Source organism: Thunnus maccoyii, chromosome 12, assembly GCF_910596095.1.
Source record: "Thunnus maccoyii chromosome 12, fThuMac1.1, whole genome shotgun sequence".
Taxonomy (NCBI): Eukaryota; Metazoa; Chordata; class Actinopteri; order Scombriformes; family Scombridae; genus Thunnus; species Thunnus maccoyii.
This window is the reverse complement of record NC_056544.1, coordinates 20795769-20939947: the sequence shown is the minus strand read 5'-3', so window position 1 is coordinate 20939947 and position 144179 is coordinate 20795769. Positions and strand designations below refer to the sequence as shown.

Genomic DNA, 144179 nt, shown 5'->3' with positions numbered 1-144179 from the left:
GAAGGTTTCATGTAAATCTTAAAGCATTAATATTTAAAGATGATTTCAATATCAGCGCCAGTGTGAATGCTGATCTGAAGGTCAATAATATTTTGAGTTTTTGAGCTTTTATTACTATTCAGCACGAGTTGGAGACTGATAAGAAGCTTCTGAAGAGCACAAACTGCAGGTTTTTAAAAGCACGCTGTACAGAATCAGCAAAACAGAGAACTGTACTGTCAGCACAGAAACGTCCAACAGTTATGTACAAGACAATGGTATTAATTACATCCATAAAAACTCTTGATTGCGCACAGTCCTATCTGATTGGAATTAACAAAATATACCACAGCCTCAGGGATCGGAGCCAATTAACAAAAGTCCCTTTTATGAGAGGAAATTTAAAAAAAAACTCTATTAAAAAGGTTCAGAAAGTCATGATCAGCCTGTCCAGATCAGACACAATATAACTTCCAGTCTCTAAAGGAACAGAAATAATTCACTCTGCAGAATGAAATACCAATTGTGGAACATTTTTTAAGCAGATTATTTACAGGATGGATAAGTTCTGGCTATGAAGGACAATGTGGACGTCAGACAAGATTAGGTTATAATTTATATCACATGAACAAAAGAGTCGACTGCCTTGCCAGTGGCTCTGTGAAGCACAGAGCGCTGCTTTAACATTCACTAATTAGCACTGAACACAAAGAGGCTGATGGGAATGTCATATTTGATCACAAACCAAAGTATTGGACACATTTTCATTTTGATCTGAAGATGGCACTTGAGAAAAAGTCAGTAAAATTGATCCTCTAGAAACCTTAAGCACATTTCCCAGCAATCCATCCAAATGATTGTCAAAATATTTCACCCCGAACCACAAATGTCAACCTTGTCGTCGCAGGATTATCAAAACCATCCTCTGCCGACCATTAAAAAAAATTCTTGGTAATCTATAGTTGCTAAGATATTGCAGTGTGAATGGACATTGCTATTCACTAGAGGCTACAAACAGATTTAATGTAAGTCCGCAGTCTGTGATGGTATCTGAGATTTTGAAACTGTGTACACAAGCTTTATTTGATGTAAGCACTGTCTGAGCCAGAAAATACACTGAATATCTGAGCTACCTTCACAGCATCCATTATGTCTTTCTTGCACTGGAAGTACCGATAAATTATGTTTAACATTTCTTACAGGATTCTTTGTTTATCTTATCTTTATCTATCTTAACAACACAACTTTTAAGTATCAATAATCACACCGTAAGTTGATTTGCTGCTGATTTTTCTGTGTCTGTGAATTTCTGTCTGAAATTCTTACATAAAAAGTGTTTGACAGGCATCATCAGTTTTACAGGGGTCTGCGTTTTTCACAAGCGTTTTTCTTTCACAAGTAGCACGAGACACTTTATGGGCTCTTTGCCCAAATGTCAGTTGAAGTTGCCGTGAATTGTCCACGCACAGAAAGAGACAGGCATCTCCTGATGGCTGTTCTGCTTTAAACTGAAGAAGACAACCATTTTTCTGCTTCTGTGACAGCGCCAGTTATTCTGAAACGTGTACTGTAAATTGCAGGGATGATGGCCAAGGCTGAGTCATCATCAGTCATGTTAGAGTGACACAGACTGAGGGGACGAACTGTGTGACTGTAGAAAAACAGCTTTTAGGAACTGAGTGACAGATAACGCTTATGGATGAATGATTTGATTTAGTCTGTTTTTTTAATAATATGAATCAAAATACGATACATACACTTAATATTGCACCCATAGATTCTGTACTTTATGCATATCTATGTGCACAAGTATGCTGAAAGATGTGCTTTTAAGTGTAGATATAACTCCAGAGACTGCCTGTTGTGTTTTTAACAAGTGTTTTCTGGTTTCCATAGCTCCCATACTGTATGTGCATATATGTTCCATTGTTGCAGGCTGCAGGCTGTACAGGCTACGTGGCATTTCCAAGCATCAGGATCCTGTACCAAACAAACAGTGGTGCTATCACGCTGGTGGTAATGGCTCTGCCCTCTACAGCAGCAGCAGCAGCAGCAGCAGCAGTTGGCTTCATTAGGGGCTCAACGTATGAGACCTGCTTCCACTAATGACTCCAGCTTCCCCATGTTGTTGAACAAAAACCCTGCAAGAAAGTGGGCTTTATTTATTTATTTTTTTTATTTTTTAGAAGGGAGGAAAATAATGCATGTTTTCTTACTTGTGTGTTTTTTTCTGAAACCTTCTCAGTAATGTGGGAGATCTGAAAATTAGTTTATAGTTGTATAAAACCAGAATAATCTACAGGACAACAGTTACAGTGAGAATAGCTGAATAACAGTATTCACAGAAGGAGAGATGGGCAGCAAACTATTGACATTACAGGCAGACACCAAGTTGGGGAACATTATCGGGCTTGTGCAACTGCTTCTTCGATGTAATGTTGCATCACTGAAATGAAATGAGTCATGTTCTTATCATCCTGGACAACATAGCTCACACATTTGTCAATATACTGATGCAAGAGAGTAGTTATTTCAGAAATAGCCTTTACTCCTTGCAGTCAATTTCTACAAAGAGATGAAGATGACTAGAGTAAAAACAGATGTTTCTTTACAGTAGCAGAGGAGCTTGTTGCTATTTATTACATGTTATTTGCTACTAGATTCTATTTTATGTATCTTTTCTTTCTCGTGTCATCATCAGGAAAGAACCAGGAATAGCAGGTCGAGCTTTTTGTCCACTATTTCCACTGAATGTTTTATCAACATCACCTCTGTGATAGCCGCCGGCACTTCTTTGTAAATCTTTACTGTAACAGAGGCCTCAAGCTGTGTGGATTTAACAGCTTACAATTTTGCAGTTCACACCCACAGAGCCGTTTATGTAAATTTCAAATCTCAAAATCAACTAGTGGCTTAAAGGCTGTCACCTTGCATGATGACCTTAAATTCCAAACCCGTGAGGAAAGAAACCCGGCGCTAAATGGCACCTTGTTAATGTTTCCTCCACAAGTCGTGCTGCTCACCTCTCCTAATTACAGGACTCCAATTGGTTGGAAGGATGGCATTGTAGGAGCCAATCCTGGAGCGCTTAACAGCATGCCGGAGCCGTATGACATGCCTTTTTGTTTTTAATGATCAAGGAGGCTCCTTAAAAATGTTTCCCTGCCCGTCCATCCCATACAGGGGAGCAGAGAGGTAGAGGGTTTAGACAGCTGAGGCATCCACAGTGCAGCAAGCCCCCCCCTTCAAGAAGCTCAATCCAGAGAGCCAGTGGCTCCAGAGGTGATCACCGGAGGCCTGAACTTCAGCACCTTTGCAGGTAAGGGTGGATGTGAATGCTACATGTGCTGAAGTTTATATCTTTTCAGCTCAGTGAGCCACTGTGAAACTCCAGCTTGATTTTCTTTGGCTGAAAAGTGCAGAAAGTCCTCTGATTTATGAGCCAGAGTGAAACTGTGGAAGACAATCTCTCTTTTTGAAATATCACAGCAGCTATAATTCAACAGCCATCCATGCCGTAACGCAGAAGAATATTTCAAGCTTTTGGCTGTTTGATTGTTCCATTCACTCGCTTTATTTGATAGTCTGATATTCAGAACTAAAGGCTGATTTCTCACAGTAATCCTTGAAAAGCTCTATTACAGCATGTCCCCAATCCGCTCTATTGTCTTGACATCAGCCAGTTAAATAAAAGCTCTCTCTTTGTTCCGAGTGCATTGTCTTCTCGTGGATTTTCATATCTAACATTTTGCTGAAAAACTAAACAAAGCCAACAAGACTAAGGGATCAATCTGCGTCTGGCTAAATTGCAATATTACAGTATCAAGTTCATACTGTATTAACCATCAGCAAATATGGAACTGTTGCAAAATTTACACTGAATATTGTTACTGTCTTTTCCCTCAGGAAGCACATAAAACAGAAAATGGCACGCGTCGGACGACCATCTTTTTCCCTGATCCACACAGGACTCCTGTTAGCGGTTGTTTTATTACCAGGTGAGAACTTGATTTACAAATCTGAACTGAAAAGACTTTAATTATGACTTTATATCTGAACTTTGTCACGACCATTAAGTTGGCAAATGAATATAAATATACTCTAATGTGATGGTAGTTAACAATGGCACAGACAGGTTTGTTAAATCCCCGAAACACTACTGAGAACATGACTTCATTGCGCTCAATCACTGATAATGAGGTCGTGTTCTCAGTAGTTTTTCAGGGGCTTTCATGTTCCAGACTTACACTCAAATTATACTTGGTGGCTTTTTATCTCTGAAATTTTAATATCAGTATCTTTAAATCTTTCAGACAAAAGACAAAATCCAGGATAAAATAATGATTAAATAATAGTACTAAAAGGAAATTGATATTCCCACTTGATATTTCTGGCAGTGAGTAACCTTGAAATATCATTTAGACCAAGTCAAGTTGAGTCAATTTTTATTTATAAAGCCCAAAATCACAAATTTACCTCAGTGACCAGTGATTTCCAACCTTGTTTTATGACCCCTTACTACTTACAAACCTGTGTCAAAGGTTATTCCTTAGTGTAGTTGTGCAAAAGTCCAAAGGGTCATTTTTCATTCATTTTTCAGATTGTTTACTATAATTTTCAGAAGCCTGGAGAGGTAAAAAAAAGTATGCAAACAGCAGAAAAAATTAACATAATTTTGTGTAGCAGAAAAATCCCCTCAGATTTATCATAGGAGGTCTGGATCCCCAGTTCGAAAACCACCAGTTTACACCATCTTATAGGGAAAAAAATGTACAGATCATATGTTAAATGAATATGTTTTTCTGTTGGTCAAAAATATCATGTGAGTCATTAGGTTGCATTAGAGGAATTTGGACTCATGACCTTCTAAAATCTTGGCTGCGGCTCTGCATGCTGGCACAGAGTTAAAAAGACACTATTACCCTTATCTCCTTAATAGTAAAATAACACGTTACTTTAAAATCTTTCTGAAGTTATAAAAAGATATTTGAATGAGATGGAAGTTTCTGCCACAATCAGCTGACTTGGCTGTTTTCTTATAGTCATAAACTTCTGAAGGAAACCCCTGGTGGAGCAGAAGACACTCCACATATGGAAAATAGGGATGCACACAGACATGTCGCCTCCCTCCTGCCATACATTTTTACAATGTATTGGTAATTGGTTTGTGTGAGGGCCCACTCTTTGTAGTTTTACAGGTTAACTTTAAGGGGGCCCCCAGTAGTTGCATAAATGCACAGGCTCCAAAAGTCTGGTTCAAAGCCTGACTGAGTGTGGGGCTGGGTGAGGGGTTTGGGGGAGGAGGAGGAGGAGGAGGAGGAGGAGGAGGAGGGTGTTTAATCTGCAGGATGCTGCCTGTGCCGGGGCGCCAGAGCCCGAGCACCTGCCGTGTTTCACCTAGGGGCTTATTAGCGGGTCAGCGTTTTCCCTGATGTTTTGGGGAGGGGAGGGGGGGAAGCTCAACATCTGGTTCTAGTCAGCTAATGTCCCTGTTGCTGCTAATGTGGCTGCTGCTTGTGTTTTACAGAGTTTCTGGGGGCCGTTCCAGTGGAGCAGCACAAGGAGGAGGAAGGTGAGGACCAGTGTCGTGGCATGTGGGACATGTTAGCGGTGGAAGAAAAGTCAGATCCTTTACTTACATTAAAGTACCAATATCACACTATAAAAATACTTATTAGTTAGTTAGTTACTGTCTCATGCACATATAAGAGGAGATGGACTTACAAGACACCAAAATATAGTTGCAGTAGTGACTCATTTGTCAAACATAGAAAGGAACAAAACATCTTACATGACATTGCAAACAAGGAACTTTGTCTGCTGTACTGTGCTCTACAAATATAATCAGCCAGACAAAAGGTTTCCCTTCCTGACACACAGCTCAAGCTTCTTATAATCATTGTCAGTCAATCAAAATTATTATACTTTATCTGATTGTTAATACAGTTGAGTTTCACAGTTGTTAAGTGACTAAAATATCACAATACAAACATTAAATAACATAAAACATTAGGTCCAGACAATATTTCATATATAGTACAATTCTGCTTAATTATGCTCAACCATTACTTGGATTTTGTGAGTCTGACGACATAATATCTCACACATCGTCTATACTCAACAAATGAAAACTATCTTTTGAAATGAACTACATTCAGTACGGCTTCTGGCAGCAGCACATTTAATTTAGCTCACTTTCTCCCTCTCAGTGCCTGCAGTGTCTGACGATGTGAAAGCCGACGCCATGGCCAACCTGAAGAAGCTGGTTCGCAACAGAAGGAACGTCCCCGTCTTGGCTGTGCCCCAGTTTAAACGCCTTCCCGACTTCTGGGGATGGTACAAGTACTTCATGGACAGCCACAACCAGGAGGGAGTGAGTGGAATTTGTTTCATATTCATTATTTAGTTTCTTGCAGTCATAATTATGAAACAGTGCTTGTTCCTTCTTCTGAAAGGCAACAATTTGTGTCACCAGTTTGCATTTTAGGAAGAGTTTTTTTTTTTTTTAATCAAAGAAGCACTCAAAATTTAATGCTGGAAAAAGACTAATTTTAGCAGCTTCTTGATGTAGTTTTAAAAGGTTCCTTATTTTTGCAATTCAGAGTACAACAATAAATTCTTTATTGCTCAGACCATGATTATATAAAATTATTAATATGCCATTTCCCTTAGTACCAGAGAGAGTACCACGTCTTCTTTAACAGTCAGTGAGCTGAAAAAGTGCATGCATACCTCCACAGAGGATTTGTGTGAAAGTGTTTGTCTGTCAAGGCCTTGATTTGAGTGATTTCCTCTTTGTTTTACTTTTATTTGGGTTTTATTCTCTACAGCATTTAAATAATTTTTGATCAGAACAGATTTATTCAGTTTGTCCCTTCTTTTACTCTGTGTTTCAGGTTGAGGATTTGGATCGTCTGTACATGGCTTACCTGCAGAACAAGCACAGGTCAGAGGAGGGGCCCACCTTCAACCACTACCTCAAGCACCTTAGTGAAATCTACAAGACCTGTGCCGATTCTGATGATCCAGAGTGCATTGCAGAGTCCACTAGCAAGCCAAAGGCTGCAGTGGTGATGCCTGCTCCCATCAAGTCTGCTCCTGTCAGGTTGTGCAACCCCTACCTCGACCCCTACTGCCTCTTCCCCCTCGTCCCCAAGGCTGCTGTCCCTGAGCCAGCTCCAGCTCCAGCTCCAGCCAAGGTGCCTGCTCCTATCCTCACCCCCATGCTGCCCATGCCCCTGAAGAGCCCCACTGGTTTCTACTACTATGCCCCCGTCCTGGAGTCCTTCCTGAGCCCTGAGCAGAAGGCTGAGCTGCTGAGGATCTGCAACGCTGAAGATGTGGAGTGTCTGCAGTACCACCTGAGGGCAGCTTATGGCTACCGCCCGGCCCCTGGTCCAGCTCCATCCTACAGCGCCCTCAAATGCGACCCCAAGGACCCCTACTGCATGCCTCTCCTGGTCCAGAAGGCCCCCACTGGCTTCTACCATATGCTCTACCCCAGCTGTGACCCAGCTGTCGATCCTCTGTGTGTCGGCAACGTTGCTGCTCCTGCTCCCCTGGCTGCCGAGGAGGCCCCTAAAGAGCAGCACTGCAACCCTCTCTTCGACGCAGGCTGCAACCCCCTGACTGCCACCAAGCTGTCCGGCCTCACCAAGCCCGTGCTGGAGTACGCCCCCAAAGACGAGCCTGCACCTCCTGCCGCTCCTCTGACCTGCGACCCTCGCTATGACCCATACTGCATACTGGCAGCCGCCGCTGCCCTGCGCAAGCCCCCTCCACAGATCCCCGAGCACCAGGTCTGAATTTGAAGTCCTGCTACTAGGGTTAAATAGTTCAGTGTTTTGACTAATCTATTGTAATCTTGCTTGTTGAATGGTTCTATTAATTGTCTATTCTTTTTCATTTGGTTTATTAAATAATGTAGTGACATGAAATGGGTGTTGCATAATGCTTTCACATGCTATTTTAAGCTGCTTTGCATCTATTTTGAACCAAAAACACAAATACATCAATCAATCAACCAGGTCCGCTACAAGCTCGGCGTCCCCGGAAAGACCAAGGATGGCCACGACTGTTATGTGCACTATGACAAAGACTGCACCCCGGTGGAGTCTGGCCCCAAAGCCAAAGCTGACATCAAGGCTCCTGCCAAGCCCCTCTGCCATCCGTTCGACCCCAACTGTGGTAAGTTTGCTTCACCCTCAGCTGTTGAGGCCCTGAAACCTGGCAAAGATGGCATAATCCTGCCTGACCCTCACTGCGACCCGGAGTACGACTACAACTGCCGCCTGCGCCGCGCTGAACCCGCCGCTGCTGCTGATGAGCCCGCCGCTGCTGAGGAGAAAGCTGCTGATGAGCCCGCCAAAGAGGCCGCTGTCCCACAGGCCGCTGTCCCACGCTTTGAAGACTTCCTCAGGGGCGTCATGAGCCAGTACAAGTAGATTTAAGAAACAACATGACATCAGAATCAACAGCACCCTCTAGATAATCTACCTGGAAGAAAGGAAGCTCACTCTGTCTGTAGTAGATTTATGGATTTCATGGACCACAACCACACCTCCACAATATCTTTATAAAACTATCAAATAGGAAATGTTGTAGCTTTTAAATAGTGAATCTGATTCTCTCAGACAATCTGAAGGTTTCCTAGTTTTGTTCTGTTTTATAAAGGGAGAACAATTAAAGGGGCCCAATACGTTTACCAGCAGTACAGAACATTATGTGAAACTCGTTGATTGAATACTACATGTATGTATGTTTGTAGAAAAGAGTCGTATGTATAGATGTGTAATAGAGTAGCGTCAGTGGGTCAAAAATTTCTCTCTGTTGTACATTCTCTGTTTCTAATTGAGTTACCCTAAATGTAATTTAATGTTGTTTTCCACAGTTTTCTGTAACTCTAAACCTCATAATGCCTCATCTGTTTAGTTTTTATGAAGTTCTAAATAAAAAAAGATTTGAAAAGTATTTTCCTTTCTTTCTAAAGGTTAAACCATCAACACACTAAGATTACAGACACATCTGCTTTGCAGCTAAAGATAAAGAAAACTCATAATAGGAGCAAAGCATCACTATTTAAGTTTTTCATAAATATACAAGAACTAATTAAAATGTACACATCATTTTAGTCACCAGCTGTTGCAACTAACATGCAGCACATGGTTGGGCCTCAGTGTCCCAGCTGGCAGGTCGAACCCTAACGCTCCACCATTATGAAAAAAGCTTGCTATTTGTTATGTTTGTCATCACTTAAAATATATTTTTGCATAAAAGCACACAACACTGCCAGGCCCTTCAATTAAAGATGCATTAATATTTTCAAAGATGATACCAATGTCTTATATGTTTTCTATTCTGTTCAATATTTTCCAAGATCATAACTTAAAGGAGGAGTGCAGGCTAGGCTAACTGCTAACCCATACAAACCAGCAGTTCCAACAATCATGCTGCCTAATGTTCGTTCTCTGGACAGCAGAATTGATTATAAACTCCCCCATCAGTGCTGGTCACTCGTTGACATGCAAGAGCTGTCTGTGTCAAACTGGGACATGTACTTTTCTTTCTAAATGCACTTTAATGCGCTGTGCTGCTAACTGCTCGTTCTTTTTTTGTTGTGTTTTGTTAGGGTATTTTTAGATATACAGTATATCTTTATCCTTTCTGTTGTTATTGCACTGCTGTGGGCTGGGAGGACCAGCATTTTGTTTTTTTGTGTTTGCAAATACACAAGAAAAAATGACAATAAACTAAATCTTGAATCTTGAATCTTAAAGGATCAGTTCACCCAAATCACAAACAAACAAAAACAACCCAAAGCGGTGTCTAGCCTTACACACATATTCAGTTACATGTGGAGAAGTTGTGTTATCTTTGCTGCCAAAACATCAGTATAAAGGAGGTAGATGGAACCTCAGTGTTGGTATTTAAATATTTGAACAATTACATTTTAAAAACTCAACAGCATCTTATCTTTTCAGAGACATTGTCATAGTTTTCCACATTTGTCTAGTTTATGAGTGATAATGAATAAAATTCAGAGATCATTGCACACTCAAGAATCATGATCAAGCGGTAGAAGAAGTATTCAGATCCTATACTTAAATAAAAGTACCAATACAGCAATGTAAAAATACTCCATTACAAGTAAAAGTCCTGCATGAAAAATCCTACTTATGTAAAAGTACATAAATATTATCAGCTTGATGTAGTTAAAGTATTGCAGTAAAAGTAGTGGTTTGGTTCCTCTGACTGTTATATTATTATATATGACATCATTAGATTATTAATACTGAAGCATCAGTCTGTAAGCAGCATGTTACTGTTGTAGCTGCTGGAGGTGGAGCTAGTTTGAACAACTGTATACACAGTTAGCTAGTTTATTCCAGTGGCTCTCAACCTAGGGGTCCGGCCCCTCCAAAGGGTCACCAGATAAATCTGAGGGGTCGTGAGATGATTAATGGGAGAGAAAAGAAGAAATAACAAAGTTCTGATACACAAATCTGTTGATTTTTGGTGAAATATTGGATCATTTAAACATTTATTGAAATGAAACCATGTGAGAAGTTTAGAGGGAAAATCACTATTTGGTGGAGCTGTTAACAACTCATAAACATCTGAAATGTGACCCTGACTACACACTGCTTTTAGTAAGAGGACGAAAGCCAAAAAGGTTGGAAACCACTGGTTTAATCTTTAACAATGTGTTATTTTAAAAGCTTGTTATGTTATCTATTGTGTCAAATCTTCATCTGAAAATTAACTAAAGCTGTCAAATGAATGTAGTAGAGTAGAAAGTACAATATTTCCGTCTGAATTGTAGTGGAGTGGAAGATTAAACTCAAGTATAGTACAAGTACCTCAAAATTATACATAAGTACAGTACTTGAGTAAATGTACTTAGTTTCTTTCCACCACTGTGATCAAATAATCCTGAACCAAACCCAACAGTCACAAACTCACACAAACTTCTTTTTGTAACTTATTATTGTATTTGTATTGACTTACATTGAGAGCTAGAAGCGAAAACTAACCTCTAATCTCAACTAAAAACCACCTCTTGTCCCTTAAATTAATAGCAGATTTTTGTCCCTAGATTAGAGGTGAGTTCCTACAGTGTGACTGTAAGAACAAGTATTCTTCCTCAGAGTGTGATTGAGACAAGCACACACATCTGTGGTGTTGTGAGAGCGAGCAGATTCATATTTGTATGCCACAGTTCAGTGTAGCGACAGATAAACAGTGAGCAATTTCAGTTCATGTCCCTGTTAATACTGATTCAGCAACAGCTGGAACCACAAATTCATTCTTTGGTTGATGACTGAAGGCATTTTTACAATGCAGACTATCTTTATTTAAGAAAACCTGAATAATGAACTGTGGTATATTATTTTCCGAAGCTTTTTTTATTTTAGAAATGAACTGCAGCCGTGGGCTACAAGGACTGCAGTCTGCTTTTCAGTTACCAACTTTTCAGCAGCTCCGGTGCACAGCCGTCGCCTCAAGGAGACGAACACCGCTGCTGCTGCTGCTGCTGCTGTACTGACAGTTTTAAAGGCAGCCAGGCTCAGTAATGACTACCTGAACACAACCTGCACTCAAGAAAGCCCCATGGAAGTATGTTCCTAATTGTAGCTGTTGTGCTGTAAAGTTTGGACTTGTGCTGAGTTCTCCTGTCGTACTGGAATTAAAACGACAGCTGTGCAGTTCACTCTGATGGTTCTGATGTACTCACAAGTTTTGTGTTGCTTAAATTTAGTGTTCAATAAATAAATCACAGGTTTATTTCACCGTTTTGTTCAAAACGTTCAAATTATTTCAGTTTTTCTCTGTTGCTTTGGCACAATCCTCAAGTGAAAATTGTAATTCTCATTTTCTCACATTTGCATGCATGCAAATTGCTTTCGCAAAAGTATATAAGCACAAATATCTTCAACTAGCCAAGTGTTGCTCAGACATTCAATTTCTATGAGTCTATCAGCATGTATATTGTAAAATATTTGCGCCAACTGGCATGAAATTTGAAATAGTGATCTGGTGGTGTCATAAAAAGAACTGATGACAGATGAATCTTTAAAATCAAGGAGTAACTTCTCAAATTTTAGTCCAACTTATGAAGCTGTCGAATTTATCCTCAAATCGTAACTCATGTACTACATGTTTGCACTACATTAAATGTTCTCTTTTGCATGTGAGAGGGCAAATAGTGCATCAAAAGTGCCGTGACCAGATAGACAGGGATGTTTGGAGGGCCAGTGGGCTGTTGGAGGGATTCACTTTTTGCTTTTCTGTCCCTGATTTACATGAATTTGTCATATTGAGACATTTGTTTTTACTGTACTACAGATTTGGTTTACTGTGTGTAAGTCTCATTGAGAGATGACACAAAGAAACACTTATTTGGGGTGTTTTGTCATACTGACAGTTTCTTTGACTGTCTTGATCTAAACAATGATACATTTAAGGAAAATTTAATTTTGGTGGTGATGAGGAACTCAATGATAAAGTTATTCATTTTTGACTTGAGTTAATGTTTTTGTGGTGATGTGGTTTGGTGCTGAGTTTCAGAAAATGTGCTTAGAGAAAAACTGTAAAACTATCTTAAGCAGGACAAACAAGGCAGGATTGTCGGATGTGTTTTTGTGTATATAACTTCTTAGTGTTGCAACTAGACGTGTTACTAAAAGGTACCGTAAAAATGAAACATTCCCATTTTTGTGCAAGATTTTTTCAGAACAAATAAAATCTTTAAAGGAAAGTTACAAATCAAGTCTCGCATCTTTAATTTACCTCACTCTGCCTCAGTCCAAGAAATTTCTTTTACAAAGTAAAACTGCATTGAAATAAGATAGAGTACAACATTTCAGAGCTGCTTCCACCAGGTGGCACTGATCTTCCAGTGCTCCCAGTGTGAAGCTGTCATTGCTTACAGGTCTACCATCTGGAAATACCTGCTGTCACAACTGTCTGAGTAAATTCATCTGTCTCCATCACAGTCTGACTGTCAGAGCTGTTTTAATAAACGTCAAAGCTTAGCCAGACTCTTGATAGGAGAGATGTTTCAAGACATCTTAGTATGTAAAACACACAAAAGATTCATAGTCTATAAAGGTCTCGCTCTTAATTTAGCCATCCATCCAATATTGATTGTGTCAGTTAGACTACTTCCCTTTCTGAAACAAGAAAAACATTTTTAATCCAAACTATACAGACCAATTTATCAGAGATGAAACTGATATCTTTAGGTGTGATATGTAAAAGCGGCATAAAGTGCCGTTGTTCAAAATTTAATTTCATCAAAGGTTGTCTCCGGGGAGCAGAGATCAAACAGTGTGAGGAGGAGAAAAAGAAAATGTTTGGAATCAATTTCACGCCTCTGTGAAGAATAATTGCTGTGGATTTTAAACATTATGATAATAAGATAAGCGCCTTTCAGCTTGTCACAGCGGAACGCATTTAGTCTACTGGTTTATCATGACTGCCTGTTTTGTGTTAATTACTAAATAACTGATGGATTTATCTGCTGTGACAACCTTTTCTCTCCTGCTCCTTTAGATAGATAGATAGATAGATAGATAGATAAATAGATAGATAGATAGATAGATAGATAGATAGATAAAGTTCAAATTCATCCTCTAATATGTTAAATTGAATTAAAAGGTCTTAGTAATAATTCAACATTTTGGGAGATACCCTTATTCACTTTCTTTCCCGGAGTAAGATGAGAGGATTGATACCACTCTGATGTCTGTGTATTCAGTAGTATAGAGCTGAGGCCAGAGGGCAATTAGCTTAGCTTAGCATAAAGACTGGAAGTAAGAGGAAACAGCTAGCCTGGCTCTCTACATTCAAATAAATTGTAGAGACATAACTCAAAAGTCCATCAACCAGCACCTCTACAGAATGTGAAGCACATTTTTTCCTGGCTTTATTCCCACAGATTTGACTGCTGGGGTGTTTTTTGCAATCTGTGTTTATTCGCCCCAGACAGCAAATGTACTGACTGTGTGTACATTAGCGTGTGGAGTGTGTCTGTGAGTGCTTATGTGATACTCAAACTCTGACTAATCTCTCAGAATTCACAGCACTTGTTATTTTTCTTCACCTCTCACTCCTTTTTCCTCTTGTCTCCGTACGCTCATGAGTCTTGAGATAAGTGTGAGTTTTTGCTGAAAATGAAACATTTTCATCTCGCATTGACTTTATAGGCAATCACGCCACCGCTAAAATTTGCTTCACGTATATTTGAACTCTGGTGAAAGGCAGACTAGCTGTTTCCCCCTGCTTCCCCCATTTCCCTTATTCTGAGCTAATCTAATCACCTCTCACCTCTGCATTTAATGGCTAAACATGTCAATTTTTTATTTGTATAGCCCAATATCACAAATCACAAATTTGCACCAGGGGGGAATGAGATGAGAGCGGTAATATCAGTCGATACATAGGTTCAATTTCTTACTTTCAGTTTTTCCTTCCCTAAACAATTTAACCCAACATGCCTGCCAATGCCCCAATATTCCCCTGACATTCTTTTCCTGAATTATTCACATCAGAACATTTATATCATAACAGACCCACATGTATACATTATGCACGAAGAGTCCATGGTGAGCTTCTGGTTTTGGGGACATCAGTTTGATGAAAACGCAGTCCAGCAGAAGTTTTACCATCATAAACAAGCATGCAGTTAGCCCTGAGACACAGCTCTGCCCAAGCAAACAATTATTTCTGAATCCATCCTTTATTGAGCCAGACTGACAAAACTAATGGACGCAACATGTATTAATAACTTGGTGGGAAATACAATTTTCAGTCGACCAGTGAAGTGGCACAGAAATGAGCCCCAGAGCCGGAGCTGAGTGTGGTCTGCCATGCTGCCAGCTGGTTGAGGTTGGTCGCCTTTAGTGGAGTAAAAACTCTCCTCTCTCCACCTGTGGAGTCTAAAGTAGCAATATAAAGAATGGGATTTAATTTTCTTTGCCTTGTCCTCAGTATTGCTTTTTATATGAGTGAGGCAATAAAGTAAAAAGGTACACTATAGCCATAAACTGACAGGGGTTTGTATCGAGCAATCCGCAGAAGCCCCTGCTCTTGAGCTACAGATGATAATTATGTTTTGTAGACCATTTTCTGCTCTCTGCATTATTTTGCTATTTCAGAGAGATGGTGGAAAATGCAAATGATTAGCAGTGTGGGAGACTAAAAGTTATGTGAGCAAGTGAATGTGACAGGCAGAGAGAATGAGTCATTTGAAAGGTCAACACTGTGTAAGCTCTCAGTGTGTTTTTGAATTAAGTAATCTAATGCATTATTGCATATAAATGTGTTTTCTGCTGCAGCTGATTTAGAACAGAGGAGGCTTACGGGTTATTTAGTTTGTGCATTTTAATCCATCCCCTGTTTTGTTGCTGGTTTTAGAATGCTTGAAAAAATCGCACAAATTTGTAAAAATGGCCTAGTTTGCGTAATTCATTGCTGATGCTGTTTTTAATTTATAATTATATGTGGCAGTAATGGAGGTCTTTTGCTGCAGTGCTGTTAGTAAGTGGGAGTGAAGCAATATAGCTCCTCACCTTGTTGTCCTATGAACGTTCATTGTACTTCTTGTCAGCGGTAGGTCACAGCAAGACCACAAACATGGAGAGAAACCCCACAGAGATGCTCAGCTGTCGAACAGAGCTGCTTCTGTACCTCAAATCTATTTTCCTGCATAAACATTCACCCTAATAAATAGCCTTCTATATTTTTACCCCGCTGCTTTGTAGGAGAGTAATTGCACCAAGACATTTTAGAAGCTATTTCTTCCTCTGCCAAGGCTGTATAAGTGTGTTTTATTTTTCACATTATAAAGCCAAATTCATTTTGTTGTTTTCATCAGATTAATTAAAGTTTATTACTCTTTCTGCAGCTGCTGCTTAGGTTTGCTGTGGGACCAGTGAGAAACGTCTCAGTATTCAGTACAGACTGAAGCTACTGTACCACATTTTGTCTATATCTGAACTTTAATGGGTCAAGATTTACAGGCTGACCTGTTGCAGTAAGACTACAACTTTTGAAAGATGTACAAATACAGGCTTCCTCTTAAAAAATTGACTTCATGAGCAATAACACCTGGGATTCTGCTGCTATAGCCTTTCCCTACTTGGCTGGTGTGCTGATACATGTTGGTGTATTTCTATGAAGCCAATATTTATTTTTACTCTTATAATAGGATGACCAGATATCCCCAGACAGTCCACATTTTTGGTGGTCTGTCCCCAACTGGAGCTGTCCCTCGGAAATGTCCCCATTTGAAAAACAGACTGCAAAGTGAAATAACATTTTATGTGGTAAGAAAAACTAGTAAGCAGAGCTTACTGTTTGGCAGTATTTTTTTCCTAGGATGGCGAAGTCAAGTCATGCCTCTGATTGGCTCTGACCCTGATATTCTTACTCTAATCCCAACTATCTCACTCCTCATGCCTAAACCTAACCAACAAAGGCAACAAGTACTAGCCAGTCAGAGGCAGAGTGAGTCAATTTTGCTACCCGCGGACATCTCAATTGTGTTGTGCTTGATTTGCAATGGGAATCTGTTAAAGGACCAGTGTGTAGGATTTATTGGCATCTAGCGGTGAGGTTGATTGCAACCAAATTAATACCCGTCCCCTCACCTTCCCACTCCAAGTATGTAAGAGAACCTACGGTGGCTGCAAAATTAGCAAAAAACGTGAAAGGCCCTCTCTAGAACCAGTGTTTGGTTTGTCCATTCTGAGCTACGGTAGAAACATGGCAGTGCAACATGGTGTCCTTCGTGGAAGAGGACCTGCTCCCTATGTAGATATAAAGGGCTCATTCTAAGGTAACAAAAACACAAGGATTCTTATTTTCATGGGATTATACACTATTGAAAAATACTTAATACTGAATATTACCTTCCATTTCTGCCAAGTCTGTTCCATCAGATGATACTAAATCTTACACAATGGTCCTTTAACCAAAGTATTTTTATCTAATAGTGTACTATTTATTATTAAAGATTGGACAGGAAGGAGAAGAGACTGAAGGGAGTATAAAGACTGAAGTGAGGAGAGTGTAGAAGAGTGAGGTGGAAAGGTAAAGAGAAGCAAAAGAAGAAAGAGAAGGAAGAAAAGGAAAATGCCATTTTAATGACAACATGATGAGAGAATTTCCATTTATACGCACCAGGTCAAGACGATACAATGGTTCACTGCACCCTTTGTAATTCGTCTTTTTCAATTAGCAGCGGGGGAAGAACGGCAGTGGTAGAACATCAACAGACAAAAAAGTATAGAGCCTCTCTGATTGCCTGTGCTGGTGTGCCCTCTGTTTACACATTCTTCAAGAAGGTAGATCCTTCCCAAGAAGAATATGATTTAGCTGTGTAGGAGGGTGTCTTTGCATACTACACTATGCCACACAATATTGTTACACATCACAGCTCAACTGACATGGAAGCTTTATGAGCCAAAGTTTACATGTTCTAGGACAAAATGTGACGCCATAGTGAGTGAAGCGTTTGCACCATGGGCAACTACTTTGGTAACAAAGGACCAGGTTGAATTTTGTCCCTGTCCATTGATCATTCAATCATGGGCATGTACAGCTGCTGCCAATAGTAGTCAAATATTGTAAGATACATATATGATGGCAGCACATCTGTGGAAACAGAACTGCTTGATTTTGTTGAATTTAAAGGAGAAACAGAGGAAGTTGCAGCCGAGGTCCTGATGGTCATATAAAAATACAACAAATACCAACTTTGGAGGACTGAATATGCTGGGGATGGTCAATGTCCATACCAAAGATAAAAATGCTCACAAATCATTCATAACACGGCCAGAACAGCTTCGGATATGATTCCCCTTGATGTTGAGTACTGTACCTGCTCACAAAGACATTTTTCATATTTTCACTATGAGAGTAGGAAGACTGAAGAGCTTTTGAGAGTTTGTTGGCCAGGAGAACCATAACATTTTAGGACACAGAAATGTTTACTGGCTGTCCATGCTTCCTGCTCTAGACAAAGTGCTGAAAATGTATGTGCCATTGAAATGCTTTTTTCTCTCTGAGGACAAATGTCATGTTGTCCTGCGAACAATGGTCGACGATCCACTGACTGAACTTTGGCTGGCCTTTGCCCATGGAAACCTGACCGTATTCAGTGACACAGTCAAGATGCTTGAAGGCCAGGGCTGCTGTGCTGTGTAGTCGGCTGTAATTCTGAGAAATGTTGAGGCGAAACTGACTTCAAAACATGATGACAACTTCATTCCAGTTTTGGTCAGAGGACTTCTGAGAGAGCTAGAGGAAAATGGAGCAATGTCTAAAGAGAGCTCTCTCAAAACATCCCAATCATTCTCCACTACGGCTGTGAACTACTTGCAAGCATGGGGAAAACACGCAGATAATCTAAAATATTTACATGGTCTCTTTTTAAAAAGGCAACCTCAGTATGAAATGATCCAGAGTGCAGCAGCAGCTACACTTTAGGAAAAATGCCCCAATGTGACCATCAATGAGGATGCATTGTTTAACGAGGTTATTGGCCTCCAAGAGTTCCTAAAAGGGGGATCGCTTAAAGAATGGAAAACATCTGTGACACCACTTAGTCAGAGATGGAGCACAGTGGTTACCCTCTTCAAAGAGAACGACAATCCACACACTAACTTGGCTAGTTCAGCAACTGTTGTCATGTGCTTACCTGGAAGTAATGCACCGGTCAAGAGAGTGTTCTCCCAAATGAATGATACAGACAGCAGCAAGAAATAGATTCACTGTTCCTACCATCAAGGCCATGCTTACTGTGAAGACAAACTTCAACCTCCCCTGCAAGGAGTTCATGGAAAGGTTGGCCAAAGACAGAGCAATCCTGAAGAAAATACATTCTTCTGAGAAATATACAGATTAGGTTGGTATATTTTGTAGTTACCAATCTTATCATCATCTTATTTCTTTATTATGTTGTTAAATATTTCACATATACTATATATACTCTGTTTTTTCAAGTTTGCTCATGTTCTCTTCTGCTCTTTTTCTACCCAGACTACCAGGATCACCGAATAGCTGTTCAGATCGGACAATTCTGACTTGCCTGTGGTGTTTCTGTAATATAGTTGTTTTCTCTGTCTGTCACAGTGTGCCTGTTAGTGTTGTCTGTCATAGTTTGTCAGAAATCAGAAATCTGGTCACTTTACGATATGAGTGGTATCAATCTTTTTGTCTAACTCTTGGCAAGAAAGAAAATAAGCATAGTTCCCAAAATGTCAACTATTCCTTAGAGGAGTTTTGTCAAATACTTCTTATATTTGAAACATATTGGATCAGTCCCACATTAGGCATTTTGTGCACAGCATCTATGTATTATTGAAGAATGTATTGGTGTTACAGTAAAGCCTTTTATCAGTGAAGAATAAAAAGAAAGATAGGCTACATGATACGTATATACCTCAGGGGCATTGAATAAGTCATCCAATTGTGAATGAAACAGAAAAAAAAACACGCACACTGGGAGTCTATTCTTCCAAGGTTGCTGCTGGAGAAATGCAGATGGTGAAACAAGATGACTTAGCCAGTTATCCTTGTCTTACACAGACGATAGTCACTGATGGTGTGTTGCTTTCACAGACATAGGATGTCATCTTGTCTCAGCTCTCCTTTCTCTTTCACTCCGCTGCGGCAAACTATTGACCTTCAGTAAATGTATTGTGAACTCCAAAAGGCAGGAGAGAGGGACATGGGACTACAGTATGTGAGTCATCTACTTACTGGCCATAATCCTGCAGTAGAAATGTGTTTTTTCCCTCCCAACTCTTTTAGTTTCTGCCAATTTCCTATACAGAAGCAACACCCAAGGCAAATGCTGTGTTTTTTTTAAAATTCATATACAGTAGAATCAGCTACGCCTGAGATTATAAGAAGTATGAGGCTTCCAGTTGAAGCACTCAAAGCCCTGAGGATGATAAAAGTGTGGTGTATTTCACAGCAATCTGAGAGTATTTGGGTCGAAGAGATGTAGAGAGTCTGACCTGTGAAGTCTGCTTCCATCCGACATCAGGTTTAACCTGTTTTCATTTCAGAAATCCGGTAAACTTATCTTATTACAACCATCCACTTGAGTGACTGGACCTTTCTGAGGGTGTATTTTTTCCTTTTCAAAATTACTTGCAGGGCTAGTTTGGAAGCTACTACAGCTAGCGGGGAAGATGCAAGCACTAGCCAGCCATGATGGTCCACCAAGCTAGCTGGCTGGCTAACCCATGAAGAGGGAATGGTAATAATCCAGTTCTCCAAAGTAGACGCTAAACGACATGTATGAAAAACCTAGTAATGCTTTAGCTACCAATGGGACTGTGAAAGTTCAAAGCAGCATCGAAAATGACCAAAAATAGAAAGACATATTACTTTTTACTTTTAGCTTGTGCCCCGGAAATATCCCACAGGCCTTTTTTTTTTCCTGAATTAATCATAACATGTATAGGTTATCCAACATTTATATGTTCCAAGCTGACTGCTGCTTGCTATCTGCTAGTTACCAGCTAGCAGAATCACTAAAGGGACAATGAATTAACACCATGTAGGAGAGTGTTTCCTAGAAATGATGTTTGTATACTACTAAATTCTTTCTCCAGCATGGATTATATTCACAAGCAGTGTTTTTTTTTTTTTACAATGAATTAAGCACTACATTTGTATATTGCAGGGTCAAGGAGGGGGTCATGGTGGATGGTGGGGGTACAAGACGCAACGCTTTGGTCAAGGTTAGTGTATGAACGCTATTTCAAGGAGAAAGGGTTGCCCATCAAATCCTGTTGTGGAGCAGTTTATACTCTGACAGAGCAGGGTTTTATAAAATTGGATGGTGCAGCACAGCTAATATGATACAGTAGCTTCCTCTATTTTAGATTCTGTGAGTTACATGAAAGGTCACCCTGTCAAGATGGTTTTCAAGTGGACTACGTTGCAAATTCACTTCAACGATCTTGAACTCTTCTTGAAAGCTTTGTGCATATTTTAGTTTGCCTATGCAAGAAAATTATCCTCATCGTGGAGATTTCATTGAATTGAATAGATTTCTATACAAAATTTCATGAAATTGCCACTTGTGGCTACAGTGGCTGCTGCTTAGCAAAACATTAAGTCTCACTTTGAACTAATTTTCATTGCCACTAAATAAAGAGTGAGCCAGACCAGCAGAAATACAAAAACAGGCATTGGTTACATCTCTCAACAATCACTTTCTCCTCCCATAAACCTCCATAAAAAAAGAAACATATTGATGGTTGTCAGCTGATCTGATCAATGTTGGCTGGCCACTTCTTTAATTCATTAACCGCATGGCGCATGGTCTTTCAGATGCAATCTAACCTTATATAACAGTGAGCTGCCCTGACAGGCTTTGTCATCGATCTGTCGCAGCTCGGCGGCTCTGCCAGCAGAGATCAGACCCGTGGGTAAACCTGGAGACACCTGCCGTTTGTCAGTGTTGACTCACACCAAGAAGAAGGATGAGAGCGAAAGAGACGGAGTGGGAATGAGGGAAAGCTGTGGTTTATATTGGATATTTGCACGAAGATACAGTGGGCAGAGAGGGGGGACTAGAGATATAGAAACAGACATGGACAGATGGAGACTTACAGAGAGACTGACAGGGGGAGTGGAAGAGAAAATGAGGGAAGGAAATTGACAGATGCACAGACAAACAAACTGTCGGAGTGGGGGGTGAAGGAGTCAGACAACTCTCGGATGGTAGTGGATACAAATGATCAAAAAACACTGAATTCCATTATTGTTATTCAGCTGGCATTCCTCCGGGTCTTGTGGACAACGATTTTAGCTGACTTGCTACAAAAACAGCTTCGTGCTAAGTCTTGGCCTTGGAGGCTGCGAGGGAGACCCGGGCACTGTGGGCGTTTGCTCCGCTGCTTGAGTCAGCACGGCGAGGTTTGTGCTGACTGTGGCTCAGCAAGGCCCCGGCACCCTGCACCTCCAGAGAGCAGGGGAATATCATTACCTCCAATCAAACCTGCAGTCTATGAATGGCAATGAGGGAAAAAACAGGGCTGGTGAATAAGCTAACTGAAATTAGCTCCTCCGTACATTCATTACACCATCGGTGCAGCAGTGCCACACTGTTGCACTGCTTGAGTCGCATTTTGGATTCAGCGCACGGAGAGTGTCTGCAGTTTGCTTCAGTATGAGTGCTACTGTTTCAAAACAGTTTTCAAATATTCACATTCTGTATGTAACTTAGAGAATTGGCTGCATTTTACACTGTTTGAACGAGGATCCCGATGGATAAAATCTGCAAATATGAAGACATTCACCAACGGTGGCAAACATAGCTTTGCAGTGTATTACTGTTGCATTTGATATGCTGCTTGTTGAGTGAGCTACAGTCAACAACAGAGAGCCTGTTTTCTGGCACAGGTTGCATTGGAAATGTATACTGTTGCTTGTAAATTCACAAAGTTGCTCGTATCTCATGCATCCATTTTCACGTCATTTCAAAGTTAAATACAACAAGGAGGTAGTCAAGTCTGAAATGTTTCTAGCCTCAAGGGGGCTGTTGTCAAAATATTTTAGGAGACCCTGCAGGAAAAATTCCCTTAGCAGCTCAAGACATCAAACCAGTCCTTTAAAATTTAAAACAAAGTAAAGAGAAATATCAGATGGCATCTTTAAAATGAAAATATGACACACTTCTTTCAAGTGTGTAGACTGTTTTTTTTCATCCTTTGGATACAGATGTTTTTTGTGTTCAAAGGCGGTGATGCTGTCAAAGTGCTTCTCTGCCTCAGGGTTTATTTGTAATTTAAAATTTTTTCTTACTTTTACAAAAGAATGGGACCGGGCTTCACCACAGTCATTTTTAATGCTACTTTTTAAAATTCACATACCTGACAAACTTGTAGAGGCTTCTACTTTTTTAATGAAAACTAAATTGAAGTGGACTGCAGGAATTAATCTACAGTTCAGTCTGCTTTTCTCATCTCATAGAGGGACAAATGTGGATTTTTCTGCTTTTTAAAGCTTGTTTTAAGGCCATTTCTCCTTTTTCTCTTTTGCACATGAGGCATTTTTAAAAGCATGTGAAGACCCCAGCAGACTTGGAGCCCTGTGGAGTTCAGTGGTATTGACCACATTATGTATGGAAGAGTACACACACACACAACACACACACACACACTGCTGAGCATCTGCTTTTGAAGCATCTGCTGCTGCCCAGAATATTCCTCTCAGTATGAATTTCTCATCGTTGCTACATCTTTAACTCTTCAGCGCTTGATGTCGGATGGAAGCAGACTTCACAGGTCAGACTCTCTACATCTCTTTGACCCAAATACTCTCAGATTGCTGTCAAACACACCACACGTTTATGCTGAACACAGGCTTACTCAGTGCTTCAACTGGAAATCTCAGACCTCTTATAATCTTAGATGTAGCTGATTCTATTGTACATAGATAAAAAACATAGCATTTGCCTTGGGTGTTGCTTCTGTATAAGAACATTGTCAGAAACTAAAAGAGTTGGGAGGGAAAAAAATATTTCCACTGCAGGATTACAGCCAGGACAAGCAGTAAGTAAATGACTCACATACTGTAGTCCCATGTCCCTCTCTCCTGCCTTTTGAAGTTCACAACACATTTACTGAAGGTCAGTAGTGCTGCAGCGGAGTGGAAGAGAAAGGAGAGCTGAGACAAGATGACATCCTTTGTCTGTGAAAGCAACACACCATCATCGTCTTTGTAAGACAAGAATAGCTGGCAGAGCCATCTTGTTTCGCCATCTTCATTTCTCAAGCAGCAACCTGGAATAGAATAGACTCCCAGTATGTTTTTTTCTGTTTCACTCACAACTGGATGACTTATTCAATGCCCCTGAGGGACATATGTATCATGTAGCCTATCTTTCTTTTTGTTCTTCACTGATAAAAGGCTTTACTGTAACACCAATACATTGTTTAATAATACATAGGTACTGTGCACAAAATACACAAAATGCTTTTTTTCTCCTGATGTGGGACTGATCCAATATGTTTCAAATGTAAGAAGGTTTTGACAAAACTCGGACTTGGCAGAAATGGAATATAATATTCATAAGTATGTTTTAATTAATGTATAATCACCTGAATAAGAATCATTTTATTTTCGTTACCTCAGAATGAGCCCTTTATAGCTACATAGGGAGCAGGTCGTCTTCTATGGAGACTGCTATGTCGCACTGCCATGTTTCTACAGTAACCCAGAATGGACAAACCAAACACCTCACAGCTCGATGCCAACTAAATCTTACACACTGGTCGATAGCCTAGCTTTTAGCAACACTAGAAATGGGGGGAAACAGCTAGCGTGACTCTGTCCAAAGGTGACAAAGATGGCCTATTGTCACCTCTAAACCTTAAATTGTTGTCTTTACACCTCGGTTTTGCAAGGATTAAACAAACAAGATTTACTCTGTTAGTGAGCTTTAGAGGTGCTGGTAGGCAGATTTTGTTAACTTTGGACGGAGCCAAACTAACTGTCTCCCCGTTTTCAGTTAAAACAAGCTAAGCTAACCAGAGGCACAGGTTCACAATGTTTAATGTTCTCACCAAACCAAGTTGTTACCAGTCATTTTCTGCTTTGGCTTCTATGTGTATCATCAAATGTTCCCCCCCTATCAGTACTATAATATTAACACTATATTATATTTAACAACAATATTAAACAGAAAATGTTAGCGGGAAAGTTTTCAACTCTCAAACTCACAAACATGTAGCTACTAGGTTAGCTGTGGGGCTGTGTGTAGTAAGCAAAGTTAAATATGAATAAAAATATACAGAAAAAAATGACTTTTTAATATATACTATATCATTAGGCTAATTTAAATGCCCCCTCAAGTTTAATGTGTATGATGCCTCTGAAGCTAACCGCTGTAATTTCATATTCAGCTGATAAACATGACAGAAGTATTGATCTTTCATCTCTCTCTCAGCAAGAAAGCGCATACAAGTATTTCCCAAAATGTCAAACTATATCTATAACAATCCGCAGAGAACAGCATCAACACAGTGGATGACATGAAAACCTGCTTTTACTCTCCATCAGTCTCTCCTACAGAAAAACGTCCTGACAGGTCTCTCGAGTATTCTCTGTGCTGCTGGTGGTACACTTTCTTTTCTCCCTCACACTCATTTTTATCTTGCTTATTATTTACTTTTTTTTAAAAAAAATCAATGGACTGTGGCGTCTGGGGGTATACAGCGATGTGAAAAACGCTGGAAAATTGCAGGACTGATCATTATCACTGTGGTAGGCTTTTTATCTAGCAGTTTATGTGCATTTAATTTGGTCTGTCTCTGAAGCTTGGAGTTGACCAGTCTGCAGCTTGTAATGTAATGAAACAGATGCTTGGCAGATGTCAAGGTTAAAACATGTTTGGAGGAATTCACTTTCTGTTTAACAGGCTATTGAGAACATGATTTATAGCTGCAGCCTATGGAAGTGTGTGTTAAAGCAGGGTGTATGTGTCTTTTTGAGCTGGGCTTGAGAATGAGAATACACTTAAATCTTTCGAGGTATGCGTCTGCAATCAAAGTCCTCCATTTTCCTTTGGGTTTTGAGATTGTAAGAGAAAAGCAAAACCCAGGTCTCAAGGGAACGGTGACAAAGGACACAGAATCATGAATCGAGATGGTAGTCGCTGCTCTCAGCCACGACGATGATCATTTTCAAGATTCAACTTAAGATGGACCCCTGCTGCCTTTTGAAACATATAAAAGACCAGAGCTTGTCTTTTCACAGGCAACATGTGGGAGAGAAGCACCAACAGGGAATGAAGAAAAGTTAGATTTCTTTTCTGAAGCTGTCAATGAGAAATCCATACGGGCTTATTTTCAGGGAGGTTCTACCCTCCCCTGCTGCTCTGTTACGAAATTTCGACACACATAGAAGATATTTGCATACATTACTGAGATTTGTCACTTTCATTTAAGAAGGATGCACAATAATAGGGGATGTGAGTAATATTCTGTTTAATCATATGGAGACAGTTTGATCTGTTCGGTGTAAACTATCTCTTTGGGAGGTTGCTGTGAGTGACGTTTTGAGATTTATGGCACCATGGAGACAGAGGGGAGGCTTCAGTTACTTTTTCATCTTTGACACTAACAACTTCTCAGCAGAACAGCCCTCCCATTAGTGCAAGCACTACCATTACTGCTCAGCTATCCTTACATGCACAAACTGGTCGTCAGAGCTCATTTGGAGAGAGAGTGAGCTCGGTAGCCTCGCATTTCTATTTACGTTCCCACCTCATGTCTTTATGTACGTTGAGGTTTTAGTTTTTACTTGTACTTTTTTTTGCTTTGTTTGTTGTTGTGTTGCTTGACATTGACACTTGCATAAAGACAAACTGACTTTCTGAGAATTAACAAGGTTGTGTCTTTGTTATGGTGAGGTAGGAGTGGGCACAATAGTGCGAAATTACCCACCTGATGCTTGCTGTACACAGCACACACTCACGCACACACAGGGAATTGCTTTGCTCTTTTACTATTTGATAATCTGTTGCAGCAAAAATCAGAATGGGAAACGAGCAGCCACAGAAACGCGCGCCTCTTGAGTGCACAATGCGTGCAATAAATACGCCTGCAGACCCCTTTTAATTCTTATCCTCAGCTAACCCTGCTCTCCTACTAGTTGTACCTGATGATTTATTAATATGTTCTCACTAATACCCCCAATCATTTCCTCTATCGTGTGGCCTGCGGGGAAGAAGATTCAGTCACACTCTGTCCACCTCTCCTACTGTGCCACTGCTCTGGGTCACCGTCAGGTCAGTCCAACAAAACCTGTTCAATAATTCAAACGCTGGACTGGAGGGCTGGGACCCACATGTCACACACAATGAGAGAGCACACGACACTAAACTCCAGCCAGACACTCACAGCTCATCATCAGCCGCTGACGGGTAATGATCCTAAATGACCTGACATGAGCAGAGAGAGATAAATTAAGTGTGGTGGGACTGTGGGCATGCACAGGAGATATCTGGCTTTAAGATGGCACCTTTATCTCTATCTAATGTTTATATAATGCTCCATCATTTAATTCAGCGGGTACTTGCTGTTGTTGCATCAGCAAAGATGGGTTTAAGTTTGCAAGCATGGTGCCAAAAATTAGAGAAAATTCACATGAAGTCAGAACCTTTATAGCCACGGTTACTACGAGTGAGCATAAGGATGCACTGAAAGGTTTTGACAACTTCTGAACATTTTAAATCCCCACAGGAAGCTTAATAATCACTCCTTGAGCTTAAACTAAGAGAGGAAGGAAATGAGCGAGAGCAACTTCTCCATCGGCTGAATTAATCAGGAGCCCGGGAGTACTCTTCAGAGCGCAGGCCAGCATCACATCTAATGACTCCAAGTTGGAGCACAATGTGTCCCTAATTGAACTTTAAACACTTGAGAAAGACAAGGAGAGTGGGGACAAAAATAACATTGTGTACCTGTTACTCTTTACATAGCAGATTGAAAGTTCAGGCCGAATTCAAGGTGAGATGCAAAGACACGAGCTCCCGTTGGGGTTAACAGTGCAAACAAAGATTTCCACTGGAATGAGAGTCACGATGAATCCTCAGCATAAGCAATTTATGTCTCCGTTTGTAGAGCAGATGCAATGTTTTGAGTCTGTTCTTACTGAATGGGCATTTTCAGGGAACGGATATTCATTGTGCAGTAAGACCTTGCTTTGTGCAATAGGCACATACTCCCAAGTGTGCTATAATACATCATGGAGTTTGCATAGCAGGCAAGTCAGTAGTTTCACATTTGCAATTCAAAGCAGCTCCTCCCACACGTCTGCTCACTCTCTGGAGTAATAGACTCCTGTCATTGATGAGTCCCTGGGGTGTACAGAGTGAATCCTTTCTCACGTCTGTATTGATTGGCCCGAGACTTCTACCTGATTTACATTGACAACAGCATTGGGGTCCAAATGAAAGTAAGCATGTTTTCCAGATTGGAAACACAAGGGACACGTCGCTCGGCAAACAGACAGCTGGGAAGGTAAACACTGACGTTTGGATTGAACGCTGTGGAAGAAGGCTGACCTAACTACTTTTCTGCCTCACTCCTGTAGAGGGTGTGGTCACTTTTAAAAGTCTGTTTCCATCCTTTAAAGATAATTTAAAGCTTTTTTTCATTCATATTTTACTGACAAACTCCTCACAAACATGCTATGACATTTATTCACCTCCGTTCTGTTCATCCAATAATGTTTGCTCTTCAGTTGTATGTTCCTATTAAAACCATAAGAATTACACAAAATAATTTTTATTTCTATTATCAGTATCTCCCTTAAATGTTTATTACATATGTGTACATAACTGTGTGTATATATATGCACTATATAGTTATCCCCAATAGTTGTCTAGGAAATTCAATGAAACACCTTGACAGAACAATACATGACAACATTCAGTATCTGCTAGACTTCACTAACCGTGTGTGCAGAGTATTACCAGGCACCATTGTTGTATAAATTTAGAGTTCTAGTTAAGATTTTAGTTGTTTCTGTTTATATGATTGTATTTTCTTATTTAGTTCTTTGACCTTATGTTGTTTTGTTTTGCAATTCATGTGTGACTTTTCTGCTGTAACGCTGTGATTTCCCACCGGGATTAATAATAATGAGAATACTCTGTCTATGTATCTGTCTACAATAACGAGGAGACATCCGCACTATGGTATAAATAAGTCTGATTGTTTCCTCATGAGCACAGGATTATCTGTGCTCATTTTTTCTTTAATTACAAATGTTTTAATGTTTCTTTTAAGTAATGATGTTGCTGATGCTGTGAACTGAGATCACTTATGATGCTGTACCTAAAACAACTCACTGACTCCTAGTGTGTGCTTAATTAAGTTAAAGGACCAGTATGTAAGATTTAGTGTCATCTAGCATGCGCCCTCCCCTTCCAAGCATGTAGGAGAACCTACAGTGGCTGTGAAACTTGCGAAAAACATGAAAGGCCCTCTCTAGAGCCAGTGTTTGGTTTGTCTGTTCTGGGCTACTGTAGAAACATGGCGGTGCAACATGGCGGGCTCTGTGGAAGAGGACCTGCTCCTTATGTAGATATGAAGGGCTCATTCTAAGGTAACAAAAACAATGGTTCTTATTTTCAGGTGATTATAAACTATATATATATGTATCAGCCATAACAGCCATATCCTTTAAAACTCTAAGTACTTGAGTATGTTAAACAAGATCATTTTTCTGTGTGTTTTAAAGTTTGAATTCCATTATTTACATAAATAGTTAAAGCTTTTGGTTTTATGTTCAAACAGTATAATCATATAATCATCCTGAAGTGATTCACTGAATTGGCCAGATTAATTCACAGTATGATACTGAGGTCTACAACATATGGGTGGCCATATTGAGAAGCCAAATGAACAGATGGATTAAAACCCACATAGTCATTAGGTGTTAGGGATCATTTAAGAGTCAGTATCATAAGGTTGAGTGTCGGATTTTAAAAAGTCAGAATTGCTTTTTAATTTGAGATGTAGTCGGCGAGGTTGGAGTGAATATATTAGAAAGGCTTGCCATCTAATATACATATACTGTAAATTCTGAAATCTATAGGGCTTTGGAAAGTACAAAGTCATGAGTGGAAGATGACCAGTATATCAGTTATTCCACCCACATGGAAAGAGCAGAATCGTTAGATGTCCAAATTACGTCACACAGAGACAGCGGATGGAATACATTGTTTTAAAGTAAAAACGTTAGCTTGCATTCATATTTGACAGAGGCCAAATGAGGTAGTGAAGCTGATGTAATTATGTTGTTGATGCAGGTTTTGCATGGTATGAGAGCTGACAGAGCCAGCAGCTCAGGGAAATGTGAACCTCAAGAATGTCAAGGCTTTTAGTTTCACAGAGGCACACGACAGATCTTAGGAAATGTCAGTGTGTAAACATATTAAAAGGTTATGCTTCATCAGTCATGTGCACGCTGGCAGGTGCACGGACAAACACATGATCAGCACATGCACAGACTCTCACTCTCCATTGCTCACAGGCATGCAAGCAAAAAAAAACAAAACAAAACAAAAAAAAAAACGCCCAGGAACACACAGAAAAATACATCCGACTGCATCCGTAAATGACCTTTTGTCTAATCATTATTTTTGAGTAAGCAGCGCAAATGGCGTTTTCATGAATCTCACAGACACCCAAATGACTTTTTTTTGCATAGTAATTTCTGTGAGAAATGACAGTGCATGTAAAGAAATGCCTGAGAAATGGAATATGAGCAGAACAGAATAAAAAAAGAGCAACAGAAGGGAAAAAAGCAGGCAGGAGAGGACAAGCACTCAAAATTCCCTCAGAGCTGTAATTTAGACACCATTAAAATGCAGTATTTTTTTTCCCTAGAGGACCTTGAATAATACTGGCAGCATTTATACCAGGACAAAGCTTATTTGGTTTACATATATACACCACTCAGCCACCGGCTTTCACTTCCCTTTCTACATATCCTAAATTGTATTTAATAGCTCCAATCAGTGCGGGGATAGTGAATCCCTGCTGCTAATGCACTATTTGTGCTTGAAAAGGGGCATCAGTCTCTTTGCCATTAACGTTGCATTACATGTCTTGTTTCCCCACTATAATTACAGCTCTTGCTCTGCCAGAGTGTGGACTCATGACTCGACCTGAGGCTGGGATGAGCTCCAGCCTATCAGGTGTTATGGAGAAGAGTCTCGGCCTGCCACGCTGCCCCCCCCCCCCCCCCACCACCACCACCACCACCACACATGCACACAACAACAACAACACACGATTGCCTCCCTTGCCTGCAGACGCATATCTGGGAGCTGGAAGTGGAAGTGTCATCCAGAGTATCAACTAAGACGAGCTGCATGCCAGACACTGTTGGACTATCCACACAGAGCTTGGGATGCCAGCCAGAGAATTACCATGTGTATTGGGTTGAGGAAGGTGGATAGAGATGAATAGATACCACAATCCTTGGTCACACTGTGCTGGGATGGCATCTGCTCTGAGACTTGAGTGTGACATTGAGCAGAGAAGAGTGATGTTTATGTCTTTTGCTTTTTTAGATTTTTAGCTCAAGTGAAGTTTCCAGACCACTCTGATGTGTTGCTGTAGAAATATCTGGCAACATTTTCCCATAACAGGGCTGACAATGTTACCATGCGATGCTGAAATCAGCCTCAGTATTATTTTTGTCTGGCTTATGCTTGAAACAGCTGAACTGGTTTGCACCAGCTGTTATGTGAAAAGTCATTCCTAAGTTAGTAAGCACTAGTTTCAAACTAGTTCTATTAAATCAGGTTAAAACTTAAAGCAGCTTTAACTTATATTTCCATAGTAACAATGGACCAAATGTGAAAGTTACTCGTAGTGACGAACCCGCAGATACGTTAATTATCCCTGCAATCCCCCTCAGCTCTACAAAGCATTTCAGCATCTTTTAACTCATTGCTTTGATTTTCCAGCCTTCAACTTTATCCACTTCTCTCACAGCTCATAATTTTGGTCACAGCAGGCAGCCATTTTAAGTAAAAAAAAAAAAACTCTGAAAGTCAGAGCCCAGCACCAAACAGCAGCCAGACAAAGTTGGCGACTATAGCTGGTGAACATAGTGGAGTGTTTAGCGGCTAAAGGGTCTGATGTCAATTTTTTAAAAAAATGTATAGCCCAATATCACAAATATCACAAATCACATGATATTGGGCTCCGATAACTCCCTAAGGAGTTGGTGGAGCCCAAACCAGAGCTTGTCAGGTGGACACAAACACGACTCCAAATGAATGTTAATGTTGTTCTGTATAAGCAGTTGTTTACTAACAAGTTCACCATATAGGTCAAAGTGACCAAAATAATCAATTATTGCAGGTTTATCTGTAAAAGTATAAATTTTATTTATCTGGAGATATACTATGTGTGTTTGAGATTTGTAGTGTGAGTCAGAAATATCCAAATACGCTAACCCAACCAACGCTACAGTATCAAGTGTTAGAGTCGGTCACACTCAGTGTCAGATATAAGATTTGAAGTATCTTGTGTTATTCTGTGAAATTTGATTTATAATCTTCACAGTTTACATCATTATTCAACAGCATTTTGATGAAGTGCAGTGGTGGAAGAAGTACTCCGATCCTTTACTGAAGTAAAAATACCAATACAGGAATGTAAAAATACTCCATTACCAGTAAAAGTCCTGCATGAAAAATCCTACTTATGTAAAAGTACATATGTATTATCAGCTTAATGTAGTTAAGGTATTGTAGTAAAAGTAGTGGTTTGGTCCCTCTGACTGATATATTATTATATATGACATCATTAGATTATTAATACTGGAGCATCAGTGTGTAAGCAGCATGTTACTGTTGTAGCTGCTGGAGGTGGAGCTAGTCTCAACTACTTTATATACAGTTAGCTAGTTTAGTCCAGTGGTTACCAACCTACTTTTTCTCTGATTTTTGATTCCTGGTGAAATATTGGATCATTTGAACATTTATTGAAATGAAACCATGTGAGAAGTTTAGAAGGAAAAATCACTATTTGGTGGAGCTGTTAACAACTCACAGACATCTGAGACCCCGACTACACACTGCTTTATGTAAGACATCAAAAGCCAAAAAGGTTGGAAACCACTGGTTTCATGTTTAACAATGTGTTGTATTTTAAAGGCTTGTTATATTATCCATTGTGTCACATCTTCACCTGAAAAGTAACTAAAGCTCTCAAATAAATGTAGTGGAGTAGAAAGTACAAAGTAGCATCAAATAGAAACATTCAAGTACAAGAACCTCAAAATTGTAATTAAGTCCAGTCCTTGAGTAAATGTACTTAGTTACTTTGCACCACTGAAGATGTGTCAACTCAATGCCATATAAACAATATTAGCAAACTGTTAGCTTTGTCAGTTGGTTCAGTTAGCTACATAACAGTAGCTAACTGAACACTTCCACCTTGCAGATTGTAGCTGTAAACATTTCGTATCCAAATTCTATGCAAGAACTAGTTTGTGTGTTGCGCAACTCCTTTGAATTCAGTAGTGTGTAAACCTCCACTTAGTAAACACATATGTTTATTCTAGGCTAATGTGAACAGCTGGCTGCTGGTGATTCAAGCAGTAGGGTATTTGTCTGTAGCACTGGTAAATAATATTTTAGCACATCGTGAGACTTCATCAGCATCCCAAATCACACCACATAAACTCACAAGAACACAAAAACATGTTTGATTAATGCCGCTCCTGTGATGTTTGCCAAAATCAAGCAATTCATCCTTGTAAAAGAAAACAAAGAGGCCTTGGTAGGAAGTGTGCTGCCCTTGTATCTGTCTGTCTCTGCCTATCAGCCCCTTGAGAAGTCATTGATCCATACAGACCCTTTGCTCACATGCCCGGCAGACACTGCAGCAACAACAAAGACTTCTTCGTCCCTGACAGCATGACCGCTTGTGTTTCCATCAAGAATGCATAGGAACCCTGGAGCTTAACCTCACAGAGCAGGATCAAATGAAACATGATGACAGGCCAGGCTGGAGTCTAAGTTTTCCAGACCAAAATACACTGCACCTTGTATGTCCTGGAGTTACCCTAATGTTTTGGAAAATTCTCAATCAATATTAACTCTCACTTGTGGGCTGTAGTTGAACTCAGTGCCCGACATAAACTGTGCCTTAAACTCCTCATTGATTATCAATAGTCTCATAAGGTTCAATAGAAACTCAGTTGATTCATCCTTTAGGTAGTTTTTAATGAGAGAGAACCGAGAGTTGGAAGCTGTTAAATTGATGATGTATGGAAACCTTTTTCAACAATTCAGTGGACGATATTTCCTTCAGCAATGATGGTAATTGGCAAAGTGGGCCAAATCTATGTAAATAAAATAATGAGCTACACAGAGCAATGTAATGAAAAATGCTGCTGGACTGTTTTACAACAGGAAACTCCCTTTTATGTTGCAAATGTGGTGGTGGGTTAAAGGACTCGAGTCTAATTTGCTTTGTTTTGGCCATCAATTCTATTTATTGTTACACTGTAATCACCAAGTTAATTGGGAAGAAAGTGACATTACGAAAAATGAGTGGGAGGTTTTAAACAAACCTCCAACTTATCTGAAAGAGAAAACTGAAGGAAAAGGTAAAATTGTTTCTCAAACTGTCTGTTGTCTGTTTTCATCACAGTTTACAGACTGACTTTCTGGTTCTATTTTGACCTTCTGTACTTACTTTAGTGGAGCACACACAGTTTCCTGCACATTGAAGGATTATTACCAACATTTTGCTCACTTTTGATTTCACCTACAGTGGTTTCAATGTGTTGATCGTCTGACTGCTCGTGTTTCTTGACCCATTGGACTTTGTTGCAGCAATGTTGCTTTGTTCCCAGATCTCAGCAATTACTTCAATGAACACTGTGTTATCATAACCAACAGAAATGACGGCCAAAACAACAAATGGCAATAAATGAAGAAACAGTCCCGTCGGAGAGCATGGGTGGATTAAGCGCCAAAAATAAACTACTGTGCTCCCATTTTTTCAGCTATTCTTGATACATTGTGTGCATTATTCCTGTAATATTACATAGCCCAAGCTTTGATGTGTGGTAATGTCATTAAACACCAATTCACTTAATCATGCAACATGTACTGCAAGCCTGAAATAACAGAAGGTCCTAAAACTAGATTTTTGATTCAGGGTCCCCCTTCAAGAGGGCTTAAAGATCAGATAGTCAAGTCAAGTCAATTTTATTTATAAAACCCAATATCACAAACCACAAAATTGCCTCAGGGGGATTTACAATCTGTACAGCAACACAACATCCTATGTCCTTAGACCCTCGATTCAGATAAAGAAAAATACCCTAAAAAAAAACCTTTAATGGAGGGAAAAATGGAAGAAACCTCAGGAAGAGCAACAGAAGAGGGATTTACCTTCAGGGATTGACAGACATGCAATAGATGTTGTGTACAGAATAGATAATAGCAAAAATACGGCATGGAAAAACAGGATGACCAAATTATATGGATTGATATATGGATGGATTGATAACATATACTATGAAGGGTAATTAAAGCATGACCCATCCCATTCCCATACTCCACAATACCACATTACCATACTCCACTGCCACAAAATAACTGCCCCACAGTGAAGCTGGTGCTTTTGGGGGCCCCAGACCCTCAGGTTAGTTGCCTACTTTGGTCAACCACCCCAGATGAAAACCCTTGATCCTAATGTGATGTGGTGCAGGATGAAATCTCTGAGGAAATACCCAAAAACTTGCAAATAAAACCAAAGCTATATGCATCGCTAAATTTTTAATTATAATTTGAGTGTACCACCCCTTTAATTAGAGCACGATTAGCTCTTTTTTAATCAAGAGCCTCCAAACAAGTGAAGCATCCCAAACAACTTATCTGAGGAGATGTTTGTGAATGACTTATGCCTTTAAACAGAGTTGTATGGTTGTCTGTATAACTGCATGACATTACCATGCATCAGATTTAATGCATTAATTCACTAAAGGCAAAAATAAACCTCACATTGCCGTAGGGACCCTCTCGGGACACCCGGACCGTATTTTGAGAACCACTAAACTCGAACTGCGCTGAGCAGAAAAAAAAATCAATGACATTACTAGAAAAGCTCAGATCCATTTCAGCACCGAATACCTTCGCGTGTATCTGACAAAAGCTTGGACTGATTCAAAAACTCTGGCCAATCCTGAGTCACGTGACACAACCACCGGCAGCGATAGAGAGCGCAAAAGGGACGCAGAGCTTCGGTATATACAATCCTGCACACCACCAACCCAGCACCGCTATACGCCCAATTTCTTTTTAATTGAAACCTTTTACTCCCGCTCGGTGAGTACATTTCCCACTGCCATTTTCTTACGCATATTTTTATCCTCTTTTTCTTCCTTCCTTGTCTTGGGGTTTTGACATGGGAAAATGTTTTCTCGTTTTCTGCATGCAATGGTTTAAATCTTGGTGCTCCGGCGACATCCACTGAGAAATATCTCTACGTGCTTGCGGACGCTCTTGATATTTTTTTTTCCTTCTCCCTCTCTTCCTCTCCTCCCGAAGCAGCTTCTTTACGACTTGTTATAATCCCCACCTTTTGCTTATTTTCTGGCTTTTTCTTTATCATGGCTTGTTTTGGTGTGATTTTGGTTTTGGTGCTTTTCTCTGATCTTGCAGTGTTTCTCTGGTGTTGGAGGCTGTACGTCTCCGAGGGCGCAAAAATAACAGTTTTGATTTTCATCTTTGAGGATTTTGCTTCTCTAATAGGTGAGAAATTGAACTTTGCTGGAGTTTGTCTCGACGTTTTCTTTGTACTTCTTCATGCAGCACAAACGAGAAAAATCGGAACTTTTTTTGTTTTTCAAATGTCTCGGACAGAGCTGGATTTGTATTGAATTATCAGATTGTTTTAGATCTTTTAATACAGTAGATCTGTCTTCAAAACTCAGGTGAAGCAGATATAAAACAAAATGCCACAATTTAAGACATTTTTATGTTTAATCCATATCACTGTGGATTTAGAGGACTCATGAAAAGTAATAACAATGTCACAGAATGCAGGATTTTTTTTCCCTTCAAAGTTGCCTCCCAGTGACCACAATTAGGAAAATTTCAAACAAGTCTATGAATGCAAATCACAGCTGAGCAAAACAGAACAAGACAACAACAAGCGATTCCTGCCAATTGAACCAGACACAGCTGGGCTCCTCCGCCCTGTTTCTCCTGCTACACACACAAACCTCATTGCGTTTGGGATTGATAACTGGCGGACACAGTCAGACATCACACACAGGAGCGTGGAAAGTTGAAACTTGGCTGAATGAGTCAATGGAGGTGGGAAGGTGGGGTTGGGGAGGAGAGGAGGGGGGTGGTGGAGGGGGGTCCTTTAAGGCCCAGGCAAATTCTGCAGTAGTTCTTTATGCAAATCAGGCTGATAGATTTCATTAATAGTTTGACCTTGACATGCAGCCAGAACTTACAAACCTGCAGGCTACAAATTCAAAAACACACACACAAAAAAAACTCCTGCAATTAACAGACACACAAAAATTACCCTTTTAAATGACCGCTGGGATCACCTTTTTTAAAAAAAAAAAAAATCCTTCACCAAAGTTTGCTTTTTGTGCTCCATTTTAAAAGATTTGCTTTTTCAAAAACTTTCACGGCTCAAGATAAAACTTCCTTTTCAATCATCCTAGAAAGATACGGGCGAAGGCATTTGACAGCTATTCCAGCCTTCAGACTTTGCAGGTCAGGGAACAGGTGGGGGAAGCCGAGCATGAAATGTGCTGCTACGCAAACAATACTTATCTCTCACTAGGGATGAGGTGGGAGGCTGGCTCTGGAATAGCCAGCCTATATACGCATGCACTGAATCACTATGAGCCAGAAGGAGAAGGAGGGAATAAAGTTTAGCCAGGCATTTCTGGACTGGTCAGTAATCTGTTTCTGTCCAACGGAGGCCTGTCTTAGGTTTCTGCACCCGTGAGTTGGAATGATCGTTGACCCTTAGCATGTGTACAATGCGGGCTGTCTCGAAGCCACGCACCACAGAGTCCATCATCTTCTGTGAGATACGGATGAAAAACATTTTTGAGCTGTTCCAGCTTTCAGACTATAGGTCAAAGAACAGATTAGGGGAGCTGCTTCTCTCTGTCTCTTTCCATATCCCTGCATGTGAAAGATAACTAAAGAGAAAAACAGATGAAGGAGTCAGACAAACCAAGAGAAAGATGATGGCTTGCGAGAAAGAGTGTGCTGCCGTGGTAAAAATGCGTCAAAATGTACAGGCACATACATGTACGATATCCACCTCACATTGAACAGTTCTGTGTTACATTATGCATGTGGCAATACCCTCTGCTCCCCATTAGATCTCTTATTCTTAGATGTAGTTTCTGTACACTATGTTCCATGCCTGCATTAGTCATATTCAACACATTTTTCGACACAGGGCCGTCTTATACCGTCTCTTCAGCTTTCGGGAAAGCAGCAGTTTGGATAAACAGCAGCCACCCTATATGCATGCACCTGATGCTCAGTTGTGTTGTGAGATGTGCCATTAGCCCAGCAGCATCAGTATCTCAGCACCATGGCCAGCTCCTTTTATTCTCCATTCAAAGAGATAGCGGTTGATTTCAGCACCATGGACAGCTGCCAACACTTTATTACTCTGGCAGCTGGAGCGAGCTGATTCTTGCCTGGAAGTCTGGAGTGTCTTTACTCACTAACCCCTGCCCTCACCCACCGCACACGTCTTATTCCGAGCTATTTCAAGCTCGGTGCCCCCTATTCAAAAGGCTAAGGAAGAGGTTTCACCCTAGATAAGAAACAAAACGATAATACTTTCTCAGAATGAGTTCTTGTGTATTTCAGAATTGCTGAAAGGATTTAATATTTTAAGCAGAAACTGAAATATAGGTTTAGGTATAGGTATTTCTGTTTTGTGAATGAAATAACACAAAATCTGCGTGACAGAGCCTCAACACAATCTCTAGGGGCATTGGAAATGTGGCATTAATATTGCATTGGGTTGTGATTTATTGTCAGGTATACCTAATATGAAACGCTCCCGTTCAAAAGGCTTAAAAAAGAGGCTTCACAAAATGATAATACTTTCTCAGAATGGCTTTCTGTATATTTTAAACTTGTTGAAAAACTTGTTTTGGTTGTCAACAAAATAACAGGAATACTAACAATGCAATTGCAAACAAGGGTCCCAAATTTATCATTAGAGTCAAATCAACACCTCTCTAACACAGCCCAAGCAAAAATTAAACAAATGTAGCCATTATTGCATGAATATGGTATTAGATTGCATTATATTGTCAGGTGTATGTATTGTGAAACTCTTGTTCAAACTTGATCAAACCTCATGAAAAAAGTGACAAAGCCTAAACATCAATGATTGCAGGATCATTATGTATTGTATGTAAATATTACTGTATCAATATTCACTTATTCACTTAATTAATAGTGTTAAAAAACATCTAGTTTCAAATCCCTTCATAAAAACAGATTTGGGGGTGTTGATGAAGGGGTAGTGGAGCTCAGGGGTCGGTCAGAGGAAAAAGATTCAGAATCACAGTCATAGAGCTCCATGACTGTCGAAGAACGATTAAAAACACATCAACAAGCCACCTCGTTGCACGCTTATTTTGACTCAATCCCACACGCCATCCTGCTGCCTGAAATACTCATTAGTGCAACAAATCCACAGCTGAAAATAATCTCCTAAATGCACCATTTACACAAGTTTGAGTAACATTTGCTAAGAACTATAACATCCAGCTGTTTTAGGGAAATATGTTGCTATTTTAAAAAATGAAAGCAAACATTCGTGACCCGGTTTTAAAGATTTGTGTCTTTAGTAGGAACCAGTGGGCTTGAGGCTGAGAGCCATATAGACAGGCTGTGGGAGTCTGAAAATATTAAGAGATGTTGTTGTTTTCACAATGTGGAACAGTCCGTGTCATGCATATTTTTGATTCATTTGATCAAACCTGCAGAGATTGCGTGAATGCTCCTCCACATGTCTGCAACATCTTGCCCACTTTTACCTTTTTGACCTTTCACCCTCATGGTTAATCCTGCCCCGAATCATTACCTCGATATGACTTTGCACCTCAATTTGCAGCCTTCTGGTGCCATAAAGCAGAAACATATTTTGTTATCCACTAATTACTCACAGCTCTAGTGACCCAGTTACTTTAGCCTAGTGGAGCGGAAGCTATATTTGGCATTCACACAAGAGGAGAATTAAGGAAATGGAGAAATATGTCCGTGCCAAGAGATATGGGAAAACATGGCATGTGCACATATGCCCTCGAGCGGAGCTGTGGACTCCCCTGCTACAACAGCAGGTGGAGTCTTTTTCCTTCCTCCTTCTTTCAAATACACATAGTGATGTAGAGTGAGGAGTAATCCTTCCTCTCAAGTGTTTTCCACAGTGTGAGAATACAGAAATCTACCTATTTTGAAGGATGAACAGATGAAATGAAATAATATACTTTTAAGAATACTTGGAAGGCAACAGCATGATACATGGTGATGCCATAGAGAATTTCTGAAGCTAAATAGTTGGCAAAGACTGCTGGTAAAAGAAAAAACAGTGTTAAAATGTCCCTGAAAACAGTATGATCAACAGCATGATCCCTGTGGAATTGGTAAAGCAACATCTAAGTGACCCAAAAAGTTTCTCTGCGTATCACTTCCGAAAGTGTTTACAAAGGTAGACAGTGCAAACAGCTTGAAGTTGTCCAAATGATACATGCTGACCTCATAGATCAGGTATGTGATATGTAATAAAAGCACGCACAAATCCCAGCAAAATGCCGTGATTTTGGAGATAATCAGCTCTGCTATTATTGTAAGATACGAGATGAAATGTCTTCCAGATATATGGCTTCATTCCATCGCACTGTATAGGTCACATTGTGTTTTTATCTCTCTGCTGTCATCACTGGTCGAGGCTATAGGTTGCTCAAATCAGATTATGGTACAACTCATTTTAGGCGCGTGAGCGTCTGCCCTCAGTCGCCATGCTTCACAGAGCCCCCATAAATTCATGTTGGGGGGGGGGAGAGGAGAGATAAAGCTGATTGAAATTGGAATGTATTTCCTTTACAGGGGTTTTGTATAGCCGTATAGCTGTGGGCCCTCACACAGCGAGGCATAGCATACAGCCTTACAGTTCAAAAAGTCAGTTCATTAAAGGTATGAAAAATATGTAAATGATAAAAGGCTGATAGAATTGGTAATATAAAAGGAAAGAGTCACAGTAATAATTTATAAGCTAGCTCTACCTACCTACCGCATGATGTATGCCTGCATTTTCTATCTTTGATATTCTGGTCCTAGGCCCAGTTCTAAGCTCCTTGAAGATGATTGGCATTGCAAATGCCTCCCCCCCTCTTTTTGAACTTTTCTCATTCCCTCCTTCCATCTCACCTCCCTTTATTTCCCTCTCTCTCCTCCTCTCTGCTTCTATATCTCTTTCTCTCGCCTTTTGTTGCCATTTTCCCCTCTCCTTCTTCAATTCAAACTCAAGACAGGTATTATGCAGAAGGTAATGGGGTGTAGCTACGGAGGAAAAAAAATAAAAATAGTGCTTGACAGTCATCCTTCCTTGTTAAGATCCACAGCAAAACTGTCTCAAAGAATTTCCAGGTACATATAAACGGAGCTAAAAACTGCAAAGCAAGTTGCTCATTATGTGTTGGCAATAACAAGCTATTCTCTATCTTCTCTGCACTGTTAGCCAGTATTTACTGTACAAGTCCTGCAGGAGAGATTAGATTCCACTGGGTTCCTCTGGGCTGGGAGCAGAATGGCCCAGCAAGGACCTCTATTCATTAAGTCCTTAATTGCTAATTGAAGTCTTTGAATGATTCAGCAATAGCTGCTGCTGTTGGGGCATTAGCTGAGTAATTTATGGCTGCGAGGGAGCAGGAAAAAAATGAACGAGGGTGAGAAAGTGTTATTAAAAAGGACATTGGGGCCTGCAAAGTGCTGTTATTACAAAACCACCTCATGTTAACTCAAAACTGTACAATGCTCTGTTGTTCTATAGCTGATTCTCTCAATTTGCCTGAGCTTAATTCATTATGTTCTGTGATTAAATTTAATTTTTGCCATTATGCAGTTTGACTCTCCACTCCTCATGCAATTTCAATTTAATATTTTTTGATTAAGCATATTATTTTGTCTTTGTGGAAGTTCTACATTTGTAAGAATGTTTCTCTCTTTGTCTACGACTGACAATTGGAAGATTGTAGTCTAGTCAGTCACAATCATTATCTTTGCTGTAAAATTTCCCTGTTATAACAGTGTCTCTGTCATAGAGTGATTTTAGTACTATTTTCAGCATTATATGTTGCATAATGTTCTCATATAAAAGCAGAAAAAGGAAAATAACCCAACATACACTGCAGTGTAGTTTGTCAATTAGATTTCAGTCCACATTTATTCCCTTGTAATGTGTTTGGCTGTCATTCAAAAGGATGAAGCAAAATGAAAAAGGCTTATCTGTTAAGTATAATGCTACCGCCGGAAGATGGTTAGCTTAGCTTAGCTTTAAGATAGAAAGCAGGGGGAACAACTGGCTAAACTGTCCACATAAAACCACAATGTGTCATTTTTACATTTGGGTTTTTCTACAGATCAAACAAACTGGATATAAAGTGTTAGAGAGCTTCAGACCTGCTGGTAAGTGGATGTTTTACCTTTGGACTGACCATGCTAGCTATTTCCCCTTAAACACTTTCTTGCTGGAGAGAGATGAAAGATTGATACTTCTGCCATATTCTCTCCATTAAATATGAAGCCACAGCCAGCACACAGTTAGCTGAGCTTAGTTTTGCTTAGCATAAAGACTAGAAACAGCTGGGGGGACCAGCTAGCTTGGCTCTGTCCAAAGGCAACACAGTCTGTCTACCAGCACCTCTAAAGCTCACTAATGAAGAAAGTAAATGATGTTTGTTTAATACATCCAGAAACTGAAGTGTAAAAATAACAGTTTGTGGCTTTGCATGGGGTTATGCACCGGACAATTCCTTGGCCAGGCATTTAATTTTTTAACATGTTAATTAGTGAGCTTTAGAGGTGACGATAGGCCAATTTTGTTACCTATGGACAGAGCCAAGCTAGTTGTTTCTCTGTTTCTAGTCTTTATGCTAAGCTAAGCTAACACTCTGCTTCATACTTAACACACAGCCTGTCCTCAAAAGAAAAATGACAGTATAGGTTGAAAATTCAGCCGACAAAAACAACCCTTGAGTGACAGACGCCACCTAGCGGCCGTAGTAATAATGACCTGGAGAAGTGACGCAGTTCAGATGACATCAATATAACAGTATCTACACGACACACCCACTTTACTACATGACCCACTTGGTTAGGTGTAGGCAGTAGTGAGATAAGAAGGGTTAGGGGTTGGGGGGGGGCGTCTTGTAGGTCAGCAAGAAGATTCTCTAATTGGAGGTGGCGAGATAGACAGACAGCAAAAAGTGGACTAAACCTAACCAGACCTTAACCACAGCATTCTCACAACATAGAACATCATTATTTTTTAACAGTGATTTGTAGGCTAACGGTTTCGAACAGCACCAATAGAGGCAGCATATTAGAAAACGCTCTGATAGGTCGTTCTGGAGTGCATGGTACAAACGACCTATGTGGTTGTTTAATTATGAGGACGTGTTGCACACAGAGTGGTATCAATCTTCTCACGTAAGAAAGCAAATTATAACACAACCGCCTCTTGTTAATCTCAAAAATCTATACAATGCTCTTTTTTTACAGTTAAATTGATTAATATTTAATTTAGCCATTCCTTGTGCAATTTAAATGTTTTAATATTTTTTGATTAAGTGGCAGTCAGGTCAGTTACAATCATTACACTCTAAAACCTCCCAGTAATAAAAGTCACTGAGTGATTTTAGTACTATTTTCAGCTTTCATTTTACTCACAGCAGCATTTTGATAAATCCTCACATTTCATGCTGCGTATGTTCTTACATAAAAGCAGGAAGAGGAAAAATAACCCATACCTACACTGCAGCGTAGTTCGTAAATTTAGACTGTATAAAAATGTAATTAGATTTCAGTCCACATTTACTCCCCTGTAATGTGTTTGGCTGTCATTCAAAAGAATGATGCAAAAAGGAAAAAAAAAAACTGGCTTATTATAGACCCATACCTCATTCGCTTATGCAGACATATTTTTTCCAGGGAGGCACCAAAAGTGAAGACTTAGCTCCAGAAATGTCTGTCTCTGGAGTCTGATAAGGAAGAAGGTGAGATGTGTCGATGTCTCACTGCAGACAGGTTATGAAGACATCTACAAATTAAACTCAGTCTTATTTTCCTCTGTTGACGACAGTAGACGTTCTTGGTTGTACACTGTCAACTCGCTAAAGATAAAATGCTGCAATGCAACATTCAAACGGTGGAGAGTGAGTGTGGCCTGAATGCATCCTTCACATCCCCTATGTATTTTGTCATATCGGATGAGGAGTTTTCATCTTTCTCCTCAGACGGGAGAGAGATGGGAGAGTCGGTGAGGAGATCAGGGAGAGAGGAAGTGCTAAAATGATGACTTTCACCAGTTCCTCGCTTCTTTATCTCCAGAGAATTCAGACTCTGAAGGCCCTGACAGTCGGTGTGAAAGGACCAAAGAGGATCCATGAAATACTTACACTTGAAACCTCAGCTACACGGGAGGACGCTGTACAACTCCCCGAAGAAAAAACATCACTGTCAATCGTCTCTGTTATAAGAAAGACTTTACCAGTGAGCACTTTTAAGCGACAAACAAAAAGTCTTTGCATGCCAGTGATGAGTTAGGATGAGTTCACAGCTTCACTGATGCGTGAAGATGTTATTTAGCATTAATTCCTGGAGCATTAAACGTGCCAGGATGAATCCAACCCATCGCTCTCCTCCTGTCTTGCCTATGAGCTTTGAATTCAGTGTGAGTGTGTTTTCTGGCCTGGGACATTTCCACCAGCGTTTGCCAGCAGTTATGCCACACGCTTCTTCTTAAAAGGCTTTGAGGATCTTAGAGACTCATGAATATTGTAAAAGATTTGCCTTTGAAGTCCCTTTTTTCCATTTTGAATGAGCAAGAAGAATAATGTTAAACACTTTTTTCCTGTGATCATTTTCATTAAGAACATGTAATTGAGGGCAATTGACAAAATAATACTCAAGCGTCTCTGAGGTGATAATCTAAGGTGATGCATGTGGAGAAAAAGAGGCTGAAAGCTTATAAATGCCTCTATTTAACAGGCGACAGACTGCCTGAAGATATATTTCTATTCCAGATCTAACCTGTGGTTATTTATTGCATTAGTCCAGTGACTATTCAATGCTGTCAGCTGCTGATAGAAGTTTGACAAGTTTACAGACTTTGTAGAAAAGTACAAACCATTAGCTGAACTAATGTCTTGTGCAACTCTGCATCAAGCTTGAAACTCAGTAACAGACAGAAACACTTTAGAAGCAGATTGATGTTTTTCTGGTCCATAGCTGCTTTTGCTTGGTATGATAGGTGCCTCCAGGCTATTATGATAATGTGCCAATATTTATCAAACTGCTTAAAGGGAGTTTCCTTTTTTTTTTGGACTTAAAGTGACAAACAAAAGTAACAAAAGTAAGAGTCATGCTAATGGCTCTTTGAAGACGCACTGCTCTGAGCTAAATGCTAACATCAGCATGCTAACATGCGCACAATGACAACAATAACATAATTAAATAAAAAATATAATTTTACCTAGTTTGGGTCAATATAGCACCAACACAATACTGGGTTTGAGGGGTTGGGATCGTTTTGACCCAGTTTTAGTGTTATTTTTTATTTTATGTTGGGTTATTAGCCCAAACTATAGCTTGTTATAATCTACTGTGCTCTTTTTAAACTGACATATCACGGTTTGTTGATGATTGTTAATAACTTTTGTATCTCTTGAATGTCATATGCACATCATTTTGTACAAGGAACAATAAATTTGTGACAGTTTTCAGCTAAAGCGTGTTGTGTATAACACTGGGTCAAAATAGCAGATTGCTCAAGTTAGCCCAATGTTTTATTTATGCTACATTGACCCAAACTGGGTGAGTTTTAACCCAGTGATTTTTAGTGTGCATGCTAATGTTTAGCAGGTGTAATGTTTAACATGTTCACTTTCTTAATTTAGCGTGTCAGCGTGCTAACATTTGCTAATTAGCAATAAACACAAAGTACAGCTGAGGCTGATGTGAATGTCATTAGTTTATGACATGAATGTTTGCACCAGATTTCATGGTAATTCATCCATTAAATGAGGAGACATTTCAGTCAAAACTAAAAATGTTAACATCAAAAAAGACACTGGAGGAACAGTCAGGGGATCACCAAAGTCAACAAGCTTCATTCTACGTTAACTGTGAATAGCTATACAAAACGTCATAGCAATCCATGCAGTAGTTGTTCAGATATTTCAGTCATGACTGAAGTGGTAGACAACAGACAGATAGCCATCCCTGAAGAGTGGCTGAAAATTAAAGCCACATAAGATTTGTAAAATAATAATGTATATGTATAACAATGGGGCTCATGTAGGGTAAATCTGAGTCTCTCATCAGCTATTTCTGCTCTGTTCATACATGTGATTAATCATGTGATCACTTGAGAGCTGCTCTTAAAGGTTACACTTACTGTACACTTCGCTTTAAGTGGGAGTGAATCACTTGGTAAAAGTGTTTTAGTCTTTAGTCTCAGTGAAAAACTTTTTTTTTTACTTTTAGCTCTTCAGAGCAGTCTCAAGTGCAGTTCTTAGAAGTTTTATAACTACAGGATGTGATCGGTAACCTGCTGAGTGGCCCTTTTGAGCTTGTGCGCTTTCTTTTACACCCACACTCTTAGAAACTTAGACGTAAAAAAACAGGTGACTTTACCTTTACACATGGGCCACACGTCTCCGCTTTCAACTCTATGCAGCAAAGAGTGAATATACATATGAAAAACCTCCGAACTTTCTCCTTTTATTCACTTTTTCCTGACTCCTTATAACTATACACTGCTCATTCAAACATTTCAACTAGTATTTAATGAGGAAAGGCCAAAGCTTTCATTTGGCACTAAATCCCAGCTCAGCATGGGCTTAAATTAGGGAACTCACATTTTCACCTATTAAATCTGCTTAAAAATCTGCTCTTGCTTGCTTAATCAACCATCTAATGGCCTCACCTCTGTACATTTGCCTTAAAGAGACCATTCAATGCACTTCATATCCATCAGTCACTTAGTGGTTTTGGGTTAGGTGCCGGAGCTGTGAGGCTGTTCAAAGGTAGAGACAGGGTGAATGAGATTTGATTTGATTGGATTGACTGGTGAGCTTTTTAGTCCACTGCTCTGTTGATAATTAAGTTAATCAGTTCCAAAAAAACTCAATGACAGCATCGCCACATTATGGGACTCGCAGCGGTGTTAAATTATCTTCCATTCTGCGTCGTGCAAAAAGGAGATTTTTTTTTAAGAACAGCAGAGGAGATTTAGACTGGATTATGTGTGGGTTGAGTCAAAGGATTCAAGTAAAGAGGAGGTAGGATGGGGAAAATTGTGATGTGAAGTGTGTCTGAGAGGAGATCTACTGCAGAGAGTATTGGCACATGTCTGTGTTTGTGTGCTTTTGTGTGTGTATGTGTGTATATGTGTGTGTAAGGTTTCCATTCTGCATGCCTGCCCCCCCATCTTCAACAGGGAAAATGTACAGTATAGGAATGTGTTTTTAGAGAATATCTATAGATGTTGTCATGTCTGTCCATCCCTTTTCTATACATACTTTTTCCTATTCAGACTCCTGTTATGTTTTTGGTTTTGGTTTGATCCTAGAAAGCATAAAACATTAACAGATTAAAATAAGCCTCCAGTTCACCTGAGTTGCTTTTCTTTGTCCCAGAGGAGAAAACTGGAATTAAGGGGACAAAATACAGACAATAATCTTTAAGATTGAAGATTCAAGAAAACTTAAATGTCCATAATGGAAATGTGTCTTTTGCTGGTGTATAGCACCCGTAGAGATACGATAAAGTATATCTAAGAAGATCAAGTGCACATAAAAGGACAACACAGTACATGTAGTAAAGTCTCATGCGGTTAAAAAGTTGACCAGTGGCAATTAAAAATTAAATACTGAATATGAAGTGTTGTATGCTAGCTCAGCTCAGTAAGTCCATAGGTTCTTCTTGCTGTAAGCGATTTCGCTGCCCAAAAATATTACAATCAAACTTCAAAGAATTACACTTGAGAATCGTCTAAAGAGCAGAGACTCAGGATCAAAAGACTTTGCTTAAAAAAGAGAGAACAAGACACACTTATCAAGCAACTTACTGCAACTCATACTGAAGTGTAAGAGTAACTTTTAACACCTTTAATCAGAGACAAGGCTTCACCCCATATCTGCCCCATTGGTTATTCTTTTTTATAGAAATTCTCACATTTTTCTTAGTGGTAAGTCAATCTGCAAAAACAAGGTCTTAAAAAGTTTGTTTTAATTATGTGAAATCTCTAATATATCCAGTAACAGGTCACGCATGAAAATAATAACAACCTAACATATGTATGATATATAAATAGGGATAATAGATTAGGTAATTGGCTGAAATGAAACCAACAAAGTGGAGCTGGGGGGGAATTCTGCTGCTGGTAGCGAAGGTACATCAGAGAAAACATATAATATCTAGAGAAGGAGAATTTAATACTGTGAAGAAAAGAAGCTGCTTCAAACAGTAGCCAAAAACGACCCTATTCTGAATTAAACATTTTGCCTCATATTATTTATGATGACCGGTTATATTTTGTACATGTCATTCCTAAACATGTTTCAGTAGATGTGTGCTGACTTCTGTCTCTGTGCTGCAGCCACCTGGGATCTGCAGCACTTTTACATTAGATTCAGATTCAAAAACTTTAATGTCCCCAATTTGCTTTACAGACAATACAGTCCAACACAAATACAACATAATCACACAGATCACAAGATCCAAATCTCCTACACTGTCACCATGAATCATGGAAAAAGAAAGACACGATGACATCTGAGGTTATAGTTTGTTAAAAAAACCAATAGCAGATGGAATAATGTATCTATTAGTGCTACCTTTGGGGAGACAAAACCTCCGCCCTGATGGAAGCAACTTGACCTCAACATGTAAAGGATGTTGAGGGTTCAAAAACAACAATCTGTGCTTTTGAGGTGACCCTCATTTCATAGAAGTGCTGAAGACCATTAAGGGTAGCGCTAGTAATCTTGCAGCACAGCTTGACAATTTTTTTTCCAGTTTGTTCCTATTTTTAAGACTATGACTGCCAAACCAGCAAATCATAGCAAAAGAAATGACAGAGTCAGTAAAAGAAGAATAAAACATATTTATCAGTGTCATGTCCACATTAAAACTTTGCAGATTCCTTAGAAAGAACAGCTATTGATTTGCCTTTTTACATATAGCATCTGTATTTGCATCAAATTTGAGCTTCTCATCTAGGACAGTGCCCAAATATTTACATTGCTGCACTGCTGCTCTTAGATTTAATCATATTAAAGCAATTTCAAGTCAAAAGAAAATGATAAATTGATAAATGGATTTCATTTTTACATATAGGTTTGTGAGTAATGTAAAAGTGAAAGTTTTTTTTAAATTTTTTTTTTTGAAATTTTATCGCTTAAATCCAAAACTTCACTTTTAATTGTTTGATAAATTTGGGCCCTGAGCTGCAGTTTATTGGACCACAGGAGGAGGAAACTGGAACACCTTCAGTTAATAAATTAATGACTGATTGATCATTTTGTCAGTAAAATGTCCCAACAAAGGTCCAAGGTCTTCAAATTGCTTGGTTTGTCCGGCTTACTGTCCAAACTCCAAAGACGTGTAGTTTACAGTCACATAAGGCAGCACAACCTCGTGACTGAGAAGCTGAAAAATAAACAATGAATCGATTATCAAAATATTTGCAGATTAACTTTAATTTGATTAATTGTTTGAGCTCTAATATAAAAGCCTTCTTGCTGTGAGGTGACAGCGCTAAACACTGAGACACTGTAGCCCAAAATGAATTAAACGTAGCATTAGTTTGGAGGACGGCACTGAAGTTGAGCTTGTATCAGCTGATTCTCATTCTCTGATGACTCATTCACAGCTGTGTGGCCAGTTACATCCATTTATATTCATGCAGGTGTAGACCTCGGACATTATAACCTGTTGTCTCTGCTAATTCGCTCATGTCAACTCCATTTGCTGCTGCAGCTCCCTCCACCTCCCTGACCTCCTCTTTCTGTGGTATTTCATTTTGTTGATTAATGTTCATGTATATTAATTATTGAGATTAGCTCTCCCAGAAGATTCCTCATTGCAGCTCCGGTTCCTTGAGAGCTCCCTCAAACAGCAGAGCCTTCTCTGCTAAATCTGACTGTGTAACCATTCGCTATAAATTCTCAATTCCTTGACGGAAGTCTCTCCGACTGCCCTTACAGCCTCATAAGAGCTTCATCTGTGATAATAATGTGTCTACAGTTTGTGGAATCTGGGTTAAAAAAGCCTCATTACAGACGTGTACACAAATAGAAACATACAAAAAATAAGCACCATCAGGGAATTCCAAGAAGCAGCGACCTGAGAGGTACTTCCTTCATCTTTGAGTGTACGTGCCACAATCCACCCTGTGAATTGCTATGGAGACACTTCCAGTGCAGGCTGCAGGGGGCTGTAAAAACCTCATGAACGACTGCTCATGTTTAGAGTGCGATCACTAAAGGGCCCAGATGAGATGATTTGTCAGCCTTATACCCGCGGGCGAATTTATTTAAAGGGTCCAATGAAATCCTTTTTTCAGTTGACCTGGTTTCTGTTTGAAAGTGATAAAGAGATGTAATTGGTGCATGTATGATCTGCACTGTTAATACTTAGAATACCTGGAGGATGACTGACCAGCATGTAAAGGCATTACACATGGAGGAGACTCAGAAAAAAAAAGAGGCCAAAACAGCACGTGAAGACACTTGCGACTTCAGTGTGATGTGCTATTTTCAAATGTGGGAACACAGTTCTCATATATAGTGAGATCTGTCAGATTCACACCTCAGAATCACTGCTGCCATGTCAGAGTTCCTCTCACCTCCTGCAGACAGCAGTCTGCCTCAGCTTGCATGTTTCTTGGACCTCAGTTAAGACAAACATGGAAAGATGATAGAGAGTACAGGTGAGGATGATTGGATAACTAAAACTGTACTATATTCTAATGAGAGAGCTGAAAAGATGAGTGAATAATCAACTATTTTGATCATTTAAGTCATTTTTAAGCATTTTGACTTCTAAAATGTGAATATTTTCTGACTTTCTTAGTCCTCTATGTTATTGAACTGAATTTGTTTGGGTTTTGAACTGTTGATTGGACAAAAACAAGCAATTTGAAGACATTAGGATGGACATTTTTCAATATTTTCTGACAGTTTATGCACAAGACAATTCATCAATTAATCAAGAAAATAATTGGCAGATTAATCAGTGTTAAAGAGAATATTTCGTTGCAGCCTGCTATGATTCACTGAAACCGTAGCTCTCCAGTGTTTAGTTTTTCAGTTCTGAAATCTTTTGAACAAATAATGAAATATGATCCCATAAATCAGCCTTTTGCTGTGACCAGTACATTGGCCCTGCTAGGTGAAGAAAATCTTATATCTGCTGAAGAAAAGAACACATTTTTCTTTTTTTTGACCATCCAGTGGGGTTTAAAAGGGACTTATAAAAACAAAGATGGAATTGCATTTATCTACAACGTATACTTCCAGCTCTGACCACTGTTTACATCCCACTGCTGCTGTCTGTTTGGCTTTCTGTGCGTAACCTCTATAATCTAACCTTCCTGGCTTTCTGAGCAGTGTGTTCTGTGTCTCCCAGCAGGCAGTGCTGCAGGACTAGGATGACTGGGAAGACCCAGACCAGCAACGTGACTAACAAGAATGACCCACGCTCCCTCAACTCCCGCGTCTTCATCGGCAACCTCAACACGGCTGTGGTAACCAAGGCCGACATCGAGGCCATCTTTGCCAAGTACGGCAAGATTGTGGGCTGCTCTGTGCACAAGGGCTACGCCTTCGTTCAGTATGCCAGCGAGAGGAACGCCAGGGCAGCCGTAGGTGGAGAGAACGCCAGGGTCATTGCTGGACAATCACTAGGTAACGCATTATATTCTGGGTACCGATATTAACTGTAAGAGGGGTGAACAAGATTTTCATCCTCTGCTGTTTCTTGGGGCCGTCCCGTCCAAAGGCTCACTCAAATAAATCTGTGGGGTTCATGAAATGATTAATGGGACAGGAAAGAAAGAAAAAAAATGTTCTGCTTCACAAATTTATATTTGTCTTTTGGACTTTTACTAAATTGTTGCTCTTTTGTGAAATATTGGACAATTTTACCTCTTTGTGGCTCAGGTATTATTAAAATGAAGCCATCTGAGGAGTTCAGAGGGGCAAACGCTCCTCAGTAGAAACTACTAACAGTCACAAACGTGTGAAACATGTGACAAAGGGGCCCAAGTAGACTTTTTTTGTAAGAGTTCACAAGTCAAAAAGTTTGGGAACCATTGGTTTTATCTATAACAATGCCTTGTAATTTTACACACTTATCCGTATTTGAGAAGAAACCAGTGACAAAAACTTTTAAGTATAAAAACAGCATAAAATTTAAGTATATGAATAAACACTCAAATCCAAGTACCTCAAAAAAGTACAGTTCTTGAGTAAATGTACTTAGTTATATTACAAGTACGCCACACATTATTTAAAACTTTTACATTGTAATTTCCCAAAGAATATATTTTGTAAATATATCATAATTTTCAAATAAATTAAACCACAACTAATTTAGTTACACTACCAACACATGTTTTCTCAATTATTTCTGTCTCAGTAACAATCCCCTCAAACAATAAGCTGTTACTCCCTTATTCCCTATCCTCTCGTCCTCTTGTACTAACATATTTGTCCAAATCTACGTACCCAGTATGGATTTTATTTACATCCTAATAACCACGCTGTAATTGGCAAGTTCTCTGGTAAATGAAACATGCATGTTTAGTTTTAAAACATGTAATGCCTCTAAATGTAATAAAAACAGCATTTTTCTAAACTTTATAACAAAACAAAGCTCTGTATGTGCTGTAAAACACATAAAACTGACTGCAAAAGCAATAGTGTATATAAGCAAGAGTCATAAAAGACGTCAATACCAATAATAAGATATAATTTCATAAAAGCGAGTCCATAAAAATATGAGCTTTAAGATTGAAAATGGCCCATTATTTCAAACTCTTGGAGACTAAATGGCTTGAAATGATCAACTCTTATTTTTTTATCAATATTGCCAATATTACCTCAAGCTACCATCTGGCTCCTATAGTACTGGAGCCAGATGGTAGGTTATGGTCAAAGGTTATGTGATTTATCTTGTTTACAATCTTAAATTTGACCAGTAAAACCTTAAAGATAGCTATGAGATGGAGACGTATAGCCAATGTGACGATACTAAGATACAGAATCTATTTTTAGGAGTTAAATACAGCGAGACAACAGCGAGGACACGGGACGAGCTTGAATATAAAGATAAGACTGAAAAGATGAGGAGAAAGAGCAGTAGCAAAGCAGCAGACACAGACAGAACCAAAAGACAGCATCAAGGAGGAAACATTCAGAGCCCAGGTCTCATGGGTGTTCAGTAGATCCCTGTAAATCTTCCTTATATTACTTATTGATTAGTTCACGACCTCCTCCACGGAAAATAAAAGTCCTCCCTAAGCTCTGCTCTCTCATTAAATATGAATAAGAGCACTGCAGGGTCACATCTGTAATTCCAGCCTCCGTTTGCCCAGTTTCATGCATTTCTGGCTGTAAAATCACACATATAGCAGTGGTAAATCTTGAAGGTTGAGTTGTGTTCACAGTGATTTTCTTTATGATAATGCGACTCAAGAACTATTATTGTAGAACTTTATTACTGATACTCTGCAACTGGTCTCTCTGTTTGTTTGGTGTTATTTTCACCGTTATGGCCACCATTACTATCAGTCACAATAACATGATACTCACTAAGTTAATTGCTGAGATCTGAGAACATGACAGAGTCACTAGAGGTTTTCCAAACTTATTTCAATCAGGAGAGACAATTGAATGAGAAAATATGATGTTTATTATACAGATAGAAATGATAGTCTTTGGCGCTTGGACTCCACAGGGACATCATCCCTGAGCAGCCGCAGCAGTGGTGGTGGTGGTGGTGGTAGATGACTTGAGATGAGGCTGATAGCTGATGAATTGCTCTGGAGACCGGGTGGAGATGGGGAGGTGGAGGGGCGCGCATAACGGCAGCATGCTAGACTAAAGCAGAGAGAGACAGACATATTTAAAAAGACAGCAGCCAGATGGTAGGTTAACAATGAAAAGGTGTTGACGTGCTGTTCGGTAGAGATGATCAGCTGGTGACCGCTGAAACTCAAAGTACCCCCATGGATTGACAGCTAGGAAATGATTGAGCATGTGTGAGAAATGAGAATGACAGGGAGGTATGAGTGATAAAATTACACCTGGCATGCAAAAAGTAGTCTTCCTGACTGAACTTTGGCTAAGCTTCATTTAGAAAAAGAAAACAAAGGAAAACATGATTAATTGATCAAACTGTCTGTTGTAAACATCCATCATAGTTTCCACAAAGCACTTCCTGCTTCAGCTTTGACCCGTCGTACTCTAGTGATACTTATTGAGTGCGATATTACAGGGATTATTACTGACAATTTGGGTGCGTTTACCTCCATATACATTAGTTTAGATAATCTGGCTAAACTGTTGGCTTGATTACAGCCTGTCCTACTGTATGGCTGCTCACTTTTTTTGCCCTGTGTTTCCTAATCTCATGATGTGTACAATGTTATCATAGCTGATACAATTAACAGCTAAAATTAGAAAAAAAATAAGACCCAAGTTAGAATAAACTGGAATGATCCTTTAAGTGTTTCAGGTAATTTGTAATCCTAAAAAAACTCTTATTGCAAAGGATGCATTAATCCAATTTTTTCTTTCCCGATACCTCGACTCAGGATACTGATCTGATAAAAGTGGTGTCTTTGTCACAAATCTTGCTGTGAGGGACATAGTGGATTTCATCATTTTTATGTAAGGTAACATGAGGCCAGAGACTGCTGTGGCCGCCGTACATCAGTGACTGTAACTGATAACAGATAGACTGAATTTTATAATGATACTGACATTATAAAATGTCAGTATAAAGAAAAAGAAAACTGTATTCAGTGTAGCTCGGTCTTTTCATGGCCTTTACCCAATCCACTTGATATTCAGTATCAACGCTGATACTAATCCGGCAGATTGGATCAATGCGTCCCTACTTGTTGCATTGGCTGCTTCATTCAATTTTGGTCTTTTTTTCCAGATAATTATTTTAAGGATGCATTTCAGGTCTTATATCCAACATTAATCAAGTATGTCGCCATAAACTTTGGTAGGCACTGAAAAAAGCTGTATGTTGTTAAGGCCGTTAGGTTCATAGAACCTAAATAATGAGAACAATGAATCACATTCATAACTACTTTTCTGTTGCTGTTTCTGTTCTGTTTTGACCATGTTTAACGTAGACATCCGACATCATAACAGTATAAAAATAACAGGAAAAGCATATGTCCTGTTAAAGCTGCTTCTGTCATTGTTATGTACTGACAAACCACAAAACCACACAGTTATATTTCCTGAGAAATACAACTGTCACACTGTGTTTCCCCAGAGGAGGGAAGTTACATTAAGGGCTCAAAAGCATATCTAGCTGAGAAGCTTTCAGGTGAATGTGTGTCTTCTGAACAAAGGTGGTGAGAGCTAAAATCCCACAGAGCTTCGTACAGCAACAAAAGTGAACTGTTCCTCTCCATAGCACGTCATATTGCGGCTCCACTGGCTGCACTTCATAGTTTCCCTGTAAACATCTGTGGACACACACAGTTCCCTCATACACACACGCACACATGCAATAAATTCAGTATATTAACAATGCACCGTAAGTGTCAGGGGTATACTGTAGGAGCCTACTGTAACGTCTCCCTCTGCTTTGGAAATCATCTTTTCTGCTTTTATTCTCTGCTGCCCCTTTGAAATTTAACCCTTACACACCTTATCTTTTAAACATGAACTTTATATTTGATTAGGCTCTGGAACTATATTGTCAGAGGTGGGCGCAGTCTGCACGAGATGTGAATTCTTGATATTTTCTTGAACACATTCCTTTTTTTTTTTTATTAAATTACACACAATGAGATGTGACAGGAGAGGCAGTTGTGTAAAGGTATGAAGTAAGTAAGTAAGTAACTTTATTTATATAGCAGCTTTTGAGAGGCAGAGACGTCACAAAGTGCTTCACAGAGGAAATAAAGCACAAACATACATACAGACATAAAACACAATAAAAAACAAATAGAAAATAGAAAAAATAGATACAGGCAAGTCTAAACAAATGAGTCTTTAGCTTCTTTTTAAAGGTGTCCACAGACCTTAAATCCAAAGAGAGAGACTTCCAAAGTTTAGGAGCCATAACCTCAAAAACATCGTCTCCTTTAGTTTTATGCTCAGATCGAGGAACAACCAGCAAACCCTGATCAGAGGACCTTAGAGACCTGCTGGTGACAGGGCTGTAGTAGACATGTGACGGGAAGGTCACAAGGTCAGATTCAAACCTTTAATGCTCTGAGTATGCCGCGTGCGGCTCGGCCCACACGCTGTCCCATGCTTGAGTAAATTTAATAGCTGCGAGATACTGAAGCTCCAGCGATTGCTTTACTCAATTAAATTCCTTCGGACATGACTGAATAGCCTACACAATGACTTTAAGTAGTTCATGCAAGTAAAAGTGACATTCAATCACACTGGTGGTTGGCCTGAGACAGCAGCTACTTAGATCCAGATGAAGATGTCTGCTGGTGATGAACAGCACAGCACTGTTTCACTAACTCAGCATTTCTTCTCTTAGTGTCAGCTTTTGTGGATAAAATCTGGACAAAGATGTACTGATACTTAAAGGTTCATTTTTTAAAAGCAGTGCGTACTGTGATCATATCTGCTTTCCCATCATCTCTGGTTTATAATGTGTAAGAGCGTTCATGTGTGACTGCTGACTTGTAGTCTTTGAGCGCCTCACTGTGGTTAAAATACTTAGTGCAGAACAGAGCTTTAAATCCAAGGTGGTGTAAAGTCTTCATGCATGATTGGAAACTGTTGGTTACATAAAGTTGAGCTCTCATGAATTTAAAGAATATGATTTGATGAAGCTCAAAAAACGTATTGCATATTTATTTTCAAGTTTAAAAAAGCTGTTGCTGGGAAAGGTTTCTCTATTTTAGATAACTGTCTATTTGAAATTCTGGAGAAAAAAACCCCACCACAGCTCTTTTGCTCATTTGAAAGGATAATGTTAAATTAATTATCATATATCAAACATTACGTTATAATCAAACAGCTACCCTGTTTGTAATATGGATTTGTTCTCTCTCTAGCAGGCAATTTTCTCTGGTTTCACTTCATGAATTTTCCATCTTCATGAACACTAGATGGTGCTGAGAGAATAGCAGTGAGGGCGACGCCACCAAAACTGGGACATCTTATATTGTCCCACAGCATGTATGATTCATTTGTATCCTCAGCAGTAAAACTCCTGCACCGATTTTTCATTTTATGCCATGAAAAGTGACATTTTTTAGTGATAAGCTTTATGTTTTTTTTGCAGCAGTTTTAAACAACTTGTTAACTGATGACACATGGATTGTTTTGTATTAAGAGATGAGAATGAAGAGAAAAATATTTTTAAAAAAATCAAAAGCACAAGCACATACAACATCTTTTAGTTATTCTGTTTTTACCATTTTTCTCTTGTCTCATCAGATAATTGTCTCATTAATGTTTCTTCGAAAAGCTGGGGGACTATTAAGATGTCAGGCTGTGCGCGAGACAGCTGCAAACCCCATGTCAGTGTAATTAGATATTACAATTACAGGGCTTCATCTACAACACAGCCCAAATGCTGCAACAGCTGGAGAATCAGTAGGCTGCTTCCCTCTGGGTGCTCAGCTTTTCAATCTGTCTCCTAAGTCCACAGCCCATCCACTTTAAATTATTTTTTTTAAAAAGAGAGAGAGAGAGTTGAATAGGAGACAGTGGCGATAGCAAACTGATTTACCATTCCAACAGATGAAAGAGCGCTGTTTGACTAGTGGGGTCAAACAGGATTTTTCTGCAGGTTTTAAGGGAAGAAAAAGCAGGATGTAAGAGTCTAAGATGAACCTTGAATATCAAATAGGAGTCATTCACTTGTGACTCTCTTGATTAGGTTTTTTTTTTTTGGTTAATTTGCTACAAATGTGTTTTGAATTGAGGTTGAATTGTGTGTGTGTGTGTGTGTGTGTGACAGAGAGTCATAAAGGAAGGCATGCTTTGGTGCAGGACATTTCCATGACTTTTATATCATTTAAAACACAGAATTCCTTCTTTCTTTTTCTGATTAGTTACCGTTTATGCCTTGGCAACATGTTTTTTGATCAAAATATCATGCCAAAAAAGCTTAATTGGATTAAGAGAAAGTAGCATCTTCCTGTATAAAGAAAAGACGTGCATTGCTCTTGAAATAGTCCCATAAACAGGGACAATACAGATAAACATTGTTATCTGAAAAAGAAACACAACACATGTTGTGTATAAAGGGCTAATTTGCAGGCGCTGTTCCTTAAACAACTAAATAACAAATGGATTTTAAAAATTTGAGATAAAAAACAACAAAATAGACATAGTCAAAAAAGACTGTGTGCATGTGAATGTACAGTATTGTACATGATTGTGGCATAAAAGTGCGAAAGTGTAAGTGTGTATGTGTACAGTATGTACGCATGCATGACTGTGACCAGTCCCTCATAGTGATGAACCCACAGAAAGGGATCACCTGACTCTGCAGTTCCTCTCAGCTCTACGGAGCATTTTAGCATCTTTCAGCTCATTGTTTTGGTTTTACCGCCCTCAACTTTACCATTTTGTTTCAGTCTCAGATGCAGCAGGCAGATGTTTTGAGCATAAAAAATCTGATAAACCCACTGTACACTATCTGACCAACACCAAAGTTGTACAAACCAACGTAATGTTGGTGTCAGCTTCTCTATTAAGAATAGTTTCAGTTTTTTTAAGTCATCTGTGATGGTGAATCAATATCTTTGGGTTTTAGACTGTTGGTCAGATAAAACAAGACATTTAAAGACCTTTCTTTAGGCTCCGGGAACGTACAGCTTACATTTTATAGAACAAACTATTAATCAAGAAAATAACTGGTAGATAAATCGATAGTGAAAATAATCGTTAGTTGCGGGCCCACAGATAGTATTTTACAAGCTGTTTAAAATAGAAAATCCATGTACTTTTGGGCCAGTAAATAAATAACTCATAGATTCAGTATTTCTGTACCAAAACTTTATTAAAAAAATCTACATGAATAGTTAACTGAATAATATGAAAATGCAAAGAGTTTGCAAACGGGGGGGGGGGGGGGGGGGGGGCTTGGACTTTAAAATCCTGGCTACAGCTCTGCCAACATGTACATTAGTTTCGTCTCTATTTTGTTTAACATTCACTTAAAGTTTGCTTCTTGTCTTGACTCACTCTAATTGCCATTGCTAGATTTTCTTTTCAGCACAAAAAAAAAGAAAAAAAGAGTCTTTTTGGAAGCCAATTCGCCTGAATAATTTATAAAGGATCATAATTAAACTTATTGTAATTTCTCTCCACCTAATCTGTGCGACACAGAGGCAAAAAGGGGGATTTTTTGTTCAATTTGTGCTGCTGCGTTTGGAGCATGACTTGAGTATTTGAGGCAAGACTTCCCCCTGGGATAGTTTGACAAATGGTACGGTCTGAAGCGGCTCAGCTGGAGCTGCAAGTACACCGGCTGTCTGTCTATTTTTGGGAGAGAGAGAGAAAGAGAGAAAGAGAAGGAAGCAAAGTCGGCTCAACCACAGCGGAGCTTCACCCGTGTTTTCCCTCTCGACATGACCATGTACAAAGGCAGGCGCCGCAACCAGAGATGTGAGTATGAGGCATCAATCACTGATGACAGAGTTTATTTACTGTTGCTGAAGTTAACATGGCCAAACTGTTTGTAGGACAAAAGCTGTCAGGCATGTCTACAGTGTTTCAGGGATGAGTAATTAATTAAAGTTGATAATTCAGGTGCTTCAGGTGCTTTACTTACTGTCAATGAGACTGTTTTTCCTTTATTTTATTGAGCTAAGAGGGACTGTTTTTCAAGAACTTGTTCATTGTTAAAATTCATGTATGTAGGCTACTTTGCAGTAATTATGGTGATCTGTTTGTCATTTGGCTTCTTTTACTGCTGCTTTGTTTGTCTCAGCATTTGCACGTAAAATACAAATTTCTGAAAACAACAAAACAAAAAACATAAGTAATCCTCATTTTATCTTAAATGCATTGTGAACTTTTGCATTGCAGCTTTTACCATGCATGGAAATTAGATTATGGGCACTGATGCAAATCACACAGCATAATAATTTAGAGCTGCAATGATTAGTTGATTAATTGATTAATTGCCAACTATTAAATGAATCGCAAACTATTTTGATAATTTATTAATCATTTGGAGTCATTTTTTAAGAAGAAAAAATGTGGATATTTTCTGGTTTCTTTAGTCTTCTGTGACAGTAAACTGGATATCTTTGGGTTGTGGACTGTGTCATATTGGGCTTTGGGAAACAGTGATTGACATTTTTCATCATTTTCTGACATTTTACAGACCAAACAAGTCAATCAATGAATCAAGAAAACAGATTAAACAACAGCAACAGACTAATTGATAATGAAAATAATCGTTAGTTGCAGCCCTATAATAATTAATATACCCAGGCTTATCTGATCTGACCAGTTCACACAACATGAATCCATCCCCGTGTTTCTGTGCTTCTCGGGGGATTTTTTGCAATTTTTCTCAATGACTTGATCACAGTCGAGAGAGTGCTGCTTAAAGGGCAGGACATTTGTTTCAGTATGTGTGCTGACAGCAGTCTAAAATATAGAGCAGTGGTCTTGTGGAAAGTTCTGTGTTCAGTAAGTACTGCAGAGGTGCCTGTTAGCTGTGTACTTCTCTCCTGATTGCTTTTAGAGGAGCTGCTCAGTGGCTGATCGCACATGGCGGCTTGCAGGTGTGGTGTGTGTGCACCTGTGTGCTTGTGGAGCAGAGTGCTGATGGAGATATTTTTGCACGGTTAGCAAATCTGTTGGTGAAGGAATAATTTATAATAGTAATGAATATAGTATATTAAAATATATCTGTATTGATTTATGATTAAACATAACTATTATAAACCAAGTGTGTTTTTCATTTCATGCCCTTTTATTCATATTCATAAAACTACACAAAAGTAGGGCTGCGACCAACAATGTCATTTGTCTTTTTTGTCTGACTAACAGACCGCAATCCAAACATTCAGTTTAATATCATGTATGACACAGGAAAGCTTCAAGTCCTCAAACTTGAAAAGCTAGAACCAGCAAATGTTTTATATTTCTGCTTAAAAAATGACTAAAAGGATTATTCGATTATCAAAATAGTTGCTGCTTCATTTTCTGTTGATTGCAGCTCCCATCATTTGGTTTATAAGATGGCAGATAATAGTAACAAATGTCTGTTGTAATTTCCAACAGCCCAAGGTGGCATCTTCAAATGTCTGGTTTTGTCTAACCAGTTGTTCAAATCCAAAGTTTACTGTCACATAAGACAAAGAAATATCACAAATCCTCACAATGAAGAGGCTGGAACCAGATGATAAAAATATCTTAAACCAGTGTTCCCGAACCTTTTCAGTTTGTGACCCCTTAAAGTGAAGTATGTTATCAGCTGTGACCATTTTTTCTCTTGTTTTTTGGATTACTTTGGAATAATTTTTAAAAGGCTTGAAACACTGAAAATTTTCCAGTAAATCACAAGAAAAAATGCAAAGGTTAAAGAATAATGAAACACATTTCTGGAAGTAGAAACATGTTTTTTCTGCTTTCATATCTTCTTAATCTTCTCGTGACCTCTCAGATATAACCTGCAACCCTTTATGTGGGCCTGACCCACAGATTGAGAACCACTCACTTAAACCATTAATGGAATATCAATATAGTTGCATATATATATCACCTAATCCTTTCAGCTCAGCGTTAAAATGTGAGTACTGCAGGAGAGATATGTGATGTGATTCCACCTCTGATGGCTTCCAGTCGTTACTACCCACATTTTATGCTGCTGTCTGTTTCCTCATGACTGAGGAAGTCAAGTTTTGAAACAGATGTACAAGTAGTTTCAGCAGGTGGCAGCTGTCGGTTTGTTTTCCAGCTGCTTGCACAGATATAAAGCATGTGGTTAGGTGGAAGTGATGGATCGGCTCCAGGGGTTAAAACATTTCAAAGCGTTGCACTTAAAGGTACAGTGTGTAGGATTTAGTGGCATCTAGCGGTGATGTTGCAGAATACCCTCCCCCCCAAGTGTGTAGCGTGCGTTCCACTAGATGCCTCTAAATTCTACACACTGCACCTTTAAGAGCCACAGTTACATCATAAGAAAAAAAATATGCCAAGATGGAAAGGAGGAAAGTGCATTAACAGCTCAGGAGAGATGAAAGCCTAAATTATCTTTACCTCGGGCAACGACAATTTGTTCATTATGATTTAATGCAAAAATCAATGTAGAGATGTTCAGATGTACCACAGCTGCATCAAAATGTTACTTTCTCTACTGCTCGTCTGTGTCTTTGTGTGGTCTGTTGGTGTGGCAGTATATTCCAAGTTAAGATGATCATCATTTTTCACTTTTCATTTTTTCACTTTCATTAGATTATTTTTGGATTAATCGACTAGAGCTGCAACGAGTAGTCAATTAATCAATTAGTTATTATTTTGATAATAGATTAATTGTTTAAATCATTTTTCAAGCAAAAATGATTGATTTGATCAAGAATAGGCTGCCTTACCTTGTCGTACATTATAGTAAATTTTATATTTTGGGATTTTGGACTGCTGCTTGTAAGAAAAGACTTAAGAAAGACTTAAGCTCTAGAAGTTTTTTCACAGGCATTTTTATTAATCGATTAATCGAGAAAACTATCAGTAAATTAATTGACAGTGAAAATAATCGTCCTCATCCATATGATCCATATAATCAACTACTCTTTTAGTCTATGAAATGTAGAAATAGTGGAAAATGCAACAAATTCTGGTGACACTTTCAAATGTCTTGTTTTGTCCAATGCTCAAAAATATTCAATTTAAAATGATGTAAAACAGAAAAGAAGCAAATCTTTACATTTTAGAAGCTGGAGACAAAGATCCTTTTGGCATTTTTGCTTGATTAAACAACTGTAACGATGAATTGATTATAAAAATCGTTGCTGATTAATGTTGTGTCAGTCAACTGACTCTTAAACCTGAAGTGTGGCACCAAAGATATAACAGCATTTCTCTGCTACTTGTTGTTGTATTGCTAATGCGATATATTAAGCACAGCCAATCTGAAAATTTAGCAATCTCACATCACATTCTCCTTAATGGACCATAGCTTAGCCGGTCTAATAAATTTAATTTATTAGTTGCCCAGGAACTAGGGGACGGGCTGCCAAATTTATGCGCTGCCAAGTAACCATTTTCCTTAAGAGGGCGAAAGAGCAAAGTACAAGGAATTCATTAAGGAAGGACAGGCTGTTGAGCAATTAATTCACGTGTCCCCTTCCAACCATAACAAAAACTATTAAAGCCTTGAGGTTCTCGTCCTGATTGGAATCAGTCGGGGTGTAATACACCCTAGATGAGTGCATGTTACTCAGACAGAGCTGACTGAGTAATTTCAATATCACGGGGTGAAAGTCTTCTCTCTTGTGTATATGGCAAGAAGTTTTAACATATAAAAGATTAACAGAATCCACATTAAATATATCTACAGTTAATTTATTACAAAACTTTTAACTTCAGCGTCAAAACTTTGACTTTAGTTAGTCAAGTAATTGATTAATCAGTAATCATTGCAGCTCTAAACCAGACCATGTAAAGCTATAACAGAAAAATCCCTGAATTTTTCATTTGTAAGAGTAAGATGTGTTATTTGCTCTTTCAAAATGATTCTAAAATGCATTTAAACCAGTTATAATTACAACCTCAAAAATTACAATTCAATCTGCAATTTGCAGTGTGTGAACTGAAGGTCTTCATGTCCACATGCATAAATGGATAAATATCCATTTTAACCCAGACTCACACACTCAGTGTCTGCTCTCTCAACCTGTCATTCACCCCGCCCTGCTTGAGGAAAAACACTCTCAGGTGTAATAAAAAGAGGACGCTGTCTGTGCCCTTGAGCTGAGATCAGAGATTATTCCAGTCTTCCCTGTCAGATTTACAGGGTGTGAGAACACAGTGTAGATTGAATCTGCGACCGCTGTCATGCAGAGTGCCTCTTAGTCGCACATTTGTATTCACACAGATGCTTGGATGATCTCTTAATCAAATACTGCTCACCTGCTTTCAGGATGCGTGTAACACCAGAGATAGAGTTTTTTGAGAGCCAGAAGCGACAAAAGATTATGTTTAGGCATTAGTTCGGGGAGGAAATGTATTCTCTTATTTCCTTTCTCAGGCTACATTACCAAATCACATACCCCTTCTGTCGTAATTGCAAAGAGAGCACAAGTTTAAACACGGACAACCACTTATTTCCCAACTATTCCCATTACACATTCCCTAAGAGCCATAGATCAAGAAAGACAGTGTTAAAAGGCCCAGTTGCTTTGTAAAGTCTCTTCAAATGTATTGTTATCTAGTAGAATAACCTCAGTGAAGAGGAAAATTGCCAGCACACTATAATTCTGCTAGTGCTTGCCTAAATAGGAGCAGCACAAGGACTACACACCTATTTAGCTGCCTTTTCCTTTTTAAACTGAGCTAATCCCAGTGGACTAATTCAAATCTGTGTGTGTGTGTGTGTGTGTGTGTGTGTGTGTGTGCTCTGACTCTCATTGTCTATGCCCGCTTCAGCTATAATGACTTGCCCAGACCTCCAGAGACAAAGAGCTCAAGACCGTGCTGAGCTGAGGTGTCTATATCTAACTGAAATAGACACACACGCGCAGTAACACAGCAACACACTCACAGGCAAATTTAGCGCCGCTTCATTAATATGAATGAACCCAAACTGAGTCAGAAGGGCCCCAAGGTGCTGATGATTGTATTCTTGAAGGATCCAATGTGGATGGATAAAACTGTCATTGAACTCAACCACATCCTTGCCGTAGGAGACGCTCAATTAAAATGAGGTCTTGTAAAAGCCCACAATTGATGGTTTAATCTTGTATGGAGATGAGGGAAGACAGTGTGAAAAACACCTCCTTGACCCCAAGAGTGTGTGACTTACAAACTAGACTAGAGAGGCAAAACTGTGACTAAATTTGTTCTTTAGAGAACGTCTCATGTGCATGTTTGCCCTGTAGGAAGGTTATGGGTAATATAGGGATCACATTATTAATAACTTTTTCAGCATCTATTACGACATGGCAAATAGAATAACTGATGTTCAATGCAATGAACTGGTTTCCACTGTCATGCATTACATCAGAGAAAAGTCTTCATACATGTAAAACCTAACCTTAAAGTGAGAATATTTATATATCCATAAAGCTGCTATAATCAATATATTTATATTAACAACAGATCAAATGACTATGTGCAAATGACAAGGAATACACTTTTTTTCTGCACCCCATACGTGTCACTAGAATTGATTGTTGTTGTTTTTTTTACCTGGGCTCTCTTAATAGGCAGCATTCTTACTTCAGACCATGCCAGTGAGTTGTTGGATCTCTCTTTGGAGACTAAACCATACCATACCTTCATATCATTTTTTAATACAGAGTTTACATCCTCTCTCTATGTTAACTAAGTCAACAGTCAACTCTGCCCTACTATGGAAAACTAGTAAAGAAGCAAAGAGCCTATGTTGATCTTCAACCCAACTGCGAGAAATGTCTGCAGTCAGATCAACTTTAGATAAACTTTTTAATGCTTTTTAATATGAGGAGACCAAACTGAGGTTCACTAGGCAAAGACTCTATGAACATGGGGATAAACCCGGAAAATATTTGGCGTACCTTAACAACAAAAAGGGTGGAATCACAATCAATCGCGGCTATCTGTAATGCTCAGGGTAATATATGACAACAGGCTCATAAATGACACCTTCATGGTATTATACAGCAGGCTCTATAGATCTGAACAGCCAAGTTGGACTTAAGGGAAGATTTCCTCTTCTAGTCAGCATACTATATAGCCTACTATATCAATAGAGCAGCAATCTGATCTTAACGCCATCATTTACAGAGAGGAGGTATTGAATACTATAAGATCTCTACAGAATGGAAAAATCGTGGCACCTGATAGGTTTGGTAGTGAACTCTATAAAGAATTTTGTGATTTATTAGCAGATCAACTACTCGACATGTTCAACCACTCATTCTTGCATAATGTGTTACCCTAAGAGAAGGAAATATCTCACTCATTTTGAAAAAAGGGTCCAAGTCCAGAAACTTGTTCGTTATACAGACCAATAGCCCTTCTTAATGTAGACCAGAAGATATTTTCAAAAATTCTAGCCATTCAACTTGAAAAAGTAAAAAATTTAAAAAAAGAAAATCAAACAGGTTTCATAAAAGGGTGTAGCTCATGTAACAATGTGCGCTTTTTCAATGTCATTCATGCTTTCCAAGCAAAGAGAGGCTGATGGTCTAGTGCAGGGTTATTCAATTAAAATTCAAAGAGGTCTAGTTAGAGATAATTTCCTCAGGTAAAGGTCTGGAACATCATAATAGCTTAGTAGTTGTATCAATGTCTGTATGTAGTCAACAGCTGACTGTCAAATCAAATAAAGTACAATTCAATAATATTTCAACAATATTTATTGGCAGTTTTATTTATTGGCAGTTTTCACACACTTATAAATAATACTCTAATAATAAATAAATGTTCTTTTATCATTTTAAATAAAATAAGAGCTGCATTTAAAAATAAAATACATATCAGAGAGTTTTTGAAAAATGTGCATCTTAAAATAAAGTGCTTAATTTTAGAAAAATGAAATAAAAGTGTAGCTTGAGTTTCCCTTTTTCTTCATTTTTGTTAACTTCATTTCACATCTTAACAGTCTCAACCAATTTTACAATAAACAATCTCAACATATCTTAACAATTGAACAGCTTTAACACCTCCTTTTCTCTTTCTTTCCCTCTTACAGTATATCCCACTTCCCCACTGTCTCTTCTTCAGTTAGAGAAAATGAAATGTGTTTGGATTCTGGTGGATCGATCATAGTGAGCTCTTAGATCGTTTATTTTCTGTACCCTCAGTTTGGATTTGAGTGAGTATGTTTGCTCAAAAGATTTGTGCTTCGTCTCATAGTGGTGCTTCACGGTCGCCACAGTCTCAGAACAAATGAGACATACTGGTTTTGAACTGCCCGTGGGAAGAATGAACATTTAAGAGTCTTTCCAGTCTTGATTAAAAGCTCTGTTTTCTCTGTCTACTGTTCTCTTTTTAGAGCACTCCATGTGAAATTACTTATTACTTATTACTCCAACTGTGTCTCTCGTCTATTCTCTCTCCTGTGTGTGTGCATCTCATGCAAGTTGCCATGCAATGTAGATTTATATGGCTGAGTAGCATCATTTGACTGACTGGTCTGTGAGTTTCCTCGGCCGGTAAACCAGTGCTGCAAAGGCTAGAAAAGCTGTGCCGGTTAAAATAGAAACGCTCCGTCAAAGTGTAATAACTCTCAATAATTTATTGGTCGTACATCCAGGTCCGGATGGAACAGCATCTGGGTCTGGATCCAGACCACGGTCTGCCTATTAGTGACCTTGGGTCTAGTGCTTTCCAGGTAGAATGGGCCTATCTATTTTATGTTTTAACAAATTTGGTGTTGGGGACAATTTTATTAGATGGGTCATGGTCCTATATTACAGTCCCCAGGCAGCCATTTTGACTAATGGGCTTAGATTGGACAGTTTCCCAGTTTCTCTCCTGTTTGCCGTCGCCATTGAACTATTGGCAGACTCCATAAGCATGATGCCGTCTATACAGGGTTTATAACTTGGTAATGAGCATAACAAAATTAGCTTCATGCAGATGATGTTTTAATATTTTTTTCCAATCTAGAGACATTAATACCAGCTCTAATCAATGTAATTGAAATGAACTTGACCGAATCTGAAGCCATGCGACTTGGGAGCCTTAACTTGATACCTGCTGCTTTGCCTTCCTTACCTTTTAAGTTGTTTCCAGCAGGTTTTGTGTATATAGGTATACTTAAAACCCTCATATTTTTCGCAAATATATAAAGCAAACTTTGTTCCCCTGTTTGAGAAGTTGAGGCAGGATTTGGAGTGATGGAATTTTCTCTTTGGGACGCATATCTCTGATTAAGATGAACATATTATCCTGATTATTGTGTCCTATCCCAATGATTCCTGTTAGAATAAAGTGATAAAAGACCTAAATTGCTGGCCAATTTCTGTTATATGGAGTAAGCGCAGACCAAAGCTTAAGACAACTACACCGCAGCTGCCAGGCTCTGTGGGGGATCAACATTTACCAAACATCAGAATATATCAGCTGTGTGCTCATATGAGATGTGTTTATGACTGGGTCATAAATAATCCAAATTCTATCTGGCGGGGTGCTGAAGCTTGTCTTTCGAAATATCCACTGAGGGACTTGCTGTTTTTTAAGAAATAAAATACTATTAGGTTGAGCTGTGACAACCCTATTATACCTAATACACTTAAGGCCTGGCGGTTAGTGTGCTGACTTGAGGGAAGGTCAAAACTGACTTCCATCTTCACCCTTATTGTGAACAACCCTGATTGCCAGCCTGGGTTATCCGATGCTGGTTTTAGGCAGTGGGGTAATTGAGGCATTAGTAGGCTGAAGGACTTATTTTCTGGTGATACAGTCATGACATTTGAACAAATAGTTGAGAAATATGGTTTCCCCAGACGGGACTTCTTTTGTTATCTGCAGATAATAATGCATAGCACAACGTTAATGGACAATCCTGAAAGATCTGCTGTTGAGAAATTGCTGTTTCTAACAGCTGGAACGATGTCTGTCAGTTTGCTTTATGAAGCAATGCATTTTACACCCTGTCACTTTACAGGGGCTTAAGAGCCCAGGGGAGAAAGCGCTGTCTATCACAATTGATGACAAAGAGTGGAAAGATATCTGGAGACATGCTAATCAATTTCAGTTTGCAATCATGTCAAGGCAATACAGTTTAAGATTATGCATAGAATGCACATATCCTCTAATGGTAGACATCATTTTAACCTTACTCTCTCACCCATGTGCCTTTAATGCAAGACAGAAATTGGTACTCTGACTCACTGTCTTTGGTCATGCTGTAAACTGCAAAGGTACTGATATACCTTTGCTAACGTGTTATCTGAAATAGAAAAAATATTGGAGCTGAAGATGGACCCAGTGTCATCTGGGACCTCCCAAGCAGATATGTAATATCAAAAAACAATAAGAGACTACTGTATTACCTTTGCTGTGAGGAAAAACATTTTATTGCAGTGGATTAATGAAAAAGCACCAACTGTAAAAGGCTGGCCCAAGAGTATTGTTCTATTTAGTGCCATTAGAGTACCTTACATGTATACTGCATTCAAAAACAGAAATATATAAAATTTGGTAACCCTATCTGAACTATGTGGAGCCTGGTATCTCTGCCATCATGCTGCAAGGTTTTTGTTGATTGCCTTTTCTGGATATGCATATGAAGCTGAGCTGATGTTTTGTATTTTTGGTTTGTTTGTTCTTATTATTTATTTTTTTGTGTTTTTTTCTTCTTTCCTGTGGATTTCATAATGTATCCCTCTTTCAATCAATAAATATATTGTTTAAAAAAACGACTGCGCAATGCAAATGGGGTCCATCGTAGTATCAAACCCACAGAGATTTATCACCTGCCTCTCAGCTATGGTGAGCATTAGCCTCTTTTAGCCTCGTTTCACTTTTCCAGCTCATTGATCAACCCTGTTCTCAGCTGTTTCCAGTGAAAAAGCTCTAATAAACTGACTGTACACAACCTGCTCAGCACTACAGACAGACAGACAAAGTCAGCGACTAGCTGGTGAATACAGTGGAGCATTTAGCTGCTAAAGTGCCAGATATTTCCCTCACCAGTTAGTGGAGACCTGATCTCTATAAACAGATATCTGCATATGAATGTAGAATCTGTAGACAAGGGCCAAGATTTTGGGATAAGAAGCATTCTGGTTTCTGTTTCTGTTCTAGCAATTTCTATGTGAACATGTTTTGGTTGCATGCAGGTAAACGTCCATGTGGGGAGCGAAACAGGCAGAGCACACTGGCCGAAATGTCGTCTGGCCCTAAAACACTTGCAAGAAGTATCAGTGTTTGTTTGGTTTAAAATTGTTAACTGGCTATTCGTGAAACAATCTGGTCATAGACATCGTTTCTCAAATCCAGCTCCATTCTCGCATCTCAAGTTGCTCATCAGACTGTGAACAATGACCGGCACATAAGAGGAAATCTTGGCCCTGAAACATTGGCTGTTGCCCCCAGACGCTAAATCGTCGTCAGACGATAGCTGATGGGTTCCAGGATTGTTGGAGACCAAAACAGAGTCAGATATTGACTCTCTGTTATTACATTCATCCAACACCATATGAAGGCTAATGCCCCCAAGTATCCAAAAAAATTACTGAATGCAGCTTTAAGATTTTCATCATGTTGTATCAAGCCCCATTTTTGCTATTTATGGCGGTTATTTTTTCAGCAATAGCAATTGAATGCATTTGCATTCTTACGTGTTTATATAGTATTTTAGTGATGTATTATCACTGATGGAATCTGTCTTTCCCACAAAGATTCATATTGCCTTGCTTATGCACAAGGGATCCACAAGAAACAGGGCATGCACAGACTGGACGTGATGCGGAAGACAAAAAGCTTTCGTCTTTATCCTCCTTATGAAAACAATGTGATGCAAAGAGTCCTCCCAACCCAGTTTGTTTGGCTGTGCTGAAAACAGATATACAAGCTGTTCTTCTTCTGTTTTAGTTACTTTAAAAAAATAAAAAAAAATCTTGATCGTTATAATCACAATATGATTCCACAGAAATTAATATACAATTATATTGAATTATTGCTTCATGTGCACATTCATAAACTCTCTGTGTGGACCTGCCCTAATAAAGACTTTTACCTTCCTACTGGCACCAGGTAGTCAGTTGTTAAGTGCCTTGCTCAAGGACACCTTGACAACATTGTCTCATAGCAGCCCATTGATCTGCTGCACATATTTTACCAGCATCGAATAAGAACAGCCACTCATGACCAAAGGGGATTACAAGTGGTTTTACAATATCTATGTCTGCCATTTTTGTAGTCTGTGAATATGTCCGTGTGGTATTCTGCCACGGTCAATGTGCTCATAATGACTTCAGCATAATGTAACTTTCCATATTCCCCCTCAATGTGATGCTGCATGCAGTTTACTGTATCAATCAAGTCCTAAGTGGCTATTGCTTAGCAACACAGCCTCTATTTCCTCTATCTCTACTTTTTATGGGTACACGCACAAATAAGTCAGTCACACACACGCATGCCATTTTTGTATATGATTAGTGTAATGACTGTAATTAATCAGAGGCTCAGTGTTTGTCTGTCGGGGGTGTTGTGAGGTGGCAGTGTTCATTTAGAGTGCTTTTTAGTGCTCTGCTCTCTCTTTAATGACCCTAGCAGGGGACCAGAGGAGAGTACACTTTACAATGTGAAACATTCCTCACGTCTTCCTGGAGCCTAATGATAATGATACTGTCCCTGAGCACCTGAGAGCTACCAATACATCCCCTGTCCATTAGGGAGAGCGAGCAGGTAAAGGAAATAAGAGAGAGAAAGAGCGAGGAAGAGAAAGTCTTGGCTCCAAACATAGCACCATGGCTTAATCTGCAGACAATGTGTTGGAAGATCCAGTCACAGGTGCAGCTGCTGGAGTGGTGTGGGTGTGTGAATATGTGAGAAGGAGGAAAATGGATATAAAGAAACAGAGATCTTGTATACCGCAGTCTGAGAAATCTTGCATTCTTTAATTCATAAGCTCAGTGCATTAACATTGCAGCTCGGGATTTCATTATCATCTCTCCAAGTGCTAAAAAAATAAGTGTGTGTCAGCCTTTGCTGTGAAGAAACTGCGATGCTTTTGGCTAAATGGCTTGACTTCAGCTCCTTTCATGACATTTGCCACTGCATGATCCCCAAGGCGGTAGATGTTTTATCTGTGAAACTTTTTGAAGCCGTCAAGGGTGACTCATCCATCTGACAGAGATCTCTCCTGCTTTGTCAGTGTGAGCCTGCGTGTACGTGTATGTACGTGTGTGTGTGTGTGTGTGTGTGTGTGTGTGCGTGGGAAGGGGGTGTTTGATATGTGTTTGTGTTTTTATGTATGACCTTGAGCAGCACTCAAGGCTGATTGAGCAGAGTTTGAGTAGGAGCAGCGATGATGTGCCGACAGACTAAACGCAGTGATACCAGCCCAGTTTAGAGCGGGAGAGAGCTCTTAGCAGGTAGTAGGGATTGTCAATCATGACGAGAGTCACGAGGTGCGTACGAATGAATCACAGTAGCCTGGTAATGCATTTGAAGGGGATTTTTTATTTCTGTCTTTTTACTCAGTGAACAAAATGTTAAGAACACTGTCCTGACATTGACCTGTAGTCCTTTTTTGCACAACCATTGCCACAGTTGTTAAGGCCCTTAAAAAGCTTAAAACATTTTCAGGATCTCTTCTCGCTTTTATCTGTGTCTCTTCGAAGATTACAGTGGACCGAAGTGAAATCATTAAATTAATAAATGCTTGCTACCTAATAATAATGGCTCTCGTCTTCTATCCTAGAACACTGAACTGGCCCTGCTCTCATGCAAAGGCACATCACATTGCTCTTCCTCTTACTGCAGCAAGCTTGGTACTGACAAACTCACAACTACCTCCATCACAGTATCCTTTAGTATATATCCATTTTAAGTACATATACAGGTTATAAGCTGTCTATCTGCATTTTACTGATCTAATGTAAAGGGCATTTTGTCTAAGGGTGCCAGGCCTGCCCAAACTGCTAGCTCCTTATATAATAGGACCTATACTCAAAGTCATTTTCCCCTACCCACTTCACTTAATCATGTTGATGCAGCAATACCAGTCATTATTACCTCCAGGATATCATTTACAAAATGCAAAACAAAAGCTGTTAATGTTAGGAATTTAAATACAGTCCCTCTGCAGCCCTTTACCATTCTGGCCACACACCACCAGGCTACATTATTTAAGCTGTGCCTTTTTAATGTGAGATCACTCACCAACAAGACTTTTATCCTGAATGATTTTAATACCTTCCAGAGATCTTGATTTTATGTTTTTAACTGAGACATGGTTGAAACCAAACGGTTACAGCAAGCTTGCTGAACTACATCCTCTAGAATATGAAAGTTTTAGCGTACCTAAACCCAGTGGCTGGGGTGGTGGACTTGCTGCTGTATATAAAAAGTGCTATAAATGCATTCAGCTATCTGTCAATCATTTTATAATCTTTGAGGTACTTTTATTCAAATTTTGCAGCACAGATCCTGTCCTCTGTGCTGTTATTTACCGCCCTCCATCATACTGAACCACGACAGGATTGTCATTACTGGTGATTCTAACATACGTTTTAATGATCTCAGAGACGATTTCTCCCTGACACTTGAATTCAAAACCTGACTTGTGAACCTAGACTTCACCCAGCATGTCACTGAGTCCACCCACCATCTTGGGAATACACTTGATCTAGTGATGTCAAAAGGATTATACATTGTTAATGTTTCTGTGATCACTTTCATGTTCTCTTTTCACTTCAGTGTATTTTTTGATGCTCTTTTACTGGCACCCACAAACACAAAAGAAATCACTGTTCACAAAAGGCAACTAGAGGCTGAAACCCAGCGTAAATTCTCTGAGCTGGTTACTGTATCCAATCTATCTAATATAAACTGCTCAGTCAATGAAATTCTCTATTTTTTTCAATAGCAACCTGACTAATATTTTAAATGCAGTTGTGCCACTCAGGGAAAAAAAGAGATTGATAAAATATCATCATGGATGACAGATTCTGTTTGTGAGTGAAAGAGATCTTGTAGATCAAGCCTGGGTGGATGGCTAGATAGTTAGTTGGCAAAAAGCACTAGCTGGACATTTTTACCGTCACATCGGAACCACATTTTACTGATCATTTTAACCCAAACCACGATCTTCCCCTCTCCCTAACCGAGGGTTTTTATCCCTAAACCTAACCAACGGCATTGAATGACACATGAAAAGCTTAAAATGCGTAGACATGACATGGCGTGAAATGCCCTTCAAAGTGGTGTGCTATTTATATCCCATGAGATCACGTTGGTCAATGACGTCCTGGACCAAAGATCTTCCACTAGATGTGAGGATTTTGCAATAGTCTTTAACAACAAAATTACCTCTATAAGAGCGGCCATTGTCATAGATGCTGATAAAAACATCAATCGATCTAGCAAAAATATTGCAAACATCTCAACACGTTCTCACTCCCAACCTGTCACATACGGACGTTTGGTCAGGAACCCTTGGCGTCACTTTTTAATGCACTGGGTTAATGTTAAGGCCATCAGTTTTAATTATTTTGCCTTTGATTGAGCCTCATCGACACTTCAAATAGAGAAGAAGACAGTCCGCTTTGCGTTACGCTACAAAACATTTTTTTACTATTATATCTGCTATTTACTTTTAATTACTGAACTTATTCCAAACTGATTAAGGTTTTTGTGTGCAGCTGATTCATTGAGGCCCCCCCCTCACACACACATGCACACACACACACACACACACACACACACACACACAGACACACACACACACACGCGCATGCACACACACACACACACACACACACACGCTATAAAAAATCCTCCATTCAGTAGTTGTGACTTATTTCTGTCTGGATCAAAGGGACAGACTGCCATGTCTCGAGAGCTAGTTGCTTATTAATTTTTGTCAACTTATTGACTAATCAACTAATTATTTCAGCTCTAGTGTGGAACATTTCCCAGTTCAAGGACACTCCAAGCTCATTCTGGCATTGCAAACTGTAATATTCAAACATCTTGGAAATCTGTTTTGAACGCATAAAGATATTCAGTCATATTTGCACAAAATGATGCAGTTTGGTGTTTTCTTGCAACCTCTTAATTTTACTCCTATATTTGATGGAGAGGATCATCATTGCTGCAGCTTTTTATATTCATATCTATTCAAATGTTGTCTGTATGTTATAAGCTACTAATGTTTTGTATCTCATGACTTTGACTTTCATTTTTATTTCCAGATATCAACATGGCAGGAGAGCCCAAACCGTACAGGCCTAAGATGGGCTCCAAGAGGCCTCTCTCGTCCCTCTACAGGTCGGTCTTATTTTACTGTATCAGTCAGTTATTGCTTTGATGATTTACTTTTCCTGCTGTACTTACTTTCTGCTGTCTGTAAAATATGTGCTTAAGATCCTCACTGGCAGGCTGACTGGTACTTGTGGAGGAACAGCCAGTTCCCTACATGTGCTATCAGTGCCACTTTTTGTCTTGTTGCTGTCACACATTCACTTATTCTTGACGTTTTTGACGGTCTTGTTGGAGGCTATGAAAACAAAAAAATCAACTAAATAGCCGTTTTTAGAGCTTTTAATGGAATAGTTTGACATTTTAAGAAAGATGCTTTTTAGCTTTCTTGCTGAGAGTTCGATGAGAAGATCAATAGCACTCATGTCTGTAAAGTAAATATGAAAATATGGAGGGAGGAGATAGTTAGCTTAGCCTAGCACAAAGGTTGGAAACGGGGCAAACAGACAGCCTGACTCTGTCCACAGGTAACAAAATCCGCCTTAATTTCTTTTCCTTGGGCTTTATGACTCAGCAACATGCTGATACTTTTTTGTTTTGTTAGAATTCATATATTATAATGTGTTTTTCGAGATACTTCAATTTTTATTTCATATCTCACTACCCAATGTTATGTTGTGTATAAGAAAAATTCAAATAAATAAATCGTGAACAAAATCCACCTACCTGCACTTCTTAGGCTCACAAATATATTATATCTTGTTTGTTCAATCCGTACAAAAACAGAAACGTAAAAACGTAAATTTGCTGTTTTACAAGTGGTTATGTGCTGGACTATTTCTTGGCTGGGGGCAATAACTTCCTAGAGTCTCTGCTGGTTGCCTGGCAACCAGCTTCATATCTACCATATGAGAGTGGTATCGAGCTTCTCATCTAACTCCTGGCAAGAAAGTGGAGTAGCATATTTCTCAAAATGTCAAACTGTTCCTTTAAGAAACAACAGAATACATTATTCAGATTTGTTGTGTGTGTGTGTGTGTGTTGCTCTCATGTTTTAATTTCCATTCTGTATTGTGGCATGATTTAGTTACTTCACTTGCTACATGCACAAAAAAATGTATGTATGCTGTATTAGAAAAATAAAAATAAAACTCTTCTATCTTCACAGTGGCTACGAGTTTGACTATGACTACTACAGAGACGATTTCTACAGCAGGTAATGTAAAAAAGATTATGTGTCACTGGTAAATAAAAGTCAGAGTGTACTTTCTAACTTTTTTCATTTTTCAAGTCCCTTTTTCCTGATATTTTGCCCTTCAGCATACAGCCTCCTTTCTCCCCATTTCTCTGAGTCAGCTACTTAGATAAAGATGAGTTTTGTGCAGAACAGCCCCATTTCCATCTGAGGCAAAGTAACTACATTATCATAGGCATAATGAATGTCATATTGGGGAGGTTTTTATTCCTTTCCGTTGGGCTTACTAATGATGCTTTTATCCGCATAGGCGAGTACTGAATGTCAGATAGTCCCCCGGCTGGTCATTTGCGCTGGCAAGGCAGAGAATGTATCTTCCTTCTGACATTTTCATTGGTTTGTTTACTTCCTCCACTTTGCAATTTCCCTGAAAGTTGAATCCTTCAGCTTTGAGTCTTTATTGCTATTTTGGCAATTTGATATGTGTAGGCAACGGGGAACAGGTTTAGATTGAATGGCTGTGGCATTGTGCAGTATGTCCCACTATCATTCAGACATCTTTTTCAGCACGTCTGTTAGGTGCTTTGGAAGCCATTCTTGTTGCTTTAACAATAACAAATAGGGAGCGCAGGAGTGACTACTGAAAAAAACACCAACTTGATGACACACTTTGGTGTTCAGCGGCCATCATAAATCCAGAGACACATTTCTTTCCCTTTTTAAAAATGTGTCTGTCTGCATTGTAATACCTTAAAAATATTTCTGTTACTGCAAAGATTGCTGTATTTTTCATGTGTCTTCAGACTCTTTGAATACCACGGTCGTGTCATGCCCCCAACCCGGGCTGTGATCCCAGTGAAACGTTCACGGCTAGTTGTCCCGTCCACACGCAGAGCCAAATCCTCCTTTCCAGTCAGGGCCTGTTCTTCCTCTTCCTCTTCCTCTTCTTCCTCCTCTCGAGCGCTCAATGTCGGCTCCTCCATCACAGGCCCAAAACGTATGTTCTCTTTTCCCACTTTTTGCCCGTCTAATTCACTTTGTCTTGCTCTGCTTGAAGGAATATTCTGGTTTAATACTACTTGAGTCTTACCAATGTAATTGTTAAGATCTGGAAACAGGGTGACAGAAACTAATCCGCAGCTAATTAGTATGATAATTGATCCATCGTTTCAGTAATTTTTCAAGCAAAAAAGCTGATTTCAGCCTCTTAAATGTGAGGATTTACTACTTTTCTTTGTCATATGTGATTATAAACTGAATGTCTCTGGGTTTTGGAGCAATGGTTGGATAAAACAAGAAATTTTAAGACATCCCCTTGTTCTCTAGGAAATTATGACTGGCATTTTTCACTATTTTCTGAAATGAATAAATTAATTGAAAAATAAATGGCAGATTAATCAATAAGAAAATAATCATTAGTTACAGCCCTAATCTAAAACATTTTACCTGGAAGTAAAACTATAAGTCAGCGCACCCTAATTATTGATAATAATCCCTCAGAAAAAATGTGTGCACATCACTACAGTAAGTACGGTAGGTCAAAGTTGAACCAGGGAGTTGGTCTGTTAAATGTGATGGATGTTTACAACAGACAGTTTAGGTTGGTGGGTTTAGGATAGTTGGGTAATATTAAATAATACATTCTCTTCCACACTCTTCCCACAAGTTCAGCTAATCTGGGGGTTTGTTTTAAATCATATGTATAATCATATGTTTCTTGCCTTGTTTGATTTCTTTTTAGTGATGCAACCATTTTCCCAGATCTCAGCAATTAAAGCTGCTCTAAACAATATTTTTATATCAACATCGGATCAAATACCTAAGTGTAATGTTCGCAGTGACAAACCCACAGAGAATTATCACCTGTCTGTAGCTCCCCTCAACATTATTTGGGCATTTTAGCATCTTTCAGCTCATTGCAACTTTACTGTTTTGGTTCACTCTCACCACTCTCATTGTGTTATTGTTGTTGTTGGCCGGAGCAGGCTGCTGTTTGCTGCAAAAAAAAAGCTCTTAAAACACACCACATGCTAACTGCCGAGCACCAAATGGCACATAGACAAATTTAGCAACTAGCTTGTGACAACAGAGGAGCATTTAGCAGCTAAGGAGGCAAATATTTCCCTCAGGAGTTGATTGAGACCAAAACAGAGCTAATTAATAAATGATAATGTTTCTGCTCGGTGTGTAATTAAACAACTGTTTGCCAACACACTTGTCATATCATTTTAAGATTATTAAGATTTTAAGATTATTATTTAAGATTATTTAAGATTATTTAAGATTGGTGGCCAAAGCTAAATGTTATTTAAGTTGGTGAGTACAGTGTTATTATTATTACTGAATGGAATGATGGCAAAAACTACAAAAACAATATTCAGGTTGTAAGAAACTGTAATTTTCCTTCAAGTGTTCAACAGTTGCTTCTGTACTGCTCACATTCTCACAGATACTGATCAGTATTTTCCCCGTAATGCAAGACACTAAATAAACTTTCAGTTATATCCCCATAATCCCCATGCAGGTTCACTGATTGCACCTGAGCCACATTTCTGGCAATGAACTTGGCCATCGAGATGTGTTGGAGCAGTGCAGTAGCTGTTACTGTTTTATCTGTGTCTCCTTGTCAAACATCACATTAATTATGCTTTTCAACTTTATTAATCTATGCTCCCAGTGAAGACAGACCAGCTCCTAACAATCAAAAAGGAGCTGTCACAGATCAAGACTAAGATCGACTCACTGCTGGGAAGGCTGGAGAAGATTGAAAGGCAACATCGCTCTGATGCTGGTAAGATTTGAAAGAAGGGAGGGGAGGACCTGTCTGCTGGAAGAGTATGCATATACACATGGTAAAGAGACGGAAAGTGCTTGTTAGGTATTGAAATGAAAGACACACACAGTATATGAGGAGAGAGGGCAAAGAGATACAGAAAGTATGAAAGGTTTATTGAGTGGCACTTCTGAAAGAAAGATCGTTCTATTATGAAAAATAATATATCAATTCAATAAATCAATTATGTTTTCTGGAATATCGAGGTCGGTATATTCTGAAGTTAAACACCAGCTTCTCTTGCTTTCTTTTGCCAGAGATGCAGAGGAAACACGAAGAGGTGTGTGAGTGTCTCCATGGTGATGCAGCAGACCAATCTGGCGGAGAGGAAGCAGAGGGGACAGCCGAGGTGGAGGCGGGGGAGATGACGGACGGCGGCGAAGACGACTTTGAAGATGAAGGCACCAGCGACATGGTGAGCGGGCCAAATAGCCATTTATAGTCTCAACAGGGCTAAGTGGGGTAACTGAGTTCTGCCGTCTCTCAAGTAAATGCAAGCATAATGTGTTCAGTCAGGATAACTGCGTGAGTGTGTATGAGTCCAGAATACATTTTTTCCCTTCCTGCATGTGTTAAATTTTCTACCTAGTATACATTTAGTACAGTCAATTGGCGATGTGTGGTGTTTGTGTGTGTGCATTAGCTGCATGTGTTAATGGATAAACTGTGCAATGCTTCAGCACTGTTAGTAAACATGACTCAAACATGAGGAAATTGTGATTATATTGGGACTATTTGCATCAGTGGATTAAAACACATTTGGTGCCTTAATGACAGTTTCCTTCAGCAGAAGTTTGTAAAATAAATTGCAGTGTCCATGTTCATTGTAATGCAGGAACACGTCACGCAGTGCGACACTGTGGCTTAACATTAGTTGTTAGTAGAATCTATTCATAGTTGTTCCTGGTATTTTAATGGGATTTGTCAACAATACAAAATATATAGAATATAGTAGCCAACATTAGCATTTAATAAAATGTCGTCTAAAGATGGTTAAAAATCCAGGTTTAGAGAAGGTAATATAAAATCAAAGAATACGTAAACAAGCCTAAGAATCTGACCAAGCATTCAATGTCAACTATTGATATTTGGTGGACACTAAACAAGTATTAAGGTTCGATAACCAGACCTACTTTTTATAATTCATAGTAGTCAGACTCAAACTGGCGGACATATATTTTAGTGTGTGTGTGTGTGTTTGCATGTGGAATAACCATTGATTATTCCAAAACACTTCAAAGCATTCACAAATGACAAAGTCTTGATATTGTGCCACTGGTACTAGAAAAAGCCATGTATTTGGCATTTTAAACAAATTTACATTTGACAGAAACACATATTAATTGTTTAGTTTAGACAGAGAAAGTATCTGAACATTATGTCTTTTTCACCGATATCTATCATCACTGTCCAGTGATAACCATGTATCTCCTGATTTGGAGATTTTGAAATTTTCAGATAAACTGAAGGATTAAGTGTTTTTTAATGGGTTAAGAAAATTCTCCTACTGAAGAAAAATAAATCATTTAAAGGTGCAGTGTGTAGGATTTAGTGGCATCTAGTGGTGAGATTGCAACCCAATGAATACCACTCACTAGGATAAGTGTGTAGGAGAACCTATGGTGGCTGCGAAACTCACGAAAAATGCGAAATGCCCTCTCTATTTGGGGCAGATGGGGACTTCCTAAAAACTTTGTATTTTACCTGGGGGCGGTCCCTTATGTCCTGCGTCACACAGAGTTTTGTGTGCCTGATGCATGTTCTTGTCAGCTCACATTGAGTCGTCTTGTCACTTTTTGGGTAAGTTAGCAAAACCTTAACCTAAAAAATTATCCTAATCTTTGCCTTAACCCCAAGATTAAACCTACAGGAAACCTCACGCCTAATTGTAATTGTAATTTTTTCTTTTTTTGTGATCATCAATTTACGAAGATACACTTAGATTTTTGCTCCTTGTACTGCTGCCACGGCTGCAACCACAACTAGACATTTGCCTGGCTGTTGATAAATTCTCAAATTGACCATCATAATGTTATATTGGAAAACATTTACAACTAAATAGTGCTAAAATATATTGACATATAGATGGACTAAATTATGTCCAACAACAAAAATCTACTAAGATGGGGGGGTATGTATTCTGATATCAATGTAGTATCTTGCATCGATAGATGGCCAGCCAAAAGCTTGCAAGTTTCCATGCACATGGGTATGAGACCAAATATACAAATGATGGGAAAGCATGAATAGTATATTCTGTATGCCTTCAAACTTGACATGCATCAAATAAACTGATCTCATATTGTATGTGTGTATTATTCAGTCTATTTTGCCTAATTTCCCAAGCATTAGAAATAAAACTATTCCACACTTTGCACTCAGTCCAGCACCTCATTTTCATCAAACCAAAATAATTAATTTTTGGTCTGTATTCTTACAAAAGTGCACACAGGTTATCAAATAAATTAGCCTAAAAAACTAAGTGCAATTTATTTTCATGAACGTGCACTCAGAGCACATGCCGAGACGCTGAAGCGTGCATTGCTTTGTCTTGCAAAACCACACCCATCTGGGTGATATACCAAGTTTTTAGGGAGTCCTCCCTGGAAGAGGACCCGCTCCCTATGTAGATATAAAGGGCTCATTCTAAGGTAACGAAAACACAACGATTCTTAGTTTCAGGTGCTTTTACACTAATTAAAACATACTCATGAATATTATATTCCATCTCTGCCAAGGCCGCTCCGCTAGATGCCACTAAATTCTACACACTGCACCTTTAAAAACCCATTGCATTATCTGAAAACTTTACTGTCACAAGTTTTTCTTATCTCATGAGTAGTTGACATATGGGAGATACGTGGTTTTCTCAGTACAGCAACACTATATTGATGTCATGGTTGTAAAAAAAAAATCTTTTGTAATTGCAGATAGAGAACCACATATCGGACATTGACAACTGAGTAAGGTCAGTATTCAATCTCTGCTTGTATTTTGTATGGAAGGAAACCAATTAATGAACAATGTTCTATCTGGCATTTCATTCAGTGAATAGAAATGTAATGGTGTATGGAAAACATATGCGAAGTATCCCCTTCAGTGCCCAACAGCTTAAAGTCAGAAGCAGCAGCAATTCAAAATATCTGAGGCTTATTTTCCACTTTTAAGCAGAGTGTGAGAGTGAGAAACACCTTCCAGTTTAATCCTTCACACTGTTCCTCTAAATGGCCTGTCATTCTCTCTGTCTCGGAGCGTAAGGAAAGGCAGCCTCTCCGCAGTTATCATCACTGATGACTGTCTGAACAGCCACAGAGGTCGGACTCCATCTCATCCGCACTTTCCATCAAACGACATTTAAATCTCCCCTGATTTTCTTTGTATGAACAAATAGCGATGAGATTTAATTTGCCTCTTGGCTGACATTTCCTCCCTGCTGTCCTCAAGTGCCCGATAACGGAAATCTCTTTTAGCTGCTCTGAATATGATAGATCGTTAAGATGATGGCATAATGAACTGTTTGTCCTCAGGTGGATATCTCGGCGGCTGCAGGTAATATTAGAGGCTCATAGCATTAGTTTATTTTAACGTTAGTCACAGCCCACACACATCCGCTGTGTTTCCACTCACCTCACAGGAAAATCTTGAAAATGTAGCCACATTTTCTACATAGGGGTGCTATGACAGACAGTCCATCAATAATAATGAATTTTCACCGCAGCCTTTCTGTTTTTCATCTTTTTACAAGTTGGGGGAAAAACGAAGCCTACAGTGCACAAAGTTTGGAGAGCAGATACCAGCAAAACCTTCGTGATCAAGAAGGTGTATTTTAAATTAAAGGAAAGCAATGAAGGGAGTGACTGACAGCAGAGGAGGAGTTTTTTCAAACTTGTTTGTTGCTTGTTTGCCTCATTAGAACATGACACTCCTGATGTGTACTTCATCAAAATGCTGGTTATGAATATTCTCCAGACAACTACAAGATCAACTGCAAAGAGCAATCAATAATTTTCCTTCAAACTGATTGCCTTTCTGAAAAATAAGGACAATATATTGTGTGCTTAATATACTATGGTCTGTATTGTGCATAAAAATACAGTTATGTGATAAATCAGATGAACCATCAAATGCCCTCCTTTGTTGTACAGCAAATGTATGTTTGTTCTGTTTCTGTGCATTGAAAACTGTGACGAGCCAGACTGCTGGCAGAGAGCTAAATATGAATGTAAGAGGAACACATTTGCTTTGACACTTATGTGATTTGCGTTATTCGTACATTTTGCTGAAATGTACAGTATGTATTTTAGTCACAGGCAGTTTCCACAATGTCTCCACACTGTGTTGTATGCATATCATGTTTGCCATTTGTTATACATGATAAGATGCATTTTGGATTCTGTTCGCATTCAGTTTATGGTAATCAAAAGATGACTATTTTTTACAATCAGCATGTTAAAAATGTGGCTATTATGGATCATTTGTATTCATTGCATCTGTTGTACAGCTATGGATGATAATAGTTTTTTGAAATAAACCTGTTCCTCCCAAAAAAACTTCCTGGCTGTGTATTGTGGCTTTCATTCTCACAAACAACAACAAAAAAAAAGAATATGCACAAATGCACACTGTGCGTCTGTGGGGGTCTTCTCCTCGGCACAGACTTTACTTTCCCTGAAATCTTGCAAACCAACTTCAACAATCTTTTTTATTAACCTTGTATGACACAACGAATGGCACTGAAAACTTACTATCTGACTCAACTTAAAGTTATACTTCTGTGTAACTTTTTCCTCAACCATTTTCAAATAGAAGCAGCAAGGTGAAAATGAAGGCACAGGATAACGCTAAAAAAGTAACAAAGTTTAATTATAGCATTCCTATATATTAGTTCCTATTCTCTAATTGGCTATGAGAATATTCATCCATTTTTTTCTTAAATACAGTGCCCTTGAAAACTACATCCTGTGAGAGATAAGTGGTGTGGTGAGGCAGCAACAGATGGCATTTCTAATTCACTCACTTCATTAGCACCATTTCATCATTTTCACAGGTTAAGGAGGGCCATTGGCCAGGTTGCAGGTATAATTGGTTCTGTCATCGCTGGCTAGCTGCCACTGAGTACTATGATCAGTCATGCAGCTCCTCTAATACGGACAATGTTCAGTGTGTGATGAACTTAATCAATCACCAGCCTGTAGCTGCTGGAGAAATTATGAGAATAATAGGGGTCAGGATCTTTATTATACATCTGTGATTAGCCATAGTTGAGTCAGGATGCACAACTTGCAGGGAGCATGGTTTCATAGGCCTATATGTCAAAGACAGCTAATTTAAGAGGTTTTATAAATGGTATCTAAGGGAAAGAAAGCATCTACAGTGTGTCCAAACTTTTGACTGGTACTGTATATGTATGTATTGTATGTTATATATGGTATGTATATGTACTGTGTATATATATATTTTAATTCACAAACTGAAAGACTTCTATCATCAGCTGTATATTTTTTTCTTCATAGCCAAAGTTGATATTTTTCACTCTGACTCTGACTGATACCCCAAATTTGTCAGATAAAGTTCAGAGGATGCAATCTGTCACATATTTGCTCATCTGCATGTGTCTAAAAATATTTGCAAGGTCTACAGTACATTACATTTATCTCCTGTGGTAAATGTCCACATGCAGGGGTGATGACAATTCTGTGATAGAAGGAAAATGAATTCTTTTTAAGCGCTGTTCTTAAAAATAGATCTTCAATTCAGGTTTGACAATGCCCTTTCCTATCGGGTGTATTAGAGCACTGGTTCCCAACCTTTTGAGTTTATGACCCCCTAAAATGCAGCAAGGTCTACTTGTGACTCCTCATCATGACCCTCGTTTTATATGACTAATTTTCCTCCTGAGTCTTGAAGAAGCAAAATTATCCATGAATTTTCAAGAAAAGCAAAGATTAGAGGAAAGTCTGAGAAAATACTTACCACTTTTCTGCTGTCCTCTTCTGTAATTTGTTTTACAATCCCTTAAATTAATCTTGTGACTCCTGATGGGGGTCCTGAACCCCAGGTTAGAAACCATGGTGTACGAGACATGTACTACTCTTCATATTGAAACATTCTTGCGTGTGTGTCTGAAACATACTTTATGGAGATATACATGATTTCACAGCATCAATAAGTGTACGTATGTATCTGAGTTAATATTCCTTCTCGGTCTTGTATTTGCAGATGTAAATAGCTGCAAACGTAATAGTGAGATTTTGCATTTCCTCGTACAAAATGGCAAAAGAACACAGACATTTAATTTAAAGACACAGTTTGTGGTTGTTTTGTAATCAATAAATGTGTTTTCTGTTATGTTTTGGTGGGCGACATGTTGTTTGTGTTCCTTTTTTTGTACTTTAGCCTAGAACTTCTGCATTCACCACATTCTCCAACTGTGAAATTGATGCGAAAGGGGGCAGGTGGCACAAAATCTGAGCGGAGCAGCTGGTACTTAAAAGAATCAAATATATAATGATGTGAACAACAGAAATACTGGATTTTAGCCAGTGTGTGCTTTAGCTTGAAGATCTTTTTTCCCTCTTTTGACACAGCCTGAAGGAACAAACAAGTAAGAAGAATCAACGTCAGTTAAACATATGGAGTGATAAATGCACACACATACCAATTAACACCATGGGGCTAGTGAGGTAAACAAATGTGTAAGAGTCATAGATACTGCAAAAATTACCTTGCATACATTGAATATATGAACATAGAATGCTTGTGTATTCTGAAAACCACACCAAATTAATGAAGTATTAACAACTGAGGCGACAAGCAGACAAAAAGACTTAGGACTAATCCAGTAATAACAAGCAGACTAAGTAATAACAGGCAGATAATAATACATTTTAACAACATGCAGATGAGACATGATAAACCAGCCACTGTAACAACTAAATGGGGACTATACATGGATGTGCAGAAGAGTAATTTGCAAGTGGAGGTTGTGCAATTAAAGTAAAACATGTTAAGTAATAATTTAATTAATTAAATTGCATTGAATATAGGGCCTCTGGGACCCCTATGGATACCAGGGCAATAACTGCTTTGGCCATTTAGTAAATTAGCACCTTATATCTTCAATCAACAATATTACCTACAAAACAGGCTATGAATGCCTTATATTTTATGAAAACTTTAGGGGATATATATACATACATATAGGCAAAACACACACTGTATGTTCTTTTAACCAATGCATTGAGACAAAAAGTTATTATAATGTGTCAGAAAATACATTTCTGACACATATGTTTACACATACTATATAGGTGATTATCTAGCCTATTAACTGTCAGTGAAAAAAACAAACTCAACTCTTCCAAGTGCTAGCCTCAGACTGGGAACATACTGCGTAAAAACTTAAATAGGCTACCTTATAATCATATAGTGACTACTAAATAACAAGCTTCTAAAACTCATACGATTACATATGCTAAATCTCCATTTTACAAACTCTTTCTAAACTCCTGTTGACCTAAAATATATAATATAATATAATATAATATAATATAATATAATATAATATAATATGATATAATATAATAGTCGGGATAGGGCTTTCATTGAGGGGGCGGGACAAGTAAAGCGTTCCCGGATGTTACCGTTACTACGTCATGTAAACAGGAAGTGCGACGCCTGACGCGCCGAGTTCAACTCCGACAAGGGATTCTAAACAACAACAAAGTGTTGTTACAACCTCACGATACGTATATTTGGGCTGTTTTAGAAAATAAAACGGACTCTTGTTAGTTGTTCCAGCAGTCGTAACTGTAGCTTGTAGACGGTTCATATGAGTTGTTCCTCCTCTGAGCTCGATCGCTAGTAAACTTTTGCTAGGCTGCTCGGTAACTTAGCTAAAGATTTGAATGTTTGTTTGCTATTTTTCAGCAGATTTCCCACTCATTTTGCCTGATAAGACAGCAGTGGTAGGTTATTTTGTTTTGTTAGTTTGCAGACTTCAACAGTTACACAGCTAACATTAAGCAGGTAACGTTAAATAACGGCAGCTGAATGTTGTCGTTATGGGAGACAAGGAGCTGAGTCTTATCAACAAGAATATAACAAGGTAACGTAACTAATCACAGATCTTTTCATGCTTTTTATAGTTAACTTAGAGCTTCTACTGTCCTTTCTTGTTTAAAACGTTGAATTTATTGTGTTGGGTCAATTTAAGCCACTGATTCCCAGCTTAAACTAAAGGACGAGGTCACATTTTTTCAAGTCTGTCTTAAAACAACAGTCAGGAGCCTAAATGAACATTGAAATAGGTCTTTCTTGCCATAATATCCCTCCTGTTCATACTGGACATTAGAAGATCCCTTCATAATGAGCTTACAATGTAAGTGATGGGGTGCGAAATCCACAAGCCTCCCTCCGTACAACAATGTATTTAAAAGTTTACCTGAAGCTAATATGAAGGTCCAACCGTCCAAATGAGTCAAATCAAGTGGATATGTTTCAACGTTACAGTCTTTTTATTGCCAAAGTCCCTCTTTATGTTACTATACTTCCACCGCAGCTCAACAGGGAAACACAAAGAGGGAATTTTATGCTAAAAAAGACTGTAAATGTGGCAGATATCCTCTTGATATGACTAACTCAGACTGCTGAAGCCTCATATAAGCTTCAGATAAACTTTAAAATACATTTTTGCACAAGACTGTGTGGACACACTGTGGATTTTGGCACCCATCACCGAAATTGAAAGGGATCAGCATGAACAGGAGGAATGATTACAGCAAGGAAAACCTCTTTTAGTGTTCATATGGGCACCTGATTTATGTTTTAAGACAGACTTGAAAAAATTATGAACCTATCCTTTAGGTAAAAGTGCACTGACATTGCCACAAATTGAAAACACTCCAGTAGCATTAAAACTAAAATTCATGTGCAAGCAGTGTGTTAATGTGTCTAGTCAAAATGTAAAATTTTAATCTGCAAAGTAACCAGTAATTATAACAGAGAAATGTAGTGGAGTAAAAGTAAAACTGAAGTACTCAAGTAAAATACAAGTATCTCGAAACTGCAAAAATGGAAACAAACAATATCCACAAATAAAATGCTTGATAACAATGAGATAAATCATTAAAAACAATACAAATAAACTAATCAGGGGAAATAAATATAAATAGCAAAGATGAAAACGAGTTGACAATGTTGGATTATCCCACATTAAAAGCCAGATTAAAAAGATCTTGTTCCAGCTTCTTTGATGTCAAGATTTGCTGCTTTTCTGTGTTTATATAATTTTAAATTGAATATCTGTCTGTCAGACAAAATTAGACATATTAAGATGTAACCTTGAGCTCTTTTTATTTATTTATTTATTTACAATTATAAAGAGTTTTGGACTAAACAATGAATCAACTACTCAAAAAATTAATCTACAGTTTTATTGAGAATAAAAAGAATCATTAGTTGCTGCCCTACAATGTTTAGGCAAATTTTCCTGCAGGGTTTGGGCACCATGTACACCAAAATGTTATCTTCCGCGGTAACTATGTTGTCTCACCTCGTTGCCTTCTGTCTAGTCTGCTGGATGTCCCCCTGCGTCCCACTGTAACATCACTCAATCTGCACTGCAATCACATCCCAAGGATTGAGGGTCTGACCTCAGCTTGGCACCTGAGGCACTTGGACCTTTCCTCAAATTGCATTTCTAAGATTGAAGGTCTCAGTTCTCTCACATCCCTGAGGACTCTAAATTTATCCTGCAACACAATCACCGAGGTTGAGGGTGAGTCTTTAGTCACCATTTTACTTGGACAGTAATTGTTTCAGCACATTGGGTGTTCCCCAAATGATAATTCTTCATTACTGAGTCTTGTGTTTACTCTGACGGTGCTGCCACTGCTTTATGATCTGTAGAATCACTCACTTGTTAATTTCCCCTCCCTGCACCACAGGACTGAATGGCCTCGTGAATTTAACTAGATTAAACTTGTCCTACAATCAGATAAATAACCTTACTGGTGAGTTGAACTCTGACGAGGTCTTTTTCTACACTCAAATCAAAGGACTAACGGATGATTGACACATCAGTGGTGTTGATTCTCATGTGCTCATTAGGCTTGTTGTATCTTCATGGCACGGAGTACAAGCTGAAGCACCTGAGTCTCCATAGCAACCACCTGCACAGTATCGATCACCTCCTGCAGTGCCTGCTGGGATTGCAAGCTTTAAGTGAGGTCACTTTGAGTCAGGATGGCAGAGACAACCCCATCTGTAGGTCACCAGGTAAGATACAAAAATGTTAATTTGGAGTATATAAAATCCTCTGTTACTGTATATGTTACTTTGATGATGATACATTAAATTTTGCGGAATTGACAAACCAAGGTACTTCATCACATTCAGAAAAAATGTAAATAATTTGCAACATTGCCCACAATGGTCTAATAAACCCATAGATATTAGAGGTAGAGCTACCACTGTATTAACAGTGTGGCAAAATCTCTGATGGTTGACAAATTTATATAGTCTCACAGTATATATCGTCCAGCAGCCCACCCCTATATTGGAGTACAGTAGTTTTAAGACCAGTATATTACCTTATATTACTGATATATCGGTACATGTTAGCTGATGTGCAAAAAAAATAAAACTTAAATGGTCTCCAGGAGAGAAATACACATCACAACACAAACTAAACACAACACAATGCAAAAAAAGTAATTAATTAATAGTATTCTTTTTTTATACTTTGTTTGATTATGCCCTCTGAAGCTGTTTCAGGTATTCATGTGCTAATATACAGCACTTGAGTTGGCAGAGTAGCATACAGTAGCACACAGCTGCTGAGTAGACTCCGGTGCAGAGAGATTGTTCATTTTAAAACTACCCTACCTCCAGTACATATCACCATAGCTGCTGAAAATGAGTTTGTTTGTGTATACTGTACATATTGTAAATACTTCTACATGAAACATTTTATGTGTAGGACATAGGAGTAAAGTGATATGATGATATAACATGAGACGATAAAAACTTAAGGAGATTTTGTCATACTGTTTATATTGCGGCAGCTATCCCTTTAGTATCAATGAGCAGGGTCGCTCTATGATCATATTCAATATTTTATAGGATTTTTGCATCAATGTGATACAATACTCTGATTTATCACATATTTACTTTGCTTCCAGATTACTGACATTACTGACAGACATTCTGGCTTATTCATTAAAAGTTTCTTAATCGATTTTGAAGAAAATGTACTACATCATGATAAACATATAATAATATATAAATTGTAATAATAGATATAAGTTGTGTGTGCTACAACTGGCAGATCTTTACATTTTTGTTTTTGATGAATCACTCACTAATCCAGAGGATAATCATTAGATTTTGCAAAACAACTGACTCATAACCCTTCCCAGTATTGTCTGTAATGAAAGCACAATGAAAATCAGTGGTAGTCAAATTGGGAGCACTTGATAGTGATCACTGTGATCTATTTTTCTGCCTGTGTCTGTTCGTAATTGGATTGACAGCAGTCATATGAATGTAAAAATCCTTGCAGTGTTTTCCTTTAGCTTATACTCTGCACCCATTACCCATGTCTTCCTGTTTATGATTTATTTGCAGCAAGATGTGTTGAAAGCATGTGTTTTAATCCATGAGGGCGCACTTAAAGCATTCTTACAGCTCTCGCTGTCAATATGAGTTTATATTAACGGTGCTCAGTTCTCGTTAATTAAGCTACATCAATAAGTGCATATGAGGATAGCATGTACAGAAGAGATGTTATTCATTTATTTATAGATTATTTGATTTCATACATCAATAACCACCATAACGCATGACGTTTTAGGTAGGTCATATATACCACTGATTTGACATACAGCACTTTGAATAATGTAATAAGAATGTACTTGTGGACAGTCACACAGCTCTAGACTGGTTAGGTTTTCTTGATATATGTGTGTTGTCCTGCTGCAGGTTACAGGGAGATTGTTATGCAGTCGTTGCCACAGATCTCCGTTCTGGATGGCCTGGACCGGCTGGGAAATCCATCACATCCAGGGATAAACAGTCCCCTGGATATCCCTGGTCTTGAAGACTATGTGGACCTCCTGCTCTCCTCAGATACTAGTCGCAATGAAGCGGTAAATTTAAATGGCATCATATTACAATTAATTTATTGAGTTGTAATTCTCATAATGTGTGTTGCTATAAAATGACCATATTCCAGTGATTTCATTAGTATTACCTTATGGAAAAATATCATAATTACACAATAACACTTTTTTAATGCATAAGAAGCTCCATAATACAGAAGTACTGTATCCACACCTGGATGAAGAGGACTTTAAATACTGTAGGTAAATATTGCTGTGTCTTCAAATCCATGAATGTGGCATTTTGTATCCAAAATATAACATCATTGAATTGGATTCCACTTCTGTATATTTGGATCTGGAAAGTTCAGACACAGTAAGAAGAAAAAATTGTGTGATTACCCTCTGCAGTTCCTGACCACTGACTTTTAAAATGTGAGAAAAGCCACAGTTATATAATCCTGAGGTATAAAGTTGGAAAGACTTACTTACTCAGGACTATATTGCAGTGAGGCAGCAGTGCTGATCACTGGGCCACTGTACTTTCCTATATTCCAGTCTGTTTTAAATTCCCAGAAGTCAATGAATAACTGGAATATTATGTAATTTATGGATTTATACAGTGATAGTGAAGGAATGTGATCCCGTCACAAATACCTGAAGTACTTCTCACATTCTTTGCACAAGGTGGAAATTTCCATCTGTTTTCTGTTCCACCAACCACAGTGGAAACAACATTGTTTTCTCTTCACAACTTTTCTAAACTGAGAAAGGAATCTCATTTCCTGACTTCAGGAAAGTCCCAGAAATGTCATGTAATTCTGTGTCACAGCGGGGACCCTAAAATAAGACTATATCCTCAGTCAAATGAAAATAAAATACAATTTAAGTTTCTCTGCAGGTTACAGGGAATGTCCCCCTCACCACACCCCGCATCGATGAGGTTCTGACCCAGTTTCGTCAGCGGATTGCCTCTGAAACAATCACAGATCCAGTTGCGCAACCAGATAGGCAGCGCTTCCAGCAGGTTCCCTCCGCTGTGGCTGATCCAGCAGACCCCGTTAATGAACAACGCATCAGGAAACTGGAGCACCAGGTGTCCCAGCTCGTCCTGCAGGTGCTTATTTAACACTGCTGAAAGCCAATGAGTCATTTAATAAGAAGTGTTTGTGTGAGATATACAGTCAGTGGGATAATATATAACAGAGATGAAATTATTGTTGGGTTTTATTTTAGATAAAAAAACAATAATACTTAGTCTGCAGTGCAATAACAGGTTATAAATCACAAAATATTACCAATGGCAGTATTTTAGCATTTTCACATTTAAGACAGTATTCTTTTTTAAAGATGCATTTTGGAATTGCTTAATTTGTCAGTTCTTGACTAAGTACTTGCGGTATATAGATAATTGTCACACCTTTTGTGTGAAGTTCTTATACTTTAATTAGGTAAACATGTTTTTAAAAGAGTTCCAATTCATGTTACTGCTATGGCATATTAATTCACTGTATGTCTCTTGAATCTTTTGTTTAGTTTTTACTCATCCCAACATGTAGTCTGCTCAATAATTATTGTATCCCCTCACGTATTATGAGCATTTTTGCCATATTTACACAGGCCCCTGCGGGTGACAAATCCAGTAGCCATCCTGTGGTGACAGTACGCAAAGCCAAGAGGGACACAGACCGCACGTCAGAGAGCGAGTGTGACAGCGGGAAGGAAAACCGGAGGCGCACCAGGATCCCAAAGCATCGTAACAGCATAACAACAAGGACCACGAAGGAGAACAAAGGCAGGAGATCAGACAGGTGATTTCTGTGCCTGCCTCTTTAGTACTTAGGTTAACTGTTTGGTGTTGAAATAATGTTTACATGTCTGTCAACTGCAGACTCACCTGTGTTCAGATCAAGAAATTTCTAAGCACTATTGGACGTTAATACAACAATATAGAGTTTATCTTTGAGTGATGATATTCAAATTCATACACTTGCCAAAGTTTGCTGAGGCAGAAGTGTTTATGATGAAGTAATTGACAATATCTACATTCATAATAATCAAACACAATATGCAGTGATGGATATTTCCATTTTCTTTTGCATGCATCAACCTAATATCATCAGGTATCTTGATGATAGAGGAAATCCTTTTCCCTCTCAGTTGAAAGGAGATGATGAATTTTCCTCTCTGAGCGATGTTGTGAACTTTCCTCCTCTCTGTTAGAAATTACAACTGTCATCTCTCTCCCATGATTAACGACCGTGCCTCTGTGGTCTACCCCCTCATTTTACTTCATCAGCCACTGATGACATGTGCTTAAGATTCAGTAATTTAACTTATGTAACCTCCCAACTGTCCTCATCAAAAGCAAGGTGATTTTTAAATATTAGCGCAAAATTCAATTTAAAGTGTGCTTACCTGTAAAAGTAGGTAAGTCATCTGCTTTGACCTTTATAGAGCCAGACATTTGCTAGAGGGCTGTTTATGATCAATTTACAGCTGGTTCAATACCTGTGATTTGTTTTTATGTGCAGTGATCAGGAGAATCATAAACAGAAGAGTTCAAAGTCTGCTGTAGAGCCCAGAGGGAAGGCTGGGAGTGCAAGGGGTGCAGACGCAGTGGGGCCAGCAAGGAGGGGACCACTGAGAGCTGCTAAGGCCTCAGGCGATGTGAAAACCAAGTCTACTGAGGAGCAGGAAACCTACAGGGTACAGAATGGATAGGTCCCCTGCAGACTGAATGACAGCTTCTATTTTTATTGAATTAATGTGTTATGTGTATAAAAAAAAAGGTTTTTCCCCTACACAAGAGGAAATTAGAAATCCCCTGTGAGTTTCTCTGTAAAAGCAGACTTCCAGTTGTATTCCTTTCTGTTTTAATCTATGTGTATTTTTGTTTTTGTATATGTGCAGACTATTGTGGAGGAGCGTGACCAGGAAAGGGAAAGACGCTGGAAGGCCGAGCAGGCTGTGAGGAAGCTAACAGAGGAGCTTAAGTGCCTGCAGACAAAGGTCAGCGAGGAAAAAGACCTGCAGAGCATGGCCCTGCACACCACAGACAGGTTAGAGGATAACTGGTTGGACACACACACACACACACACACACACACGCACGCACACACACACACACACACACACACACACACACACACACACACACACACACGCACACACACATACAGTACATGCTCACATGCACAGATGCACACAAACTTGCACATGAATAGGCTCAGCAGCTCTAAAGCAGATATCATGATGAAAAGGGATAATTGAACTTGTCTCTGTGGATTTCAGTTGTCAACTGCATAATGGATTCTCATCCATTTCTACCCTCTTCATCTTTTGTATTGGCTCTCCTGAGACCAGGGCCTGCTGCTTGTCTCATTCTTGAACAATGAGTATCCATCCCACCATTAAAATTCCTCACTATCATTGTCCCATAGCCTCTCATGAAATCAAGCACACATTACCCCAAAACCTTAAAGTATGCCTGCAGTTGTGTGTGATAATAAAGCTATTTAGTATTAGGATCATTAACCTATGCACTCATCATGCTTTTTAAACCTTATATTTAAATTCCAGCGGCTATAATTATCTATAATTAAATATTCCTATCTCTATCCCTACACATGTGGCTGAGAGCGTCCTTGCTTCTGCACTGCACAGATAGTGCCAGAGAGCCAGGTGTAGCTATCTTGTGCACTGTCCTTACTTGCATCACACCCTGCTTCGATAAATCTGCATTATGGTTGTAATTAGAAGCACGATGACAAGCATATGTCAGCAGTATTACATGAATCAATCTTAACTGTCACTTTCTAATGGTACTGAACACAGCTGTTACTGTTGACTCCCTTGCTCATCAGGAGACAGATTACAGAGAAATGGCTCATCATGGCAAATCTAAAGAGGGAATGACTGTATATGAGACGGTCCAACAGTTGTCTAGTTTAGTTGTACTCATAGACTGTTAAAAAAAAAAAAAAAAAAAAATGGTCGTAGCCACCATGTCATCACCCATTGGTTTCTATAGAACGGTTTTGAAGTGACTGGCTCCAGCTGTCACCATCTTGGCAGTGCGACCTGTCACTCAAAGCAGCCACGTCCGTAACTATGCATAACTTTACGGCTTAATAAAAATTAAACAGGTTACGAGTTATGAAATAATTCACCTCCCGTCCAGTTGTCATGAAAGGGGAAATTATCTATTGAGACGTAGACGGTTTGTACCAGGCTGTAAACATGTTTATTTCTGCTGTAAAGTTGGGCATTTTAACATAGGGTTCTATGGGGACTGACCGGACTGACTCGCTTTTGGAGCCTCAAGTGGCCATTTGAGGAACTGCAGCCCTGGAGGTTGCTGTGTGATTGTACTGTGTGCAAACTTTTATCTTGCCTTTTTCTTTTCCCCAAGGTTAATTTTTGTATAATCATTTTCACCTGTTTTCATTTTCACAAATATTTACATTTTCTCTCCCTTGAGATTAGATTTTGATTATGTTACAATGTAAGATTTCTCCAGGTTCACTGGCTATCACATTTATAACTCTGCAAGATAAAACACAGACCACACACAAGGCCATCACAAAACTGTAGATGGTTTCCTATTCTATTTATTCTCCCGTGTAGAGTAAATACACATTTGGAGTATTATGCCTTCTACTCTTCTAATTTTTCATACGTTCTGCTTAAGTAAGGACTGCTACGTCATGGTTTTTCTCCATCCAGACTGAAAGATTTGTTGCTAAAGGAGCGATCAGGGCGCTCTGAAGTGCAGACTCGTGTTGAGGAGCTGGATGGGAGGTGTCAGTCCCTAATCCAGCAGCTGGAGCAGGCCCGCAGCAGTGAAGAACAACATAAGACTGCACTGCACAGACTGGAGGAAAGCATCTCCCATGGTGAGACGCTCAGGGCTCGTCAGCAGGCTGAGGAGGTACAGTAGCTAGTTTCGTATACCTGTATCACTGTTTTAATAACGATCGATTTTAAATATTCAACATAGAATACCAATGACGCCACCAGAACAAGTTAATTTAGAATCATCTATCATTCTGTTTTTATTACACCTTGATAGCTACTGTACCACTGAACTCCCTATATCACTATCATTTCTGTTTATACCAGTGCAGTAGTTCAATCACCCAGCATGCAGAGTGAATGAATGCAAACAGATAAAATGATTCAACAGAGATAGTTCAATGTGACAGGCTTCGATAAATCATGCGCTGACTTTCCTCAGATGAAGCGGCACCTGGAGCTGGAGAACAAGGCAGCAGCTCTGAAGAGGGAGGTGGATATCCAGAGAGCTTCAGTGCGCCAGCACAAAGACAAACTACAGCAGTTACATGAACTGCTGGCGTCCAGGGAACAAGAGCACAGGTACGCCTGAAGCTTTTTATTCTGAATCACTGGAAGAAGGCATGCTCAATATCAACTTTATCCCATTTTAAATGCCCTAAAAATCTATTTTCTCAATCAGTAAGGGGGTCATGGATGCAACAGATTTCATCCAAAGTTAAATAATATAAAATACTGATGATAGTCTGTGGGTTGTTTCTGTTTCTGTTACCTGCACTGTCAAATCAAATCTGAGCAAACCATATCTGTACAGTCCTGATGAATCAGATCTGCTGAATTTTTTGAGTGTTTAACATCGTAATAAATAATATCCACAGACCGGATGTTTTTTTTTTTTCCAAACTTTGATTATTGCTTATTTAGTCAGTAATTTAGGGTCGTACGTACATAATCTAAAAAGTATTGGAAATTAGTTTTAATCCAAATTTGAACGATTGTGATTTAAGTGTTTGTAAACTTTCCTGATATTGGGTTTGAATTGGGTGTGGTTATGCTCAGACATTTAGTACAAAAATTACACAATAAATTCTGCAAACTAGTCATAACCGACGTGACGTGCTGCGGTAAGCATATTGTCTCATTTCCGGTTGCTGGAGTCTCTGTGTCATTGGTAGCGTTAGCGTTTCTGCATCTCAACCCAGTTAATTTTGCTATATTCTTCATTACTGCCGCTAACTTCCTGCTGTACATTTAAATATACTCTAGTTCCGCTCAAGCGCTCTTAGCTCTCTCCTTTTAGCAACTTTCTCGCTAATCACACAGTTGTTAAGATGCTTTTCAGATTTGCTAGTTACTTCAGCTTAACTGTTAGTGATGGCTTCCCTCTCTCCCTTTCGCTCTCGTGCTCTCTCTTGCTCGGTGTGTCTTATGTTTAACTATTCTCCTGCCTCCTTTAGTGATAATGGTACATGTAATAAATGTTGTATATATACCGTGTTGGAGGCGAGGCTCAGTGAGTTAGAATCACGGCTCTGCACCATGGAAACCCAGTTGTTAGCTACTGTAGTTAGCCAGCCCCCAGTAGCCGGTGTAGGTGTCAATCAAAATGCGATGTGCCACACCTACACACCTACAGGTTTTTTGAACTAGGTTTTCTAATAGTTATGAACATTTATTTTCACTCAGATTTCAGATATGCATTACTATTTCAAGCCAAATTTCCAGAAGCTTTAAACTTTTTGTACAATTTCCTGTTAAGTGAGCCCTCAATTTACTTTACTTTTAATTTAAATTTACCTTAAACATACATTTTCACCTTTAAGTTACTATAACATAAAGGCTATGGACCAGGAGCCTGTTTAAAAAGGGCAACGTACTATCCTCACTTGTTTGCATTCTTTCCACAGAAAACAGCTGGACTTGCGGTTGCAGCCGGGAGGGGTGGATTTCCGTGAGGCAGTGGCAAAAGAAGTAGCATTAGTGGAACAGAGACATGCCACCAGGGAGGCGGAGCTGGAGGAGAAACTGGCAGAGGGCAGGAAAGAGTATGCTGCTCTGGAGGATGAGTTCCGCATGGCACTAACCATCGAGGCTGCTCGCTTCTATGAGGTCTGCTGAAAGATGGGCGCCAGCCATACAGATGGCCTGTAATCACTAAAGTGTCGTTGTCCTAAATCTTACTCTACATTCTCTGTACCGTCCAGCTGAAATGATTTCTGTGTCCAGTAAGAAGGAAATGATTGAACAGGAATTGACCCCAATATAAATAGACTTAGTGGATTTTTTTCAGCCTGATGGTGAAAGCTGAGATTGAATTAGGATCATTTGACTCTGGACAAGTAGTCTGTGATTGCCAGAGGAAGAGTGCTATACAAAGGGATTGAATTTGAATCGGTCTGTACTTTCCCCATATGGTTACAGATTTCATTCAGCCTTTGCACAAAATATAATCTTATTCTTGATTGCTACTGCTTGAACGATTTGCTACTTTAAGTCTTCAAACTTTTGACACTTTGGAAATTCTGAATGAGATACAGATTGCCAACCAGACCCTCACTCATGGAAACTTTTAAAAGATTGCTTTCTATAAATCCATGACCCCTAAAACCCGTTCTGTCAGATCTCAAATGTGACATTGATTGATAGAATTGTCAATTCAGGTAATGCTTGGACCAAAGTCTTTTAGATGTCTATATTCACATTCACCTCCACATCCTCACTCTACTTCTTGTAGGTAAAGGAGGCGTGTGATCAGATGACTGCAGAGCTTTTGGAGCTCAAGGCGACCCTCGGCCAGTCCCAGCAGAGAGAGAAAAAATCCGGCTCTCTTGTGCAGGAGCTCACAGCCATGGTCAAGGAACAGAAGAATCGTATTTCTGAGCTCATCAAAGCAAAGAAAGATGCTGTCACTGAACTAAAGGTACACCACCAGATTAAAACAGTGAGATGTCTGTCAGATTTTTTCCATTAGCACTTAAATTAAGAGCAAATACCTTGATCAGGTTTGTAAAGTCACATTATGTCTAAGATAGAGTTGATAAGCTCTGGGCATCAGTCAAATATTGCTCAGCCTGAGCCTGTAAGAGACTACTTTGAGACACCATGGAATACTGAATGGTCCAGCTGTCTCTCCATCTGTCTGCCATGACAGATGGCTGTTGATCATTAATACTGTCTCTGTGCCTGTCCCTCTGCCAGAGCCGTCTGCATTCTTTGGAAACAGAGGTGGAGCAGGACCGGCATCTCACCCTGCAGCTTGAGTTGCTTAAGAAAGACAAGGCTCGACTGTTGTCTCAACTCACAGCTCAGGAGTCGGTGATAGACGGCCTTAGGGCAGAGAGGAGGATCTGGGGCCAGGAGCTCGCTCAGCAAGGTGGGAGACATTCATGAGGGCACTTTCTGTTCACTGTTGTTGCTTTCAGTGATCCTTATAGTGCATGACACACACTGACGGCCAGTTTCAGTTGTTTATTGAGAAATTCTAGTGTAGGTCTTCTCTGAGTCTGTCCTACTCTACTAATAATGCATTTGCCAGGTGGATGCTGCATATTTGCCCAGGGTAAAGTGAGTCACTGTTAACATCTTGGAGATTTTCCTATGGAGAAAATGTATGAAGTATGAAGAAGGCAGCAGCTGTTCGGTTTAAAACTGTGTGTGCTGATTTTTTATTGCATCTGTTTAAAGTAAAGCCTGCCATCTAGTGGTTATTTGGGAGACACATACTTTTCTTTGTACACGGTAGCAAAACACAGAAATTTTTAATGAATTATATAAAGCAATAAAATCCATTAAAACATAATAGAAATACAGAAATATTTTAACACTGAATAAAATGTATAAATATAGACAAAAGAATAATAGGCAAAAGAATAAAGTTTATAGTACAGTTTCACAATAATTGCTCTTGTGAGAGATGAAATCTAATTTACATTTTCTTGTGTTTTTTTTACTAGGAGCATCTCTAGCTCAGGACCGTGGACGCCTGGAGGCCAGGATAGAGGTGCTGGGCACTGAGCTGGAGACACAGAAGAAACAGAATGAGAGGGACAACGATGCCCTCAAAATCAAGACCAGAATCATTGAAGACCAGACAGAAACCATCCGCAAACTCAAAGAGGTAGCAGGACACTATTGAAATCAGTTTGGTGAAGTAAGAGTAAAACAGCAAAAAAAACTTAAAAAACATTCTACTAGAATGTCAACTTTTATATTTGTGCATTTTATCACAGGCATTGTATGTTCCTTGGTGTTTGTATCTATCCATTTTATCCTATTTTTACCTTGAGATATGCTGAGGCAGTTTCTATTTCTCTTCTGGTTTCCTGTTGTTTAGGCCTTGCAGGAGCGTGACGAGCAGATCCGCAGGCTGCGCGAGGAGCTGATCCAGGCCCAGAAGAAGTTCCAGCAGCAGCTTGAGGAGGAAACAGCTCAGCTGGCTGAGCTCAGGGAGAGGCTGGAACATCTCAGCCTGCGCAAAGAGGAGCTGAAACAGCAGTTGGAGGACAAGGAGGCGGAGCTTGAGGAGGTCAACAGAGTTTACAGGCAAGTTTTCCATCTACACATACTTAGCTTGTAAAAATTCTGCTCTTAAAAGTTAAAAGTGCATTATAATAAATGTATCATGGCAATTGTAATAAGTAAATTGAAGGTCAAAGAGCCAGGTTCTGCTTGAGGTTTCTACCAAGTGCTTGCTCAGGGGGGAATTGTTGGGTCTCTGTAAATTTAAGAGTACAGTCTAGATGCTAGCCTGCTCTATGTGAAAAGTGCCCTGAGATGACTTTTGTTGTGATTTGGCACTATATAAATAAAAATTGATTGATTGATTATGTTTTCTCTCTCTCCCCTTTTAGGGATTCTAGTAAGAAATGGCAGGAGAAGGCAGACCTACTCACTCGGCTAGAGAGCCAGGTGAAGCGCATGAAGGAGAACTTTGATTCCAAGGAATGCTTGCTGCTGGAAGAAAGAGATAAAGCAACAGAAGCTCACAAGTACGTCACAATATCGAGATATTAACAAGAGCAAAACTCAATTCATGAATCCCTTTTCTTTCATATTCTGGACCTATATTTGTCCTATGAATCTGCTGAAAGTGTTAAATATAAATGTGTATGTATTTGCATGTATTTGCTTGTTTATAATTAAGGACATGATTAACAAGCACAGCGTTGTAGATGGGGCGATTATTCTGGACAGAATCCATCAGAAGAAGGTTAAATGCATTCAAAACCTCAGAGGACGCTTGTTACTTTGAATCGAGTGTCCTTAATTCTGTGTTTCTGTATCTACCAGACTGTGCAAGCATGTTTGTGCTATCACAGTCCACCTGCTGGGAACAGGTAAGGACAGCTCCGCAGCTCTCCTAAATCCTGGAGGAGAGGAGGAGAATTATCTCCTAGGTCAAGGAGGCTGATAAAATGATTTTACCCCTAAGCCTTAAAGTAAAACCAAATATGCCTTATCTTGAAAAGTTTTGCGTTTGTTAAATACATGCCCCGGCCAAAATGTATGAACATGAACATTTCTCTTCCAAATCCAAAAAATAGAGAACTTATTACACTTGAATTTGTAATATCATATGATTTATGAAGTCTTGGCCAAAACATGATTAGGTCGTTTTAGAGATGTTGCCTTGATACAGGTGTGTGATATAATTTTAAATAAAATATTAATTTATGTTTCTATCCACCCTAAAAACTGCATAGGTTTAATGTGCCTTACCTTTACCTCATGTAACGTTATGTTTTATTTGTGGTTGTCTGTCCTGCAGAGATGCAGTCGAGAAGTTACACTGTGTGGATGATGCATTTCGTCGGCAACTGGAGTCTATCCAGGCTGCCCATCAAGCTGAGCTGCTTCAACTAGCTAATGAAAAGCAGAAACAGATAGAGAAGGCCAATCAGAGGGTAAGCTGCTGAAAAGTTTCCATTCTTTATCTGGCAGATCTTTGTCTTCCAGCAGTCCAGCAAACAAAAACAAAAATATGTTTTGAAAATCATGAATAGAGGCAAATATGCAACAACTTTTATGCAGATATGCAGTCACAAAATTCACCAGATTAACAATATCATGAATAAAACTGGCCTCTATGGGTTTCAGCCAGTTTCTCAGCTCTAATTATGCCCGCTTTAATTATTTGTATTTCACCCAACAAAGCATTGTAAATCTCTAAAAAGGCTTGAATGTGAAACCCACAGTCATGTGTTTTCTGCAGCTGAAGTTGTCTGTGTCTGCGTACTTTAGGTATTTGATGTGGAGGAGGAGATGCGTCAGCTCCTGGAAGAGACAGAAACTAACAAGAGAATCATGGAAGAGAAAATGAAACGTCTCACCAGTGTACTAAAAGACTTTTAACACATGAAGTGTTACTCCAGCTATGTCAGTGTGTGAATTAAAACGCACAGACAACACAGCACAGTTGTATTTTTTAAATAAAATAATTTACGTGTTCATTTTTTTTATGTTAAGTTATTGTTGTTTTTAGTTTATCATGATTTTCCAATAAATTCTCTGAGCATATTTTGATGTCTTTTTTTCTTACAAATAACAACATTGTATTTACACAAATTCTAGATGAGAAATAAATTGTGTGAATGGATAATTTTATTACAGAACTGTAAACAATTAATCTACGAAGAGAAATCTTAATTCAAGTAAATGAGCATTGAAAAGACAAGAAATATCATTGAAGACATTATTTTTTACTACTAATTTTTAACATTTTTACATTTAAATTAATTACCAATTGAAAAAATAGGCTTGGAATTTGACCATTTTGCTTTGTGAATATGATATTTTCCAAGTAAAATTATCATCTAAATTATGATTAACATTCTTTTATGTATCATGCTTCAATTTTATTTGAGCCTAATGGGTAAAAGAGTGTTCACTAAAAATATCCGAGTCAAAAAGTTGTAAATACAATGAAACAATAAATCGGAGATGCTTTACTTGACCAGTCCACAAAAATTACAACTAAAATCAATATCAGTTTTTAATCTTTTAAATACATTTTTCTCAGGATAAATTCTATGTAATATCTCATATGACACTTCATTGACCTTGTAGGTTGTTTTTGGCACAGTGCTTATCGGTAAGGTAAAAGTAACAAGACACCTTTGGAGACAGCAAAGACATTAGTGTATTTTTTAGTTTAACAGGTGACTGGGAATTGTGTAGAAAATCTTAATAAGATTCTTAACTAGTATGAGGGTCAGTTTGGTAAAATAAAACAAAGTGACTCTTTTTCTAAGTGGTCACTTTGTTGTTGGCTAAATATTTATGAGGAGAAAAATTTTATTGTACACTTAGCTCAGTAATATGGAAGACCATTTCCACCAGGAAAGGATAAAATAATATTTTTAAGTATTTTCTGCTGTTATTGAAGAATCAATAGTAGAGAAATGACATGGGAGAAAGAGAGATGGGGAATGACATGTAAGGGTCTCAAGCCAGAATCAAATTGTGGACGATAAGCTTTATGGTTCATGGTTTTTAACCCGAAAACCTGACCACAGAACAAACAAACAAAAAATAGATCAAAAGATATGCTTGATAACATTAAAAGCACTTATGACAGGTCAAAATTTTGAGACAAGTCAAATTTATGAGATATAAAGTCAAAATTCTAAGATGGTATGTCAGACTCATGAGATAGTAAGTCAAAATTGTGATACTAGGTTAGGTCTAAATTGTAAGATAGTACAGTAAGTAGTAAAAAATAATGAGATGTAAGTCAAACTTATAAAATAGTCCAAATTTTGAGTTACTAAAAAAAAAAAATCCTGAGATAACAAGTCAAACGTTTAACTTAATAAGTCAAGAATTTACCTTTTAGAGTCAAAATTATAAGATAGTAAGTCAAGAATTTGAGAAGCATCTCATAAAACTTACTTATTTCATTTTGATACCATGTTTTTTTTTTTTTTAACTTTTCATGTTTCGTTTTGTTTTGCCTGAAATGGGCTCCCATACCGATTATTTCTGATTATCATTAGATTAGGTCCTGATAGAGTGGTCTCCATGGTGACAGAAGGGAGGGCGGAGTCATATTTCGAGTGACTGGGGGGCACGAGCTGGACAAGGGTTGCCGTGGCAACTGTAACCTAACGTAACGTCTGTTCATTTAAAAACCCTACCGGTACTGCCGACGTCCCGTTGAGGTAACAGAGACGACGTGTCTGAATGAAAAGAAATTTACGTAATTTGCAGTTTAACGCAGATACGGCTCATTAAAATAAGTTAAGGTTTCTTTTATAGAGAGAAGATGGAGCTTGAGACGACGGAGACTGCACGCTCGACACCGAGTCGCTACGAGAAAAGTTTGGGGCTCCTCACGAGGAAGTTTGTCAGTTTGCTACAAGAAGCGGAGGATGGCGTCCTTGATTTGAAAGTGGTCAGTGAAACGACAGGGGCAGGCTCACTGTTGTTGTTTTTAGGGGAAATTAATCGGTGTTTTCTGGTGGTACCTTTCAGGCAGCAGACGTGAACAAAGGGCTGTCAGTCACTCTTAAATGGGGCTAGTCAGGTGCATTGATTTGTTTTCCAGGTGGTCTAGCTAGCCGCCATTAGCCAGGCCTCCTCGTTTGTTGGTCCAACAACACAAACTACTCACAAGCAGTAAAAAGCTGTATTTGTTTTTGGATGATGTGGATGGCTAATCTTCTGTAAAATAGTCAGAAAATAAATCAGCTTATTTTGTTCATTAGAGGTAAATGTGGTAGTCCCTAAATGTTATTTCATAGCTTCTTAATCTGCCAATTTCAATACAGATTACTATGAACCCCCTTTTAATTAACCCGTGGTGGTCCCCACAAGACACTCTTTGCTACATCATTGTCCGTAGTTGGACAGTCTGACAGTCCCTCTCCATATTTTAATATACATATGCAAATATAATGGCAGACAAACATAAAAAAACAACAATATTTTAGAGAGTTGACAGGGAGGAAACAACCCAGTTTTTGACTTTATGAGAAGAATAAGGGCATTAAATCACACACAACCACAAAAATGCCAAGAGCGGCACAAAAAGTCCAAGATTTACATTTTTATATTTACATTTTGTCATTTGGCAGACGTTCTAATCCAAAACGATTTACAAGCAAGGCAAGACAATCGAGCGTTAGAAGACAGTGACTCCAAAAGACTTATCTCAGCTGTTGTCGTTTCCTATCTTTACAGCAAGGATCACAACCTTGGAATTTATTTTGCCATCCTTGACATTTTTGTACTTGTGTGTACATTTATATCTTCCTTTTCAAAATGTCAAATAAATGTCAAAAAACTGGGATGTCCCAACCAGCACATGTTCTTTTTGAAGGTTCCTTCCTGCCATCTCTCAAACTATTTTCTTAGAGCTGTCTGCTATAACTACTATGAAGCTCCGTAAATTGTGAGTAAATGGAGACATTTAGAAGAAAGCTTATTAAAGATTTCAGTTTTACCATCTGCTCTTAGTGTTTTGACTCGTGGCTGTGGCTTGTGGCCAGACCAAAGTTTATTTTAGTTTATTTTTTAAGTTTATTTTTTCATTTTTATCTTTCAACAAATCTATCTTCATTTTTATCACAGTGATGATGATGGAGTTTTCCCTCTCTACTTGCGCGCCAAAACAGGCTAATGTTTACACTGCAAGCTCCTCAGACCCTTTCCCTCCTCCTTCCTCCTCTGCTATTGTATAACTGTCCTCTTCTGCCAAGGGGTTTGATTTGCTGTTTGTGCAGCTTAATTTGCCAAATCCTCCACTTGCTAGCTTTACTTGAGTCTCTCTTTTTTTCTTTTTTTTTGTGATGTACCTTGTCAACAAAAGTTCTGTCACTGAGCGAGACCCTTTATGGAAATTCCAAATTAACAGGCTGCAGACAGTTTGGCAGTGAAACAGAAGAGGAGGATATATGACATCACCAACGTACTGGAAGGTGTGGGGCTGATCGAGAAGAAAAACAAGAACATAATCCAGTGGAGGTTTGAAAAAACAAGTTTTACTGTTTTCATTTTTCAGCACCTTCAATATTTTGAAACCTCTTGAAAATCTCTACAGCGCTGTATGGAAATTGGCATCTTCATCATCTCCAGAAGTTGATCAATTAAAAAATATTCATATTTGCTTTTTAAGCCAAATCAAAATTTTTCCTTTGAAAAGACCCACTTAGTAATAGCAAAACAGTAGCAGCATTTGTTCATATCTCACCCTTTCCTCTCTCATCATTTATTATCGAGTCCAGGGGGGAAAACAAGGGAAGCCAAACCCAGGAGGCGCTGGAGCAGGTGAACGTTCTGAAGGCCCATATCTCTGAGCTAGAGGCTCAAGAGAAGGAGCTGGACAACCAGAAGGCATGGCTGGAGGAGAACATTAAACACCTCAACCATGATCCCATCACTAGTATATATCCTTTGAATTTTGAGGTTCAGTTCTAATTCAGTTCAGGTCTGTGTTTTTGTGTGATGTCTCTTTTCTTCATTTCACAATCTTGAGTGCACAAACTGTAATTTTGTGCCAGTTCATATTAAGGCAAGTTGAAACCAAAAACACCCCATCCTTACCTTGTATAATATTCAAAAGCAACTTCCTGTTTCACTAAACCTGAAAGTGTTTAAAACATTTACTACTGAGCCTTTAAATTTGATGCCGTGCCGTTCCAGTGAAATGTTGCTTCACTGAAGTGAAATGTTATTCTCTTTTTTTTGTGCTCTTGATTCTTTGTGTCTCTCTCTCTCTCTACAGTTTGTAATTCAAGTCCTGGCTCCATTTATTAATTTCAGAGGGGAAAAAAAAATCCCCATTTGATCCTTTTAACACTGTTTGCTTATTGAACAGAGAAAACACTATAAAGAGAGGATTATAAATATAATTGCTATTGTCAGTCTCTTGTGTAAGCAGAGCTAGGCTAATCCTGACTTGCACAATGCTCACAGTCTTGTTTTTCCAGTTTATTGTCTCCATTTCCCTCATATGTAATCCTGTTCCTGTTTCCTTAACATTTCCTCACTTATACATTTGTGACACATGAAGACATCTGCAATGCCTTCAGTGGAGACACTCTTCTGGCTGTAGTGGCTCCTGCTGGGACTCAACTGGAGGTGCCACTACCTGAAATGGTTGGTCACAATCATGCTTTGTTGAATTGGACACATTAAATTTTATAGTCATAGTCAGCAGACAAGAAATTAAAATATTTTCCTTATTTTCTATGGTAAACCACATGCGGTCTGTAATAAAAGCTAGCTAATGCCATGATAAGTTTGTTGTGGCATGTGAAGTGTAATTAGGGTGCTCTACATTAGCTCCTACTTACAAACACCCAGGTCAAGAATTACTCATGCACAGAAATGTATGACTGTAAGCTGATCTCCATGTTGTTGTGTTTCAGGGCCAGAGTGGTCAGAAGAAGTACCAGGTGAACCTACGCAGTCAGTCAGCTCCCATCCAGGTCATGCTCATCAACAGGGATTCAGACTCCACAATACCTGTGGTGTTCCCTGTGCCGCCCACCGACGATATCTGTCCAATGCCAACTCCACCCAGTACCCCCGCCAGCCTGCAGAGGTTCCCTCTCTCAACATCTGTTTACTCCACTTCCAACACCACTTCCTCCTTCTGCAGCCAGGACTCTCTCTGCTCAGACCACCAGATGGTGCTGCCAGAACATGATGACGTGCTGACGCCCTCGTCCACCCCTCCTGACATACAGATGGGTAAGGACAGGGACTTTGAGATTTGAGGATGAGTGGGTGGAAAATGGGCTTGTTGCGGGAAAAAAACGTATTGCATCATAAGTTCCTCAGTAAAACCACCAGTCATCCGGTTTTTTGTGCAGAACCTCACATTTGACACGTACAGTAGAGGTTTTAAACATAAGTGAGAGGATTAAATAAATATAGCCAGCCAAAGTTTTTTATTGCATTGCACTATTAATAAAAAAGTAGAGGAATAAAAAAAAACACTGAATAAACACTTGCGTATGTTAAGAAACTGGCTTAACATTAATCTCAAAGTACTGTCACACTGGAGCAGTTTCATTTCTTTCTTTCTCAGATCTCCCATCACAAGTCAGAAGAAGTTAAATTCAGTCCCTCCCTCTTGTAACTTTTATAAAATTTGGTAATTTCATTTTTTTTTGTGTGTCGCACGCCTGATGTTTGATGTCCTGGCTGAATGCAGCTGGTGTTTCAAAGTTCACTGAGTGGTAATAGCGTAGAGAAAACCACACTGGTCTGTACTTGTGCACCAAAAGCCACTGGGGATATCCCCTACTGAAGCAAGCCTATTGGATATACTTTATTATTTACACCTAGCTAAAACTAACAGCTGTGAAATAAATTCTATTTCATGAAGATTATAATGTTCGTTTTGGTCATTGTTTTAGAGATGTGTCGATTAAGCTTTTTAGAGATTGAAGAGGCTGCAGTTAGGTGGTGTTGTTGAGTTACTCCAAAACAGGACAGAGGCATATTTGCTGTTACAAACTTTTTTTTTTAAAAGCCCCTGAAAAATGTAGTACACACAGGCCACAGGTGTTTACACTTATTCTATCTGAGTAGACCCCTTCTGTGTGTGACTGTGCTTGATTGACATCTCTCACTTTCCTCTCAAGTGGGCTAATCAGCCAAAATAAGTGAAAACCCCTGTTTAGGTGTGCAGGGCCTTTAAATGTCCAGTGTGTAGAATTTAGTGTCATCAAGCGGAACGGACTTGGCAGAAATGGAATATAATATTCATAAGTATGTTTTAATTAGTGTATAATCCCATGAAAATAAGAATCGTTGTGTTTTCGTTACCTTAGAATGAGCCCTTTATATCTACATGGAGAGTAGGTCCTCTTCCAGCCTACTATGTTTCTACAGTAGCGCAGAACAGAAAAACCAAACACTGGCTTTAGAGAGGACTTTTCGCATTTTTCATGAGTTTCGTGGCCACTGTAGGTTCTTCTACATGCTTGGAATGGGAGGGGAAGGGTATTGCAATCTGCAAACCCTCGCTAGATGCCACTAAATCCTACACACTGGTCTTTTAAAACCATCATCAGGAGCAGGTCAAGGTGCGAAGCTGAAGTCAGACCATTCAATTCTGTGTAGAGACACTGTTGATTTAGATCGCGAAATGTGTCTCTTTTGCTTCGACTAGAGTTCAGTCTGATTGAACTTTGTGTAATCGCAGGACTCTGGCAATGTCCAGCCAGACTGGGCTAGGGGTGAGATGGGTTGGGAAACAGAGAGAAATACTCTGCTATATCATGCTTATGTGGTGTATTTAAGTGAACTGTTATGCATCCACCTTTATGCGAAAACTTAATCGAACTGTATATATCACAAAAAAACAGAAAAACCTTCCAGTATAATTAACCATGAGATCAAATCACCAACTCTCTAAAACAGTTTCAACGTAAACTGAACATTATAAACTTGAAGCACTGTTGTATTAGATTGCATTAGTTTTAGCCAGGTGTCCCTAATAAACTTGCAACTTTTTTCTACTGTACTGGAAGCAGACAGTTTTTCACTCAGTAATGCTCCCATGCCCAAGAGTCGGAAGCAATGCACTGCTGATCTGAGTTACCAGGAAATCAAATTCTGAAAAAGAACTGTAAGCAAATACTGGCCTTACGAAATGGATCATGTGAATGGCGTGGGCCATTATTGCTTTTAAAAGGTTGCTTTTTAGCAGCCGAGTAAGAAATATCAGATGTTAGCATGTCTTGGCCTGTAGAAACAGTATCAAAAAAGGCTTGCTGCTTGAAACACAATGTCACCGTAACGCAACTTAAAGCAAAAATAATAGGGCTGTGTCATTCATAATGGCTTGCCTATGTCAGACAAGTTTCAAGTCTCAGCAAGTTGATTTTCTTAGTGTGTTTTTCAGTGAATAAAAACCAGTATCTGGCTGGACCATAAGAAATCAGTTCAAGAACTGTTTATGAACAGTTAAGTTTCTTCACAGTTGGTAAGAAATTGGCTTAAATGTGCAAAACCTCCTTCCTTTTTAAGTGACTTTGTATTTGCGTAACGCCCTTAATCGTAGTACAACATACTGCAATGATACAAAAGTAATTTCTACTGTGACAAATGCCAAGATAATGTTTGAACTTTGTCTACCCAATATTTGTAATGCATAAAATGTTCCTTTCCTTGAAACCTGTACATATAGTACTGAAGAAAATTGAATGAGGGAGTGTGAAGGCTCTCCTTTTATAATCCTTTAACATCTTCCTCAACTTGTAAATGTTCTGTCAAATTTCTTCAGTATAAAATACTCTGTAACACAACATCCTTGTGTAAATCACCTAGAAAGACAGTTACACTAATGAAGCCAATTGCAGGTCAACCAGAATTTGCTAGCAAGCAAGACAGTGTCTGCATTTGATCCCGCTTCATGTCATGGGAACTAACTAAATATAGACATTTACAGTTTGTGTTCCAGACAAACCACTTCCTCTACTGGAAATAAGCTTATAAAGAATGAGTCAGTGTTGCAGTAGGCGTTAAGATGGAAACATACCTAGGAAACATGGTAAAGCTCAGAGCCAGCAAATTGTCAAAGTGAAACCCATTTTTCAATGAAAATGAGGAATAATGCAACAGCAACTCAAACGTTCACTTACCAAACAATCTTTAGTGTTATACTCTGCTCTGGTCAATTCAGTCACAACTGACTGCTCAGGCTGTCTCTCTCTATGTGCTTCACCACACACTTTTGGACAGCGACCCATCCTCTTCTTATAGTACCACGTTCAGATAAATGAACTTCACAATGCTTCAGGTGTACTTTATGAAAGGGCCTGTGCAACTAATTATTCTTGTCATACCTCCCATTCCCCTCTGCAGTGTGTCACACTCAGCCTGCGCCAGTGTTAGAGCAGCAGCAGATGCACCTGGCGGGTCACGAGTTCCAGTCTGTGCTGGATATGAGCACCCTGCTGAAGCTCAACTCTGCTGGAGACCACATGAAGGACGACAGAGAGGGTAAGGCACAGGGATGTGAATAAATACAGTTACACTGAGCAGATTGCATCTAGCAGCACATTTGTTTCAGTTATGGTTCTGTAGAGGCTTTAAAAGGGACATATTATGCTTTTTGTGATTTCCTGTTGTTTATATTCTCTTCTGATGTTGGATATCTATGTTAAACACGGTCAAAGTTCTAAAACTTGAGGTTAACATATGTAGAAATGCTCCTTGCAAGTCAAAAGCCAGGGCTTCAACCTACTTTGACATTTTTTCCTACCTGTCAGCTCATAGTTAATGCCCAAAAACAACCATCTGTTCTGTAGCCTTTGTTGCTAAGGTTGTTGCTAAGGTTCTTCTATGGGTTGTTCATGTTGTCCACTCACATATTTCAGATCAGATTTCGTCTCGAACATTTACGAATGTATTTGAGAAGTTGACATTTCAAGTAAAGAACGAGAAAAACTAGTGAAATCCTACTACTATAGTTTGTTTCATTATGAGGTAGCCTCCACAGTCAGTGGACGTCTGCAGAGAGGCGGCTTTCAAGAGCTGGCCAATCAGAAGAGAGCGGGCTCTCTGGGATGAGAGCCTTAAAGAGACAGGAGCTAAATTGCCATGATTCAGACAGAGACTGAACTGAGTTTTTTAAACTGTAAATCATGCAAATATATTCCAGTAGAGCACCAAATTACAAATATAGACCTGTAAATGTGTATAAATATGTCCCCTATAAGATCACTTTTTATTGATTGTATTGATTCCAATATTACTTGGACTGATGAGGGAAAATGGGTGAATAATTTACTGATATTTTGTTGACTTTTTATCTGGTTTTGTTGCTTATAAATTGATGTTACACAGGCCATAAATGTAAATTTTTCATTACACTCTGAAGTAGAAGCTGTAAAAAATGTGCTTTTAATCCTTTTGTAGGAGCTGTTGACCTAATTGATGAGCTGATGTGTACTGATGGTAAGCACCTCAAAACCTGTTCAACAGTTATATATTACTTAGACTGCATATAGAATTTTGATTATATATCTGTTTCTGTCTTACTTATGTTTTACAGTATTCTCGTTGATGCTTCTCTCTCTACATGCAGGCATAGACTACAGCTTCAACCTGGACGACAATGAAGGCGTGTGCGACCTGTTTGACGTACAGATCCTTAATTACTGACGGCTGATGGGGGCTCTGCTATATGCTTATACAATCTCAGGAAGCACTTTTTGCCTCCCTCTAGAGACACTTCAAAGATACTTTTCTCCTATTTTTGTTACAATTGCACCGCTGAAACTTAAACATGCCGTTGTCATTTATCTTAAATACCCTTTACATATGTAAGATTTCACCGCTTTGCACCAGACAGCTTCTTTTTTTACTAAGCTGGGTTTTTTGCCTTCACAGCCAACACAAAACATAGTGCCTGAATGAGGATAAGATATTTATGTAGCTACAGGGTCATTATGTCGTCATTGGATTTTTAATGATTTACTGGTTAAATATCCACAACGTTCCAGAGAAATGAGGTGCCTTAGTGGAAATAAACCAGGATGAATCCTTCAGCCTCCTACTGCACTTTTGCATGTACGCATCTTTGATTTTTCCACATCTGGTAAAGTCTGAGACTTGAAGAAAACTGCTTTACTTTCTGTTGCTTGGTCAACATTTGGAACTGTGACAGTGTTTTGCTTTAGCTGATATTTACAGTAACTTGTAATGATTCAGTATTGGCTTTTTAAAAACCTTTTGATACAGGGTTGACGATCTAGTTCAGGGTACATAAACAGACTGGTAACACTGGTACAGTACCTTTCCATAGTTATATTTGATAAAAATGGCATATTGTATTTAACGAGTGATTTTGTTACATTTTGTAACCTTGTTCTCATGTGAAAAAGCCAGAAAGTTTTCTTCTCTAAATTATTGTCACACTGCCATCTTAGGCCTCTAAGTTTTTGTTTTATACATTTTTATTATCACAGTTATATATTTGAATAACTAATATTTTTTACTTAATTTAAGAGAAAATTCTTGGTTGTAGTTTGTTGAAACTGAAGCTGGTTGACTGCCTTAATCGTAATTTAATAATTGAATTAGCCATATTTCTGATCTGAAATATCAGATGTTAAGAGCCTTGGTCTGCATTTTTGTATATTTATAGTTTTCTTTGATTGCAAGAAGTAATGTTTTTGTTACATTTAGTTGTTTATTTGCACTGTTAAAAATTTTTTTCAATAAAGGATTTAATCTTGACTTACAAACTTTTCTTTCCTAACAAATAATGATTATAGTTTAATTTACAAATGTAAAATGAGAGTACAACAGAGCACAAATCGTTAAAACATGGGCAAAAAGAAGCCTCTCAATAACGTTTTTGGCATGTTTGTGAAGGTAGTTTAAAACCACACAGCAGGCTTTGTTAATCACGCTGTGTCTACATGTTTTATCCTCAGGTTGAAGCGCAAAATCTTTATTTTTTTTTTCTTTTTTGCTCAGTTGCCAGATGGAAAACCTTAGTCATATGGTTTCTGCATGAAGCCTCACACGTGTTAGCGTCACTTAACAAACCATTACTTGATTTGTACCATCTGGGATAGAGAAAGAAAGAAAGGAAAAAAAACAGAGACATACAAGGTAATCCATGACCCTGCGTCACACCAGGTGTGTTTACGTTTTCTCTGAGCGATAAATATGTTAAATCATCAACAGGGAAAAGTACTGTTGATACAACAAAAACATGTTTAAACTATGTAGTGTTATGTTTATGTATAACTTATGTATAACTGTAAGGAGATCTTATAACTGATTTGCGAAGAGCAAGCAAAGTCTGGCACTGACCTTTGTTTATCTAAACAGGTACCGAGTGTGCTAGTGCTGGACTTTTGCAAATGTACTAGATGTTTGAATGTCCCTCCCTCTCTATGCAGCGACACAAACGAATACTAAGAATGTTTTCATCTTGCCAGGTTTAATCGTTGTCACAGAAAAAACATCTGTAATTATAAAGTAAGAATTTCCACTATCAAGACAATGACAATCTTTCCAGCAGCTCAACATCACCTCGTGAAAAGATTACCAGAAGTAGTTTATCAGTCTGTTAAGCAAACTTGGCTGCCTGCTCAGAGAAAAGCTGTGCAGTGTAAAGTGAAAACAGTGAAAAGTGTTCAGTAAATGTGGGTTTCAGATGTCCTGAGGAATTCAGGACAGAACAAAACTGTGGCTTCCTTACATCAAAGCCAGTCAAATCCCAACTGAATGTAGATTTGGCACAAGATTGTTTGCAAACTACATTAACAGTCCAGAAGCTCCCTAGCGGATGCTTTGACATATGCTATCTTTTAGTTTTCCATAAATCATTTATATTGTTGAGCTGACAAATAAAATACCTTATCTGAAAGTACACGGTTGTGCTTTAGCATCATAATTCTGTCAAATGGAACAATATTAAAGATCGTAGATGACTATCAGAGATCATGTCTCAGCCGGCGTGTGTGATTCATCTAATTTATTGCCTGTGTAGATGTAAGTATTATTTACTTAAGTTGATTACAATAAAAAATAAGCTGAGCACTATTTGACACTATCACAAGGTTGTTTGCCAAAAGAGCAAAGTTCTTTCATAGATTTACAAACACTTGTTTTTTCTTTCTTATTTTTTCATCTTTAAATGTTATTTATTCAGTTATTTGTACTTTGTATTGCGTGGGTAGTTGGAAAAATGTTTGTGGTTTTCCAAGAAAGTAGTTAATGTTTCATGGATTAGAATAAACTATAAACAAACACATTTCAGCTTGTGAGATATGCAGGAAAAGAGCATTTTGAAGCTCTTTTATTGTGTCATGCCACTACAAAAAAAACACAACTAAAACTAAATATGATTTATTCAGGACAAGGCTGTAAAAACTGACAAAACATAATACAAAACATAGGCCCATTCATACCTAATAAAGAATCAAATCTTAAAAAATACGCCACAAATATATAGTTCCATCTTTTTTTAAAAAAAAGGCTATGTGCTTTCTTAAAACAAAAATTGCAAAAAGTTACACAAAGAAGGGTAAATAATGCATTTGTTGTGGACTATTTTCATCCGCAGATTGATACACATTTGATTCTCTAGTGTATTTACTGTAGCAGGACAGTGTATGTCAGTTTGACTCAAAATAAACTACATTGCCCTCGTAACTGAGTGGTAACTGCGCATGTGACTGCAATGTCCTTTGTTTGACTCCGGCTAGGGACTGTTGTTGCCCCTCTCTCTTCCCTCGTTTCCTGTCTGCTTCTCTACTATCAGCTATCTATTAAAGGCAAAAAAATACCCAAAAATATATCTAAAAAAACCCTAAATTGTCCATATTCATGGTAGTGTAAATGTAATGATTTCCACATATGGTTCCATCGCTGTTGTTTTCAAAAAATGTAGACTATAACACAGAGTAACTGTATCTATTCTTCTACTCTACTAAATAAGTCTAGATATGTGATTTTGATGCATGTCTATATGTCTTTCACCATGAAGTACTAGTGGTAACTCATATTGAGAATGTGTTAGTCTCTTGGGATGCACTGCAGGAGTTGAATGACATCTCCATCCCTTCATCCTCTGCAGGAGTTCTCGTCCTCCCGCTTCTTTTTCTCTTCTCCCCAAACTTCTTGACCACTTTCATCATATGCTGCCGCAAGGAGGACCCCACGAAGGCGTAGAGGATCGGGTTGAGGCAGCAGTGAGTGAGGGCCAGACTCTTTGTCACCTGAGCCGCCTGGTGCAACACTTTGCTTGTCCCACAGTGGGTCACTAAAATGTAGACAAAGTCCATCGTCCGGTAGACCTTCAAAACGTTATAGGGCAGCTGAGTGACCACAAACACCCCCACTACTATTAGGAGAACACGCAGGGTTTTCCACTTCTTGCCTCTGCTCTCGATAGGGAGGCTCTTAAGCGCTCGGCCCACTCTCCAGTAACAGATCACCATAACCAGGAGAGGAATCACAAATCCCAGCAGCACCTCGGCTATCTCCAGGGAAGCTTTAGCCTCTCTAGCTAAAGATGGAGGATAGATAGCTTGACAGATATTCCTATCCGATGCCCACCTAACTTCAGACAGTATCAAATCAGGCAGGCCCAGGATGAAAGCTGTCCCCCAAACAATCCCACACACCTTCCAGCAGTGTCTCCTGGTGAATATCCTCTGCAACCACCCTCCTTGCTCTCTGCCCTGTGCTCTGGCCAGCGCTAAGTACCGATCCAGGCTGATGCAGGCCAGCAGTAGCATGCAGCAGGTGAAGTTGACAGTGTAGCAGGCCGACACGATCTTGCAGACGACCTCCCCGAGCTCCCAACCCCTCGCCGCGTCAGCAGCCCAGAAAGGCAGCGTAAAGAGCAGGAGCAGGTCCGCCACAGCCAGTTGGGTGAGGAAAACATCTGTCATGGTCTTCAGGCGTTTGTGGTAGGCATACACAGCCACCACTAAGATGTTTCCTGTCAGCCCCACCACCACACACACTGTGTACGTGATGGGGAAGAAAAGGGCTGCGAAAGAGCGGATGTCACCCTTCTCACAGAGTGGGGAGTAGTCATCATAGCTGAAGTTGAAACTGAAGTTCTCATGGTAATAGTAGTCATCCTCCGCCGAGACTTCCATTCTAATGAGATAAATCTGTGAGGGAGGACATTTTTGGTTATTTATCTATGGCCTTTAAACATTCACAATGCTGTTTGAGCAACAATGAAAATATCTTAAATTAAACAGGAGCACGAATTTAAAAGCTGCCAACATAGTTGGGAATTATATGTACATAAAAGTCATGATAATTTAGTACCATGACCCCACTAAAGCCACAAGCAAATATTACCGTAGAGCCAAAATCTGGGAAATTGCTATCTGATAACTTGACTTTCCTTCTAGTAAGAAAATATGTAGAAACAAAAATTCCCCTTGTTTGGGGAAATACATAAAAAAGAAGAAACACCCTATGCAATCTGCAAATAGTTGTGCGATTGTAGATTAATTAAAGTACCATGATAACATCAAAGTCAACATCCCCATGTCGACATCTGGGACCAGGATATCGTGTCCTGACCTGAACTATTCCTCCCTGTTGTACCTTTGCTGAGATAAAATAATGTGCTCATTCTGTCTTCCTGAAGTGTGACTAAGTGCCGAGAGCAGAGGAGGACACATAGTTTCTACAAGTCCAGATTGTATAAACTGATGTAACTCCCACGGAGATCCCTGCTCAGATGTCTTCACTGCATTAATTAATATGCTGAAGATGAAGAGTTTCAAAATATCTATTTGAAAGAAGGACACCTGGTCCTGGATGAAAACAGAAGATACGACATTGACACATTAACAAAGATACGACAGGTGACAAATTAAAGGAAAAACCAACATTAAGTGTCTTAGTAACGTGTTGGGTCACCATGTGCCACCGGAACAGCTTCAATGTGCCTTGGCATAGTAGGCCTGTGTAGACAAGCACAGTCTCACGCTAGACTTGAACTCATAACCTCAGACATGGGAGATGGGAACGCTAGCAAAGAGGCTAAGATGTCAGGGAGTGAGGTTTACTCTCGCAGATGCCACTTTAGTCACTGTTCCTATTGAAACACTAGCAAGTTGAGCAGTCTTTATGACTGAAGCTCCTGCCGTCTGTGCCCCAACAATGAACCCTCTTTCACAGTCACTTAGATCTTTTCCTGTTGCCATCTTGATACAAAATCAAAATCAACTGTCACAGAGCATGATTGGATGTTAATTGCTTAATTGTACCATGCAGTGTGCCTATGTGGAAGCATCTGCATTCGTTATGTTTCTCCACTCATTTATTCAGGTTTTTCCTTTAATTTGTCATCCATCTTTATTTACCTGATTTGACTCGTTTAGACATTTATCTGAAGCTTCATATTAGCTTCAGATAAACTTTTAAATACATTTTGTGGATTTTGGCCCCCCATCACTTACAATGTAAGCTCATTATGAAGGGATCTAATAATGGTCATTATAAACCGGAGGAATGATTATAGTAAGAAAAACCTATTTCAGTGGTCATTTTGCCACCAGACTGTTGTTTTAAGACCGACTTGAGAAATTGTGAATCTGTCCTTTAATATAATATATACTGCATATAATAACATTATCATTATTCTGAAAGGGACATTGTGCAATAATTTTACTTCTGATATCATAACTACATTTTGTTTCTAATCATGTACTTAAAGTACACTTTTGAATGTAGCACTTGCAGGTATCCTATTTCTGCCTTGTGGCATTTCTACTAAAGTAGCCTATCAAACGACTTTAAATCTGATTACTTACAGTTTTTTAAAACAAAGAAACAAAAAAAGACTGTGAAACTTGTTGTTATATAGCAGTGTTACAGATGTATTTGTAGGTGGGGTGGCGCATCACAACAACAAGAAATGTTTCTCTTGACGTTTATAAAGCTACACAGCTGATAAAAAAGAGAGATGTTACATTACAGATAAGGACAAATGTAGCTGCGCATAATGTTTGATAGATACTTACGGTATTTTATACAACCATGTCCCGTGTGTATGAATATGTCCCGTAAAAGAACGAGTCAAAGCTTTTCGTAGAGTCCAGACTACGTCGCTCTCAACTGAGAAAGGTTCGATTGATTTAATACCCGCACAGCACGCGTGGGCGGGACGTTACAAAATCCTGCTTTATGAGTGCTCTGTGTCTGAGGTGAAGACATCGTAATTGTAGCGCAGCACAAACCCCAAAATTTATAATTGAAAGAAATGCCTTCTCATTGTGGAATTGCAGGAATGCGCAGTGGCATTCGCATAAAACAGAATTAGATAATTTAATCTCAATGAGACTCTCCTTGTTAAATAATTTCCTCCTGATTATAGCAAATGTGGTGATGGCCATTCACTGAGTTTACTCTGACCCTGCAGGTGTAATATGGTGTCCTAATTGTTTACTTTCCGTTTTTTTCATCTCGATTTTTTTGTCAACAAAAACATTAGTTAGCTGTCATCTGTGTCTTCTACATCAAACAGCAGTTTTACAGAATTACAGAGGATATATAATTGAAAAATACTTAGACATGTCAGGTAAAGCTAGTATTTTCCTTCATTATTTTAAATTTTAAATTTGGGAATAGCAGATTAGTGAGTGTCATGCAAATCAAATGTGATGAAATCAGATATGAAAAATAAACATTACACATACTGAAGGTCTGAAATGTGAACACACCTAGTCAGCAGGGACCTTTCTTACCGTGATTCACTGCTTTGTTTCTTGGGGCAAAGAGCAGGGATCCAGTCCAGTTTCAAGTCTAGCTGAGTTTTGTGGCTCTACACACTATAAACACCCTTTGGAGAAGGATGACTCAGAGAGAGAGAGAGGGAGAGAGCGAGAAGTCAAGTGACAGGAGACATAAATGAAGTCACCACTCTAGACTATCTGTTTGGGGTGTTTACTGAGGAGAAGTTTTATGAACATGAATGAACATGTTTACACCAAGATAAAAGCAGCTATGTTAGCAACATTTCAACACCAGATGTAAGACAGAGACTGTAATTCATTAAACCAAATATCGGAGGGGAAGTGAAAGACAGGCATTTGTCCATCCCTCATTTCCACTGCTGAAGTGCCATTGAGCAAGACACTAACTGTAAAGCCTTAATCACCTCAGTGCAGCTGCTTATTAGCCATCAGATCAGACTATGGCTGTATTGGAGCACATTGAGCATTCCTGCAAATGCATTGTGAATGAAATATAAATAAATCACTAAATTAAAAATGTATTTAATTTAGAAATTGAAGTTTAACCTGCATTTTAGCAAACTTTGATGATACAGAAGATGTTTAATTTAGCAATGATAAAAGGAAATATTTGCGCAGATTTGTGCAAAATGTGCAAAAGTAAATATTGCATATGTTAAATATGCAATATTTTAGTAAGAATACCCTACAGCCTCCGGAAAGCATGCACCTGTATCGTCTTTACTGTATTTAAGTTTACATCCACACCCACTGTTTTAATAATCACCCTGCAGCTAAAACCACATGGAATGTGGAGGATTACCTTTGGTTTTAATCCACCCACATTTGACAGACGCATGTTGTTTCTTTTAAAGAAAAAGACCTTTCGCTTGTATTTTCCACAGCTGTGATGAACAGAGAAAACAAACACTGGCTTCTTTCTTGTTTTCAGTATAAAATTGTCTTGTGTGCTACAAAAATAGATCATTAAATAGGAACAATTAACATACACACGTAGAGGAAAAAACAGGCTATACATCACTTTCAAGTCATTTCTATTGTCATGACTGAGTGATTATACTCACTGTTTGAATTCACAGACCAGCTGGTGAAATATCAGGTTTAAATAAAGTTGTTTACCATCAGTGAAAAGAAGTAGTGAGCAGTGAAAAATACATATGATAAATAAAAGTGTATTCAGTGGGTGTTGAATGTTAATCAGAAGCTACACCCTCACACCCGCATATAGCTGACACCATCACTGACAGCTTTAACATTTGTTTCAGAGGTTAATTGAGGGTGATATTAATGAGCTATGTAGGGGGCTTCGGGGCAAAAATGAGCTGTGGGCCCAGTCACACACGTAGCGAAGTTCATCTGTGTGTCCACGTGAAATAGGTGATGCTAGAAGCTAGAATGAAGCCTCAGGATTAGGAAATAAAGCACTACGTATTATATCAGTTTGTATTGTGTTTTATTGGTGCATTTTGCCCAACAAATTTGCACAATTTGCCGACACCATTTGAGACATATTAAGGCTGGAGCTCTGGGGCATCAGCAGTTGCCTGGTGGATAATCTAACTTTCAGGGTGGTACAGTGTCTCAGTGGTAGTTAGCACTGTTCCAAGGACCAAGAAGCTTTTCTGTGTGGAGTTTGCATGTTCTAATACAGTTTTCCTACAATGCAAAGACTTGAAAGTTGGGCAAACTGTTAAATTCGAGGTGTGCATGTGAGTATGTTTGCACTCTATTAGTTAAGCTGCTGAGGTTATGAACTGTTTCTTGCAGTTGCACCTGCAACGCTACACACAATAAGCAGGTTACAAGATGGATGGATGAACCCTTTAATTAAGATACAGCTTACTTGCGTTTTTTGAAATTTTATTTGTATAAAAACTGCTGTGGAGCACATATCGTGAGACAATATCAATATTTATCCGGCAACACGCTTAAGCGGCAGTAATGAGTAAAAGCAATTGGCACAATTTGGCCAATTTGAGATGTTTGGAGAGGTTCGGGGACACCAGTGACACCACAAACTAAAAACTCCTTAGCTCCCATAAGGTTAGGCCTATAGGTCTGGAATTTTATACAGGTTGACAAGATGTAGAATGTATGTGGTGATTTGAATAGTTCTGGCATTAAGCATGTCCTAATTATTGTTATTCAAATATGACTCATGATAGACGAGGACCAAAAACACTTTTTTGAGCCTTATTTGAACTGATGTAGTTTTGTTTGTGTTTTAGCCACATGCTAAACAAACACATTTCCAGAAACTAGAAGATGTCACTTGTCAAATGAAGCCTAATACGTGCATCATGGCCTTACAGTTCTTCTGTTATAAGCTTTTCCATTTGGGTATGCCAAATAGGCGAAAATTCTATAAAAAGAGTGGATGTTAAGGGGTTAAACAATATGAGCAGAACTTCATGCACATAGAGAGTAAAAAAATAACACAATATTAAAAACTAAATATCAAAAATGTGGAATTCATTTCAAAAGTTTAAGTGATGGACACAAGATGTCTTCTACTTCACTGAAAAGTCCATTCTCAGTGGGGTAAACGTCCCTATTAAGCCCACCTACCATATAAGCCCATTTGTAACATCTGAGTCAAATAAAAAAAAAAAACTACATCATTGTTTTTTGCTGTGTGATTTTTGCTGCTTGTTACATAAATGACATTTTTTATTGTAAGCCAATCAGATTTGTCGATGTTGTTATTGAAGCACATGTGTGACTTGAGCCTGCTGATCCCAGAAGAAGTTACTCAAAAACTTTGGTCATTTTGGTTCCCTCAAATATTTTTTGCATATTTCTACCCCTGTTTTTGGTAAAGACTCAATTGTTATCAACAGTGATTAGTGAATAAGATATATATTAGAATATTACTTGTATTAGAAATATTGTTTCTTTTGAAATCAAAATATGAGTTTTAGCATGCTAGCACACAGACCACATGCTGCATCAATACAGTAGCTGCATAGTATGGTTCACTGCACTGACATAAAGCTTGATAAGCATGTATAGTTTACATTTTTGTATGCAGTTTATATCATTACACTGTTAAATAGACAATAAATGTGTATGTTTATCTTTATTTATTTTTTTTAGTTAAAATTTTTGCCTGGTGGGCTTAAAGGTGATGATAACAAAAAATCACACTGTCTGGGGTGGATGTAAATAAGTATAGCTAATTACTTCTCTGCATGATTAATTTATGCTTTTCATGTTATGTATTGTGCCATATATAGATTTATTTCATATAGTTGTTTTTTAAATGTCATGTGCATAGAATAGAATATTCTGTATTTTAACCATAAATTCATTGATGTTCCCTTTAAGCCCACCTGCTCCTATTAAGCCCACTTGACTGTGTTTCAATTTTCTCTCTTTTGACTTTTGAACCATTTTCTAATTTTGAAAATAGCTATTGAGAGCTAAGAGATTACAGATTTGAATAGAACAAGTTTGTATTGTTAAGATTTTTTAATTATATATATTTATATATCAACAAATCATGAAGTGGGCTGATTTGAAACACCCATGGGCTTAAAGGGTATGTTAAGTAGCCATTTAGCACAAGCCAGACATATTTTGACAAATTAAACGATAAAAATATTAGAAATTGTAATAACTGAATTATTGACACTTCAAAAGAGAGATTAGACTTTAAAAAGAAATAAAATAAATTAAATTAAATTGGGGCAGTATATATTAAAAATGTCTGAAAAGCAGATTTGGTGGGCTTAATAGACACATTTACCCCTGTTTGCACCGGAGGCCTCAAGTTTCCACATCACACTTGTGTAAGCTGCATACTGGACCACAACTGGCTCCAAACTAGTTCTGATGTCACAAAATCATGCTTGTACATTCATGTCTTAAACTCAGATTTAAGGTGAGCACAGAGAAACTTTCCCTTTCTATGGATTGATGTAAAAACAACCCAAACTCTGTACGTACATTATCCTGCACAGTGAAGCTAAAATATTAGTAAAAATAAGCAAAACACATTTTTGAGTAGACAGGGACTTTAATATTTGACCCTTACGTTCTTATCACCAACATGCCAAATGGCAAGGCACAGCATCTTTTAAGAGAATATGATTCATGTCTTGCTTCTTCCATTTTCTTCAGGTCAGTGACTCGAATAAAAAGGGGAAAAGTCACGCAGATGGAAACATATCAATAATGGAGCCATCGCAGGATTGCCAAACATGGTTTCTGTCGAGGTCAGCCAATCAATCACGGATTAAAAATTAAACTCCTGTTGCTTGAGTACACAGGTGAGCTTTCTTTATGTTTACTTTTTATTCACTTACACAATAATTCACAATAGATGTGATTTCAATCTACTCATACAGTAATATTATTCTTCAAAATATCAAGCACAGTTACATTGTTTAATTATACGTCCACAGTCGGTTGAGGGCTCTGCATACTTGGAATCTGTAAATGGAGAGAGAGAAAGAGTGTCTGAAAATTCAACAAAAGTGATTTCACATGCAGTACTTATTTGTTAGTATTATTTTTCTGCTAAGTTCTTGTAAATACATTTGTTCAAGTATTCAGTATACCTCTCTGGCTTCCAAGAGTGTTCCAGTCTCAGTTTTGTTCTATGATAGAACAAATAAAAGTCATTATTCATTGATATGCAGTAATACCGTGATTAACACAAGACAAATGTAGTTCACCTACTAACATCCCTCTTTTGTTGAACAAGCTGTGGTGCAGGACAAGATATGTGTTCATATTTGAAAGTTAGATAAGAAGAATCACCAAAAATGGTTTCTGTCGAAGTCAGCCAAAAAAATTGAATTCCTGTTGCTTGAGTACACAGGTTAGCTCTTTCTTTATGTTTACTTTTTGTTCACTTACACAATAGTTCACAATAGATGTGATCTCAATCTACTGTAGGTTGTAATTCTTCTTAAAAATATCAAGCACATTTACATTTTGTAATTGTGTGCAAACAGTGATATCACATGCAGTCCTTATTTGTTCGTATTATTTTACCACTAATTTCTTGTGAATGCATTTCTTTAAGAATTCTGTATACCTTTGGTACATCCCAGGTATTTTAAACCGTCTGCAATAGAACAAATACAAGTAAGTATTAATTGATATGCAGTGATACTGTGATTAACACAAGACAAATGATTGTACACCATCTACTATTATCCCTCTTTTTCACTTATGAACAAAATCAAATGTTGACATAAAACAATGATGATGTTCAGAAAATGTTTTTTCAAGATGTAGATGACAAGTAGATTAACTAATTTTTCCTGTAAATTAAAACAACTCAAAAGTCAAGCAAATCTGGTCTTACATAGTACTTGGGCCAACATTCACTTGGTCTCGGTTTACAGATGGGCATTTGTCGTTTTCTTCGTCTTCTTTTTTCTTTGTACTGCACACTTATTCCATCCACCTATAACAAAAACAGGTGAAATTATACATTGTTCTACACAGAAAACCACTTTGTTGCATTGTTTTACTATACTCGTATTCAGAGTCACTTATTCAAACAAAAACAGAGCAAAATCTTTTTTTTTCGCAGCTTTGCCTCAGCAACACAACACAAGAAAAGCTCCTTGCAGTCAGTATAACCAGCAGTGGATCTTCTCACCTGATCAGGAGACTGCTGTTGTTGATCAGCTGTCACCACAGCGGCTGCATCTGTAGAAGTGAAGGCTGTGATGAGCAGAAAAGCCTGCAGACACAACAGAACCAGCAGCACACCTCTGTCCATGGCTGACGAACTGAAGAGTTGGATACAGCTGTAACCACACAGGTCTTTATATACTCACTGACAAACAAACATGACAAAGTCCAATTTCATCAAAACAGCGACTACCAGTATATTTGACTGATATCCCTCCTTTAACATTCCTGCTCATATCAGTAAACATAATGCCAGCAGGTTGTTGGATTAAGAGTTAAGAAAATGTATTGACCCCCGGGGGTATGTGTACCATGTTATATCCTGTTATCCTGTTTATGATTAAAACCAGTGTAAGTCATAGCAGGGACGCTAGTGTGCATGTAAAGGCACTAATTAACAGACTACGTGTTGATGATGACATGACACAGCAGAAGTTGAGAAAAGCTGAATTAAACTAAAATATCATTCAATTATTGTCTATAACGATACATCCTAGAGCACCAAGATGTCCAGAAACAACTGTGTTTACAGGAAATGTAACATTACATAACTTTTTTTTGCTTGGAGATACATAAATCTCACAGTATTCAACAACATTTTGGTCCAAGCATATTGTATTGAACTATCTGACAAATCCCAGATCCAGCAACAATAAGATTTTTTTTTTTAAAAAGCCCTCTTTACATATCATTTTGTTATATTATTACACAATGCCATTTAATACAGACACTCACTGTTGACTCACCTTTTGGGTATTTTCACCCCAATCACTTTATTTTGTTTGCAGCAAAATACACAAAGTGAAAATCAAAGCAGACTGACTCCATCTTGTGGTCACATTATGCAACAAAGCAGATATGCTCTCCAAAGCATTTCTGCTCCTGATCAATGTGAGATCTCTATCAAATAAGACTTTTATTTTAAATGACTTTTTCATCACCCATGACTTGGACTTCTTCCTGCTGACAGAAACTTGGCTTAACGTTGATGAGCTTGCTCCACTTATTGAACTCTGTCCTGATGACTGTACCTTTTTTAGTATGCCTTGATCCTCCAGATGAGGCGGGGGTCTTGCTGTTGTGTTCAAAAAACATTTTAACTGTCGCCTATTAAATCCTGATCATTTCTCCAGCTTTGAAGTGCAATTAATTAAAGTGGGCCTGGCAAATCCCCTCTTAATTGCACTTGTCTGTCGTCCACCAAGAATACTGAAGATCTAATTTTGACAAAGTCCTGATTCTTGGTGATTTCAATATCCATGTTTGCTTTCCCTCTAAACCCCTTGTGACTGATTTTATGCATCTGGATGACTATCAGGATGCTGTAAGGGCAGCAAGAGCAAAATACTTTTCTGACCTCATCACCAACAACTCCCATAATCCCAAGGTCTTATTCAATACCATTAACTCTCTCATCTGTCCTGCCCCCAGCACCAGCTTACATGAGACCCCAGCTAAGTGCAAGGAATTTTGAAAAAATTTCACCTCCAAAATTGAGGACATCAGATTAAACATTTCCCCCCTCACCCGTGACCTAGCTTTCTCACTGGTCTGTTCATCCATCTTGGACAGCTTTCAACCCATCTCTTTATCCTTCCTTATAAAGATTGTTTCACCCATGAAACCTGCAACCTGCCCGCTTGATATTGTTCCCACTTCTCTCCTGAAGGAAGTCTTTAACACAGCCAGCATCCTCTCCATGCTCAACACCTCCCTGGCCATTGGTACTGCTCCAACCTGCTTCAAGCATGCAGTGGTCCAGCCCTTGTTGAAAAAACCCAACCTAGACCCCACCCTACCCAGTAACTATAGACCTATCTCTAAACTCCCAGTCTCATCAAAAGGTTATCCTACATCAATTCCTGTCCTACTTACACCAAAATAACATATTGGAAAAAGTCCAGTCCAATGACCTGCTCCTTTGTCAACTCCAGTAACTGTGCCGCCCTGATTCTACTCGACCTCAGCGCAGCATTTGATATAGTAGGCCATAACATTTTAATCAACCGTCTCCAGTATGGGGTTGGTGTTATTGGCTCTGCCTTAAACTGGTTTGCATCCTACTTCAGCAATAGAAGCTTCTCTGTCAACATAGGCAGTTCTTCCTCCCCCCCAGCTAGTCTCTCCTGCAGTGTCCAACAGGGTTCCCTCCTAGGTCCTATCCTCCTTTCTGTTTACATGCACAAGTCATCCATACATTTCCTCCTGCTTAGACTGCTGCAATTCCCTGTACACGGGGATTAGTCAGTCGTCCCTATCCTGCCTGCAATTGGTCCAGAAGACCATAATAGCCCTATTGAGGCTTCTCTCCACTGGCTTCCAGTGTGGTTCAGGATTGATTTCAAGGTTCTACTATTTGTTTTTAAAGCTCTAAATGGACACGTCCCCTCCTATATTTCTGACCTTTTAACCCCTTATTCCACCTTCAGGACTCTCAGGTCATCTAACCTAGGGCTTCTGGCTGTACACCGAACAAATCTCAAGCGGTGGGGAGACCGCGCCTTTGCTTGTGTAGCCCCTAGACGGTGGAACAGCATCCCCTTCTATTTAAGATCTACCCTCTCCATTGATTCCTTCAAGTCCAGGCTCAAAACGCACTTTTATTCTTCAGCATTTGGATCGACTTTAAAATGGTTTCTTTTTCTATGCTTTAACTGTTTGTTGATTTGTGCTATATGTTATGTGGCTGTTTTGTTTTTAGTCTTTCATTCTGTTTTTATTGCCTGATTTTGTACTGTACAGTACTTGCGTTGTTTTTAAATGTGCTCTATAAACAAATGTGACTTGACTTGACTTGACTGAAGTTGGAATTAATCGTTTTGAGTCATTTTTTTAAAGAAAAAAATTCAAAATTGATTCCAGCTTCTTAAATGTGAATTTTCTGATTTCTATAGTCTTCTATGATAATAAACTGAATACTGAATACTGAACAGTGATCAACATTTTCTGACATTTTATGGACCAAACAACTAATCGATTAATTGAGAAAATAATTGTCAGATTAACTGATAATGATAATAATCATGAGCTGCAGCCCTACATAACATAAATATCTCTCTCAGCAATAACATGTAATAAGAAACACTGTTGAAGTCAAGCACCTCCTCTTTGCAGTCAGTGACCAGCAGAGGATCTTCTTACCCCATCAGGAGACGGTTGATGATCATTTCTCACTGGAGTGACGGCATCTGTATCTGTAGAGGTGAAGGCTGTGATGAGTAAGAAAGCCTGCAGACACAACAGGACCAGTAGCATACTTTTGTCCATAGTTGATAAATTGAAGAGTTTGATACAGCTGTGAAACACACAAGTCTTATTATACTCACTGCCAACCAACCACTTCCATGTAAAGGAAGGAAAAGCAATTCAAAGCAATTGAAATTGTTTGTTTAAACACCAGTCACTGACTCCCTGATTTGACTGATATCTCTGCTCTTCTCCCTCATCAGACATTTCCTGCTCAGTAGTTAAAGTATACAGTATCAGCCAAAAAGTAGAAAGCTATCCAGAAGGTAAAGAGACATTTGTACGGCAACCATACATATTTCTGGTCTTTGATACCAAAGGAAACTGTAAATTGTCAGTACCGTATTCACAAAATACCAGAGGTATTAAACCATGTTGCAATGTTATGTCCTGTTGGTGTGCTCTTGAGCAAACCAGAAAAGCCCAGCTCAAGCTTAAGTGAAGCTTCTCATCAACTGCCAATAAAAGACTGTGATCATACTGGGCTGTTGCCAGTGTGAATATGTGTGGAAAATAATGAACATGTTCAATCAAATTTACTTAAAGATCCCCTCCAGACATGTTTTAAGATTTACTTTGAATAATAATTTGTTTATAATATTTGTATATAATAGAAGGAAGAAACTTTCCACTTTCAGCAGACAAATGTTCAAACTCTGCACATACATCATTCAGTACAGTGAAGCTCAAATATCCAAGTGAAGGAACGATAAGCAAAACATTTTTGAGTGGAGGGGGACATATTAATATAATTTACTAGAGAAGAGCTGTGTTTTGGTGTTTGACAGTAGGACATTCTTACATACAACTAACATCATGTAAAGAACAATAATGGAAGCTTAAGAGATGATGAACTCATGTGGATTTTTGTTAAAGCCCTTTATTTTTTGCCACATAGTAGATAACAGGACATCAGGCTGACTGACTCCATCTTGTGGTCACATAACAGAGCACTTGCAGAAAATGATACACATCTTAGCATATTGTCTCTAAAGGCAAATTTGTTTTGTTTTAACTAAAACATTTATTTAACAGATATTAAATAGTTTTGTCTTTGTAATTAAAAGCACATTGAAGCGAGATAGCATATGCAACATGTCTGCAGAAAATGATTTGTTTTGCAGATGGAAATGTTCTTAATATGGCAATCTCCAAATTTACTGATCTTTCATTGATAATTGATTTAGAAACAAAAAACTAGATGATTAACAGAGAAGTATCCTGTGCCATCAACGTAATAAACACTCATGAGTGCTAAAATATAAATTTACATTAAAAATTGAATATGTTTTGTCGATGAGATTTGTTCTTGGGTTGATGATTTATGAGAAACGAGGACTGGAGGATTCAGGTTAGCTGTCACTTTCACATCCTTCAACTGTTTGAAAAGAGCAAAGCCTCTAGTTTGATGGCAGTGTTGTTCAGCGCAGATGGCAGATTCTGTTATACAATACCAGCCACACTTTCTCATTCAAATGAATGGGAAGGTGAAAACGGTGCTGTGGCGTTGTCAGCTGTACCAGTATACCACCAAGAAACTACTGGTCCTAGAGAGAGAGAGAGAGAGAGAGAGAGAGAGAGAGAGAGGGAGAGAGAGAGAGAGAGAGAGAGAGAGAGAGAGAGAGAGAGATACAACTATCAACTAAAAATACTGTAATTTACATGAGAAGAAACTAATGCGCCCACTAGTAACCAGCTACTGCACAATGACCAAATTAAGATGTTGAAGACTAAGATAGATTAAGATTAATGTCAAGATATAACTTTTGGAGGATTCACAGTATTGTAATTACAAGACAGAAATTGAATAAATAAAAATCAATCAAATTCAGTCTTACAAGGCCGTGAAGTGATCCGTGCCTTATATATCCTCCTTTCCTCTCTTGTCCTTCTTTTCCTGCAATTTGCTGAGAAGTCCCTCTCTTCACCTTTAACAAAATTAACATTAACACATATAACATTGTTACAAGAAAATGCCTTATTTTCCCATCTACTGTTTCACTGAACATTTGTAATCTTCTACTTAATAATAGATAGATAGAAATGGCTGCAAATCAAAAAAAAATTCTCTGTGTCAACATGATGGACAGACCTAAACAGACAGACCTAAATCAAGTATCTTACAACACAAGAAAAGCTCCTTGCATATAATTTACATGAGAAGAAACTAATGCACCCACTAGTAACCAGCTACTCCACAATGACCAAATTAAGATGTTGAAAATTAAGATAGATTAAGATTAATGTCAAGATATAACTTTTGGAGGATTCACAGTATTGCAATTACAAGACAGAAAGGGAATACATAAAAATCAATCAAATTCAGTCTTACCAGGCCCATACATCCTCCGGGCAGTTTTGCACATTGTCTCTTCTTTAGTACTACCTCTTCTGCAGGGTTCTTAGGAAGGTGAAATCTCTTCACCTTTAACAAAAGAGCATTATTATAAGAAAATGCCTAATTTCCTCCATCTACTGTTTCACTGAACATATGTAATCTTCTACTTAATAGATAGATAGAAATGGCTGCAAATCAAAAAAAAAATTCTCTGTGTCAACATGTTGGACAGACCTAAACAGACAGACCTAAATCAAGGATCTTACAACACAAGAAAAGCTCCTTGCAGTCAGTGACCAGCAGTGGATCTTCTTACCTGATCAATAGACTGTTGTTGTTGATCATCTTTCACCAGAGCGGCTGCATCTGTAGAAGTGAAGGCTGTGATGAGCAGGAAAGCCTGCAGACACAACAGAACCAGCAGCACACCTCTGTCCATGGCTGACGGACTGAAGGCCAAAGGAAGCCCACGTTTATAACGCTCACTGGAACTGATAAGACAAAGATGAAGCAACAACAGGATGTAATCCATTACTGTCACCAAGATGCAAGTCATCAGCAGCTACACACTTACAGTTGAGATGTAATGGTAACAAGGAAGTGACATTATTGGGGTTTTATAAAAGCAAAAAGCCGATTTTAATGTTTAACATAAAAAAAACTACACAGCAAAGACATTTACCTTTAGTTGAGAGAGGAAAAATTGAAACCAGCTAATTTCTGGCATTTTCGCTTAAAGAAGACTAAAATGAATATTTGATTATCAAAATGGTTACCAATTAATTTTCTGTTGAATTCATCAACTAATGGTTTCTGCTCCTACAATATAAAACACATATTTTAACTAACACCTCCTTTCTCATCTTGACTGTTGTAGGTCAGTGTAGCTGGATTGGCCTTCTGACACATGACCCCATTCCTGCCACAGTTTCTGCTGGACCTCATGGTATTTTTTCTCTCTGTCTATAAAAATTCAAGTACAATAACACACTCAGTAAAACTGTTATTGACTATCTTCTGTTGCCATTGACCTGCAGTGGTAGCATATATTTTTTGTCGAGACCTCCACCCTTGTATGGGCGAGATTGTGGTTTTGTTTAAATAGTGAAAAAGTCAACACATCCTGTTTTGTGCTCCAACTCAGCACTTATGCAGCACTTACGTCTGGCAACACTTCAAATGAAATTGTAGGCAGTTTTTAAATGTATATTTAAATGTAAATAACAGACATAAAAAAAGAAGAGATATAAAAATTAGAAAATGATACACAGCACAGCCAACCCAGCATGTCATTCCCAACTCCTCCTACACCTACGGTGTTGTGTTTTACAGTAGTCGAGTCTACTGAAGATAAATGCATGGACAAGTTTTTCGAAATCCTGCTGAAACAGGACATGACATGGATTTTAAAATCGCTTTTCCAGGTTCTAGGAAAGTTTTACAAACACAAAACCTTCATAGACTTCTTTTTTATAATGGTGGTCTATGGGGAAAATGCTCTTTGCGCCGCAGGGGCCACTGAGTAAACTTGACAGCAAGGATGAGCGATGCCACCATATCTAGTTCTTATTATGCATCCAAGGTCCACAGTAACAGATCAGGTTAATGGGTTGAATATGGATGACCTTCCAAACTAATGGTATAAAATCTGCTGCACTGCTGATCTAGACATTGCCATTCCTTAAGCCGCACCACTAGGATGGCTCAAAATATGACAAAGAAAACACAATCATTTTGTAAATTTCAGTTAAGCATGTTAGTCAGTAAGCTGTTGTTAATGCTCCCTATATGCTGGCAGCCCGCCCCTCCAACAGGACCCCCCAACCCTCCTGAGAGAAACAAAATATGTTTATTTATGTTATTTGTTTTATTTAGAATGTAGAAATATGAACAAAATAACTTTAATCAAGTTTACTTAAAGATCCCCTCCAGACATGTTTTAAGATGTATAATACTTTACTTTGAATAATAATTTGTTTATAATATTTGTATATAATAGAAGGAAGAAACTTTCCACTTTCAGCAGACAAATGTGCAAACTCTGCACATACATCATTCAGTACAGTGAAGCTCAAATATCCAAGTGAAGGAACGATAAGCAAAACATTTTTGAGTGGAGGGGGACATATTAATATAATTTACTAGAGAAGAGCTGTGTTTTGGTGTTTGACAGTAGGACATTCTTACACACAACTAACATCATGTAAAGAACAATAATGGAAGCTTAAGAGATGATGAACTCATGTGGATTTTTGTTAAAGCCCTTTATTTTTTGTCACATAGTAGATAACAGAACATCAGACTGACTGACTCCATCTTGTGGTCACATAATAGAGCACTTGCAGAGAATGATACACATCTTAGCATATTGTCTCTAAAGGCAAATTTGTTTTGTTTTAACTAAAACATTTATTTAACAGATATTAAACAGTTTTGTCATTGTAATTAAAAAGCACATTGAGGCGAGATAACATATGCAACATGTCTGCAGAAAATGATTTGTTTTGCAGATGGAAATGTTCTTAATATGGCAATCTCCAAATGTACTGATCTTCTTCTTTCATTGATAATTGATTCAGAAACAAAAAACTAGATGATTAATAGAGAAGTATCCTGTGCCATCAACGTAATAAACACTCATGAGTACTAAAATATAAATTTACATTAAAAATTGAATATGTTTTGCGATGAGATTTGTTCTTGGGTTGATGATTTATGAGAAACGAGGACTGGAGGGTTCAGGTTAGCTGTCACTTTCACATCCTTCAACTGTTTGAAAAGAGCAAAGCCTCTAGTTTGATGGCAGTGTTGTTCAGCGCAGATGGCAGATTCTGTTATACAATACCAGTCACACTTTCTCAATCAAATGAATGGGAAGGTGAAAACGGTGCTGTGGCGTTGTCAGCTGTACCAGTATACCACCAAGAAACTACTGGTCCTAGAGAGAGAGAGAGAGAGAGAGAGAGAGAGAGAGAGAGAGAGAGAGAGAGAGAGAGAGAGAGAGAGAGATACAACTATCAACTAAAAATACTGTAATTTACATGAGAAGAAACCATTGCACCCACTAGTAACCGGCTACTGCACAATGACCAGATTAAGATGTTAAAAACTAAGATAGATTAAGATTAATGTCAAGATATAACTTTTGGAGGATTCACAGTATTGTAATTACAAGACAGAAATTGAATAAATAAAAATCAATCAAATTCAGTCTTACCAGGACGGGAAATCCGCCAGGCCTTATATATTCTCCTTTCCTCTTTTGTCCTTTTTTTCCTGCAATTTGCTGAGAAGTCCCTCTCTTCACCTTTAACAAAATTAACATTAACACATATAACATTGTTACAAGAAAATGCCTTATTTTCCCATCTACTGTTTCACTGAACATTTGTAATCTTCTACTTAATAATAGATAGATAGAAATGGCTGCAAATCAAAAAAAAAAAACATTTTGTTTTTTATTTCTCTGTGTCAACATGTTGGACAGACCTAAACAGACAGACCTAAATCAAGGATCTTACAATACAAGAAAAGCTCCTTGCATATAATTTACATGAGAAGGAACTTTTGCACCCACTAGTAACCGGCCACTGCACAATGACCAAATTAAGATGTTGAAAATGAAGATAGATTAAGATTAATGTCAAGATATAACTTTTGGAGGATTCACAGTATTGTAATTACAAGACAGAAATTGAATAAATAAATATCATTCAAATTCAGTCTTACCAGGAAGCCACATCCTCCGATCATCTCATCACATCCTCTCGTCTTTAGTACTACCTCTTCTGCAGGGTTCTTAGGAAGGCGAAATCTCTTCACCTTTAACAAAAGAGCATTATTATAAGAAAATGCCTTATTTTCCCCATCTACTGTTTCACTGAACATTTGTAATCTTCTACATAATAGATAGATAGAAATGGCTGCAAATCAAAAAAAAATTCTCTGTGTCAACATGTTGGACAGACCTAAACAGACAGACCTAAATCAAGGATCTTACCACACAAGAAAAGCTCCTTGCATATAATTTACATGAGAAGAAACCATTGCACCCACTAGTAACCGGCTACTGCACAATGACCAGATTAAGATGTTAAAAACTAAGATAGATTAAGATTAATGTCAAGATATAACTTTTGGAGGATTCACAGTATTGTAATTACAAGACAGAAATTGAATAAATAAATATCATTCAAATTCAGTCTTACCAGGAAGCCACATCCTCCGATCATCTTATCACATTGTCTCTTCTTTAGTACTACCTCTTCTGCAGGGTTCTTAGGAAGGCGAAATCTCTTCACCTTTAACAAAAGAGCATTATTATAAGAAAATGCCTTATTTCCCCCATCTACTGTTTCACTGAACATTTGTAATCTTCTACTTAAGAATAGATAGATAGAAATGGCTGCAAATCAAAAAAAAATTCTCTGTGTCAACATGTTGGACAGACCTAAACAGACAGACCTAAATCAAGGATCTTACCACACAAGAAAAGCTCCTTGCATATAATTTACATGAGAAGAAACCATTGCACCCACTAGTAACCGGCTACTCCACAATGACCAAATTAAGATGTTAAAAACTAAGATAGATTAAGATTAATGTCAAGATATAACTTTTGGAGGATTCACAGTATTGCAATTACAAGACAGAAATTGAATAAATAAAAATCCATCAAATTCAGTCTTACCAGGCCGATACATGTTCCGGGCGGGAGACATTCTTTCTTCTTTGGTCTTACAGGTGGCTGAGGAGTCCCTCTCTTCACCTTTAACAAAATTAACATAAACACATATAACATCGTTACAAGAAAATGCCTTATTTTCCCCATCTACTGTTTCACTGAACATTTGTAATCTTCTACTTAATAGATAGATAGAAATGGCTGCAAATCAAAAAAAAAATTCTCTGTGTCAACATGTTGGACAGACCTAAACAGACAGACCTAAATCAAGGATCTTACAACACAAGAAAAGCTCCTTGCAGTCAGTGACCAGCAGTGGATCTTCTTACCTGATCAATAGACTGTTGTTGTTGTTGTTGATCATCTTTCACCAGAGCGGCTGCACCTGTAGAAGTGAAGGCTGTGATGAGCAGGAAAGCCTGCAGACACAACAGAACCAGCAGCACACCTCTGTCCATGGCTGATGGACTGAAGGCCAAAGGAAGCCCACATTTATAACGCTCACTGGAACTGATAAGACAAAGATGAAGCAACAACAGGATGTAATCCATTACTGTCACCAAGATGCAAGTCATCAGCAGCTGCACACTTGCAGTTGAGATATAACGGTAACAAAGTTGTGACATTGTTGGGGTTTTATAAAAGCGAAAAGTAAATTATCTTCACTGCTATGTTTAATTTCAAAGAAAACTATCCAGCAAAAAATTTTACCTTTAGTTTAAAGAAGAAAAATTCTCCATACTTGTATCCAGAGGTGGGCTCAGGTGGTTCTGGGTCATCCATCAGAGCTCAGGCCCACCCAATGACACGGCCTCTAAAACACATATATTGTCAGAAGCAGAGTGACTGAATATCAAACAATTAGATTTTTTTTTTCAATGCTTTCTAGATTATATATATCTCATCTGTCCATGAGTCAAAAAAGTAGCTAGCTCCTGTGTCATTTGTGGCAATTGTCTCAGTCAAGCAGTTTTGCTAGGAGAGGAGAGTAGGCTAATATAGGCAGGACAGACAAACACTCTACAGATTAAGCCTGAATTGGTCGCTCTGACTGATTTAAATATTGGGCCGAATTTCTGCGAGATTGGTTGTCATAGGTTGTGCAGTTTGAGGGGGGTCACAGTGCCTGATTAATTGAATGATCAATGATCTGGTTGTCAGGCAACCTGTTGGATTTCAGGTGTGCCAGAAACTTTGTTTGGCTGACTTGCAGTTTGAGCAGTTCCTTGATCCAATTTCCCACATAGCTGCTGTCAAAAGAAGCTCATTAAAACTATGTTGAGCTTATTTTAATGTTATTGGAGTAGTATTTTACAGGCTGTGGCTGAAATTATAGTCCAGACTGCTTTGATAGAAAACTGAACTTCTCTGCAGAACAGAAAGATCATACTGGCTGCATCTTCCAACCATTTTCTTTTTTTCTTCTTACTTTTCATTCATAGTAGAATCAGAGACATATATATATAGACGCCGCATTGGCCTTTGGATCGTACATCAACGCTGCCACCACATTGGACCAGGCAAGTCTGGCCTGTAAACAAACACAAGTAAACGGGGGAGCTGCAGTCTTTCTGGATAAAAAGCACTATAATGTGTACATTTCTCATCTGACTTCAATGATTGATTTTTATATTCAAGGGTTTGATCTGGGTGGAGTAGAAAAAATTTTTTTTTTTCAAAACTTTTTTCTACTCCACCTAGATCATAAACCCTTGAATATAAAAATGACTCACTGAAATTGAATAAGAAATGTAAATGTTATAGTGCTTTTTATCCAGAGCAACTGCAGCTCCCCCGTTTACTTCCATTTGTTTACAGGCCAGACTTGCCTGGTATAATATGGCGACGACGTTGATGTATGGCAGCAACAAGCCGAAGCAGTCAATGCAGCGTCTGTGTCTATGAGTTGAATTGCACAAAGTAACAGTCATCTTATTTGAATAAACTTTATTTGAATTGTCACTGGACAAAACCGACCAGGGGTTGTGTGCTTATATGTCCAGTGTGAGCACCCATGTTGTGGCCATTCAATTGATCCATACAGTGTGAACATAAATGTTGCGGGTTCATGCCGAGTAAAACGTGTAGTGTGATCTCACAAAATGTAAAACGTGCAGTTTTGGGGCCACCAATGATACAGATACTGTGTTTACAAAATTAGACTTTACCAATTGTAAAAGTGCATTGGAAGAGGACAGGGCTAGCAGCCTGTTTGCTTCTCTTAGCAGAGAGACTGGTTAACTGGGTGAAACAAGTAACCTGGCTCTGTCTAAACAGAATCCGCCTACCAGCACCTTAAACTCACAAATTAACAGGTAATATCTTTGTTTGTTAGTTAAAGCTATATAAAAACTAAAGTGTAATTAGTGAGTTTTAGAGTTTCAGTCTCCCAAGGTTCTTTCTGTTTGAATCACTTTGTGTTGAATGTAACATTAGTGAAGTTTTTCAATAATTGGGTGCTTGTTAGATAAGTGGTAGCTGTTGTAACAGAGCATTTATGGTCATGGACTAAATGTTGCAACACAATCCACTTCAACTGAACAATGATGACAGAGATAAAGCCCTAAAATTAATAAACAGAAGACACATCAAACTGCCCTCTCTCTCTCTCTTTCTCTCTCTCTCACATACCACACACACACAGACTATGTTTTGCAATTTTTATATTGCAAAACTGTATTTTGTAATATGTACCAAAACCTTGCAGTCAGTATAACCAGCAGTGGATCTTTTCATCAGATCAGGAGACTGTTGTTGTTGACCAACTGTCACCAGAGCGGCTGCATCTGTAGGAGTGAAGGATGTGATGAGCAGGAAAGCCTGCAGACACAACTGAACCAGCAGCACACCTCTGTCCATGGCTGACGGACTGAAGAGTTTGATACAGCTGTAACCACACAGGTCTTTATATACTCACTGACAAACAAACACTTCCATGTGGAGAAAGAGGGAGGAATTAAGTGGGTGAATGCAGATAAAAAATAACCCATCCACACAAACACAGTGTGGATGGGTTATTTTTTGGAAAATGTTTTCTTTAACCAAAAGTACCAGTATATTTGACTGATATCCCTCCTTAAACATTCCTGCTCATATCAGTAAACATAATGCCAGCAGGTTGTTAGATAAGAAAATGTATTGACCCCCGGGGGTATGTGTACCATGTTATATCCTGTTATCCTGTTTATGATTAAAACCAGTGTAAGTCATAGCAGGGACACTAGTGTGCATGTAAAGGCACTAATTAACAGACTACGTGTTGATGATGACATGACACAGCAGAAGTTGAGAAAAGCTGAATTAAACTAAAATATCATTCAATTATTGTCTATAATGATACATCCTAGAGCACCAAGATGTCCAGAAACGACCTAGTTTACAGGGAATGTAACATTACAGAACTTTTGTGCTTGGAGATACATAAACCTCATGGGATTCAACAACTTTTTGGTCCAAGAATATTGTATTGAACTATCTGACAAATCCCAGATCTGCCAATAATACGATTTTTTAAAAGTCCTCTTTACGTATCATTTTGTTATATTATCACTTTTGAGTATTTTCACCTCAACCACTTTATTTTGTTTACAGCAAAGTACACAAAGAGAAAATCAAGGCAGACTGACTCCATCTTGTGGTCACATTATGCAATACTTGGGATAAAAAAGTATTACATAATGATACAATCACTGGCCACTTTATTAGGTACACCTGTGCAATATAATGTAATCCAATACAACAGCTCTTCCATAAATTCTACATTTATGAAGCTTATACATTTTCAGTTTTTGTCGACACTGTCAAAAAGGTGATAATTCTACTTTATGTTTATGATTGAGGTTGTAGCGGGTGGTGGTGGTGTACTAATATTGTTCCTAATATTTTGCCCACTCCATTAACATACATGAGGGGGGCAAAATATTAGGAACACCATTCAATATAATGCACCCCATTACACTTAATGTCAACAAAAACTGAAAATGTATAAGCTTCGTAAATGTAGAATTTATGGCTGTTGGATTGGATTGCACTATATTGCACTGGTGCACCTAATAAAGTGGCCGGTAAGTGCATATTTCATTTATCCACATTAAAACTACAGTAAGTAACATATGCACCACATTTGCATAAAATGATTAAATGTCCATATCCACTGTCCTGTTTCTTTAACTGATTTAGAAACAGGAAACTTAGCAGAAATTAACATGTCTCTCTGGAAGCAATGAATGCAGTGTCAGTTGCCTAGTCAATACATTTTAATTGCAGTTTCTGTCACACTGATGGGCTCTTCATATTCTTAAAAAGATGTGATCTGTTCCCGTGTTGATGATGAGAAACGGTAAGTAGAGTGCGCAGGTCCTCTAGTTAGTGGTCACTTTCAGATCCTTTTGCATGGGGTTAGGGTTGGGTCTTGATAAAAGCAAAAGAAAGATTATTCTTATGTAACCAGTTTGTATAATATCATTCTTTTCTTTTTCTTTACACAAAAAATACTATAGTTCCCTTATTAGTATCAGCATTTTTAATGATGAGGGAAAATTAAATGATGCCACCTGTCAGTTTTGCTTTCAGTAAACGTTTCTCAATGTAGGAAAGTTATTTTATTTTAGGACAGAAAAGAAATACAACAAGTTTCATTTTACCATGAGGACACTATGACATCCTGCTCTCTTACCACAGCTGGATCCTGGTCGTTTACCTCTTTATTTTATCCCTTTTCTGTGATCCACAGGCTTTCCTATGACCTGCAACAAAATGAGGAAAAGTTATTAGGTCTGCAAGTAATTATTAATTTCAGTATTGATTAATCTGCAGATTTTTTTGGTCGATTAGTCGTTTATAAAATGTCAGAAAATAATGAAAAATGCCTGTTATTGTTTCCCACAGTCACAGATGAAGTTTTTAAATGTCTTTTTGTGTCTGTCCAAAACCCAAAGATCATCAATTTACTAAAATGATTGACAAAGCATGAAATCCTCACAACTGACGATTATTCGATTATCAAAATAGTTGCTGATTGTCGATTGATAAATCAATTAGTCGACTAATTGTTGCAGCTCTAAAAATGATATAATAAAATAAAATGTCCACAAAGAAAACCAGCTTCTTTTTTAAAGTCCAACTGAAATCACATGAAATCACATTTAATCATCCCTCTCTGCAGTCAAAAATCATGTCAACATGCTTTTCAAATGTATTGTTAGTAGTGTAGTATTAGAATGAAGAAAAAAGTTTTTATATCAGAAATACTCCTTTTTGTGTCAGCTGGCTGGAGAGGTGTGTTGGAGGCTTGTTTGATTGACTTTATCTGGCAGGCTACCTCCATATTGAACATAGACAAAGTAAACGAACTGCTGTAACTACAAGTCATGGACAGACAGTGTGTTGTGAAGAGGGATTTTGACCAAACCAGCATCTAACTTGGCCCATATGTTAACATGCTGTTTAATGTGCTGCAGTTGAGCAGCTATATAACTATCTAGCCTGATAACTGACCTTGAATGTTTGTTTAGTGACTCATTCAACAAGCTGAGGTACAGGACAAGATATCTGTTCATATTTGTAAGTTAGATAAGAAGAATCACAAAAAATGGTTTCTATCGAAGTCAGCTAATCAGTCAGGGGTTAAAAATTAAACACCTCTTGCTTGAGTACAGAGGTTAGCTCTTTTTGTATTTACCTTTGGGTCACTCACACAAGAGTTCAAAATAAATTTGATCTAAATCTAAAGTATGTTATAATTCTTCTTAAAAATATGCATATTTACACTTTTTAATTGAGGGCTCTTTGTACTTGGAATCTGTAAATGGAGAGAGAGAAAGAGCTACTAAATTCAACAAAAGTAACAGTAATATCACAAGCAGTACTTATTTGTTAGTATTATTTTTAAGTTCTTGTAAAACCATTTGTATTAACATTCAGTATACCTTTGTGGCTTCCAAGTGTGTTCCAGTCTCAGTTTTATGCTGTGATAGAACAAACAGTAACTATTAATTGGTATGCAGTAAGTACTGTGACTAACACAAAACAAATGACTGTATTTCACCTACTAGCATCCCTCTTTTTCACTGATGAGCAAAATGTTGAAATGAGACAGTGATGATGTTCAGCAAATATTGTACTGTAGATGACAGGCGGATGAATTTATTTTTCCTGTAAATTAAAAGAACTCAAAAGTCAAGCAAATCTGGTCTTAATCCAGTGGAAGCCTGAACGTACACCTGGTCTCCAACTGTATTTGGGCACTCGTTGTTTTCTTTGTCTGCTCTTTTCTCTGTAATGTACACTCATTCTGTCCACCTATAACGAAATCAGGTGAAATTATACATTATTCTACACAGAAAACCACTTTGTTCCACTGTTTTACTATACTCCTATTCAATGTCAGTTGTATTTAAACAGAAACAGAACAAAATCTTTTTGTTTCACAGTTTTCTCTCAGCAAGTGTTTGACATCTATACCTAAACGGTCCTTTAGACTTTAGCAGGAAAGCTAATGTGGATTGTTATTCAGAGTGGCTGCTGTGTTGTGTAGCAGGATGCAATCAGGCTCAGTGTGACCGTCTGCTCTGCCTACGATAGAACACACATTTATTCAAGGTTTCATTTGTTGTATTGAAATAATGACTCCAGCATGAAACCAAAGAATTGAAAATGTGAATTTCTCCCTTTTGTTTTGAAGTTTTTGGTTTCAAGGAAAACACGGGACAAATGATTTACAGAACAGATGTGTACGCTATAGCAGACAAAAAATGCAATTTGATTTAAGTTGGACTTTAAAATACCGTGTCACCATGCCTTTAATTTGTCAACACTTGATTAAGCTATGAACCAAAACTCTAGAGCTGCAACGATCTGTTGATAGATAAGTTGCCAACTATTAAATGAACCAGCATCTATTTTGATAATCAATTAATTGTTTTGAGCAATTTTTTTAAGGAAAAAAAAAAGAACTCTGATTCCAGCTTCTTAAATGTGAATATACTTCTATGATAATAAAACTGAATATCTTTGGGTTGTGAACTGTTGGTCGGGATAAAAGAAGATATTTGAGGATGTCATCTTTGGGCTTTGGGAAACAGTGATCAACAATTTTTGACCATTTTCTGACATTTTATGGACCAAACAACTAATCAATTAATTAAGAAAATAATCGTCAGATTAATCGAGGATGAAAATAACCATTATCTGCAGCCATACATACCTCTCTCTCAGCTATAACATGTTTGATGTTTAGACCTAAACAGTCTAATTAGAAAACATTATTAAAGTCAAGCACCTCCTCTTTGCAGTCAGTGACCAGCAGTGGATCTTCTTACCCCATCAGGAGACGGTTGATGATAATTTCTCACCGGAGTGACGGCATCTGTGTCTGTAGAGGTGAAGGCTATGATGAGCTGGAAAGCCTGCAGACACAACAGGACCAGTAGCATACTGTTGTTCATGGTTGATGAAATGAAGAGTTTGATACAGCTGTGAAACACACAAGTCTTAATATACTCACTGCCAACCAACCACCTCCATGTAAAGGAAGGAAAAGCAATTCAAAGGGTGTATGCAGATGAAAAATAACACAGCCACAGGCATCCACACAGACAATTTGAAATTGTTTGTTTAAGCTCTAGTCACTGACTCCCTGATTTGACTGATATCTCTGCTTTTCCCCCCCATCGGCCATTTCCTGCTCATCAGTTTAAGTATATAGTATCAGCCAAAATAGAGACCATCCAGAAAATAAAGAGACACCTATATTGCAACCATACATATTTCTGGTCTTTGATATCAAAGAAAACTGTAAATTGTCAATACCATATTTACAAAATACCAGAGGTATTAAACCATGTTGCAATGTTATGTCCTGTTGGTGTGCTCTTGAGCAAACCAGAAAAGCCCAGCTCAAGCTTAAGTGAAGCTTCTCATCAACTGCCAGTAAAAGACTGTGGTCACACTCGGCTGTTGCCAGTGTGAATGTGTGTGGAAAATAATGAACATGTTCATTACATCACATCCACCTGCTGCATGATGCACATTTCCTTATTTGGACATCACTCCCGAAGTTGGGGTTGTTCTTCAGAGATAAAGCTGAGCTACTGACACAAGCAAAGTGTTTTCAAGGGATTCTCCATAACCTGTTGTTCCCCTCGTCCTTTCCACAAAGTTAGGTTGTAAAAAATAGGCAATAAATGAAAAGTGCAAAGCAATAATCGCCACTGAAGTTCTTCTCTTCACATTACACACTGTGCTGTCTCTGTGTTATGGGTGTATAAATAAGTAGAGGTCTGTCTGCACTCTTGTGACTCACTTTGTTTTAGCTCAGTAGTCAGTGCAGTCGTCTATGATCTGGGAGACTCCAGTTCAAGACCCTGTGTGGAGACCTCCTTTGTAAGACTAACACTGGATTTTTATACCAATTTCCACTTTTATTCAAATACAAATACAAATATAAATAATTTTGCTGCCTCAACAAATATAGATACAAATACAAATAGTGGACTCTCTGCATATCCTTAGTGCCCACACCAAGGAGAAAACAAAAGTTCTGTAATGACTATCTAGTTATGGGTAAATCAGGATGAAGTGCCCTGTAGAGGGCCTCTATATGTGACAATCTGAAATGAAGTGTCCTCATGGTGCCCTTTCAGTGGAAAAAAATGTAATAGTGCCCCGTAAAGAACTCCCAGAGACGAGAAAATATGATGTGCCCTTTAAATGAAGAGGATGTAACACAGTGCCCTATGATGCTGTTGTAATGAGGTGAGCTGGAGGTCATGTATGGGTGCCCTTCTAGTGAACAAAAAAAGAAAAAGGAAAAAGTGTAAATTTAGGGTTCCACTAAATCTAACATACTGAAGTGTGTCCTATAGCGTGCACTGTATGGGAGAAAAAACATTGTGAAGTGGGGGTGCCCTTTATATTTTTTTGCCCCTGCCCCTGAGATACCCTGAGTCCACCACTGCAGTGAAGCTCAAATATCCAAGTAAAGGAACAATAAGCAAAACATTTTTGAGTGGA

The 144179-nt window shown here is 38.6% G+C and overlaps 5 protein-coding genes and 1 long non-coding RNA gene across 17 annotated transcripts; 4 read left to right on the top strand and 2 right to left on the bottom strand.

Moving 5' to 3' along the window:
* Positions 1-3168: 3168 nt before the first annotated feature.
* On the top strand, positions 3169-8423 carry and2 (actinodin2). Its single transcript, XM_042428217.1, has 6 exons — positions 3169-3298; positions 3886-3977; positions 5507-5551; positions 6189-6352; positions 6876-7778; positions 8007-8423. The coding sequence occupies exons 2-6, from the start codon at positions 3905-3907 to the stop codon at positions 8421-8423; spliced, it is 1602 nt and encodes a 533-aa protein (XP_042284151.1). The 5' UTR covers positions 3169-3298; positions 3886-3904.
* A 27205-nt stretch (positions 8424-35628) lies between these two features.
* On the top strand, positions 35629-83674 carry LOC121908783 (RNA-binding Raly-like protein). 8 transcript variants are annotated; one of them, XM_042429065.1, is made up of 11 exons: positions 35629-35881; positions 36218-36307; positions 42202-42247; positions 51479-51753; positions 75108-75183; positions 76283-76330; positions 77113-77306; positions 78987-79100; positions 79400-79557; positions 82073-82110; positions 82888-83674. In XM_042429065.1, exons 4-10 carry the CDS (start codon positions 51498-51500, stop codon positions 82103-82105), a joined length of 879 nt encoding a protein of 292 aa, XP_042284999.1. In that variant the 5' UTR covers positions 35629-35881; positions 36218-36307; positions 42202-42247; positions 51479-51497; the 3' UTR covers positions 82106-82110; positions 82888-83674. The 8 variants fall into 8 exon arrangements, with proteins under 8 accessions (XP_042284999.1, XP_042284997.1, XP_042284998.1 ...); XM_042429063.1 differs by lacking the exon at positions 36218-36307; XM_042429064.1 differs by lacking the exon at positions 36218-36307 and having other exon boundaries at positions 51476-51753.
* Positions 83675-86797: 3123 nt separating this feature from the next.
* Positions 86798-102556, top strand: lrrcc1 (leucine rich repeat and coiled-coil centrosomal protein 1). Its single transcript, XM_042428661.1, has 19 exons — positions 86798-87249; positions 88715-88920; positions 89090-89155; positions 89253-89420; positions 91125-91291; positions 92145-92360; positions 92864-93054; positions 93778-93952; positions 94157-94305; positions 95972-96176; positions 96483-96622; positions 97948-98149; positions 98775-98960; positions 99239-99413; positions 99994-100157; positions 100374-100582; positions 100891-101028; positions 101808-101943; positions 102281-102556. The coding sequence occupies exons 1-19, from the start codon at positions 87206-87208 to the stop codon at positions 102389-102391; spliced, it is 3048 nt and encodes a 1015-aa protein (XP_042284595.1). The 5' UTR covers positions 86798-87205; the 3' UTR covers positions 102392-102556.
* A 1531-nt stretch (positions 102557-104087) lies between these two features.
* Positions 104088-113239, top strand: e2f5 (E2F transcription factor 5). Of its 3 annotated transcripts, none has more exons than XM_042428665.1 (9): positions 104088-104199; positions 104297-104432; positions 105894-106003; positions 106264-106425; positions 107035-107137; positions 107410-107734; positions 110861-110998; positions 111917-111955; positions 112086-113239. In XM_042428665.1, the coding sequence occupies exons 2-9, from the start codon at positions 104304-104306 to the stop codon at positions 112160-112162; spliced, it is 1083 nt and encodes a 360-aa protein (XP_042284599.1). In that variant the 5' UTR covers positions 104088-104199; positions 104297-104303; the 3' UTR covers positions 112163-113239. The 3 variants fall into 3 exon arrangements, with proteins under 3 accessions (XP_042284599.1, XP_042284597.1, XP_042284598.1); XM_042428663.1 differs by having other exon boundaries at positions 107029-107137; XM_042428664.1 differs by lacking the exon at positions 104088-104199 and having other exon boundaries at positions 104206-104432; positions 107029-107137.
* A 1645-nt stretch (positions 113240-114884) lies between these two features.
* On the bottom strand, positions 114885-119375 carry ackr4a (atypical chemokine receptor 4a). Of its 3 annotated transcripts, none has more exons than XM_042429215.1 (2): positions 119215-119375; positions 114885-116643 (listed from the first exon to the last, which is right to left on the bottom strand). In XM_042429215.1, exon 2 carries the CDS (start codon positions 116626-116628, stop codon positions 115519-115521), a length of 1110 nt encoding a protein of 369 aa, XP_042285149.1. In that variant the 5' UTR covers positions 116629-116643; positions 119215-119375; the 3' UTR covers positions 114885-115518. The 3 variants fall into 3 exon arrangements, with proteins under 3 accessions (XP_042285149.1, XP_042285148.1, XP_042285146.1); XM_042429214.1 differs by having other exon boundaries at positions 119239-119375; XM_042429212.1 differs by lacking the exon at positions 119215-119375 and adding an exon at positions 118516-118602.
* Positions 119376-123328: 3953 nt separating this feature from the next.
* LOC121909360 lies at positions 123329-124992 on the bottom strand. Its single transcript, XR_006099424.1, has 5 exons — positions 124865-124992; positions 124565-124666; positions 124292-124321; positions 123810-123848; positions 123329-123681 (listed from the first exon to the last, which is right to left on the bottom strand). It is a non-coding gene; the product is annotated as an uncharacterized LOC121909360 (long non-coding RNA).
* Between the last annotated feature and the right edge of the window lie 19187 nt (positions 124993-144179).

Bases quoted from the DNA above. Each gene is read 5' to 3' on its own strand.
- and2 (XM_042428217.1), top strand. From the start codon at position 3,905: ATGGCACGCGTCGGACGACCATCTTTTTCCCTGATCCACACAGGACTC. The intron at 3,978-5,506 runs GTGAGAACTTGA...TGTGTTTTACAG, and splicing joins AGCGGTTGTTTTATTACCAG to AGTTTCTGGGGGCCGTTCCA. The intron at 7,779-8,006 runs GTCTGAATTTGA...TCAATCAACCAG, and splicing joins CACAGATCCCCGAGCACCAG to GTCCGCTACAAGCTCGGCGT.
- LOC121908783 (XM_042429062.1), top strand. From the start codon at position 51,498: ATGACTGGGAAGACCCAGACCAGCAACGTGACTAACAAGAATGACCCA. The intron at 75,184-76,282 runs GTCGGTCTTATT...CTATCTTCACAG, and splicing joins CCTCTCTCGTCCCTCTACAG to TGGCTACGAGTTTGACTATG. The intron at 76,331-77,112 runs GTAATGTAAAAA...ATGTGTCTTCAG, and splicing joins AGAGACGATTTCTACAGCAG to ACTCTTTGAATACCACGGTC.
- lrrcc1 (XM_042428661.1), top strand. From the start codon at position 87,206: ATGGGAGACAAGGAGCTGAGTCTTATCAACAAGAATATAACAAG. The intron at 93,953-94,156 runs GTACAGAATGGA...GTATATGTGCAG, and splicing joins AGGAGCAGGAAACCTACAGG to ACTATTGTGGAGGAGCGTGA. The intron at 100,158-100,373 runs GTAGCAGGACAC...CCTGTTGTTTAG, and splicing joins CCATCCGCAAACTCAAAGAG to GCCTTGCAGGAGCGTGACGA.
- e2f5 (XM_042428663.1), top strand. From the start codon at position 104,304: ATGGAGCTTGAGACGACGGAGACTGCACGCTCGACACCGAGTCGCTAC. The intron at 107,735-110,860 runs GTAAGGACAGGG...TCCCCTCTGCAG, and splicing joins CCCTCCTGACATACAGATGG to TGTGTCACACTCAGCCTGCG. The intron at 111,956-112,085 runs GTAAGCACCTCA...CTCTACATGCAG, and splicing joins TGAGCTGATGTGTACTGATG to GCATAGACTACAGCTTCAAC.
- ackr4a (XM_042429215.1), bottom strand. From the start codon at position 116,628: ATGGAAGTCTCGGCGGAGGATGACTACTATTACCATGAGAACTTCAGT.